At 43.4% G+C, this 144,179-nt stretch overlaps 5 protein-coding genes and 2 long non-coding RNA genes across 9 annotated transcripts in view; 3 read left to right on the top strand and 4 right to left on the bottom strand.

Annotated features, from left to right (window-relative positions):
* Window positions 1–30,696, bottom strand: part of LOC129864106 (ATP-dependent RNA helicase DQX1-like) — a 32,384-nt gene extending 1,688 nt beyond the window's left edge. Inside the window, exons 1-11 of the mRNA XM_055936705.1 lie at window positions 30,323–30,696; window positions 13,404–13,777; window positions 12,872–13,065; window positions 12,106–12,547; window positions 8,770–9,078; window positions 5,032–5,131; window positions 4,748–4,906; window positions 4,014–4,205; window positions 3,714–3,839; window positions 3,386–3,576; window positions 2,898–3,088 (exon numbers count right to left, since the gene is read on the bottom strand). Coding sequence (XP_055792680.1) covers window positions 2,898–3,088; window positions 3,386–3,576; window positions 3,714–3,839; window positions 4,014–4,205; window positions 4,748–4,906; window positions 5,032–5,131; window positions 8,770–9,078; window positions 12,106–12,547; window positions 12,872–13,065; window positions 13,404–13,721 — 2,222 coding nt within the window. The 5' untranslated portion in view covers window positions 13,722–13,777; window positions 30,323–30,696. The remainder of the gene's footprint in view (window positions 1–2,897; window positions 3,089–3,385; window positions 3,577–3,713; window positions 3,840–4,013; window positions 4,206–4,747; window positions 4,907–5,031; window positions 5,132–8,769; window positions 9,079–12,105; window positions 12,548–12,871; window positions 13,066–13,403; window positions 13,778–30,322) is intronic.
* Window positions 30,697–34,321: 3,625 nt separating this feature from the next.
* Window positions 34,322–38,694, top strand: LOC129864107 (isotocin-neurophysin IT 1). The gene is made up of 4 exons (XM_055936706.1): window positions 34,322–34,439; window positions 34,655–34,782; window positions 37,740–37,944; window positions 38,327–38,694. Exons 1-4 carry the CDS (start codon window positions 34,337–34,339, stop codon window positions 38,470–38,472), a joined length of 582 nt encoding a protein of 193 aa, XP_055792681.1. The 5' UTR covers window positions 34,322–34,336; the 3' UTR covers window positions 38,473–38,694.
* Window positions 38,695–54,383: 15,689 nt separating this feature from the next.
* LOC129864104 (uncharacterized) lies at window positions 54,384–83,643 on the bottom strand. 2 transcript variants are annotated; one of them, XR_008761056.1, is made up of 4 exons: window positions 83,258–83,643; window positions 58,413–58,659; window positions 57,752–57,895; window positions 54,384–57,094 (listed from the first exon to the last, which is right to left on the bottom strand). It is a non-coding gene; the product is annotated as an uncharacterized LOC129864104 (long non-coding RNA). The 2 variants fall into 2 exon arrangements; XR_008761055.1 differs by having other exon boundaries at window positions 54,384–57,895; window positions 83,258–83,642.
* A 657-nt stretch (window positions 83,644–84,300) lies between these two features.
* Window positions 84,301–86,013, top strand: LOC129864103 (fatty acid-binding protein, liver-type-like). The gene is made up of 4 exons (XM_055936703.1): window positions 84,301–84,407; window positions 85,242–85,414; window positions 85,747–85,836; window positions 85,922–86,013. The coding sequence occupies exons 1-4, from the start codon at window positions 84,341–84,343 to the stop codon at window positions 85,970–85,972; spliced, it is 381 nt and encodes a 126-aa protein (XP_055792678.1). The 5' UTR covers window positions 84,301–84,340; the 3' UTR covers window positions 85,973–86,013.
* A 61-nt stretch (window positions 86,014–86,074) lies between these two features.
* On the bottom strand, window positions 86,075–96,007 carry LOC129864101 (histone-lysine N-methyltransferase SMYD1-like). 2 transcript variants are annotated; one of them, XM_055936700.1, is made up of 10 exons: window positions 94,398–96,007; window positions 90,236–90,412; window positions 89,830–90,037; window positions 89,481–89,611; window positions 89,366–89,404; window positions 88,031–88,226; window positions 87,242–87,334; window positions 86,993–87,156; window positions 86,718–86,886; window positions 86,075–86,564 (listed from the first exon to the last, which is right to left on the bottom strand). In XM_055936700.1, the coding sequence occupies exons 1-10, from the start codon at window positions 94,529–94,531 to the stop codon at window positions 86,496–86,498; spliced, it is 1,380 nt and encodes a 459-aa protein (XP_055792675.1). In that variant the 5' UTR covers window positions 94,532–96,007; the 3' UTR covers window positions 86,075–86,495. The 2 variants fall into 2 exon arrangements, with proteins under 2 accessions (XP_055792675.1, XP_055792676.1); XM_055936701.1 differs by lacking the exon at window positions 89,366–89,404.
* A 96-nt stretch (window positions 96,008–96,103) lies between these two features.
* LOC129864102 (sepiapterin reductase-like) lies at window positions 96,104–99,842 on the bottom strand. The gene is made up of 3 exons (XM_055936702.1): window positions 99,497–99,842; window positions 98,895–99,185; window positions 96,104–98,118 (listed from the first exon to the last, which is right to left on the bottom strand). The coding sequence occupies exons 1-3, from the start codon at window positions 99,840–99,842 to the stop codon at window positions 97,928–97,930; spliced, it is 828 nt and encodes a 275-aa protein (XP_055792677.1). The 3' UTR covers window positions 96,104–97,927.
* LOC129864105 (uncharacterized) lies at window positions 98,700–101,936 on the top strand. The gene is made up of 2 exons (XR_008761057.1): window positions 98,700–99,479; window positions 99,591–101,936. It is a non-coding gene; the product is annotated as an uncharacterized LOC129864105 (long non-coding RNA).
* The last annotated feature ends 42,243 nt before the right edge of the window (window positions 101,937–144,179 follow it).

The raw sequence follows: 144,179 nt of genomic DNA, 5'->3' as shown, positions 1-144,179 counted from the left end.
TAACTGAGTCAGGTTTTTAGGCCTCCTTGCTCACACAAGCTTTTTCAGTTCTGCCCACACATTTTCTATAGGATTGAGGTCAGGGATTTGTGAAGGCCATTCCAATACCTTGACTTTGTTGTCCTTAAGCCATTTTGCCACAACTTTGGAGGTATGCTTGGGGTCATTGTTCATTTGGAAGACCCATTTGCAACCAAGCTTTAACCTCCTGACTGATGTCTTGAGAGGTTGCTTCAATACATCCACATAATTTCCTCCCTCATGATTTCATCTATTTTGTGAAGTGCACCAGTCCCTCCTGCAGCAAAGCACCCCCACAACATGATGCTGCCATCCCCGTGCTTCATGGTTGGGATGGTGTTCTTCGGCTTGCAAGCCCCCCCTTTTTCCTCCAAACATAACGATGGTCATTATGGCCAAACAGTTCCATTTTTGTTTCATCAGACCAGAGGACATTTCTCCAAAAAGTATAATCTTTGTCCCTATGTGCAGTTGCAAACTGTGGCTTTATCCTTGCTGAGTGGCCTTTCAGGTTATGTTGATATAGGACTCATTTTGCTGTGGATATACAGTGGGGCAAAAAAGTATTTAGTCAGCCACCAATTGTGCAAGTTATCCCACTTAAAAAGATGAGAGAGGCCTGTAATTTTCATCATAGATACACTTCAACTATGACAGACAAAATGAGAAAAAAAAATCCAGAACATCACATTGTATGATTTTTAATTAATTAATTTGCAAATTATGGTGGAAAATAAGTATTTGGTCACCTACAAACAAGCAAGATTTCTAGCTCTCACAGACCTGTAACTTCTTCTTTAAGAGGCTCCTCTGTCCTCCACTCGTTGCCTGTATTAATGGCACCTGTTTGAACTTGTTATCAATATAAAAGACACCTGTCCACAACCTCAAACAGTCACACTCCAAACTCCACTATGGCCAAGACCAAACAGCTGTCAAAGGACACCAGAAACAAAATTGTAGACCTGCACCAGGCTGGGAAGACTGAATCTGCAATAGGTAAGCAGCTTGGTTTGAAGAAATCAACTGTGGGAGCAATTATTAGGAAATGGAAGACATACAAGACCACTGATAATCTCCCTCGATCTGGGGCTCCACGCAAGATCTCACCCCGTGGGGTCAAAAATCCCAGAACCACACGGGGGGACCTAGTGAATGGCCTGCAGAGAGCTGGGACCAAAGTAACAAAGCCTACCATCAGTAACACACTACGCCGCCAGGGACTCAAATCCTGCAGTGCCACAGACGTGTCCCCCTGCTTAAGCCAGTACATGTCCAGGCCCGTCTGAAGTTTGCTAGAGAGCATTTGGATGATCCAGAAGAAGATTGGGAGAATGTCATATGGTCAGATGAAACCAAAATAGAACTTTTTGGTAAAAACTCAACTCGTTGTGTTTGGAGGACAAAGAATGCTGAGTTGCATCCAAAGAACACCATATCTACTGTGAAGCATGGGGGTGGAAACATCATGCTTTGGGACTGTTTTTCTGCAAAGGGACCAGGACGACTGATCCGTGTAAAGGACAGAATGAAAAGGGGCCATGTATCGTGAGATTTTGAGTGAAAACCTCCTTCCATCAGCAAGGGCATTGAAGATGAAACGTGGCTGGGTCTTTCAGCATGACAATGATCCCAAACACACGGCCCGGGCAACGAAGGAGTGGCTTCGTAAGAAGCATTTCAAGGTCCTGGAGTGGCCTAGCCAGTCTCCAGATCTCAACCCCATAGAAAATCTTTGGAGGGAGTTGAAAGTCCGTGTTGCCCAGCAACAGCCCCAAAACATCACTGCTCTAGAGGAGATCTGCATGGAGGAATGGGCCAAAATACCAGCAACAGTGTGTGAAAACCTTGTGAAGACTTACAGAAAACGTTTGACCTCTGTCATTGCCAACAAAGGGTATATAACAAAGTATTGAGATAAACTTTTGTTATTGACCAAATACTTATTTTCCACCATAATTTGCAAATAAATTCATTAAAAATCCTACAATGTGATTTTCTGGATTTATTTTTCTCATTTTGCCTGTCATAGTTGAAGTGTACCTATGATGAAAACTACAGGCCTCTCTCATTTTTTTAAGTGGGAGAACTTGCACAATTGGTGGCTGACTAAATACTTTTTTGCCCCACTGTATATAATTTTGTACCTGTTTCCTCCAGAATCTTCACACGGTCCCTTGCTGTTGTTCTGGGATTGATTTGCACTTTTCACACCAAAGTACGTTCATCTCAAGGAGACAGAATGAGTCTCCTTCCTCAGCGGTATGACGGCTGCGTGGTCCCATGGTGTTTATACTTGCATACTATTGTTTGTACAGATGAACGTGGTACCTTCAGGCGTTTGGAAATTGCTCCCAAGGATGAACCAGACTTGTGGAGGTCTACAATTTTTTTTCTGTGGTCTTGGCTGTTTTCTTTTGATTTTCCCATGATGTCAAGCAAAGAGGCACTGAGTTTGAAGGTAGGCCTTGAAATACATCCACAGGTACACCTCCAATTGACTCAAATGATGTCAATTAGCCTAACAGAAGCTTCTAAAGCCATGACATAATTTTCTGGAATTTTCCAAGCTGTTTAAAGGCACAGTCATCTTAGTGTATTGCATGTAAACTTCTGACCCACTGGAATTGTGATACAGTGAATTATAAGTGAAATAATCTGTCTGTAAACAATTGTTGGAAAAATTACTTGTGTCATGCACAAAGTAGATGTCCTAACCGACTTGCCAAAACTATAGTTTGTTAACAAGAAATTTGTGGAGTGGTTGAAAAACGAGTTTTAATGACTCCAACCTAAGTGTATGTAAACTTCCGACTTCAACTGTACATGGATTTGCTCAACAACAAAAGTTCACAAAACATTTTAGGGTTACTCACATGTGGGGGTGCACCTCGGAGGCGGTGCAGATGCAGTTGTCGTGGGAGATGGTGAATTCGTGGTACAGCACCCAGGAGGGGGGGTTGAGGCGGGGCCGGCGACACAGGTAGGAGGAGAAGGGGTGGAGGTGAGCCACGTGACGGTGAGTCAACAGGAGGTAGTTACCTGAGCCGTCCACATCATGAGCCACCTGAAAAAGAGAGGAGAGGGGAAGGGAGAAGATGAGATTGAGAGAAACAAATACAGAAAGAACAGGAGAGACCGGGGGGGGGGGGGGGGGGGGGGAGACAGAGAGAGAGAGACACCAGAATGGAAAGAGAGGAGAATGTGAACATTTTGACAGACAGTAAGACAAAGACAAAGAGAGGAGGAAGAAATAGGGGGAGGATAGAGAGAAAGGTTAAGGTCTATTGACACAAACAAATGTTAGACACAAACAAACTAAATTACATCTTAAATGGAGAAGTGGACTGATGAGTCCTTTTACCTTGAGGAAGAACCCTGAGATGAGTGCACGCTTGATATTAGTGCAGTTGTCTTGGCAACCAAAGGAAGGAGGCGAGACGGGCAACTCTATTCGCTGCATCACCTCCAGCAGCTCCGCCCTGATCACCACAGCCAATCGTAATGCGGCGGGGTTCAGGAAGTTGGTAGTACACCAGGCATCATCCTCATTGTCTAAAATATGAATCAGAGAAACACACATATTAATATTCAAGGAGTAGAGATTGTGTGAAATGCATGTCTGTTCCATGCCTATGTGTGTAGATCCATGAGTGTGTGTGTGTGTGTGTGTGTGTGATATATGGTCTCACGCTGTATGTAGGCGTTGTAAATGTTGATGAGGGTGAGGTGGTCTCCCTCGTTGTGCAACAGGGGGCGTCTGTGAGTGGCTGCTGCCTCCTCTCTCTGGGGTGTGGGGGTCACAAAGCAGGGGGAAGCTGAGAACACACACAGGTGGAGAATTTCAATGAATGACTGTTCAAAAACGTAAATCTAAGTTATAGAAACAAAACAAAGCAATATTTTGTAATGCATGTAAAAAGGGTTAGTAAAGGCTCATTTTACAGCCAGTAATAAGCACCTTGGACAGTGTATGTGTGTGCCGTGTGTACCTGTGAGCATGGCAGCGATGGTGAGCAGCTCATTGACACAGTCAAACTCGCAGGCAGCGATGAGGGCCTTGGCCAGTGGGGGCTCCAGGGGCAGCTCTGACATAATGATGCCCACCTCAGATAGGTTCCCATCATCATCCAGTGCTGCCAAGTAGTCCAGGTCCTCTAGAGCCTGCATCAGAGCCTCTGGAGCTGAGGGAGGGAGGATTGAAGAAAATGACGGATATGGAAAGATCTTATATTTTGCCTGATAACACAAAATAGAAGGCACCTCGTAAAAACATGAATCCTACATGAATCCCATGAATGGGTTCAAATATATTTAAAAAAAATCTCAATTACTTTTACATACATTCAAAGTAAGTATTCAGATATATTTTATTTGAAAAGAAAAGTAGTTGAATATTTTAATGTATTTGCAAATACACTTGGAAAGTATTTGAAAATACTAAATGCATTTAAGCCAGGTATTAGAAAATAGTATTTGAAATAAACATTTGAAAATATAATTTGGTAGACTATTTGACTTTTACAAATAACCATTCAAATACTGAAATAAAAGTACTTGTTTTTGTGCAGTGTAATTGAAAATAGTCAAATACAAAGAAAAAAGTATTTTAAATACCATATACTCAAATACACATGTATTTGAACCCAGGTCTGGTGCAAGGTGCACTTTATTCATTCAAAGGAAACAGGGCTGAACTAGCTAGATGATGCATGGCCCTCCTTACCAGGCCTGTCCAGGAACTTGCACTGGCCCATGTCGGCGATGTCCAGTCTCTTGAGCAGCAGCACCAGGTGGCTGAGGTTCTCCTCCACCACCCCCGGGCTGCGGGTTTCCGACATGCCCTCCACATACAGAGCCTGGGGGTACAGACGTAAACACAGACCTAGAGGAACAGGAGAGAGGGTTCAGAAGAATACACAGAGAGAGGATAGTTGTCCTGTAACAGCTTTGTATGTCCCTTCTGTCCATGATGATTTCTTACAACAGATTTGATTGACCTTAACCTACCTGGTAGGTCACCGTTTACCCTCTGCGTCCGCATGTCTGCCTGCTGCCGGCTGATTGGACGCAGGACCTGGGAGTCTGCTCTAATTTGAGGGTTGTAAACCTATGAGACGGAGGCAGGAAGAGTGGGAGGTTATGCATGGCACTGGGACTGGGTGCACCTCAAAAGTCTATTGAGGTTATGCAGCATTGTGGTTATTGTGGCCACACACAGAGATTCATACAAAGCTCGCCCTCCACATGGCAAATCTGACCATAATGCCATCCTCCTGATTCCTGCTTACAAGCAAAATTAAAGCATGAAGCACCAGTGACTAGGTCAATAAAAAAGTGGTCAGATGAAGAAGATGCTAACCTACAGGACTGTTTTGCTATGGAATTGGCATTGAGGAGTACACCACATCTGTCATTGGCTTCATCAATAAGTGCATCGATGACGTCGTCCCCACAGTGACGTACGTACATACCCCAACCAGAAGCCATGGACTACAGGCAGCATCCACACTGAGCTAAAGGCTAGAGCTACCGCTTTCAAGGAGCGGGACTCTAACCCAGAAGCTTCTAAGAAATCCCGCTATGCCCTCTGACGTACCATCAAACAGGCAAAGCGTCAATACAGGACTAAGATCGAGACGTACTACACCGACTCTGACGCTCGTCGGATGTGGCAGGGCCTGCAAACCATTACAGACTACAAAGGGAAGCACAGCCGAGAGCTGCCCAGTGACACGAGCCTACCGGATGAGCTAAACTACTTCTATGCTCGCTTCGAGGCAAATAACACTGAAACATGCGTGAGAGCACCAGCTGTACAGGAAGACTGTGTGATCACGCTCTCCGCAGCCGATGTGAATAAGATCTTTACACATGTCAACATTCACAAGGCCGCAGGGCCAGACGGATTACCAGGACGTGTACTGCGAGCATGCGCATACCAACTAGGAAGTGTCTTCACTGACATTTTCAACCTCTCCCTGTCCGAGTCTGTAATACCAACATGTTTTAAGCAGACCACCATAGTGCCTGTGCCCAAGAACACTAAGGTAACCTGCCTAAATGACTACCGACCCGTAGCACTCGCGTCTGTAGTCATGAAGTGCTTTGAAAGGCTGGTCATGGCTCACATCAACATCATCATCCCTGAAACCCTAGACCCACTCCAATTTGCATACCGCCCCAACAGATCCACAGATGATGTAGTCTCGATTGCACTCCACACTGCCCTTTCCCACCTGGACAAAAGGAACACCTATGTGAGAATGTTATTCATTAACCAAAGCTTAGTGTTCAACACCATAGTGCCCTCAAAGGTCATCAATAAGCTAAGGACCTTTGGACTAAACACCTCCCTCTGCAACTGACGGGCCACCCCCAGGTGGTAAGGGTAGGCAACAACACATCCGCCACGTTGATCCTCAACACAGGGGCCTGGTATGGCAACTGCTCGGCCTCTGACCGCAAGGCACTACAGAGGGTAGTGCGAGCGGCCCAGTACATCACTGGGGCCAAGCTTCCTGCCATCCAGGAACTCTATATCAGGCGGTGTCAGAGTAAGGCCCTAAAAATTGTCAAAGACTCCAGCCACCCTGGTCATACTGTTCTCTCTGCTACCACACGGCAAGCGGTACCGGAGCACCAAGTCTCGGTCCAAGAGGCTTCTAAACAGCTTCTACCGCCAAGTCATAAGACTCCTGAACATGCCTACCCAGACTACTCGCATTGCCCCCCAGTGGTGGGGGGAGGGCCCCCCCCCCCTCCCCACACCACTGCCAATCTGTTGTAATCTATGAATTCAGTTGAAGTCGGAAGTTTACATGCACTTAGGTTGGAGTCGTTTATCAACCACTCTACAAGTTTCTTGTTAACAAACTATAGTTTTGGCAAGTCGGTTAGGACATCTACTTTGTGCATGACACAAGTAATTTTTCCAACAATTGTTTACAGATTATTTACCTGTATCACAATTCCAGTGGGTCAGAAGTTTACATACACTAAGTTGACTGTGCCTTTAAACAGCTTGGAAAATTCCAGAAAATTATGTCATGGCTTTAGAAGCTTCTGATAGGCTAATTGACATCATTTGATTCAATTGGAGGTTTACCTGTGGATGTATTTCAAGGCCTACCTTCAAACTCAGTGCCTCTTTGCTTGACATCGTGGGAAAATCAAAAGAAATCAGCCAAGACCTCAGAAAAAAAATAATTGTAGACCTCCACAAGTCTGGTTCATCCTTGGGAGCAATTTCCAAACGCCTGAAGGTACCACGTTCATCTGTACAAACAATAGTACGCAAGAATAAACACCATGGGACCACGCAGCCGTCATACCGCTCAGGAAGGAGACTCGTTCTGTCTCCTAAAAATGAACGTATTTTGGTGCAAAAAGTGCAAATCAATCGCAGAACAAAGGCAAAGGACCTTGTGAAGATGCTGGTGGAAACAGGTACAAAAGTATCTATCGCCACAGTAAAGCGAGTCCTATATCGACATAACCTGAAAGGCCGCTCAGCAAGGAAGAAGCCACTGCTCCAAAACCGCCATAAAAAAAGCCAGACTACAGTTTGCAACTGCTCATGGGGACAACGGTTGTACTTTTTGGAGAAATGTCCTCTGGTCTGATGAAACAAAAATAGAACTGTTTGGCCATAATGACCATCGTTATGTTTGGAGGAAAAAAGGGGATGCTTGCAAGCCAAAGAACACCATCCCAACCGTGAAGCACGGGAGTGGCAGCATCATGTTGCGGGGGTGCTTTGCTGCAGGAATGACTGGTGCACTTCACAAATTATATGGCATCATGAGGGAGGAAAATGATGTGGATATATTGAAGCAACATCTCAAGACATCAGTCAGAAAGTTAAAGCTTGGTCGCAAATGGGTCTTCCAAATGGACAATAACCCCAAGCATACTTCCAAAGTTGTGGCAAAATGGCTTAAGGACAACAAAGTCAAGGTATTGGAATTGCCTTCACAAATCCCTGACCTCAATCCTATAGAAAATGTGTGGGCAGAACTGAAAAAGCTTGTGTGAGCAAGGAGGCCTAAAAACCTGACTCCGTTACACCAGCTCTGTCAGGAGGAAAGGGCCAAAATTCACCAAACTAATTGTGGGAAACTTGTGGAAGGCTACACGAAACGTTTGACCCAAGTTAAACAATTTTAAGGCAATGCTACCAAATACACTCAATTAGTATGTAAACTTCTGACCCACTGGGAATGTGATGAAAGAAATAAAAGCTGAAATAAATCATTCTCTCAACTATTATTCTGACATTTCACATTCTTAAAATAAAGTGGTGATCCTAACTGACCTAAGACAGGGAATTTTTACTAAGATTAAATGTCAGGAATTGTGAAAAACTGATTTTAAATGTATTTGGCTAAGGTGTATGTAAACTTCCGACTTCAACTGTAGTCACTTTAATTTACTCTACCTACATGTACATACTACCTCAACTAACCAGTGCCCCCGCATATTGACTCTGTACCGACTTTGTTTATATTGTTATTTTTTACTGCTGCTCTTTAATTACTTACTTTTATCTCTTATACTTATCCGTAATTTTTGAAACTGCTGAAACTGGTTAGAGGCTCATAGTAAGCATTTCACTCTAAGGTCTACACCTGCTGTATTCGGCACATGTGACTAATAAAATCTGATTTGATTTGAGATGTGCCAGCTGTGTAGGATAGTGCAACACATACTCCCTCTCCTTCCCATCTCTAATACATTAGTACTCACTGTCTTAAGTTGCATGCCTGTGTCTATGACATAGCGGACTCCAGATAGAGAGAAGGAGGCCTCCCCCAAGGTGTCTGTGAGGATGACCCTGCGCCTCGCTCCCGTCCCCATCCCTATCCCTGGCCCTTCCAGTCCTTCAGACCCATTGGACCCCTCCGTGTCCCCAGAAGGCCCCTCTGGCTCGGCTTCATAGACGCGCTGGGTAGCCCCTCCAAGGCCTGCGTGGAGGTGCAGAACTCTGAGGGTCCCCAGCTGAGGGCTCAGGGCCACAGACTCCTTCTCCAGCAGAGAGCCACACTCGTCAATCTCCTGAGAGAGAGGGAGGAGAGAGAAGAAAGGTTTGAGAATACATACTGTTCTATCCTGGGCACTTAGTCAATCTCTTGAGAAATGTTAAGTCCTGGTATTCTAAAAATCGTCCAGCCATAACAAAAGTGAATTAGTGGACAAGTAGATAGAGTCATTTAAATGAAATGAGAACATGCTATTTATGCTACCTACATGCAGTGAAATGTAGTGTGTAAGGTACACATTGTCCCCAAATGCATCCACTCTTTCCTCTCTCCACTCTGCCTCTCCAAGTCTATCATTTTTTCCCTCCATATGGCAGCTGAGTGGGAGTAGCTATGCTAACCAGTTAAAGGGATTGCACATAGGGCACAGGGGGCATTTAAAGGGGAAGAGTGGAACCAACTTCTCATCTTTGCCCTTACCCCACCCACTGCCTCCTTGCCCTGGTAAAGTCTCCATACTTTGTAATGGCTTCTTCTACTTAAGCTAGCTAGAACAATGGGTTTTCATTGTTTTAAAAAGTAAAAACATTTATCTATTTGAGCGTATTGGGACCTCTGTCCCTGTGCCCGTTCTCCTTTCTCATGTCTCTCCCCCTCTCGCACCCTCCCTCTTTGTTTCCCTCTCCCTAAACAGACAGTGCTTATCTGTGTCCTTGTTTACTTTGTTTACAGTGAGTCTTAACCAGATCCGTTCTACCTGCCTAGCTAGCTCTGTGCTTTGCAGCCTTGGCATCAACTACTGTACTGAAGTCCTGGTCTGCCTCAGGATTTGAAACCATATCCAGGAATTAGGCGAGGAGCTAGGGTGTGGTGATGTTGACATAGTGGCAGTGTGTGTGTGAGAGAAGTGGACGTGAATATGATGGGGCTCTGTGCTCTCTCTCTCTGCACGGCATGTACAGTTGAAGTCGGAAGTTTACATACGCCTTAGCCAAATACATGTAAACTCAGTTTTTCGCAATTCCTGACATTTAATCCGAGTAATAATTCCCTGTTTTAGGTCAGTTAGGATCACCACTTTATTTTAAGAATGTGAAATGTCAGAATAATAGTAGACAGAATTATTTATTTCAGCTTTTATTTCTTTCATCACATTCCCAGTGGGTCAGGAGTTTACATACACTTAATTAGTATTTGGTAGCATTGCCTTTAAATTGTTTAACTTGGGTCAAATGTTTTGGGTAGCATTCCACAAGCTTCCCACAATTAGTTTGGTGAACTTTGGCCCATTCCTCCTGACAGAGCTGGTGTAACTGAGTCTGGTTTTTAGGCCTCCTTGCTCGCACACGCTTTTCAGTTCTGCCCACAAATATTCTATAGGATTGAGGTCAGAGCTTTGTGATGGCCACTCCAATACCTTGACTTTGTTGTTCTTAAGCCATTTTGCCACAACTTTGGAAGTATGCTTGGAGTCATTGTCCATTTGGAAGAACCATTCCGACCAAGCTTTGACAGATGTCTTGAGATGTTGCTTCAATACAGCCACATAATTTTCCTTTCTCACGAAGCCATCTATTTTGTGAAGTGCACCAGTCCCTCCTGCAGCAAAGCACTCCCACAACATGATGCTGCCACCCCTGTTCTTCACGGTTGGGATGGTATTCTTCGGCTTGCAAGCCTCCCCCTTTTTCCTCCAAACATAACGATGGTCATTATGGCCAAACAGTTCTATCAAACCAGAGGACATTTCTCCAAAAAGTACGATCTTTGTCCACATGTGCAGTAGCAAACCGTAGTCTGGCTTTTTTATGGCGGTTTTGGAGCAGTGGCTTCTTCCTTGCTGAGCGGCCTTTCAGGTTATGTCGATATAGGACTTGTTTTACTGTGGATATACATACTTTTGTACCTGTTTCCGTCAGCATCTTCACAAGGTACTTTGCTGTTGTTCTGGGAATGATTTGCACTTTTTGCAACAAAGTACGTTCATCTCTAGGAGACAGAACGCGTTTCCTTCCTGAATGGTATGACAGCTGCATGGTCCCATGGTGTTTATACTTGCATACTATTGTTTGTACAGATGAACGTGGTACCCTCAGGCGTTTGCAAATTGCTCCCAAGAATGAACCAGACTTGTGGTGGTCTACAAATCTTTTTCTGAGGTCTTGGCTGATTTCTTTTGATTTTCCCATGATGTCAAGCAAAGAAGCACTGAGTTTGAAGGTAGGCCTTGAAATACATCCACCGGTACACCTCCAATAGGCTAATTGACATAATTTGAGTCAATCAGAAGCTTCTAAAGCCATGACATCATTTTCTGGAATTTTCCAAGCTCTTTAAAGGCACAGTCAACTTAGTGTATGTAAACTTCTGACCCACTGGAATTGTGATACAGTGAATTATAAGTGAAATAATCTGTCTGTAAACAATTGTTGGGAAAATGACTTCTGTTATGCACAAAGTAGATGTCCTAACCGACTTGCCAAAACTATAGTTTGTTAACAAGAAATTTGTGGAGTGGTTGAAAAACAAGTTTTAATGACTCCAACCTAAGTGTATGTAAACTTCCAACTTCAACTGTATGTGAATTCTGGATGCGTTAAACAGGACACCTGACCCACCCTGATGCCATTCAGCAGTCTAAGATTACAGTGTCCCTGTTTCTCTGTCCCCAGGGTGAGAGGCAACAACAGACAAGGAAGATGGCATGTTACAAAACACAGCATTAAGAAACAAGACAGTTCAATAGGGATTTACATGTAGAAGGAAGTCTAGCAGAAACTGACAAGAGGTGGGATAGAAAGGAAGGTCATTTAGCAGACACTTTTATCCAAAACGACTTACATTTAACCCATAATATATTCATATACTGTGTGGCCCGTGCGGTAAAATAATACCACAAGTCTGCTGTTGCATGCACCGACTAATCCTAACTAACTCGACCCAATGTAACCCACTGAGCCTTCTGAACCATTTCTCCGTACCAGCAGTAGGACTACTGGGCATCTATTGTCTAATGATATGATAAGGGTAAAAACTGCCCCAGTAGTTGATGAGACTAGCTATATATATTTAGTATAACGTGTGTGTGTGTGTGTGCATCTACCTGGGCACTGGAGAGAAAGACCATGACATCCCCTTCCTCTCCCCTGCGGTGGAGATCCAACACCATGTAACATGCTGCTGCCGCAGACTCCCTCCCTCCAGGATCCCTGTACACCGTTTCCACGACAACCGGTGGCCTCCTCCTTGTCTCTGTGTCGGGTGTATCTCTGACGGGCCGGTCCTCATCCACGACAGGCTCATCCAGCGTTAGAACCGGAACTCCCTCACCCAGGAAGGTGGCGAGGCTGGAGGCAAGGGAGGGGTCGGTGAGGAGGACCACGCGGAGGTCGTCGGGGCGCTGGCAGCACACGTCCAGCAGCAAGCCCAGAAGGACGTCGGAGGGCACAGTGCGCTCCTGAACCTCATCCACCACCAGCACCCCATACTGACGCAGCAGGGGGTCCGACATCATCTCCCCCAGGAGCAGAGAGTCACTGACGAACCTGAGAGAGTGAGGGGGGAGAGAGAGGGTGAGGGGGGAAGAGGGATCAGGGAGAGAAACAACCCCATCCCTTAATCCTATTGTCTTGCACTATTGTAAACCTCAGGGGAGAGAAAGAGAGAGGAGGAAACAAGGACTACAATATTCTTTCCCAGGTCGGGGAGAGCTTAAAGGAGGGTGGATAAATGAGTTAGAAGAAGATGAGTACGAAACGTGCCATATTGGGTGATGTGTGTGTACCCAAGCTTGCACCTATGTGGTATGTGTGTGTACATACACATGCGCCAATGTTCATGCACACCTGGGTGTCTACATCTCTCCTCACCTAAGTAGTGTATCAGGGGTACAGCCATCGTCGTGGGGGACCCAGTAGCCCACCTCCAGGCCCAGACTCAGGTCCATCTCATCAGCCACCCTGAGGGCCAGACTCCCTGCAGCCGCAGCATAGGGCTGGGAACAGCACACCAAGCCCTGAGAGAACTCATGGGACAGGGCGTACTCCACACACCACTGGGGCACCTGGGAGAGAGAGGATGAGGGAGAGAGAAAGAGGGAGACTAAGTGAGAGACTGATATGCACACAAAGTCAGTGTGTATAGCGTGATAGCCTGTGTGCTTAGTTGCTTGAGTTAGTACAGCTGTTTGTCTTTCTGTCTATCTTCAGTGTCTGAATATTGTGTACGTTTGGAGGGTCCCTAACCATATGTGTGTACGAGTGTGAATGTGTGTATCCTATGCCTACCTGTATGTTTGGCATGTTTCCCCACCTTTGCTTTCTCTTGGCTCTTCATCACCAGTGCTAATGTGTGTGTCTATACCTGTTTGCGTGTTTTGTATGTACTTTGCATGCCTCTTACCTGTGTGCTCTTGCCTGTGCCACTGGGGGCACTGACCACCACCATGCTATGTGTCTCCAGGTGCTCCAGCAGGCGGTACTTGAGGCCCCACAAGGGAAGCGTCTTCCTCTCCTCCAGCAGAGAGTAGTAGCGTGATGAGAAGGGCAAGCCATCATACGGGTTCACCTCCAGGTCCCCCAGGCCGCCCTCCTCCCCCACCTCATCCTCTAGGTCCCCGGACAGTAGAGAGGACATGGAGAGAGAGTCTAGGGTGGAGGGGGGGCGGAGGGTGGCGGGGGACGTTGTCAAGGGGGTGGCCACGGAGGGTGACGACATCATCACAGGGTGGGTTTGGGAGAGGGGATGTGGGTGGTAACGGAGTGACTGGAGATTACCTGGGAAGAGGATCAGAGAAGAGATGCTGTTGTGTTGAAAGTTGTATAGCAAGTTTTAGATTTCACCCAACTTAGTTGATTGACCCCTGTCACTGAAGGAAATGAAATATACACTATCAGTCAAACGTTTGAACACACCTACTCATTACAGGTTTTTTAAATATTTTTTACTATTTTCTACATTGTAGAAATAACACATATGAGAGATCATGTATAAACCAAAAAAAGTGTTAAACAAATCAAAATATATTTTATATTTAAGATTCTTCAAAGTAGCCACCCTTTGCCTTGATGACAGCTTTGCACACTCTTGGCATTCCCTCAACCAGCTTGATGAGGTAGTCACCTGGAATACATTTAAATTAATAGGTGGCTTGTTAAAAGTTAATTTGTGGAATTTCTTTCCTTCTTAATGCGTTTCAGCCAATCAGTTGTGTTGTGACAAGGTAGGGGGGTATACAAAAGATAGCCATATTTGGTAAAAGACCAAGTCCATATTATGGTGAGAACTGCTGAAATAAGCAAAGAGAAACGACAGGACAGAGGGCGCTGTTTTCACTTTGGGGGAAAATCGTGCCCAATTTAAACGGCCTCGTACTCAATTCTTGCTCGTACAATATGCATAATATTATTACTATTGGATAGAAAACACTCTCTAGTTTCTAAAACTGTTTGAATTATATCTGTGAGTAAAACAGAACTCCTTTTGCAGCAAACTTCCTGATAGGAAGTGGAAAATCTGAAATCGATGCACTCTTCTAGGGGCTGCCTATTAAAGTCCTTGTTATTTATTAGTTTAGATGCACTTCATACGTCTTCCATTAGATGTCGACAAGCAGTGAGAGAAGAAATTGAGTGTGTAACTTGATCTGGACTCAAAATATAGCTCTTGGCATGACGTGTCACCAGTTTCCTGTTTTCTGGAGAGCGCGAGGAGGGACCTGGATTTGCCTTCTCATAAGCTGCCGTTATGGACGACTAATATCTCCGGCTTTGATTTTATTTGATACATGTGACAATATCATCGTAAAGTATGTTTTTTCAATATAGTTTAATCAGATTATTGAATTTTTTTCGTGAGTTTTGCCATGTTCCGTTCTCTTCCGTTTGTTGACATGGAGAGATTCGCGCCACTTGGCAAGTGTGCTTGCTAAATCGAGAGGGAAAAAGGCCGTTCTAAATCCAAACAACGATTGTTCCCGACAAAGGACCCTTTGTACAACATTCTGATGAAAGATCAGCAAAAGTAGGACCCATTTTATGATGCTATTTCATATATCTGTCGAACATGTTGTGCTAGTCGTTTGCGCCCAGCTTTTGGGTACTCTCTCGCTATACCTAAACTGGATGTCGTAATGAAGTTATTTTTTTGAATTCTAACACGGCGATTGCATTAAGAACTAATGTATCTATCATTTCCTATACAACATGTATTTTTTAGTTATGTTTATGAATAGTCATTTGGTCAGAATATGTGTGTCAGAAAAAGTGTCAGAAAAATATCCGGACGTTGTGGGAAAAATATGCTAAGTTAGCACAATGTATAACCACTGATTTCAGCTCTAAATATGCACATTTTCGAACAAACCATAAGTGTATGTATAACCTGATGTTATAGGACTGTCATCTGATGAAGCTTATCAAGGTTAAAAAATTATATATCTTTTGCTGGTTTGTCACGATCGCTAACTTTTACTACTGGGGAATGGCTTGCGTTTCTGGCTATTGTGGTAAGCTAATATAACGCTATATTGTGTTTTCGCTGTAAAACACTTAAGAAATCGGAAATATTGGCTGGAATCACAAGATGCCTGTCTTTCATTTGCTGTACACCATGTATTTTTCAGAAATGTTTTATGATGAGTATTTAGGTATTTGACGCTGGTGTCTGTAATTATTCTGTCTGCTTTCGGTGCAATTTCTGATTGTAGCTGCAATGTAAACTATGATTTATAACTGAAATATGCACATTTTTCCAAAAAAAACATATGCTATACAATAAATATGTTATCAGACTGTCATCTGATGAAGTTGTTTGTTGGTTAGTTTGGTTGGTTGGTTCTTGGTTAGTTAGCTTGGCTTTGTGCATGCTACCTGTGCTGTGAAAAATGTCTGTCCTTTTATGTATTTGGTGGTGAGCTAACATAAATATACGTGCTGTTTTCGCTGTAAAACATTTTAAAAATCGGACATGTTGGCTGGATTCACAAGATGTGTACCTTTCATTTGCTGTATTGGACTTGTTAATGTGTGAAAGTTAAATATTTCTAAAAAATATAATTTTGAATTTCGCGCTCTGCCTTTTCAGTGGAATGTGGGAGGAGTTCCGCTGGCGGAACGCCAGAGTCAGACAGGTTAAGACATGAAGGTCAGTCAATCAGAAAAGTGTCAAAAACTTAGAACATTTCTTCAAGTGCAGTCGCAAAAACCATCAAGCGCTATGATGAAACTGGCTCTCATGAGGACTGCCACAGGAAAGGAATACCCAGAGTTACCTCTGCTGCAGGGGATACGTTTATTAGAGTTAACTGCACCTCAGATTGCATCCCAAAGAAATGCTTCACAGAGTTCAACAGACACATCTCAACATCAACTGTTCAGAGGAGACTACGTGAATCAGGCCTTCATGGTGGAATTGCTGCAAAGAAACCACTATGAAAGGACACCAATAAGAAGAAGAGACTTGCTTGGGCCAAGAAACCCGAGCAATGGACATTAGACCGGTGGAAATCTGTCCTTAAATCTGATGAGTCCAAATTTTAGATTTTTGGTTCCAACCGCTGTGTCTTTGTGAGACGCAGAGTAGGTGAACGGATGATCTTTCATGTGTGGTTCCCACCATGGAGCATGCAGGAGGAGGTATGATGGTGTGGGGGTGCTTTGCTGGTGACACTGTCTGTGATTTATTTAGAATTGTCACGTTCCTGACCTGTTTTCTGTTATTTTTGTATGTGTTTAGTTGGTCAGGACGTGAGTTGGGGTGGTCATTCTCTGTTATGTGTTTCTATGTTTAGGTCGTTTGTAATTAGCCTTATATGGTTCTCAATCAGGGACAGGTGTTTGACGTTTTCCTCTGATTGAGAACCATATAAAGGTAGGCTGTTCACACTGTTTGTTTGTGGGTGGTTGTCTCCTGTGTCTGTGTATGTTGCACCATACGTGACTGTTTCGGTTTGTTCATTCGTTTGCTGTAGTCTGTACCTGTTCGTGCGTTCTTCGTGTTATATGTAAGTGCTCAGAGTTCAGGTCTGTCTACGTCGTTTTGTTATTTTGTTAATCATTTCAAGTGTTTTTTCGTGTTCGTCTTCGTCTTTAAATAAACATGTATATGTCAAACTATCACGCTGCGCTTTGGTCCAATCCCTACTTCCGAAGAGGAGGAGGACAATCGTTACAAGAATTCAAGGCACACTTAACCAGCATGGCTACCACAGCATTCTGCAGTGATACACCATCCCATCTGGTTTGCGTTTAGTGGGACTATCATATGTTTTTCAACAGGACAATGACCCAACACACCTCCAGGCTGTGTGAGGGTTATTTGACCAAGAAGGAGAGTGAATAAGATGTATAAACTGATGGTAGAAGTCTAAGTGTTATTGTTTATTAGTTTACTCCAATTGGGGGAAAGGTGATAGGGTTTGCGGGGAATAATAAAGGTATATTCAAAAAAAAATATATATATATATATCTATATAGGTATGTATATATATATGTATGCATATGTATGGGTATGTACGTGTATGTATATGGATATATATATTTACCAGAAAAAGATATGGGGGATTGGAAATGATGCAGACAATTACATTGATGGAAGCAACAATCTTTCCGCAATATTAAGCTGATCCACCCCTATAGAAAAAAAGGGGGGGGGGGGGGGAGAGTGATGGAGTGGTGCATCAGATGGCCTGGCCTCTACAATCACCCGACCTCAACCCAACCGCAGAGTGAAGGAAAAGCAGCCAACAAGCGCTTAGCATATGGGGGAACTCATTCAAAATGGTTGGAAAAGCATTCCAGCTGAAGCTGGTTGAGAGAATGCCAAGTGTGCAAAGCTGTCATCAAGGCAAAGGGTGGCTACTTTGAAGAATCTCAAATGTAAAATATATTTTGATGTGTTTAACACTTTTTTGGTTACTGCATGATTCCATATGTGTTATTTAATAGTTTTGATGTAAAGAAAAATACTTGAATGAGTAGGTTTTTCCAAACTCTTGACTGGTATTGTATATCATATGTTATTTCAAAAATATGATGTATGATTCTGAGAGAGAAAGTTTAATGTAGTGTAAGAAGCCTCAAACCTTTCACAGGGCAATGTCAACCTTGACTAAATACATATATAGTAACAGTTGTGCTATACAGAGTGCATCATTTCTAGTGTAGTCACTGAAGGCCTAGGAAGTCAGACAGCTTCAGTCAGAAAGCACAGAGCAGCTGTAGCTCTGTACAGCAGCTGTGGGCCTGTGCTATCCCATTCACTCCTGGAATGTCTGCATTTGCACAGTAGACATTAAGCAATACACAGACTTGCACTTACTGACACATGTACTCACTTATGGTTAACACCCACTCTAGACTGAGGCTGTATTTGTACATTCACAAGAAATCTCTGATAAACATGGTATAAGAGTAACTTAACTAAAACGATGGATAAAATAATTGATATGACTCTAAGATGGGTGGGATGGGTACAATATGAATATACTGCATGAAATAAGTAGGCTACGGTTCTGTCATGACGTTCTTACATACAAGGTAATAAGAGCTTGGGTAGATTTTGTAAGAGGCAAGAGGTTTGGCCTAGCTACACTATATACACAAAAGTATGTGGACACCCCTTTAAATTAGTGGATTTGGCCATTTCAGCCACACCGGTTACTGACACACACACAGCAATGCAATCTCCATAGACAAACATTGGCAGTAGAATGGCCTTACTGAAGAGCTCAGTGACTTTCAATGTGGCACCATCATAACCTTTCAAACAAGTCAGTTTGTCAAATTTCTGCTCTGCTAGAGTTGCCCCAGTCAACTGTAACAGGCTGACTACACCGCTCGCGTCGTGTGTGTGAGCGTTGCAAAATAAATTTAGAAATGTTATTAAATTATTGCGCGCACCAACGAGCGCCTGCGTTGCCAAGAGCTAAAATATAATTCAGTTCTATTTCTGATGCAGATCGCACTGCAAGTTCTGCCTCTCCCATCTCCTCATTGGTTTATAGAAGCAGGTACCCACGTGCCATCTCCTCAATGGTTATACTCAGTGGGTGACTGAAAGACGAATGAAGTCAGTGGCGGTAATGCACCTAATTTATGAAAGTTGCCAATCGCAATATAAAGTCAAGAGAAGAAAAAGCATGGAAGGAGGAGAGATGACTAGAAAAGATTCAGTTGACCGTTTTATGTTTGGATTAATTGGCAGAGTAGAGGGCCTTGTGCATTTCAGGTAAAATAACAACTCAATGTTTATATCCCAGGACAAATTAGCTCGCAACAGCATGCTAGCTAAAAAGGACAAATTAGCTAGCAAGTGCAAGCTAGCTAGCTAAATTACCATAAATGCTTCTCGACCTGTCCCCAAATTAATACAATTGGTTCAGAGTTTGTTTTGATATTTTAACCTGCATGTACATTTATGCACGATGGCGTACGATGGCGCACACGCGCAGCCGGTTTGGGTTCCGTGTGAGTGCTGTTATTGTGAAGTGGAAACGTCTAGGAGCAGTGTTGTGTTCGAGACCATCTAAAGCGAGACCGATTCAAAACCAAGACCGGAGCAAATCGAGTCCGAGTCAAGACCAAGACCTGAGGGGGGAGCGAGACCGGGAGGGAGACGAGGGGTCCGAGACCAAGTCAAGACCAAGATCAGAAAAATACGAGTCCAATTCAAGACCATAATTGTAATTTTGTCAAATCACCACCATAATAAGAGTTTAAAATGTCCAGTATGTCTGTGTCATATTTCAGAACAACATATGGTGCTTCTACACCTGCATTGCTTGCTGTTTGGGGTTTTAGGCTGGGTTTCTGTACAGCACTTTGAGATATCAGCTGATGTACGAAGGGCTATATCACAGACCTGTTAGTTTTTCTTTAAGAAGGCCTCCTGTTCTCCACTCATTACCTGTATTAACTGCACCTGTTTGAACTCGTTACCTGTATAAAAGACACCTGTCCACACACTCAAACAGATTCCAACCTCTCAACAATGGCCAAGACCAGAGAGCTGTGTAAGGACATTAGGGATAAAATTGTAGACCTGCACAAGGCTGGGATGGGCTACAGGACAATAGGCAAGCAGCTTGGTGAGAAGGCAACAACTGTTGGCGCAATTATTAGAAAATGGAAGAAGTTCAAGATGACGGTCAATCACCCTCGGTCTGGGGCTCCACCCTCGGTCTGGGGCTCTCACCTTGTGGGACATCAATAATCATGAGGAAGGTGAGGGATCAGCCCAGAACTACACGGCAGGACCTGGTCAAAGACCTGAAGAGAGCTAGGACCACAGTCTCAAAGAAAACCATTAGTAACACACTACGCCGTCATGGATTAAAATCCTGCAGCGCACGCAAGGTCCCCTTGCTCAAGCCAGCGCATGTCCAGGCCCGTCTGAAGTTTGCCAATGACCATCTGGATGATCCAGAGGAGGAATGGGAGAAGGTCATGTGGTCTGATGAGACAAAAATATAGCTTTTTGGTCTAAACTCCACTCGCCGTGTTTGGAGGAAGAAGAAGGATGAGTACAACCCCAAGAACACCATCCCAACCGTGAAGCATGGAGGTGGAAACATCATTCTTTGGGGACGCTTTTCTGCAAAGGGGACAGGACGACTGCACCGTATTGAGGGGAGGATGGATGGGGCCATGTATCGCGAGATCTTGGCCAACAACCTCCTTCCTTCAGTAAGAGCATTGAAGATGGGTCGTGGCTGGGTCTTCCAGCATGACAACGACCCGAAACACACAGCCAGGGCAACTAAGGAGTGGCTCCGTAAGAAGCATCTCAAGGTACTGGAGTGGCCTAGCCAGACTCCAGACCTGAACCCAATAGAAAATCTTTGGAGGGAGCTGAAATCCGTATTGCCCAGCGACAGCCCCGAAACCTGAAGGATCTGGAGAAGGTCTGTATGGAGGAGTGGGCCAAAATCCCTGCTGCAGTGTGTGCAAACCTGGTCAAGAACTACAGGAAACGTATGATCTCTGTAATTGCAAACAAAGGTTTCTGTACCAAATATTAAGTTCTGCTTTTCTGATTTATCAAATACTTATGTCATGCAATAAAATGCAAATTAATTACTTAAAAATCATACAATGTGATTTTCTGGATTTTTGTTTTAGATTCCGTCTCTCGCAGTTGATGTTTACCTTGATAAAAATGACAGACCTCTACATGCTTTGCAAGTAGGAAAACCTGCAAAATTGTCAATGTCAAATACTTGTTCTCCCCACTATATATATATATACACATATTTCACCTTTATTTAACCAGGTAAGCCAGTTGAGAACAAGTTCTCATTTACAACTGCGACCTGGCCAAGATAAAGCAAAGCAATGTGACAGAAACAACAACACAGAATTACAAATAAACAAACATACAGTCAATGACACAAAAGAAAAGAAAAATAGAAACAAATTCTATGTACAGAGTGTGCAAATGTAGAAGAGTAGGGAGGTAGGCAATAAATAGACCCAGGAGGCAAAAATAATTACAATTTAGCATTAATACTGGAGTGATAGATGTGCAGATGATGAATGTGCAAGTAGAGATACTGGGGTGCAAAAGAACAAGAGGGTAAGTAATAATATGGGGATGAGGTAGTCGGGTGTGCTATTTACAGATTGGCTGTGTACAGGTACAGTGATAGGTAAGCTGCTAAGACAGCTGATGCTTAAAGTTAGGGAGGGAGTTATAAGACTCCCTCCCTATAAGACTTTTTGCAATTCGTTCCAGTCATTGGCAGCAGAGAACTGGAAGGAAAAGTGGCCAAAGGAAGTGTTTGCTTTGGGGATGACCCGTGCAATATACCTGCTGGAGCGTGTGCTATGGGTGGGCGTTGCAATGGTAACCAGTGAGCAGAGAGTAGGCGGGGCTTTACTTAGCAAAGACTTATAGATGACCTGGAGCCAGTGGGTTTGGCGACTGATATGTAGTGAGGGCCAGCCAACGAGAGCATACAGGTCACAGTGGTGGGTAGTATATGGGGCTTTGGTGATAAAACGGATTGCACTGTGATAGACTACATCCAGTTTGCTGAGTAGAGTGTTGGGGGCTTGAGTGAAGCATGAGTGAAGGATACTTTGTTATGAAATAGGAAGCCGAATCTAGATTTAATTTTGGATTGGAGATGCTTAATGTGAGTCTGGAAGGAGAGTTTACAGTGTAACCAGACACCTAGGTATTTGTAGTTGTCCACATATTCTAGGTCAGAACCGTCCAGAGTAGGGATGACAGTTGGGCAGGAGGGTGCGGGCAGCAATCGGTTGAGGAGCATGCACTTAGTTTTACTAGCATTTAAAAGCAGTTGGAGGCCACGGAAGGAGTGTTGTATGGCGTTGAAGCTCGTTTGGAGGTTTGTTAACACAGTGTCCAAAGAAGGGCCAGATGTATACAGAATGGTGTTGTCTGCGTAGAGGTGGATCAGAGAATCACCAGCAGCAAGAGCGACATCATTGATATATATAGAGAAAAGAGTTGGCCCGAGAATTGAACCCTGTGGCACCCCCATAGAGAATGCCAGAGGTCCGGACAACAGGCCCTCCGATTTGACACACTGAACTCTATCTGAGAAGTAGTTGGTGAACCAGACGAGGCAGTCATTTGAGAAGCCAAGGCTAGAGTCTGCCGATAAGAATGCGGTGATTGACAGAGTTGAAGGCCTTGGCCAGGTCGATGAAGATGGCTGCAAAGTACTGTCTTTTATCGATGGTGGTTATGATATTGTTTAGGACTTTGATCATGGCTGAGGTGCACCCATGACCAGCTCGGAAACCAGATTGCATAGTGGAAAAGGTATGGTGGGATTCGAAATGGTCGGTGATCTGTTTATTAACTTGGCTTTCGAAGACTTTAGAAAGACAGGGCAGGATGGATATAGGTCTATAACAGTTTGGGTCTAGAGTGTCTCCCCTTTTGAAGAGGGGGATGACCGCGGCAGATTTCCAATCTTTGGGGATCTCAGATGATACGAAAGAGAGGTTGAAGAGGCTAGTAATAGGGGTTGCAACAATTTTGACTAATACTTTTAGAGAGGGTCCAGATTGTCTAGCCCAGCTGATTTGTACGGGTCCAGATTTTGCAGCTTTTTCAGAACATCAGCTGTCTGGATTTGGGTGAAGGAGAAGCAGGGGGGGTTAGGAAAGTTGCTGCAGGGGTGCTGAGATGTTGGCCAGGGTAGGGGTAGCTAGGTGGAAAGCATTGCCAGCCGTGGAAAAATGCTTATTGAAATGATTGATTATCGTAGATTTATCGGTGGTGACAGTGTTTCCTATCCTCAGTGCAGTGGGCCGCTGGGAAGAGGTGCTCTTATTCTCCATGGACCTTACAGTGTCCCAAAACGTTTGGGAATTAGTGCTACAGAAAGCAAATTTCTGTTTGAAAGAGCTAGCCTTAGCTTTCCTGACTGACTGAGTATATTGGTTCCTGACTTCCCGGAAAAGTTGCATATCGCGGGGGCTATTTGATGCTAATGCAGAACGCCACAGGATGTTTTTGTGCTGGTCAAGGGCAGACAAGTCTGGGGTGAACCAAGGGCTGTATCTGTTCTTAGTTCTACATTTTTTGAACGGGGCATGCTTATTTTAGATGGAGAGGAAAGCACTTTTGAAGAGCAACCAGGTATCCTCTACTGATGGGATGAGGTCAATATCCTTCTAGGATACCCAGTCCAGGTTAATTAGAAAGGCCTGCTCGCTGAAGTGTTTTAGGGAGCGTTTGACAGTGATGAGGGGTGGTTGTTTGACCGAGGACCCAATACGCACGCAGCCAATGAGGCATTGATCGCTGAGATCCTGGTTGAAGACAGCAGAGGTGTATTTAGAGGGCAGGTTGGTCAGGATGATATCTAAGAGGGTGCCCATGGTTACGGGTTTAGGGTTGTACCTGGTAGGTTCCTTGATGATTTGTGTGAGATTGAGGGCATCTAGCTTAGATTGTAGGACCCGGGGTGTTAAGCATGTCCCAGTTTAGATCACCTAACATTACGAACTCTGAAGATAGATGGGGGAGCGATCAATTCACATATGGAGTCCAGGGCACAACTGGGGGCCAAAGGGGGGTCTATAACAAGCGGCAACGGTGAGAGACTTGTTTCTGGAAAGGTGGATTTTTAAAATTAGAAGCTCGAATTGTTTGGGCACAGACCTGGATAGTATGAAAGAACTCTGCAGACTATCTCTGCAGTAGATTGCAACTGGTGGCGTTCCTAAGCCAGGATTCAGACACGGCTAGGACATCCGGGTTGGCCGAGTGTGCTAAAGCAGTGGATAAAATAAACTTAGAGAGGAGGCTTCTAATGTTAACATGCATGAAACCAATGTTTTTACGATTACAGAAGTTAACAAATGAGAACGCCTGGGGAATGGGAGTGATGCTGGGGGCTGCATGGCCTGGGTTAACCTCCACATCACCAGAGGAACAAAGGAGGAGTAGGATAAGAGTACAGCTAAAGGCTAAAAGAACTGGTTGTCTAGTGCGTTCGGAACAGAGAGTAAAAGGAGCAGGTTTCTGGGCGCGGAAGAATAGATTCAAGGCATAATGTACAGACAATGGTATGGTAGAATGTGAGTACAGTGGAGGTAAGCCTAGGCATTGAGTGACGTTTTGTCTCTAGAGGCACCATTTAAGCCAAGTGCGGTCACCGCATATGTGGGGGGTGGAACATAAGGGCTAGCTAAGGCATATTGAGCAGGACTGGAGGCTCTACAGTGAAATAAGACAAAAATTACTAACCAAAACAGCAATAGACAAGGCATATTGACATGAGGGAGAGCCATGTGTAGCCGAGTGATCATAGGGTCCAGTGACTAGCTAGGCGAGCTGGAGTCACGGCGATTCAGACAGTTAGCAGGTTGGGGCTAGCAGCAGGCTAGCAGATGGGCCTCAGGGGAACATCCCAACGGGAGAGTCTGTTGAAACCCCCTTGGACGGTTACGTCGGCAGACCAGTCGTGATGGATCGGCAGGGCTCCGTGTCTTTAGCAAAGGGTCCAGGCCAATTGGCAGAAGAGGTATTGAAGCCCAGGAATTATCTGATGGAATTCTTCAGCTAGCCGGGAGAAGGGCCTAGCTCCAGGCTAGCTCCAGGCTAACCGGTGTTTGCTTCGGGACAGAAACTCCCTCAGATGGTTACGTCGGTAGACCAGTCATGATGGATCGGCGGGGCTCCGTGTCGGCAGCAAAGCGTCCAGGCCAATTGGCAAAAGAGGTAATTGAAGCCTAGGGATTGCTTGATGGAATCTCTTCGGCTAGCCGGGAGATGGGCCTAGTTCGAGGCTAGCTCCAGGCTAACTGGTGCTTGCATCGGGACAGAGACGTTAGACAGGAGTAGCCACTCAGATAGCAGCTAGCTATCTTTGATGATCCGGAGTAAAGGTTCAGAGCTTGCGGTAGGAATCCGAAGATGTGGTAGAGAAAAGCACTCCGATATGCTCTGGGTAGATATCGCGCTGTGCAGGCTGGCAGGAGTTGCCCGGGCTGAGGCTGGCAGTCCGCGTTAACGGTGATGACCGCTAGCAGTGGCTAACTGACTACTAGCTGGTAGCTAGTTAGCTCGCTAGCTTCTGAAGGGGGTTCAAAAGAGTAAAAATAGCAGATCCATACCACATTGGGTGAGGCGGGTTGCAGGAGAGTATGTTCAGTCCGTAGATGGAAAATTAGATTTAAAAAAAGAATACAAATATATCTGAAGAAAAACAATATATACAAGGGACGGGACATCCCCACTGCTACGCCATCTTGGAAAGAAGACGGCAGGATGATTAGTTAGTCATAAATGATGACTAACCCAAACACAGTAGGGAACAATGAGGGCTAAGGATTTATAAAATAACAAATATTAATAATTATTTTTGATGATGTTCTGATTTAATCTCTTCAGTTTTTGTTAGAAAATGAAAGGGTTAACACCGAAAACCAAAATAATATCCAATCAGGATTTTTCTTTGGTGGTCTATGAGGAGATAAATCTACCTAGCTAAGTCAGCCATTGGCTAGGCCATCAGACGCTTGAATGAAGGCATCTGCCATTTAACTGTACAATTGCAACATTTTGGAGTGCAACTTGAAATGAGTGGGACCATTTTTACAAATATTTATGGAAACGTCTGCCTTCTTGAAGGCCATCAGGCCACTGTACAATAGCAAGAAGTTACGTTTTCTGCAATGGGAAGTACTAGTTTCAATTGGGTAATGCTTAGCCTAATGGTTGTGTTTTTGAATTCTTATTGGGACCTACTAGCTTATTTTGTCCGAGTGAATGAACTGCTTATCCTTTATTAAAGTGACCAGTGATTCCATGACTATGTACAGTGCCTTGGGGATGCTAAAAAAATATATTTTTTAAAATGTTTGCTAATATATAACAAATACAAAACAGATATACGTTATTTACATAAGTATTCAGACCCTTTGCTATGAGACTCGATATTGAGCATCCTGTTTCCATTGATCATCCTTGAGATGTTTCTACAACTTGATTAGAGTCCACCTGTGGTAAATTCAATTGATTGGACATGATTTAGAAAGGCACACACCTGTCTATATAAGGTCCCACAGTTGACACTGCATGTCAGAGCAAAAACCAAGTCATGAGGTCAAAGGATTTGTCCTTTAAAGCGCCGAGATAGGATAGTGTCGAGGCACAGATCTGGTGAAGGGTACCAAAAAATGTCTGCAGCATTGACGGTCCCCAAGAACACAATGGCGTCATTCATTCTTAAATGGAAGAAGTTTGGAATCAAAGACTCTTCCTAGAGCTGGCCGCCCAGCCAAACTGAGCAATCGGGGGAGAAGGGCCTTGGTCAGGGAGGTGACCAAGAACCCGATGGACACTGTGATAGAGCTCTAGAGTTCCTCTATCGAGATGGGAGAACCTTCCAGAAGGACAACCATCTCTGCAGCACTCCACCAAACAGGCCTTTATGTTAGAGTGGCCAGATGGAAGCCACTCCTCAGTAAAAGGCACATGATAGCCGGCTTGGAGTTTGCCAAAAGGCACCTAAAGGACTCTTAGACCATGAGAAACAAGATTATCTGGTCTGATGAAACCAAGATTGCATCACGTCTGGAGGAAACTTGGCACCAGTCAGGATCGAGGGAAAGATGAATGGAGCAAAGTACAGAGAGATCCTTGATGAAAACCTGCTCCAGAGCGCTCAGGACCTCACACTGGGGAGAAGGTCCACCTTCCAACAGGACAACGACCCTAAGCACACAAAGACAATTCAGGAATAGCTTCGGGACAAATCTCTGAATGTCGTTGAGTGGCCCAGCCAGAGCCCAAACAAACATCTCTGGGAAGACCTGAAAATAGCTGTGCAGCAACAATCCCTGTCCGACCTGACAGAGCTTGAGAGGATCTGCAGAGAAGATTCAGAGAAACTCTCCAAATACAGGTGTGCCAAGCTTGTAGCGTCATACCCAAGAAGACTCTAGGCTGTAATTGCTGCCAAAGGTGCTTCAACAAAGTACTGAGTAAAGGGTTTCAGTTTTTTTATTTGTAATAAACTTGCAAAAATATATAAAAACCTATTTTTGATTTGTCATTATGGGGTATTGCTTTGATGCACCTGTACTGACCTCGCCTTCTGAATGATAGCGGGGAGAACAGGCCGTGACTTGGATGGTTACCTTTGCTTTCTTGGGTACAGGAACAATGGTGGACATCTTGAAGCATGTGGGGACAGCAGACTGGGATAGGGAGAGATTGAATATGTCCGTAAACACTCAAGCCAGCTGGTCTGCACATGCTATGAGGACACGGTTAGGGAGACAGTCAATGGCCGGCATGCTTGCGAGGGTTAACATGCTTAAACGTCTTACTCACGTTGGCCAATAAGAACGAGAGCCCACAGTCCTCGGGAATGGGCCGCGTCGGTGGCACTGTGTTATCCTCAATGCGAGTGAAGAAGGTGTTTAGCTTGTCGGGGAGCAAGACGTCAGTGTCCGCGATGTGGCTGGTTTTCCCGACGTGGCTGGTAATCCGTGATTGTCTGGAGTCTCGTGTCTAAGCCATTGAATTGCGACTCCACTTTGTCACTGTACTGACGTTTTGCCTTTTTGATTGCCTTACGGAGGGCATAACTACACTGTTGTTATTCAACCATATTCCCCGTCATCTTACCATGGTTAAATGGGGTGGTTCGCGCTATCAGTTTTGTGCGAATGCTGCCATCTATCCACAGTTTTTGGTTTGGGTAGGTTTTAATGGTCACAGTGGGAACAACTACCGTATACACTTCCTGATGAACTCAGTCACCGTGTCAGTGTAAACGTCAATGTTATTCTCAGAAGCAAGCCGGAACATATCCCAGTCCCAGTCAAAACAATCTTGATGCATGGATTCCGATTGGTCAGACCAGCATTGAATAGACCTTAGCAAGGGTACTTCCTGTTTGCGTTTCTGCCTACAGGAAGGAATGAGCAGAATGGAGTCGTGATCTTATTTGCCAAAGGGAGGGCGGGGGAGGGTCTTGTAGCCTTCACGGAAGGGAGAGTAACAGAGGTCAAGAGTTTTTGAAGTGCGAGTACTACAGGCAATGTGTTGATAGAACTTTGGTAGTATTTCCCTCAAATTTGCTTTGTCACCAGCTAGAATAAATGCAGCCTCGGGATATGTGGTTTCCAGATTGCACAAAGTCCAGAGTAGTTCCTTGAGGGCCATTGTGGTATCGGCTTGAGGTGGAATATACACGGCTGTGACTATAACTGAAGAGAATTCTATTGGGAGGTAATACGGTCTACATTTGATTATGAAGTATTCTAGGTCCGGTGAAAAAAGGAATTGAGTTATCACAATCTTAGTTATCAAAGTTATCACATGTTATCACAATCACACCATGAGTAGTTAATCATGAAACATACACCTCAACCTTTCTTCTTCCCAGAGTTTTATATAATAACAATAATGCTAAGTTGGTTAGATGCTAGAAGCAGAGCTGCCATGTCTGTCGGCGCCAGCTTCACCATCTGGCAGTCCGACGGACTAATCTGGGTTTGGTGGATGCCAGGAGAACGCTACCTGCCCCAATGCATAGTGCCAACTGTAAAGTTTAGTAGAGGAGGAATAATGGTCTGGGGCTGTAATTCATGGGTCGGGCTAGGCCCCTTAGTTCCAGTGAAGAAAAATCTTAACGCTACAGCATACAATGACATTCTAGACGATTCTGTGCTTCCAACTTTGTGGCAACAGTTTGGGTAAGGCCCTTTCCTGTTTCAGCATGACAATGCCCCCGTGCATAAAGCGAGGTCCATACAGAAATCGTTTGTCGAGATCGGTGTGGAAGAACTTGACTGGCCTGCACAGAGCCCTGACCTCAAACCCAACAAACACCTTTTGGATGAATTGGAACGCCGAATGCAAGCCAGGCCTAATCGCCTAACATCAGTACCCAACCTCACTAATGCTCTGGTGGCTGAATGGAAGCAAGCCCCCGCAGCAATGTTCCAACATCTAGTGGAAAGCCTTCCCAGAAGAGTAAAGGCTGTTATAGCAGCGAAGGGGGATCAACTCCATATCAATGCCCATGATTTTGGAATGAGATGTTGGATGAGCAGGTGTCCACATACACTACATGACCAAAGGTATCTTCTGATCCATGGTTACCTGCAACTCGCCTGTTTGGCACTTGCCTATGTTTAATGAGCACACTGACATAGGCCTGCATACAAAAACAAAGCATACACAGTGATTATATTGGCTATGGGGAAAACATTAGACCTCATCTCATAAGGTGAGTCCATCCATGGGGAAAGATAGGGGGGGGGGGGGGGGGGGGGGGGAGTTGGTGATGTTCAACATCATGTGGGAATCACGTGGGAGGGGTCTAATGTCAGTTTGGAGTTTACAGTAGACAATAAGAAAGAGCACTGGATGCATGACATCACGTGTTGTAACCATGTTATAACGTTAGCAAACAATGACTAGTCCTATTTTTTATTTATTTTTTACATCTATTATTTACTATCATGCAAACAAAATCATTGTAATATTGGCACGTAGCCGATTTGGCATTATGTTCAAATGCATCACAACTGTATGGCCATGACAATATATAAGACTGATCTTTATACTGTTTTTGGTCATGAGAAACTACAGATGACGACACCTGTACCAGTCAACCCACAATAACTCCCCCTGCCTTCGTTCTCTTCTTTCCTTATATGCCTCATTTCCTGCCCACCTCGAGTCCAGTAGGCCTATATCGACCTGCCAGGAACTACGTGTCAGCTGACAGTCACACACGCACGATAGGAGGGAAATATAATGAAGACCACTGGGAGAGACGAAAACAACCACGTAGACAAATGTCATTGGCATCTTACCTCCGACACATTTCTCTGGAGTCTCCTAAAATCCCCACCAAGGCGCGGGATATCCAGCAAAACAATATAACCCGCTGCGCTGTCAGTGAAACGTTCTACTGCTCACTGTTGTTGCACACACATTTCTTGGAAGAGACAATATGCGGATACAATGTTTCATTTTTTTGCAACTATTCACAGATTTTCTCTTCGGTTCTTCTCGGCCTCTGGTTTCTCCGTAACCGTTGACATTAATTAATAAAATAGAGCTCGTCGTCGACTGTTGATCTATCGAATCGCTTGCCTGGCTAAGCAAACTCCTTGCTCCGGTCAAACGCTCGCCACGCCCACAGACGTTAGTTTCTGAAGTATGTTGTGAACATAGAGCCACAGAGTTTCTAAACCCAGAGGCGCAACATCCCAAGACTTCCGGGAACGCTTTAGAAACAGACCAAACAGACCATTTGCGGTTTGAGAAGTCAATGAGAGAAGTGAAAGGGTATTCCTTAGTTGTGAATTTTCTCGAAATCTAAAGTCACAACCTAAATTCGAGTCAATGTGTTAAGTATTTGAGCTTTTATTACTTCAACCTCGTGAAAGTGACAAGGAATGCCGTTGAGTTGACGGTTTGCACATGCGTAGTTTGGTGCGAGACTTCCGTTAGACCCGATTACGTGTTTTTACGCATGCGCTTAGCTAGCCAACGTCGCCATGACATCGCATACAAGTGTGATCGAGGATTTCTATTGTAGAAGCAGTTTTAGGCTATCTTTGTACTGTACTGTCTTCGATCGAGCAGTGTAAGAATTCAATGGCAGTTTCTTTTGCATTGGGGACAACAGTTGTTGACAACTGTAGCATTGTAGCTAAATTTAACCCTAACCTCAGTCTCCTAACCTGACACGCTAATTCACCTAGCCTAGCGGTTAAGAGTGTTGGGCCAGTAACTGAAAGGTCGCTGGTTCGAATCCCCAAACCGAAGGTGGAAAATTCTGCTGTTCTGCCCTTGAGCAAGGCAGTTAACCCCCAACAACAACTGCTCCCTAGATGTCGATTCAGAGGATTTGGGTTAAATGTGGAAGACACATTTTGGTGGAATGCATTCAGTTGTGCAACTGACTATGTATCCCCTTCTCTAATTCATCTAACATGCAACATCAGTTATCCTAACCTACTATGTAAACAAAGCATCTCTGTCGAGAAATCATCAGTCTCATAACACCAGAGCCAGGTATCAATGGGCGTTTCCTGATATCAGGGATGAATTACATCATACTGGCCATGTTTCGCCAACTCACTGTGCACAGGTGGAGTCAACATTCAACAGAGGATGAGCTGGCTCTTTATCAGTGGTCAGAAATATTTTGCCAATTTATGCCAAGAGGACCAAACCTCTTCAGGATGTCACTAGTTGATGTCGTTATAATAATTTTTGCACAAATTCAGATATCAGCTATAATTATTAGATGCATTCAAATATGGCCACTAAAGGCCTTTCAAAATATGCCTCTCCACACAAATATAATTTTTTCTCAATGTCATTTCTTTTGCATTATCATGTAGGGCTTTGACGTCAATTGATGTTTTTCCATTATGTGGACTGAGTAATAATTGGTGTAGGCCTAATTAGAAAAATTAAGTTGGGGTGGAAATAGGCCTAACAATGTCCAGATAATGACTTGAGTTAAATTCATAGGATCTGTCCAGGTTAAAACATAATGAGAAATACATGATTAACACATGGTCAGGTCAAGGCCAACCGTGCTCTTGTTATTAATAAGGACAATGAGAACCTTTTAATCATCCCTTGAGCCATTTCTCTATTTATCTGAAGTTCTCGTTTCCTCTTATTACATTAGTTGTTACATAGCCAATACAGGCTGAGTAAAGTCATACATACAAACACACACACACACACAATAATAGATTGTAACGTAATTTTTTTAAATGAATGTGTTAATTTAATAAATAAAGGATTCTTCATAGTCCGTGGCATATTGTGGAGAATTAGGGGGCAACCCCGGCCATGACTCGAACCCTGGTCCAGCAGAGGGAGCACGCTCCTATCCACATCAACAGGACCACAGCGGAGAAGGTGAAAAGCTTCATGTTCCTCTGCGTACACATCACTGACAATCTGAAATGGTCCACCCACACAGAAAGTGTGGTGAAGAAGGCGCAACAGCGCCTCTTCAACCTCAGGAGGCTGAAGAAATTCAGCTTGGCCCCTAAGACCCTCACAAACGTTTACAAATGCAAAATTGAGAGCTTCCTGTCGAGCTGTATCACCGCCTGGTACGGCAACTGCACTGCCCGCAACCACAGTACTCTCCAGAGGGTGGTGCGGTCTACCAAACGCATCACCAGGGGCACACTGCCTGCCCTCCAGGACACTAACAGCACCCGATGTCACAGGAAGGCCAAAAAGATCCTCAAGGACATCAATCACCCAAGCCACAGCCTGTTCACAACGCTACCATCCAGAAGGCGAGGTCAGTGCAGGTGCATCAAAGCTGGGACGAGATACTGAAAAACAGCTTCTATCTCAAGGCCATCAGACAGTTAAATAGCCATCACTAGCCTGCTACCACCCGGTTACTCAACCCTGCACCTTAGAGGCTGCTGCCCTATATTCATACTACACACATACTATATACATAGACATGGAATCACTGGCCACTTTAATAATGGACCACTGGTCACTTTAATAATGTTTACATACTGCTTTACTCATTTCCTATGTATATACTGTACTCTATTCTATGTCACTCCGACATTGCTCGTCCTAATGTTTATATATTTCTTAATTCCATTCTTTTACTTTTAGATTTGTGTGTATCGTTGCGAATTGTTAGATACTACTGCACTGTTGGAGCTAGGAACACAGGCATTTCGCTACACCCACAATAACATCTGCTAAATATGTGTATGCGACAAATATAATTTGATTTGATTTGACAAACAAATCAACTCTGAAGTCATAGCTCCCTCCTGTTTTACCCTTTTCATCCCCCCTTCCCTCCTACCCTTGTTGTTCATCCCATAACATTTATAAACATAACGTACTGTAGAACCAGTGTTGTAGTACTCGAGACCGGTCTCAAGACCATATTATGAGTGTCTCGGTCTTGTCTGGGTGTCAGATACATTTGTACTCGGTCTTGACTTGGTCTCGGACTCGTAATTTCTTCCGGAGACCAGCGGAGAAAAAACTCAGAATTATCAGCTTCCATTTCTTAAGTGCATAAAACTGCTTCGCCAGGTCAAATATATACACTCCTTTCTTGATACCTTAATTCCTGAACAGTCTTTATATCTATTATAGAAGTTTGAGCTGTGGCGAACCTATTGGACCTAGGCCTTTAGTGTGTGACAACTTCGTCAGGACAGCAACAGTAATACTGACAGCAACAGTAATAGGAGAGTGCACTTTTTGTAAAACACAAAAAGTCCATAAACAATTATTATTGTTATTATTTTATTAATCCTTAGAGGCGTAGAGGGCCCTCATTGTTCTCCACTGTGTTTGGGTTAGTAATACTTTGTATAGTGGCTCTGTTTTCCCTCAGCATGCATTTTGTCACCATTCTGAATGTCTAAAGAATTCATATGTTGTTCTGAAATATGAACACAGAAATACTGGAAATTTTAAACTCTTATTATGGTGGTGATTTGACAAAATTACAATCATGGTCTTGAATTGGACTCACTATTTCTCGGTCCTCAGTCTTGACTTGGTCTCGCCCCCCCCCTTCTTCAGTCGACTCGATTTGCTCCGGTCTCAAACACAACACTGCGTAGAACTATGGAAACTCATATCAGTGTAAAGTAAGACTAACCAGACCCCCCATATCTCTTATGCATGGTCACGCCTGATATGCCCTTTTCTTGTCCATCTCAATGTCCATTCCCTTTACTAATCAAGTCACACAATTAGTACCTGTGGAATAACGTCTTGATTGGACTTAATTGGTGGTTTTGAGGCCATGTCACAGCCTAAGAGACAGAGCAAGAGGTATAAAAGGGTACCTTTTCATGGCAAGCAACACGAACAAAGACAATCAACCTTTACCAAGATCAACCATCAATCATCGACAAATTCGCAGATCATCCTCACCAAAGCTTCAACCTCAACACAGTAAGTGTGTCTTCTGTATCTCATACAGTGTTTGTATTTTCTCTGACAATTTTAAAACGACTTTATCTTTAAAAAACATGTAAAGTCTGTAACAGACTTTGCAAGAATTATTGCAGCAATAGACTGTCTATGATTGATCTTACCATTGTACCTCTATCCTGAGACAAGTAGCAGCAACTTAGACAAACTTAAATACATTTTTCCTTCTTTCTCAGTGGCTATGTTTGGCACCTCAGTGTCCGCCCTCTGTCTGCTGTTCCTGCTTACTTTATGCACTGCATGCTACATCTCCAACTGCCCCATAGGAGGCAAGAGATCAGCACTAGCTTTCCCATCCAGAAAGGTACCAAGTAATTCTCAGCAGTTCCTCTTTGTTATTGTCTATTGTTACTGTGTGTCTGTTATAGAGTTGGATTCGTGGCTGCATATAGGCTTGCATCTTAGCTTTGAAGGGTTGAGATTGCACGTTCAAATCAAAGGTTATTGCATGTCAATACTGTATATCCCCCTCCTTTTCCCCCTTTTTCTTTAGACTCCAAAAACACTCTTATGCATATGAACAACAACTTACAGACACACAAATAATGACTCTCATCTGCCCAGATCTGCATGCTCACTAGTGCCTGCATTATTGTTTGCCACTTGGCCTTAAATTGTACCAATTAGTTTTTTCTCTCGTCGTCTAGGCTATTTCAACATTTAAATAATAAATCATTTTAAAAAATCCATTGTGTCAATGATGGCGGATTGATTGACTTTCAAGTTTTTAGTATACGTTTTTTTAAATTGAGTGATGAGAAGAGAATCGTTCAGCCCATTGGGTATCTCACTACACCCCATATACCATGTCTTGAAATATGCAGACAGACAGATTAAAAGTATGTTTACATTGTAATACTTCTGACAGACAACTTTCTAGCTCCGTCCACAACTTCCAGACTTTATAGCATTCCCAGAAAGCATGGATTATTGAGTCATTATTAGTTTTGCACTTGAGACATGACTCTGCCGTTGTGCTGTAGAATTGAGAATTTTGTCTCTTGTATAATACATTCTATGCATACGTTTATACTGGATTAAGCATACATTTTTGTCTTGGTTTTCTAAGAGATTGTCAGTTGGATATGCTCTCTGCAAGGTTTTGTATATCTTCCCGATCATATGAACATTCTTGTTGGACTCAAATACGATTCCCTCAAGGTTGCGCTGATGTCCAAAATATTTAAAATCAACATTTTGTGATATGTAACTTTTAAGTTGCATGTATTTGAAACTATCTACATTGGTCAGTCCAAAATTACTTTTTAATTCTGTCATGGAAATAAATGTATTTCCTGTTACCAAGTCATTCACGGTTTCTATGCCTTTAGTTTTCCATGTGGACCAAATTATCGATGAATTCTGAAAAGCTATCCAAGGATTGTTCCATAAGGTTGTGTTTTTAGGGAGTGATATTGGTTCTTGTAGAATACTTTTCATTTTCATCCATATTGTTCGTGTTCTTCACTATGAAGTTCTTAATGTTCTAAGTTTTATCCTTTGAAAATAGACACGTAAAAAATATTCTGCGGATGAGCATGCACATCTTCCATATATATCCATTGTTCCTCTTTAGTGCATTTAAATTAATGTCGCAAGTAAAAGCCTTGGGTAGTGAGTTTATATAATTTCAAGTCTGAAAGGTTAAAACCACCCTCAGACTTAGGAAGATGTAAAACTGTTTATTCTATGAATTTTATTTGCCCATATGAAGTCTGTTATGACCGAGTATACCTTTATAAAGAATGTCTTCAGTGGGGTATTTGAAATTACCGAAAATAAATACAAAACTTTGTCAGCCATTCCATTCTAAGAGGTTTATTCTACCTGTGAGATTTATGGGAAAATTATTCAATTTAATTAGATCTGCTTTCATATTGTTGCTTTCATAATGGAATAAAGCTCAAATCAAATTCTATTTGTCACATGCGCCAAATACAACAGGTTACCTTACCGCGAAGTGCTTACAAGCCCTTAACCAACAATGCAGTTCAAGAAATAGAGTTAAGAAAATATTTACCAAATAAACTAAAGTAAAACATTTGAAAAGTAACACAATAAGTTATCTTTATATATGTGTTGTTTGTTGTCACTTATTAAGCAAACAAAGTTTTTAATATTTTCTGTGGTCCACTTAAAGCATTGCTGTAGATCGTGAGTTGTTATTTTTCTTGGCATTATTATTACATTTTCCACATTAATTTTATAACCTGACTTTTGAGTATTCTTAAAAATATTTTTTAGCAAAGGGGGCATTGAGTTTTCAATATTGGTCAGGTATATCAGGAGATCATCTGCAAATAAGATTATTTTATATTCATGTTTACCAATACTGATACCTGTTACGTTAACCGTGGGTCCTGTCTAATTCTTTCTGCATGCGGTTCAATTGCCAGTGCAAACATGAGGGGGGAGAGGGGCATCCCTGTCTTGTGCCTCTTTCTAAAGCAATTTCATCAGATAATGCGTTATTTGTGTATATTTTTTATTTAAGACATTTATACAATATTTGTATTAAATGTAAAAGTTTGGAATATAAAAGGCCATTCAAGACGGTCGAAAGTCTTTTTGGCATCAACAGCCATTATTGATAAATCTATATCTTTTTTTTTTTTGCGTATGGTATTAAACTGAAACATGTTCTTGTATTTGTTTGAGTTTTTTTTATAAACCCTGTTTGATTATCAAGTCTGTAAGACTTATGCCATACTATTGCTTATAAGCTTTGGTATAATTTTATTGTCACAATTTATTAACCTTATGAGTCTATAATCAGCATGGGACACTACAGAGAGTTTTCTGGTTTTACTATAACTGAAATAACTGTTTGATATTGAACTAGGAAGTACTGAAGTGAGTGAAGTGTGTTTTCATTTGTATAAATAGTGGGGCAACTTTACCCCAAAATATTTAATAGAATTCTATGGGAAATCCATCTATTCTTGGTTATTTTTTGTCTGCTGATAGTTGCTTCATAGTTGTTGCGTCTAGGAAAGCTATAAGATCCATCCAACTGTTCTTTTATTTGGATTTATTTACATTTTCATAGAAGCTTTTAAAATTGTAATTAATTGAATTGTTTCTAATTAATGCTTTTGTATTTTTATCTTTTACAATTATAACTGGTTTAGAATGTATTTGTTTATCAATACTGTATATTGTATTGTACTGTTATGAAAAAACAAAATGTTCTATAAATATATAACTTGTATCTATAATAACAATATAACTATAACTTTCTGTTTCCTATTATCTTTCCAGTGCATGTCGTGTGGCCCCGGGGACAGGGGTCGCTGCTTTGGCCCCAATATCTGCTGTGGGGAGGGGATGGGCTGTTACGTGGGCTCCCCCGAGGCAGCTGGCTGCGTGGAAGAGAACTACCTGCCCTCCCCCTGTGAGGCCGGAGGAAGAGTGTGTGGCTCTGAGGAGGGACGTTGTGCTGCACCGGGGATCTGCTGTGACGTGGGTAAGACAAAGACTATACTCCTATTTTCGTGTATAGCAAATGTTTCCGTTCACACTGAATGATTCTGCAAAGGAGCAAAACGCATTGTATGCAGTAGGGTTTGTTTTCTATGGATTGCTGGTTGTGGCAATTTAAATAGACTATTTAATTGTTAATATCATGTGCCAAGCTCTTGTGGTATTGAATACTTTGTCATTGTCAGCAACCAAACTATTTGCTCCACGATCACTTAAGAGTTTAGGAATAAATGTGGTGCTGTATAGCCATTAGCCAATGGTAATAATGTACTATTTACATGTATTACTTGTTGTGAGTTCATACAGATTCAGTTTAATATGACAGTTGTGTGACAAATTGTCTATTTTGGTCTTTTCTCTTTTAGAGGGTTGTAGTATTGACCAATCCTGTACTGAGGAGGATGAAGCCGAATACATAAGCCAATCAGTGAGCAGTAGCCATGGCCATGATCTGCTGATGAAGCTTCTGAACATGATTAGCCACACCCCTCCCCACAGAGTCCACCAATAAAACAGCCTCTACAGGTATTCAGGGGCAGTCCTGAGTTGAAAGACAGTGTAAAAAATCTGTCACATCTCAATGTCAGAGGCATACCTATGTACATAGATTTTGTACAGAAGACAGACATAGATGTAAAGGATTAGTTTTGCTTGTAACTGTTTGTGTAATCGCTTGTGCTTCAAGAGTCAAATAAAGCTTACTGTACAAAAACAACTGTCAGGATAGTCAAGAGCTAGGTTTCCATCCAATTTGTGACCAATTTTTATGTGAATATTCTAAAATCTGCATAAAACAATTTGCCTATTTTCCCACCAGAGATTTTTCCATCAAGCAAACTTTTTGTGGATAAAAGGCTGTGCGTGATGACGTAGTGCACACAAAAATAACCTTATACAAACTCCTATGTGCCGAATTTAAAAAAACAAGTTAAATGGGTTTCCATCGCATTTTCAACTACTGATGGTTTTGTTTCAAAAACTGTTGCGCAATATTGCAAAAGAGCCCACTCTGGTCTTGGCACATGAGCTCTAGCCAACAGCTCACAGATACAGTGTGGGTAGACGACCTACAATATGAGATTATCATGGAAAATATATTTTTAATTTGTCAAACAGCAGCCAAGCATCGATCATGTCACCAGAATAAGACCCTCAATATTTATTGTAAAGGTGCATCAAGTTCATCACATTGCACATTCACCACCCTGTGAAGTTCATCATCATTTATTTAATCTGTAGCCTAATAAACTGCATGGTTTCCCTTGTTGTAGTGGGAGGATCACTCAACATAAACTCAGCAAAAAAAGAAACGTCCTCTCACTGTCAACTGCGTTTATTTTCAGCAAACTTAACATCTGTAAATATTTGTATGAACATAACAAGATTCAACAACTGAGACAAACTGAACAAGTTTCACAGACAAGTGACTAACAGAAATTGAATAATGTGTCCCTGAACAAAGGGGGGGTCAAAATCAAAAGTAACAGTCAGTATCTGGTGTGACCACCAGCTGCATTAAGTACTGCAGTGCATCTCCTCCTCATGGACTGCACCAGATTTGCCCGTTCTTGCTGTGAGATGTTACCCCACTCTTCCACCAAGTCACCTGCAAGTTCCCAGACATTTCTGTGAGGAATGGCCCTAGCCCTCACCCTCCGATCCAACAAGTTCCAGACGTGCTCAATGGGATTGAGATCCGGGCTCTTTACTGGCCATGGCTGAACACTGACATTCCTGTCTTGCAGGAAATCACGCACAGAACGATCAGTATGGCTGGTGGCATTGTCATGCTGGAGGGTCATGTCAGAATGAGCCTGCAGGAAGGGTACCACATGAGGGAGGAGGATGTCTTCCCTGTAACGCACAGCGTTGAGATTGCCTGCAATGACAAAAAGCTCAGTCCAATGATGTTGTGACACACCGCCCCAGACCATGACGGACCCTCCACCTCCAAATAGATCCTGCTCCAGAGTACAGGCCTCGGTCTTTGACAATTGCCTCCACACCTTTTATAGTCAACATTAATAGTCAGGCAATAAACTGCAGAGGTTCGATTGCAAAAGGATTTCACATTTCATTGACATTCATACAATTTAATCTAAATTCAGATAAAAGATATACAATAAACAATCATACTGTAACATACACTGAGTGTACAAAACATTATGAACACCTGCTCTTTCCATGACATAGACTGACCAGGTAAATCCAGTTGAAAGCTATGATCCCTTATTGATGTAACTATGTAACTAGCTATGATCCCTTATTGATGTTAAATCCACTTCAATCAGTGTAGATGAAGGGGAGGAGACAGGTTAAAGAAGGATTTTTAAGCTTTGAGACCATAGTGACATGGATTGTCTATGTGTGCCATTCAGAGGATGAATGTGCAAAACAAAATATTTAAAGTGCCCTCGAACAGGGTATGGTAGTAGGTGCCAGGAGCATGACACAAACCACACTCTAACAATTAGGGGTTCAACAAGGATTCTTCTAAGATCCTCAAAGTTTGATAAGACAGCAGGTGCAGGCACTTAACTGAAAAATGTAAAGATCTACTCAATTTAAGGTAAGGTTTGTCCTTTGCATGAACTAAATTGATATTGTTTTATGATGATACCATCTGTATTTAAATTTTTGTGCCAATCTTTCTAAAACAGAAAATGGACACAATTCAAATCAAATTGCATTTGTCACATGTGCCGAATACAACAGGTGTAGACCTTACAGTAAAATGCATACTTACAAGCCCTTAACCAGCAATGCAGTTGTAAGACAAATAAGTGCTGACATCAGGTGCTGTAGGTGTCCAGGAGGGCAGGCAGTGTGCCTTCTGTGATGCATTGGGCAGACCGCACCACCCTCTGGAGAGCCCTGCGGTTGCGGGCGGTGCTTTTGCCGTACCAGGCGGTGATACAGCCCGACAAGATTCTCTCAATTGTGCATCTGTAAAAGTTTGTGATGGTCTTATGGGACAATCCGAATTTCCTCAGCCCCCTGAGGTTGAAGAGGCGCTGTTGTGCCTTCTTCACCACACTGTCTGGGTGGGTGGACCATTTCAGATTGCCATTGATGTGTACGCCGAGGAACTTGAAGCTTTCCACCTTCTCCACTGCGGTCCTGTCGATGTGGATAGAGGCGGGCTCACTCTGTTGTTTCCTGAAGTCCACGATCAGCTCCTTAATTTTGTTGACACTGAGGGAGAGGTTATTTAACTGGCACCACTCTGCCAGGGCCCTCACCTCCTCCATGTAGGCTGTCTTGTCATTGTTGGTAATCAGGCCTACTATTGTTGTGTCGTCTGAAAACTTGATGATTGAGTTGGAGGCGTGCATGGCCACGCAGTCATGGGTGAACAGGGAATACAGGAGGGGGCTGAGGACGTACCCTTGTGGGGCCCCTGTGTTAAGGATCAGCAAAGTGGAAGTGTGGTTTCCTACCTTCACCACCTGGGGGCAGCCCGTCAGGAACTCCAAGACCCAGTTGCAGGACAGCAGGACAATAATCTAAAACACAAGGCCAAATATACACCGGAGTTGCTTAAAAAGACGACATTGAACGTTCCCGAGTGGCCTAGTTACAATTGACTTGATTTGAAAATCTATGGCAATACTTTAAAATGGCTGTCTAGCAATGATCAACAACCAACTTGACAGAGCTTGAAGAATTAAAAAAATTATAAATGTGCAAATATTGTACAATCCAGTTACTCTAAGAGACGTAACCAAAAAGACACAGCTGTAATCGCTACCAAAGGTGATTCTAGAAGGTATTGACTCAGGGAGGTTGAATACTTATGTAATCAAGATACAGACCTATATCCATCCTGCCCTGCCTTTCTAAAGTCCTCGAAAGCCAAGTTAACAAACAGATCACTGACCATTTAGAATCCCACCGTACCTTCTCCGCTGTGCAATCTGGTTTCCGAGCTGGTCACGGGTGCACCTCAGCCACGCTCAAGGTACTAAACGATATCAAAACCGCCATCGATAAAAGACAGTACTGTGAAGCCGTCTTCATCAACCTGGCCAAGGCTTTTGACTCTGTCAATCACCGTATTCTTATCGGCAGACTCAACAGCCTTGGTTTCTCAAATGACTGCCTCGCCTGGTTCACCAACTACTTCTCAGATCGATTTAACACACTGAACTCTGAGGGCATGTTGTCCGGACCTCTGGCAGTCTCTATGGGGGTGCCACAGGGTTCAATTCTCGGGCCAACTCTTTTCTCTGTATATATCAACGATGTCGCTCTTGCTGCGGGTGATTCCTCAATCCACCTCTATGCAGACAACACCATTCTGTATACATCTGGCCCTTCTTTGGACACTATGCTAACAAACCTCCAAACGAGCTTCAACGCCATACAACACTCCACCGTGGCCTCCAACTGCTCTTAAACGCTAGTAAAACTAAATGCATGCTCTTCAACCGATCACTGCCCGCACCCTCCCGCCCGACTAGCATCACTACTCTGGACGGTTCTGACTTAGAATATGTGGACAACTACAAATACCTAGGTGTCTGGCTAGACTGTAAACAGTCCTTCCAGACTCATATTAAGCATCTCCAATCCAAAATTCAATCTAGAATCAGCTTCCTATTTTGGAACAAAGCCTCCTTCACTCATGCTGCCAAACATTCCCTCGTAAAACTGACTATCCTACCAATCCTCGACTTCGGCGATATCATTTACAAAATAGCCTCCAACACTCTACTCAGAAAATTCGATGCAGTTTATCACAGTGCCATCCGTTTTGTCACCAAAGCCCCATATACCACCCACCACTGCGACCTGTATGCTCTCGTCGGCTACATATTCGTCGCCAAACCCACTGACTCCAGGTCATCTATAAGTCTTTGCTAGGTAAAGCTCCGCCTTATCTCAGCTCACTGGTCACCATAACAACACGCGCTCCAGCAGGTATATCTCACTGGTCATCCCCAAAGCCAACACCTGCTTTGGCCGCCTTTCCTTCCAGTTCTCTGCTGCCAATGACTGGAACGAACAGCAAAAAAAAAAAATAGCTGAAGCTGGAGACATATCTCCCTCACTAACTTTAAGCATCAGCTATCTGAGCAGCTTACTTATCGCTGCAGCTGTACACAGCCCATCTGTAAATAGCCCATCCAACTACCTACCTCATCCCCATATTGTTTTTATTTACTTTTTGTTGTTGCTCTTTTGCACACCAGTATTTCTACTTGCATATCATCATCTGCTCATCTATCACTCCATGGTTAATTTTCTAAATTGTAATTACTTCGCTACTATGGGCTATGTATTGCCTTACCTCTTTACTCCATTTGCACACACTGTATATAGAATTTTTCATTGTGTTATTGACTGTACAGTACTTTTGTTTATCCCACTTTTAACTCTGTGTTGTTGTTTTTTGTCGTAGTGCTTTGCTTTATCTTGGCCAGGTCGCAGTTGTAAATGAGAACTTGTTCTCAACTGGCCTACCTGGTTTGATAAAGGTGAAATAAAATAAAATAAATAAGGAATTTTTGTTTGGAGGTCAATGAGAAAGTGTTGAATTTGGTTAACAAAATGTTTTAATTTCTACATGATGCTTATTTGATCGAATAGAAGTTTCGTACTAGTTAGTTTGTTACGAATGCACTGATATACGTGTACTCAAGTGGCATTTCAGCAATTTACGCAAAAATGTATTTTTTGGAGTTGTGCCTGTTGTCATAGAGATATATAGAGGACTCATTATGGATATAACACGTTTTAGCATGGCCATTGAGGGATTCCACTATTTTAAAGTATTCAACTGGGCGGGGATAGCTTTGAGTTGGGCAAAACCAGCCCCCCAAAAATAAGAAAATGTACTACTTTAACATGGAGATGCTGTTACACACTATAAATGGCACAGATACAAAGGTGAGTCCTCTATCTCTATGGCCAGTTGTTCACACAGATAGCTGCCCTCTTATTGTCTAGAATGGTCCCACCTGATCTTGCCTCCTCCCGACTGCCTTCCATCATCTTTAAAGAGATGCATTTCCATTGTTAGAGCTGTCACTCGAATATCTTGTCAATAGAAAAGACAATCTTTGGGGTGCCTAACATTTCCAAATATCTACTTGAGAGCGTCACCTACTGGTCAATGCAAAAACTGCATAGAACGTTGAGGGACAAGTTGACACAACGACATTAGGCAAAAGGTAATCTAGGCATATTTTAAAATATAACTCTATAAATTCATAACATGAATAAAAGTGGTTTTAAAAAATGTATCATGCTTGACACTGACCATGATAAAATGTTGCTCCCTGTAGGCTATGTGCCATGAATAAATTGTAGACTACTAAGCTATTGCATGTGGAATAATAATATTTTTCCTTAGCTACACTTTGAAACGGCGGTGATATGTGAATGCTTCCATACAGCCGTTACACAATAGGTAGTGTAGCATAGCACAGAGAATTTACGACCAACCTTTACTTGGCGATACTTTCTCAATTCCTGACTTGGAAGTCAACACGTCTTCTAAACTTCCATGTCTTGTTTCTCTCCATGAATTAATCCAAAAATGTGTATGCCACTATGTTGTTAATTTCAAATCTTCTCATTGACGGAGACAGGTGAGTGTCATGCGGCACTTTGGGGTGTACAGCCACCTGTCTCAATCAATGAGAGAAGATTTGAAATAGACAATATGGCGGTGTACATATTGTTGGATTACTAAATTAATAAAACATTCATTTAATTTAAAGATGCACTATGCAGAAATCACTCCGGCATTTCCTGGTTGCTAAAATTCTAATAGTTCGCCAAATTTCATTTTGTGACTAAATAAACAAGTATAGTGTAGAGAATCATTGTACCATCTAAACCGCTGTAAAATATATTTTCCATAACCAAAAATATTGTATTTTCAGCTGATGTACAAAAGCTAAAGTAAAAGACGCAAAAAGTAAACTGAACGGGAAGCATAAAAATAGTGCACATAGAACCGATTTACAGATTCTTAGACTTGCCTTCAATGACAGATCTATAACTGATATTTCTATGTGAATTTGCTGGGGGTCGCCCAAAAAGTTACATATTGAAGCACTAAAGGGTAGGTAGCATAAACGTAACCACATGTAACATATGGATTTGTATTAGTATACGCACCATGGTGGAAAAATCTGCCATGCTGTCCTGGAGTAAGGCAGTTAACAACCAACAATAACTGCTCCCTGGGTGCTGATGACGTGGATGAAGGCAGCCACCCCCACCTCTCTGAATCAGAGGGGTTGGGTTAAATGGACACCCACCTGTCTCAATCAATGAGAGAAGATTTGAAATAGACAAGAAGGCCGCGTACACATTTTATGATTACTAAATGGATTAAAACATGTATTTTATTTAAAGGGTAGGTAGCCTAAATGTAACCACATGTAACCTATGTTTCTTGAATTAGTATACGCATCAATGGGGAAAAATCTGCCGTTCTGCACTTGAGCGTGGATGTCATGGACGTCGATTAAGGCCGCCCTCCTTTATTTTGGTACTGTCCATATGTAGCTCGTATTTACCTAAAACTAACACTGCAGATAGCAATATTGGGTGATTTGAAAAGTCATAGTCAATCGATCAATAATATAATAATTATTTTAGCAAAAATGTTTATCTTTCAGTTACAATCTGTAGAAGCTATGAGAATCGAAAAGTTCAGTACTTTTGTGAAGCATCACAGCACAGTTGAAATATATATGGCAAATAGAAATCCAAAATGGATGGTGTTAAGAGATAGATGGGAGGGGTTGAATGGAGCTGAAGGGTGGGACTAATAACAACAAGATAACCAATGTAAAACATACGGGGTCTGTAAAATGTATATAGGTTCAGAAATGTTGTGAAATAGCAGAGTTACAAATAGAAATCAAACTGGATGGACATCAGAAATAGCGGAAGGACTAAAAACAAACAAAATATAACTATTGTAAAATAGATTGTGTCTGTAAAATGTGTATAATATGTATAAACTGAAGGTAGAAGCCTAAGTATTATTGTTTATTAGTTTACTCCAATTGGGGGAGGGGTGGTAGGGTTCGTGGGGAATAATAAAGGTATATTCAAAAAAAAGTGTGTATATGCATGTATGTCTGTATTTGTATGTATGTCTGTATCTGTATATATGGGGGATTGGAAATGATGCAGACAATTACATTGATGGAAGTGTAAGAAATTGTAATAGATACTGGAAACTTGTAATAACAACTTCTCAACATAAGCCATCTTTTATACAAAATACACACACCCCCCTTTTCCCATGGACATATGCTGGTCTCATTAGACACCAACCACAGACACACACAACTCCCCTCCCCCATGGACAAGTCTCTGTTAAAACAACTCCACACACACACACACTATATTCAAGGTTGGAGCACAAGACAAAGAACTATCTCAAGAACCAATGGAACGTTGACACCAGGCCTGATCAGGACTACCCACGACCCAGATCGACCAATCAGAAGGCCAGACTACCAGATCAACCTACTTCATTCAATGCATATATAAAGCTGTACAACTGTTTAGAGAGCCTCTTTCCTGACGATTCCATACGAATCAGACAGAAGGAGCCGTGCTGCACGATTTACTAAGATATTTTTACATGTGATTAAACGGCCTTATTATACAAATATCCACCTTGTCCTATGTCTCCACTTGATCTCCTGTCTCCAGTAAACGTTTTATCAACAGAAGCAACAATCTATACATAATATTAAAGCTGATCCACCCCCTGGAAAAAAAAAGGGGGGGAAAGGCCGCCCTACATCACACCTCCTCGTGATTGGTCGATTGTAGCTCACGACCGCCAACACTCTGTCTGCATGGCTAGTGGCTAATGTTAGCCAGCTCAAGCTAGCTAATGCCGCGTTCAAAACAACGTGGAACTCTGAGACTTCCTACAAAGTGCGTTCAAGATAAATGGAAACCCTGGGGAAAAAACGAGCTCTGACAGGGAAAGATCGTTTTGAAAGGTCATCCAACTCGAAATTCCAAGTCGGGGACTCAGGCATCTTTCTAGAACTCTGACTTTCCGACCTGAAGATCGCCGATTTCGTGTCTTGAATGCACTGAAGTCGGAAGTCAGAGATTTCCCAGTTGTTTTGAACACGGCACCAGCTGTCTTGAAAGTACCGTAAGGCAGGGTAAATTCTCCAAATGAGGTTGAGAAATAGTGCATTGTGGGTAGTTTAGAAGATATCCGGAAATAAGTGAACAAATATGTAAAAAAATGTTTGTAGGTAACCAGATCGTTAATAAGTCTTTTATCACACTGTGTTGGTACTTTGAGTAAAAACCCATACTTTCTAGCCTTTAACAACAAAGCATTTTCTAATTTCAAATGAATCCCCTGCAACTAGAAATTTAGAAAAAGGTGTTGTCTTCCAAGTCGGGAATTGAGGAAGTAGCGCCAAGTAAAGGTTGGTCCAAAATTCTCAGTGTTATGCTTTACCTATTGTGTAACGGCGTCATTGAGGCATTCACATATCACTGCCATTTCAAAGTGTAGCTACTTTTTCCTTCAAGTAAAATCATTCAAATGTGACATTGATTACAGAGTTTAAAGACGCATCTAATATTATATTAGGCAACTGTGAACGCTGCGTGTAACACATCCAGTGTCAGGATAAAGAAAAAGCAAGGTCTGCTAACTTTCTTTAATTATGTTTAATTACCGCAAACAATGAATGGCAAATGCAATTTTCGTATATACGGGTTTGCTGTATCACCGCGCAGGGTAAACAGGGAACTGGCAGGAAGTACGTAAACAGCTGGTCTTATACCGCGATGACGTAGTTCCAACGTGTCTGTTGACCTATCACAGTAGAGGCTGGGCGCGGTTTAGACTTTGCCCCGCCTTTGCTGGCCCTCGGTCTTGTCCAAGCCCCTTGGCGCGTTCCTTTGTCCACATCTGGTTGCTGGGTAGATTAGCTCCGTCTTGTGTCTCCCCTTGATTCTTCACTCACACAATTCCTAATATGGTACTGAACAGTCTCCCAACCACCCTGGTTGGCCTAGAGTGATGCACCCCTCCCCTCTCCAGACTGACTACAACACACCTACCCATCTGTATTGTTTGTGTGTGTGTAACAAAACAATATTCATCTTCAAACAATATGCAAACAGGCTATAGTGCATAAACATAAATCCTAACACAACTGAGAAGCAAATTATTTATTGTTGTTGCTGAAAGAGGCAATTTGCCGAAGACCCTGAAAAGGGCACTGTGGTGGCGAAACGTTGGTGGGAGATTATTTCTAGTGTGCGACTGTTTAATTTTATAGCCGTCAGTATTATGTTATGTTTGATACTGGAGCTCTGAGTCATGCTTCGCAATGGCTAAGCAGTCAACTTTGAAGCAGTGCGCCGATAACTGAGCTGTAATAAGAACTACAGACAGCCTCAAATGGGCTATCGTTGTTTCGTGGCTGCCACCATCTTGCTAGTTCCGGATTTACTGGGACTACATCGCCTGCGCTGTAGTTCCGGAGCAGGGCAAGCATGAGAGCTGTTCAAATTTCAATGGCACATGTAACAGGTACAGTGAAATGCCTTTCTTGCTAACTCAAAACCCAACAATGTAATAATCAACAACATTGTGTTACAACCTGGCTCAAGATTGTAACAAACAATGGGAAACCACACACTGAGTAAAGGAATAACAAAATTGATTTATTCCATAAATAAAGTAAACACAACAATAAATCAGATGAGGCATGAAGGTCAGTAAATTAAGTGTCAACTGCCAAAACAAACAAAGGCATGCATAGAGAGAGGAATCTCTTGCTGAATGGGGAAACAGTGGCTTTATGCCACAGCTGAGCTTTCACAGGTGTGCCCCATCAGCACTGACGACCCTCCCAGCTCCGCCCACCTCTCCTACTCCACCCACCAATCTCCTGCAGGGGGTAAGCACAGCAAAACCCAGGAGACAGAGCAGGGAGGGGCCGTCACAAATGTATTACCAGAAAAAAGCACAAGAAATAAGAATATGAAATACACAATAAAGTAAGTAAGTAAGCATACTATATACAGGAAATATTTAAAAAGTCAGATCCAATACCATATTTACTTGTGCAGGGATACTGGAGTAATGGAGGTAGATATGTATGCGGTAAAGGAACTAGGCAACAGAATATAAGATAAACAGAGTAGTAGCAGTTTGCATGTGAGTGGGTGTGCGGGTTTATAGAGTCAATGTAAATGTATGTACATATTATGTGTGATTGAGCAAATGATGGAGTGTTTGTGTGTGTGATTGTGCATAGACAGTGCAATATTGAAATAAAAGGTCAATAAAGATACAAGGTCAACTCAGTCCGTGGAGCCATTTAGTTAGCTATATATCAGTCGTAGTGCTTGTGGATAGAAGCTGTTCAAGATCTTGTTAGTGTCAGACTTGATGCACTGGTACCTCTTGCCGTGCGGCAGCAGAGAAAATAGTCTATGGCCTGTGTGGTTGGGGTCTTTAACGATTTTCCGGGCCTTGTTTTTACACCGCCTGATATAGAGGGCCAGGATGGCAGGGAGTTCGGCCCCAGTGATGTACCCAGAGTCCTAAGCTTGGTGACGAGCTTGGAGGGGACAATGGTGTTAAACGCTGAGCTGTAGTCAATGAACAGTATTCCTCTTATCTAGGTGGGTGAGGGCAGTGTGGACAGCAATTGAGATTGCGTTGTCTATGTATCCGTTGGGGCGGTGTGCAAATTTAACTGGGTCTAGGGTTGATGGGATGGTGGAGCGAATGTGTGGCACACAACTTCCTCTGTCCTACATCCCATAATCCCCACCTCTTCTTTAACTGACCGGTGCAGAGGAAAAGATTGCCTCCCCCTTACTATTTGCGTACCACACCCTTTGCCAAAGATCGAGCCCTTTTGCCCGGATCAAGGACTTGACTTCCCTGCGGCCCAGCGGGACCTGAATATCTACCCCTTCTCTCCTCACAGCACCACATCGACCTTCTCATTACTCTCCACACCCACATGGGCGGGAATCCAGCAAAAGCTAGTCACCACTCCCATCTTTTTCAATCCCATTAACAGCACCATCATGTCCACAAACAAGTCTCCCCTATCCGACCTGCCCGTCTTCACACTACTCAACACTTCGGCCGAATCAAAGCAGATCACCACTCAGGGGTTTCACCTCCTTCGCCCATCTCAAACCTATGATCATAGCCATTAACTCGGCCGAATACACGGACACAGTCAGTTAACCTCTTACATACTCTAACATTGACATCTGGAATATACACCCCAGCCCCCACCCTACCACTGACTGGATCCTTTGAACCACCAAAACAAATAAAACGGATTATCTATATACAGTTGAAGTCGGAAGTTTACATACACCTTAGCCAAATACATTTAAACTCAGTTTTTCACAATTCCTGACATTTAATCCTAGTAAAAATTCACTGTCTTAGGTTAGTTAGGATCACCACTTTATTTTAAGAATGTGAAATGTCAGAATAATAGTAGAGAGAATGATTTATTTCAGCTTTTATTTCTTTCATCACATTCCCAGTGGGTCAGACGTTTACATACAGTCAATTAGTATTTGGTAGCATTGCCTTTAAACTGTTTATCTTGGGTCAAACATTTCGCGTAGCCTTCCACAAGCTTCCCACAATAAGTTGGGTGAATTTTGGCCCATTCCTCCTGACAGAGCTGGTGTAACTGAGTCAGGTTTGTAGGCCTCCTTGCTCGCACGTGCTTTTTCAGTTCTGCCCACAAATTTTCTATGGGATTGAGGTCAGGGCTTTGTGATGGCCAATCCAATACCTTGACTTTGCTGTCCTTAAGACATTTTGCCACAACTTTGGAAGTATGCTTGGAGTCATTGTCCATTTGGAAGACCCATTTGCGACCAAGCTTCAACTTCCTGACTGATGTCTTGAGATGTTGCTTCAATATATCCACCTAATTTTCCTTTCTCATCATGCCATCTATTTTGTGAAGTGCACCAGTCCCTCCTGCAGCAAAGCACCCCCACAACATGATGCTATCACCCGAGGGCTTCACGGTTGGGATGTTCTTCGGCTTGCAAGCCTCCCTCTTTTTCCTCCAAACATAACTAAGATCATTATGGCCAAACAGTTCTATTTTTGTTTCATCAGACCAGAGCACATTTCTTCAAAAAGTACGATCTTTGTCCCCATATGCAGTTGCAAACCGTAGTCTGGCTTTTTTATGTCAGTTTTGGAGCAGTGGCTTCTTCCTTGCTGAGCAGCCTTTCAGGTTATGTCGATATAGGACTAGTTTTACTGTGGATATAGATACTTTTGTACCTGTTTCCTCCAGCATCTTCACAAGGTCCTTTGCTGTTGTTCTGGGATTGATTTGCACTTTTCGCACCAAAGTACATTCATCTCTAGGAGACAGAACGCGTCTCCTTACTGAGCGGTATGACGGCTGCCTGGTCCCGTGTGTTTATACTTTCGTACCATTGTTTGTACAGATGAACGTGGTACCTTCAGACATTTGGAAATTGCTCCTAAGGATGAACCAGAATTGTGGAGGTCTACAATTTGGCTGATTTCTTTTGATTTTCCCATGATGTCAAGCAAAGAGGCACTGAGTTTGAAGGTAGGCCTTGAAATACATCCACAGATACACCTCCAATTGACGTCAATTAGCCTATCAGAAGCTTCTAAAGCCATGACATCATTTCCTGGAATTTTCCAAGCTGTTTAAAGGCACAGTCAAGTTAGTGTATGTAAACTTCTGACCCACTGGAATTGTGATACAGAGAATTATAAGTTAAATAATCTGTCTGTAAACAATTGTTGGAAAAATGACTTGTGTCATGCACAAAGTAGATGTCCTAACCGACTTACCAAAACTATAGTTTGTTGACAAGAAATTTGTGGAGTGGTTGAAAAACGAGTTTTAATGACTCCAACCTAAGTGTATGTAAACTTCCGACTATAACTGTATCTCTCCACACACCATCTCACGTCCTCATTTGTTGGCAGGGACATGGATCTACGTGGTTGGGGAGGGGAAATTTGCTTTCCCACCATCAGTGGGAGGGGAAATCTGCATGCACCAGTGACCACAACCACTCTCAGCATGAAAGGTAATTTTCTGTATGCAGTTGTATGCAATTAACTTATTAATAACTATATCATATGTGCTCTAGCTATCTCTACATGTGCAACTCAGGAGATCTAGCAGTTAGTTGTATGATCTTTTTTATTCAACACAACGCAATCACAACAATACATACCACTTGTTACAAAATGAAGAGTTGGTGAAAAAAGTTATGCAGTTTGATGATTTGCCTGTTAATAATTTGAGCTGAGCCCCAATTAATCAGTAAAGTTGCCTTGTATAACAAAATGTACACAAATTGTAATTGATAGAGTATTTAATAAAAGCTTCATGTACAAGTAGTATAATATACCAACTCCAGGATTCTATAAAACGCTCACAACATTGTATTTACATGAGTTATGTCAAACAAATATTAGGAGTGATGTCAGATATACTGTACTGTTTGCTGTGACATTATAGGGGTCCACCCATCTTTTCAACATGAGTACAGCATGAGGTACTTTCTTTCTGTCCTCCTTCTCAAAAACAATCAACAAGTGTTGCATCAGAGTAAAAATGACAAGGTAAAGAACCCCTTAGAGAAGTGGAAGGTTATGCATCCTGATGTAAATTATATGCAAATATGTTCTTATGTATTATTTTGTACACTGAGTGTCCAAAACATTAAGAACACCTTCCTAATATTGAGTTGCACCCCTTTTTGCCCTTAGAACAGCATAAATTCAACAGGGCATGGACTCTACAAGCTGTTAAAAGCGTTCCACAGGGATGCTGGCCCATGTTGACTAATGCTTCCCACAGTTGTGTTAAGTTGGCTGGATGTCCTTTGGGTGGTGGACCATTCTTGATACACATAGGGAAACTGTTAAGGGTGAAAAACCCAGCAGTTCTTGACTCACTCAAAGCCTGGCACCTACGACCATACCCCTTTCAAAAGGCACTTCAATCTTTTGACTTGCTCATTCACCCTCAATTACACACATGTTACACACATCTCAACTGTCTCAAGACTCCAGCCCTTCTTCTACAATGCCTTCCGCAAGTATTCAAACTCCTCGACTTTTTCCACATTTTGTGTTACAGCCAGAATTTAAAATGGGTTAAATTGAGATTGTGTCATTGGCCTACACACAATATCCTATAATGTCAAAGTGGAATTATGTTTTTATACATTTTTGAATTCGAATGAAAATCTGAAATGTCTTGAGTCAATATGTGTTCAACCCCTTATGTTATGGCAAGCCTAAATAAGTTCAGGAGTATACATGTGCTTAACGAGTCACATAATAAGTTGCTAATCTAATGCCTCGCAAAGAAGAGCACCTATTGGTAGATGGGTAAAAAAAAAGCAGACATTGAATATCCCTTTAAACACTGTAAAGTTATTAATAACACTTTGGATGGTGTATCAAGGATGGATCAACAACATTGTAGTTACTGCACAAAACTAACAAATGAGAGTGAAAAGGAAGCCTGTACATAACAAAAAATATCAAAGTGCATCCTGTTTGCAAAGAGGCACTGAAGTAAAATTGGAAAAAATTTGGCAAAGAAATTAACTTTATGTACGGAATACAATTCAAATATCCAACACAACACATCAGAGTACCACTCAATATTTTCAAGCGTGGAGGTGGATACAGCATGTTATGGGAGTTTTTTTTAGAATACAAATAAACGGAATAGTGTAGGTGTGTAAAAATGTTGAATAATAAACTACATTTATCAATCGGACTCCATTATTATGTGAATAAATGCAACATGCCCTGTGCATCTTTGTAGGATCTAGCAAGATAGCGAATTATTGTATCACCGACTTAGTAGGACTATAATGAACATGTGTCTATCTTGCACTGTTAAGCAGCTAATCCTTGCGACCAATGTTCTAGCATTCATTTGAGGCAAACAGATCACAGATGTCAAGGTGGTACCCAAGCATGTGTTATGTGTAATTAATAACTATCAATAGACCTACTAAATTATAAGCTTATAGTCAAAGAATTACTTAGTAAAACGAGGAATGCATTTACTCAATTCAACTAATAATTTATTAGTCAGGAAATAATTGACACAATTACAGTGTACATGAAATACTAGATATTTTAAACTACTCAGAGTAAATTACTATTATCACCAATAGGCTAAGACTTTAGTCTTCAGTTCAGAATAATCTCAAAGAGAAAAAACTGTGTGTGTCTTACACACAGGAGCTTGGTAGCAACTTCTCAAAGTATGAGCGTATTCAATGCCCTTTTAACCAAATTCAAGTGGGAACGCACCCCCAACCTGAATTAACATTTCTTAGCACTTTGTTAGTAAAAACAAAAAAGACAGGAACACACCCATATTCTAATCAACTCAATTTTAATGTTATGACCAGACAACAGGAATGTGCCTGAACCAGTCAACTCAACATACAATTTCAATCCATTCACTTTAAAAATACACCATCCAGAAAACATACAATGCAATAAGACATATCAAAATGTATAGCTCTTTATGAAATCTTGAAACAATCCAAACATGACAATTTAATTCACACAGCAACATCAGTTGTCACACCTCTCCTGGCGTCAGACCTCAGGACTTCCTTGGGAACGTCTCTTCCCCGAGATTTCCACAGTGAAGGTGTGACTCTCTCCTGTGAGATGCAAATATAAAGCCATCCATCCGGACAACGTCAAATTGAATCAACATGCCAGGCTGGCGTCAGCAAGTGGCATCTTCATCATCGCTCACATTTGTTCACTCTCTATTTTTCGTCTACAAGAGCTAAGTACAGGCAAAATCCTAGAGGAAAACCTGGTTCAGTCTGCTTTCCAACACACTGGGATACAAATTCACTCTCAGCAGGACAATAACCTAAAACACAAGGCCAAATATACACTAGAGTTGCTTACCAAGACACTCGCTTTGTGAGTTATTTTATTTAGGAATTGAACAGTCAGCAAAACAAACGCGGTGGCGATGTTGACAAACACTGAAGGTCCAGAGAGACGTCCAGGATCCATTCCTTAGATACTTTAGTCCCCAGAGGTCTTAACCTAGAGAAGGACGATAGCATGCTTTTGTGAAGGACCCCATCGGTTTGTTGGTCCAGTGACAACCCCCCCCCCCCATTTGTAATTCTTGTTTACACATGGAGGAAGCTTACTAGCTCACTAACTGTTGTCCAAACCACTTGTTAGATCTCTTTGCCTAAGCTTTTTATGTTTTTTGTTGTTGTTACCCCTGGTGCTGCTTAGCCCTGTTGTTCATTTTCCAATACTCAACATATTCAACATGCATTATGAAGTAATATTTGTATATCAATTACACCTAAGCTTTCCCAGTTTTCCATGTTTTCTTTTTTTTTACTGGTTCCACTTCTGTATTTCATTACTAGGTGGAGACAATGACCATAGCACCCCACACCCTGAGTACCAGCCTGTAGGAAGACTGGGCTGTGGGCCGGACGTCCTGGGGCAGGCTGCGCTGACTTCAGACAATGGGCATGGCACTTTGGGCTCCAGCACATAATGGCACCAGCAGTCCAGTCTATGAGGGGATTGTGTTGCTGGAGCCAAGAGTTTCACAATACCACCGAAACCCGAGGAAACTTAATCAGCATAAATTGGATTGCCTCGCTGTGGTTCCCTAACACTTGTAGGTTGATGGGAGTGCTATTGTGAGTGACCTGGCCTATAGAGCGCCCGACCAGCGCTCTAACGTCCACGGGATAGGAGAGGGGCTGAGTGGGGTCATTGGCCCCAGAGTCGATGAGTATCCGGAGGGATTTTGTCTGGTTCCCCCACAGCAGGATGGCATGGAAAGGGGTGCAATTAAGGGAAGAGGAAAACTTCAACATATGGCCGACCAGGGTACTCGCCCCTTCTTGATGAGCCTGGGTTTTTAAATAGGCAGGTACCTACAACATTTCCCGTAGCTCCACAATATAGACTGCTCTGGGTGTAGATGGACTCCTGCCCAGGTGCATGGACTCCGAAAGGAGGCAAGTTGGCAGCACTCGGTGACGTCGGGTTCACGCGGACATGTAGACTTCGGGGGTTTCCGGGATTCTTTGGAGGCGAGGTGGGAATCGAGGGTGAATGAAGACGATAAGGCACAGATTGGGCACCTTCTCCCTCCTACGTTCTCGAAGCCGCCCATCGATCCGGACAGTCAAAGTCCATGGGCAGCTCCCGGGCTGCGAGCTCATCTTTGATCCCCTCCGATAATCCATGAAGGAACATGTCGAACAATGCTTCCACGTTCCAGGAACTCTCAGGTGGTAAAATCCACTGCGTAGTCTACCACACTACGGGAGTCTTGACGTAGCAGCCTCTCTCCTGGACAACGGAGAATCAAACACCTTCCGAACTTCTGCCACGAACTCCTCCAGACTGAGCCAGACTAAAGACTACTCCCACACCGCCGTAGCCCAGGCTCCCTCCCTCCCAGACATCTGCGTTGATGTACTCCATCCTCGAGGGGAATGAAGAAGGCTGCAGCTCAAAAATGAGGGAGCACTGGGAGAGAAAAGCCCGTCAAGTTCCAGAATCTCCAGCGTAGCGCTCCGGAGGAGGTAAATGGGGTTCTTGGGACACTGGGGTAGGCTGAGAAATTACTGGTGTGAACCACTGCCCAGTAGAGAATCCGCGGAATTGTATCGAACGCCTGGTCATGGCGTTCTGCCAGGGTATGGAGTCCCTCCATAACACATTGCAGTAACTCCTCGTGTCTTCCAATGGTGGCTCCTTGAAGGGAGACAGCATTGTGGAGTTGGTCCGAGTCTGCCATTAACTCAGAATAAGATCCAGATGCAGACAGCTAGAGATGTTTATTGACCCAAACGGGGAAGGCAAAAGACAGGTCAAAGACAGGCAGAGGTCCGTAATCCAGGGCAGAGTGTATAAGGTACTGAACAGTAGGGAGGGTCGGGGTCAGGCAGAGGTTCGTAAATGGGTCACAGTCGGGCAGGTACAGAACAGCAGGCAGGCTCGGGGTCAGAACCAGGGAAACAGAACTTGATGAAGCAGGGAGATGGGAAAACACGCTGGTAAAACCTGACAAGACGAACTGTCAACAGACCAACAGAGAACACAGGGTGGAAACGAGCATAAAGACAGGTGAAACAGATCAGGGTGTGACAATATCTAGGAATTCCATAAGGTCACTTTCATCAGTATGGGTGTTTTGAAATAAACAGGTAGTCCAAATCAGTGTTAAATCGCCCTCTAGTGGCCTCATGGGTGGAATGTTATTAATATTTTTCACAATTTCATAATTAATCAAATAAAAGTAATGCCAAAAATCTGTTGTTTCTATGTCAAGCGATTGTTATATTTCAGTCTTCACTGATGTATAAAGTGTAATATTGGTATGAACTCAAAATTGAATGCATTTCAACTCTAACTGACATGTTAGAGGTGTCTTATTTTCTTAAGCCCATAACCATGTGTAGTGTGTACTTTTGTTTCAAAGTATATTTGTTTAAGACTATCAAGAAACACTGTGTGACCCTGACTTAGGCCACTGCAGTAAAATGTTTTAAAATAACTTTCAGAAAACAGTATGCAAGATTGATAGATATCATTAACAATAGTTTCTCCTATACTTCCATAGCCATATGGTTATGCCTCTAATCATGCCGCTTATAAAACATCTTAGATGCACACAAGCACCATTGTCAATTCAAATGTAAAGGAGTCTTTGTTTTTAACCAAGACACTATACCATTGAGGATCTGCTGCATGGTTTGTCGTATTGGATCCTCTGCTCAGCTGAAGTGTGGGAACATCGCCTAGTGATGCAGCCTGCAGCTCCACTCTAGTTAGCCAGGTAGCTCTCTGGTAGAGGCAAGGAATCAGCAGCGGCCAGCTTGGAACACAATTGAAATTGGATAAATGGCATGCGATCAACGTTAGCTGGAGGTGGAACACACAAGAGGACCTCAGGTATGTGGCATGTGAAAACAAACAGTAAATGACACTCAAGCCAATAAAGAAAAAAAATGCAGGCAAACTGGGATAGAGCGTGGGTTTGTCGGTATTGGATTTTGATACTCATTGCTCAGCTGAGGTGTGGGAACGTCGCCTAGTGACGTCAGTAGCCTACAGTAGTTTTTTTCAGGAACAAGGGGTGTCCAAGCATAAACATGATCATTAATCCCAGTATCATGAACCTCTGACGCCACACTTTCCTCACTTACATCGACTCTCTCAGTTATATCATTGTAACGTAGGCCTACATCTGACACACAACTTGTGTCATCATGCAGTTGCAGCATCACAGTGATATTGCTGTGACCAGCATCTGCATCCTCAACGACGTTACTTACACAGTAAGTGTGATCATGTACAGCAGACGCTTTCACATGATCAACGTTCACACTTACCTCTGTGCCAACCGTATTCCTTTGTCTTTCAATTGGGCATTGTGACCCCTTTTGAGGACGATCAGGGGAGGAGAAAATGGTGGGCACAGCAGTCGAGATGAGGCGGACCTTTCCCTTGTCATCATGCTGAAAACACTCGTGTTCAAAGTGATGGGCACAGAGACGAGAGTGTTGGCTTTGTTTGCAATTCATCCACCTGAAATCTGCTACCCACTGCTGCAGCCTGAGCTTGTCATGAAATGGGAACCTGTGGAAAACGATAATGTATTTAATAGTAGGCTAGGTTTTAGTCAAGGATAAACTGCAAACGACAGTGTAAACAGTCCTTACTTGACACTAAAAGGTTTTATTCTACACCCATTTGAATAGAAGAAAATATAATAATTTGTTTGTATAGATCTTCTTAGGGGACCCCGACCCCACGTTTGGGAAGCACGTACCGAGACCACCTTTTCATACTAATCTTCTAAAAATAAGTTTGCTCAAGCAATGCAGACACATTTATTAATGTAATTACACTCTGTCTTATTTTTACTTTAATGAGCTAGATAACAGAATAGTAATGGTGTTTACCTAGCCATCTATAATTGTGTTTGAAAGCTATTTAATGTGAATTTGACACACACTAGCTTGCTAGCCTCAATCAACGACATTCAATGTGGGCTGGCTAACCAAGATACTAGCTAAAGAAAATCCCTAGCTAGACAAACTGCACAGATCACTTCAAAATCATTTAATTTTTTTAGGATAAAGTATCTAGCTAACGTTAGTTATAGCCAGGCTGACTTGAGTCACATTAGATCTGTTACATTTAGCTTGTTAGTGAGCTGGCGATCTCACGAATAGCAAGATATCTAGCTAAAATGGATCCATGTGGATTCTAGCTAGCTAGATAGCATATATATACAGCACCAGTCAAAAGTTTGGACACCTACTCATTGAAGGGTTTTTCTTTATTTTTACTATTTTCTACATTGTAGAATAATAGTGAAGACATAAACTATGAACTAACACATATGTAATCATGTCGTAACCAAAACAAGTGTTAAATTTAAATATATTTTATATTCTTCAAAGTAGCCACACTTTGTCTTGATGACAGCTTTGCACACGCTTGGCATTATCGCAACCAGTTTCATGATGAATGCTTTTAAAACAGTCTTGGAGGAGTTCCCACATATGCTGAGCACATGTTGGCTGCTTTTCCATTACTCTCTAGTCCAACTCATCCCAAACCACCGCTCTTGGGTTGAGGTCAGGTGATTGGAGGCCAAATCATCTGATGCACTACCATCACTCTCCTTCTTTATCAAATAGCCTGGAGGTGTGTGTTGGGTCATCATCCTGTTAAAAAACAAATGATAGTCCCACTAAGCCCAAATGAGATGGGATGGCGTATCGCTGCAGAATGCTGTAGTAGCCATGCTGGTTAAGTGTGTCCTGAATTCAAAATAAATCACAGACAGTGTCACATGCAAAGCACCACCTCCTCCATGCTTCACGGTGGGAACCACACATGCGGAGATCATCTGGTTAGAAGAGGATAGCATAGACAAACAAAGAACACGAGGAAAAAAAGGGAGAAAGGAATGTAATCTACAAAGTCAGATTGTCTGCGTCTCACAAAGACAGTTGGAAACAAAAATCTCACATTTGGACTCATCAGACCAAAGGAAAGATTTCCACTGCTTGTGTTTCTTGGCCCAAGCAAGTTTCTTCTTCTTATTGGTGTCCTTTAGTAGTGGTTTCTTTGCAGTAATTCGACCATGAAGGCCTGATTCACAGTCCCCTCTGAATAGTTGATGTGGAGATGTGTCTATTACTTGAACTAAAGCATTTATTTGGGAAGCAATCTGACACGCAGTTAACTAATGAACTTATCCTCTGCAGCAATGACCTGCCACTGGCATTAAACAAAGCATGTGTCCATGTATGCTGATGATTCAACCATATACACATCAGCAACCACAGCTAATGAAGTCACTGAAACCCTTAAAGAGTTGCAGTCTGTTTTGGATTAGGTGTCCAGTAATAAACTGGTCCTGAACATCTCTAAAACTAAGAGCATTTTATTTGGTACCAAATCATTCCTTAAGTTCTAGACCTCAGCTGAATCTGACAATGAATGGTGTGGCTGTTAAAGTTGAGACTAAATTACTTGGTGTTACCTTAGATTTTAAAACGGTCATGGTCAAAAAACATAGATTCAATGGTTGTAAAGATGGGGAGAGGTCTGTCCGTAATAAAGAGATGGTCTGCTTTTTTGACACCACACTCCAAAAAGCAAGGCCGTAGTATTGTCTTAATTATTGTCCAGTCCTGTGGTCGAGTGCTGCAAGGAAAGACCTAGTTAAGCTGCAGCTGGCCCAGAACAGAGCGGCACGTCATTGTAATCAGAGGGCTAATATAAATACTATGCATGCCAGTCTCTCTTGGCTAAGAGTTAAGGAGAGACTAACTACATCACTTCTTTTTATAAGAAACATTGTTTTTTCTGAACATTTCAACAGAACATCAACAATCAATTGGCAAAACTGAATATATACAGTACTTTCAGAAAGTATTCAGACCATGACTTAATATTTTGTTACATTACATCCTTACTCTAAAATGGCTGAAAGAAATATATAAAATCCTTATATATATATATATATATATATATATACACTGCTCAAAAAAATAAAGGGAACACTTAAACAACACAATGTAACTCCAAGTCAATCACACTTCTGTGAAATCAAACTGTCCACTTAGGAAGCAACACTGATTGACAATAAATTTCACATGCTGTTGTGCAAATGGAATAGACAAAAGGTGGAAATTATAGGCAATTAGCAAGACACCCCCCAAAACAGGAGTGATTTTGCAGGTGGTGACCACAGACCACTTCTCAGTTCCTATGCTTCCTGGCTGATGTTTTGGTCACTTTTGAATGCTGGCGGTGCTCTCACTCTAGTGGTAGCATGAGACGGAGTCTACAAGCCACACAAGTGGCTCAGGTAGTGCAGTTCATCCAGGATGGCACATCAATGCGAACTGTGGCAAAAAGGTTTGCTGTGTCTGTCAGCGTAGTGTCCAGAGCATGCAGGCGCTACCAGGAGACAGGCCAGTACATCAGGAGACGTGGAGGAGGCCGTAGGAGGGCAACAACCCAGCAGCAGGACCGCTACCTCCGCCTTTGTGCAAGGAGGTGCACTGCCAGTGCCCTGCAAAATGACCTCCAGCAGGCCACAAATGTGCATGTGTCTGCTCAAGCGGTCAGAAACAGACTCCATGAGGGTGGTATGAGGGCCCGACATCCACAGGTGGGGGTTGTGCTTACAGCCCAACACCGTGCAGGACGTTTGGCATTTGCCAGAGAACACCAAGATTGGCAAATTCGCCACTGGCGCCCTGCGCTCTTCACAGATGAAAGCAGGTTCACACTGAGCACATGTGACAGACGTGACAGAGTCTGGAGACGCCGTGGAGAACGTTCTGCTGCCTGCAACATCCTCCAGCATGACCGGTTTGGCGATGGGTCAGTCATGGTGTGGGGTGGCATTTCTTTGTGGGGCCGCACAGCCCTCCATGTGCTCGCCAGAGGTAGCCTGACTGCCAATAGGTACCGAGATGAGATCCTCAGACCCCTTGTGAGACCATATGCTGACACATGCACATTTGTGGCCTGCTGGAGGTCATTTTGCAGGGCTCTGGCAGTGCACCTCCTTGCACAAAGGCGGAGGTAGCGGTCCTGCTGCTGGGTTGTTGCCCTCCTACGGCCTCCTCCACGTCTCCTGATGTACTGGCCTGTCTCCTGGTAGCGCCTGCATGCTCTGGACACTACGCTGACAGACACAGCAAACCTTCTTGCCACAGCTTGCATTGATGTGCCATCCTGGATGAGCTGCACTACCCGAGCCACTTGTGTGGGTTGTAGACTCAGTCTCATGCTACCACTAGAGTGAAAGCACCGCCAGCATTCAAAAGTGACCAAAACATCAGCCAGGAAGCATAGGAACTGAGAAGTGGTCTGTGGTCACCACCTGCAGAACCACTCCTTTATTGGGGGTGTCTTGCTAATTGCCTATAATTTCCACCTTTTGTCTATTCCATTTCCACAACAGCATGTGAAATTTATTGTCAATCCGTGTTGCTTCCTAAGTGGACAGTTTGATTTCACAGAAGTGTGATTGACTTGGAGTTACATTGTGTTGTTTAAGTGTTCCCTTTATTTTTTTTGAGCAATGTATATACATATATATACAAACATTTAAAAAAAAAACGTGTTTTTGGTTTGTCATTATGGGGTATTGTGTGTAGATTGAGGAATTGTTAATCTATTTTAGAATAAGGCTAATGTAACAATGAGGAAAAGGTCAAGGGGTCTGACTACTTTTCAAATGCACTGTATATAGTGTGGGTATTTGTATTAGGGTGGTCATAGTTGGTCAGCTAACTTATTGCAATATTAGTAAACAATTGTTTTAGTATTACATTGTCTAAAGCTGTTCACACTGAACACATCCCAAATTTCATCTATACAGCTAATAACAAAAATGGCATGTCAACAAAAGTTGCCATTAACAGTGCGCTTTTGCTACGTTACTTTGGACAAAATCAAGATGCAATGTTTTTTTTAAAAATGCATCTTACTACAGCTCAATTTGAGCTAATTCTGAATGTGATTTATTTATAGCAAATTCTGCTATAACTTAAACCTCTACAATAGTTTGATGGCCCTAGGCTATTGCACTTAAAGTGCTGTACTTTATGGTACTGGATGTCCATGACCCACACATGCAGCTGTAAGATTACCTTATCTGACTGATAGCTAATCTTTGCACTTTAGCTCAATGGTTATTTGTAACCAATAGCATAACCCCTGTACCCAGAAATACTGCTAGGTCAGTTGGGTTTCTCATCTTGACTATGGTGCTCCTCAGCTATGGTTATTCTTAAATCTAAAGATGTTGTCTTGACTACAAATTCCCAAATTGGAAAGCATTGATGTGTAATCCAAAGGGAACCTGCACACCATTGTGAAAGGCTATAGGCTGAAAAGTAAAATGTACTAAGTTTTAAATAAGTAGTCATAGTTTGTATACGTAGTTCAATGTGTACTGCCAACCCCTTTTAACATGTCCCTCCTCAACACTTAGGTTTGCCAGATGATCTCATCCAGAAGGGCAAGGACATCAAGGGCGTGTCGGAGATTGAGCAGAATGGAGACCACTTCAAAGTGACCGTGACCACAGGCACCAAGGTCATGGTCAACTCGTTCACGGTCGGCCAGGAGGCTGAGCTGGAGACATTGACTGGAGAGAAGATAAAGGTGAGTTTGTCAACCAGACACGCCCCGTAATTACTTGGCCTCATGGGTACACCTAAACGTTGGTTAACTTGTACTTGAGTTGTAAATACACTACATGACCAAAAGTATGTGGACATCTGCTTGTCGAACATCACGTTCCAAAATCATGGGCATTAATATGGAGTTGGTCCCCCCTTTGCTGTAATAACAGCCTCCACTCTTCTGGCTTTCTACTAGATGTTGGAACATTGCTAATGGGACTTTCTTCCATTCAGCCACGAGCATTAACTGAGGTCAGGCAATTAGGCCTGGCTCGCAGTCGGTGTTCCAATTCATCTCAAACGGTGTTCGATTGGGTTGAGGTCAGGGCTTTGTGCAGGTCAGTCAAGGTCTTCCACACCAATCGACAAACCATTTCTGTATGGACCTCGCTTTGTGCACAAGGGAATTGTCATGCTGAAACAGGAAAGGGCCTTCCCCAAACTGTTGCCACAAAGTTGGGAGCACAGAATTGTCTAGAATGTCAGTGTATGCTGTAGCGTTACAATTTCCCTACACTGGAATTAAGAGGCCTAGCCCAAACCAGGAAAAACAGCACCAGACCATTATTCCTCCATCAAACTTTACAGTTGGCACTATGCATTGGGGCAGGTAGCGTTCTCTTTGCATCCGCCAAACCCAGATTTGTACGTTGGACTGCCAGATGGTGAAGAGTGAGTCATCACTCCAGAGAACACATTTCCACTGCTCCAGAGTACAATGGTGGAGAACTTTACACCACTCCAGCCGATGCTTGGCATTGGGCATGGTGATCTTAGGCTTGTGTGCAGCTCCTCGGCCATGGAAACCAATTTTATGATGCTCCAGACGAACAGTTCTTGTGCTGACGTTGCTTCCAGAGGCAGTTTGGAACTTGGACCCGAATGGATTGTTACTGAGAACATGAAGATGTTAGTGATTTTTACACGTGACGCACTTCAGCACTCTGTGGTTCTGTTCTCTGAGCTTGTGGCCCAAAACTTTGCGGCTGAGCATTTGTTGCTCCTAGTCGTTTCCACTTGACAATAACATCACTTAGCTGATCGGGGCAGCTCTCGCAAGGAAGAAACTTGACAAATCGACTTGTTGTAAATGTGGCATCCTATGACTGTGCCACGTTAAGTCACAACTCTTCCGTAAGGTCTTTCTACTGCCAATGTTGGTCAATGGAAATTGCATGGCTGTGCGCGCTATGTTATACACCTGTACAAACAATAGTACGCAAGTATAAACACCCTGGGACCACGCAGGAAGGAGACACGTTCTGTCGCCTAGAATTGAACATACTTTGGTGCGAAAAGTACAAATCAATCCCAGAACAACAGCAAAGGACCTTGTGAAGATGCTGGAGAAAACAGGTACAAAAGTATCTATATCCACAGTAAAGCGAGTCCTATATCGACACAACCTGAAAGGCCGCTTGGCAAAAAAGACGACACTGCTCCAAAACCGCCATAGAAAAGCCAGACTACAGTTTGCAACTGCACATGGGGACAAAGATCGTACTTTTTGGAGAAATGTCCTCTGGTCTGATTAAACAAAAATATAACTGTTTGGCCATAATGACCATTGTTATGTTTGGACGAAAAAGGGGAGATTTGCAAGCCGAAGAACACCGTCCCAACCGTGAAGCACGGGGGTGGCAGCATCATGTTGTGGGGGTGCTTTGCTGCAGGAGTGACTGGTGCACCCTTGTCGTAACACAACTGATTGGCTCAAACGCATTAATAAGGAAAGAAATTCCACATATTAACTTTTAAGAAGGCACACCTGTTAATTGAAATGCATTCCAGGTGGCAACCTCATGAAGCTGGTTGAGAGAATGCCAAGAGTGTGCAAAGCTGTCATCAAGAGAAAGGGTGGCTACTTTGAAGATTTGTCTAATGAGCAAGCCAAAAAGCAAAGGCAAAATCAGTGGGTGCAGTTCCCTTTTAAAGTAAACCAAAGTTTTAAAAATACGTAAAAACGCCATCTAAGCAGTTATCAAATAATGTTACCGGTATATGCAGTTAGCAGAGTCAGCTAATCCAATAGTGAGATTGTGAGGTAAAGGTGGCATTGGGCAGATGAGAAGAGTCAACAATAAGATGGCAATCAGAGGAAGGCTCCAGGCAGATGGAAATGATCACAGCAGCACAGTCAGTCAGCTAAGCCAAGGTTGAAAAACTCTGGAAGCCTACGTCACGGAGAACAGAGTAAGTACTGGGTTTGAGGAGCTAGAGGTGTAACTTTGTTCAACTCTGAGTAACCGGTCATACGTAAGTTTTGCAGGTAAATTTCTATGGCAAACTAACCTGCTCCGGGGCAGGCTAACTCCTTTTGTCCTAAATAAAGTGTCTGAGCCACGAGTTGAGGACCAATGAAATCAGATACCCTCCATCTCGCAAAGATTGTCATCATCCCCTTCATTTGAAGAAGACAATTGAATAAATACTGTATTAAGATGTTTGTGTAAAAAAGGTATTAAATACTATGACAGCGTTTGCTTTCCAAACCGTATTTTTTCCACACGACTGTATTTAGAATTTTGTATAAAGCAAATTACAGCCGCAACCAATCATATAGTTCCCATTCAAGTCAAGACTGGCAGCTATTGCTCGTGTACCCATGAGTTTAACAATCAAATGGCCAGGTTTAGCGGCTCCAAACCCCTTCTATGGATGATATGTCTGTGGCCACAACACAACAAGATGTTCCACAGATAGGAGCGATAGGAGTGGGGAAAAGGAGCTTGTGCATTGATAAGCACACCTATTTCACACCATAGACTGCTGAATTTGCAAGATAACTTTTCTTTCATTTTGATTTAGGCTCAAACGAAAATTTGGCACTGACTCGCCCATGGATTGATGTTTCAGCATCGTCTCATTGAAGAGTTCGACTTACTATGTGCAACGTGCACTAGCAGTTAAAAATATGCTGGAGTTTATCTTCTGTAGATTTGTAATGGCGGTTGGCAACCAACTTTAAGATGCATTACCGCCACCAACTGGATTGGATTATGGACCAGAGATGGAAGGACTAAAATACCCTAAGGAAAATAAATACATAATTAAATACTATATCCCCTGAAGATATCCCCAGCAGTTCACTTAATCTTGGCTTTTCAAACCAGTTACTCTACAGACCTAATAATAAATCACTCCATTTCCCTCCCATATTTCTGGCACTGAAATAGAATGTGTTCCACGGTCACCAGCGCCTCCTGACAATGATCACATCTCCCAGATGGCTGTTTCCCCACCAATTTGTACTATTGAGCCTTGTGTACCAGTCTCAGCATTGTGATTACACTTTCCTCCCTTCTCTCTCGGCCTGATGTCTTTGCCCCCACCTTTTCCTGAATCTTATACAGGTTTCTTCCAGTTCCCTCCCGTTTCCACAGTGCTTGCCATTTGTTTTTATGGTTAAAAACAGCTTTACTGATTGACAATTCCATCTCAACATTAGGATGTTTAAGAACTTGCTTGTCGATCACATCCTCATTTCCATCTACTCCCACATGAGCTGGGACTCAGACGAACATCCCAAATATCTGTCTCACCCTTTACAAGCACTGCAAAACCTCATACAATACATCCTGTCTGCTCCGAGACACAAGTTAATTTAAGCTCATCGGTGCTGCAAAGGTGTCAGAGCCGATGACTACCCTGTCTGGCCTCACCACCTCCACCCACTCTGCAGCCAAGAGTATGGCCATCAACTCCATTCTCTAAATTGAAGAAAGTGTCTACCATCACCTAATTTTCCTGTTCCTTCTGTATAACTGACTCAAGGCACACAGTACAGGATCCATTGTTCCCCTGCCTTTTCTGAACCCACTTTGATCTTGTGACATTAGTCCTCTATTCTTCATAAAGTAAGTCAGCCTGCCTTTCATCCTTTCTATAACTTTCCATACATGTCTACGCTATCGGCCAATCGCTTGAAGGAGTTGTAGGGCCTTCCCCTGGTTTCTGTATTGGCAACCACTAAAGCCTACTTCCAAGCAGTTTCCCTTCCTGCCACACCTTATTGTAAATGCCCAATACTTTCTCCATTGCAGTGTCTCTGAGATGAGACTTCATGATGTAACACATCAGGAGATGCTACCCCAGCTTTAGCTAAGGCTCTCTTATCTCATGCAATGTAAAAGGGGAATCCAATGCATCCCCCACCATCTCCCTCTGATCCAGGATCCCCGGATGTTCTCTTCTGTCTGATTATTAGAGCTGTGCACCTTCACAAATGCCTGAGCTAACATATCTCTCACTGCAACAATCGCCCCACTTTCAGCACAGGGAGATCCCAATCTTGTCTGACCCCACTCATCCTCTTAATCATCCCCCATACCACTACCAAAGTAAAAGTTCACTATAACCATGTTCCCACCTCCCAACACCACCTCTTCCACTACATACTCCTGTACTCCCTTCACCCACTACCGTCCAGTTTGATCGGGCACGCTGCTAATTTATCAACTACACATTTACATACCTGCTTGAGTTTGACCTCCTCATACTGTTTACATTTAAACACACCAAACTTCCATCACGAAGACCTTCAGCAGACACAACCTCTCCTACTTTACTCTCCAAATCCCTAGTCAACATGATCGGACTCGCCGCCGTGACTCCACCCTCGTCCTTAAATTTCACCAACACCTTGAACTCACAGTACAATACTGCGAACCGAACCTCCCTCATCACTACTCTCCTCCGACAAGACCTGCAAAGTCTCCTCAGGCGTCCTCTTCTTCTTAACCTTCCCTCTCACTACTCTACCTCCACCTTTTTCCTCTCCACCACTACACTCCAACCAGTCCTCCTCAACTCTTAACCCCCCTTACCCATCCAGTCATCTCTGCTCCAGTCACAGTCCAGTGTTGCTCAACCACCTCCACAGGAGGTAGCGGCAGGCAGACGTGCAATATCCCTGTCGTAGTACGGATGAAGTCTGAGTAGATCTCGCTTGCTTCGTAGGATACCCCTCAGGTTGAAAGGTTGACCAAACAAATTGGAGGACAAAAAACAAATAAAGAACAGACAAGTTACTAAACAATTAAGAGCAGGCAGGAATGATTTTCCACTTTCCTTTTGAGCCAGAGGTAAGCCTGCCAGTGCAGGATAAATCAGTTGCCTGGAATTTAGGTTTACTAGTGTTTTAATCCCCAAAGATGTAACATGCATTTCTCGAAACACCAAGTGCGATTAGGATTGAAAGGGAGCGCTGCTCTCGGATCAACCTTCGCCATTCAAGTCTAACCTTAACATTCAAATTATTTCACAATACTGATGACAGATAAGCTCTGAGTTACATACCACCTACGTCTTCAAATATTGAAGTGGCTTATTCTAATGCTTACCGAATAAAACTGCACTTAAATCACTTATCATTGAGCACATGTTAGGCTACACATCATGAAATGAGTTCAGACAAATTAGACAGCCTACTAGTGGCAAAATATAACTCAATTGATGGAACATGACATTTATTTAAATATGATTCAAATAGGCCTATAGTTAACTCTTTATATTTTAATGCAGTCATCTCGGTTTTCATTTGAAGCATCTTTTTACCCATTGCTTTGTATCAATTGCAAAGACATTGGCAACTTTGTTTTGATGTTATCTGTGGTCACATATACACCTTGTGATTCTATGCTTAGTGGAGATCTTCTGTGTATAAAGTGACGTGGGAGGGCAAAAAAAGCATCTAACGACTGACTTAGCTGTACGAGTGGTCTGCGGCAGGCGTTAGATTAATAGCGATGGTTTTGGGAAACAGTTCGGTGATTTAACAACGCTCCTACGAAAGTTCTAACAATGAACTTCGCCTTAAAATGCTTTTGGGAAACCGGGATTGTAGCAGCTGAGTAGGATTATGCCGTCCTCATGTGTGGGGGGAATCTGAATGGTTGTTTACATCACACCACCTCGTGATTGGTCGATTGTACCTCAACACTTGGTTTCCATCGTTGAGAAATATCAGCGAGGATGAGGAAGACTGAGGCCCAACTCGGTCTCCCTCCAGCAGGTGGCGTTTGTGTGTTGCGTCGCCCACCAAGCAAGGAGTTTTTGTATAGAGGTCAATGAGAGCTTATTGAATTTGGTCAACAAAAAAATGAATGGCATATTTGCTCTGTAAAGTTTGTTTGATCGAATAGAAGTTTCAAAATGCTTAAGTAGTTACGAGTGTATTGATATCCTGTAAGTCGGACATGTGACATCCCAGCAACTTTGATTAAAAACCCTATCAGAGTTGTCTCGAGATGGCTATGCATATTCATGGCATGAGGCTTGTAGCATAGCATCTCTCCATTGAATACAGGCGTTTGACGTCAATAATCCTCATCGAATATTCACAAAAGGATTACAATAATGAGATTCATCCACCAATCTTAAGAAAGAATAATGGCGGCAGAGGGGATGGCTGCTGTTTTACGGGCTTCTAACCAACTGTGCCATCTTGTGTTTTTTCGCATTGTTTAACTTATTTTGTACATAATGTTGCTGCTACAGTCTCTTATGACCGAAAACAGCTTTTGGATATCAAAACAGTGATTACTCACCTCGAACTTGACAAACATTTTCTTTAATGAGTCCGACGCAAAGGATATACTGCTTCTCCGAGACCAGGCCCAAATCCCCGCCAAATCCTCCGAGTGAAGAATAGACGGAAATACAGGGGGCAGAGATCGGGGTGCCTGGTGAAAATTTGTCGCTGAGTGGGTAACCCACCTCTACCATCCGTTCCAGTGTCCAACGTGCAATCAATGGAGAATAAACTGGATGATCTCCATTCGAGGCTATCCTACCAACAGGACATTAAAAATGGTAATATCTTATGTTTCACCCAGTCGTGGTTGAACGACGACATAATATACAGGCGGCTGGGTTTTCCATGCATCGGCAGGACAGAACAGCTACGTCAGGTAAGACAAGGGGTGGGGTTATTTGTCAATAACAGCTGGTGCGCAATTTCCAATATCAAGGAAGTCGCCTGAGGTAGAGTACCTCATGATAAGCTGTAGACCACACTAGCTACCAAGAGCGTATTCATTTACATTTTTCGTAGGCATCTATTTACCACCACAAACCGATGCTGGCACTAAGACCGCACTCAACGAGCTGTATAAGGCCATGAGCAAACAAGAAAATGCTCATCCAGAAACAGCGCTCCTAGGGTCCGCGGACTTTAATGCAGACAAACTTAAATCCGTTTTACCTCATTTCTACCAGCATGTCACATGTGTAACCAGAGGAAAGAAAATATATAGACCACCTTAACTCCACACACAGAGCATACAATGCTCTCCTGGCCCTACATTTTGCTAATCTGACCATTATTCTACCCTCCTGATTCCTGCTTGCAAGCAAAAGCTAAAGCAGGACGTACCAGTGACTTGCACTATATGGAAGTGGTCAGATAACAAGGCTGCTACGCTACAGGACTGTTTTGCTAGCACAGACTGGAATATGTTCCAGGATTCATCCAATGGCATTGAGGAGTATAACATACCTTGTGTCAATTGAAGCTTATCCTCAATACTGACAAAAGCAAGAAATAGACATCCGAACCTTTCACCTATTACTACCTGTCAGAGCAAGGAGATTGAGGTTGTAACCTCATATAAATATCTTGGAATTTTAATTGATGACGGCCTCTTTTAAATTGCATATTCAACAACTTACAAAAAATTTGAAGCTGAAATTGGGATTTTATTTTAGGATTAAGGCCTGTTTTTCTTTTGAAGCCAGAAGGAGGCTAGTATCAGCTACATTTATGCCTTTACTAGACTATAGGGATATTTTATATATGAATGCTTCCGCTCAGTGTTAGAGATCAATTGACACCCTTTACCATGGCACTTTGAGATTTATTTTAAACTGCAAAACCCTTACGCACCACTGCACTTTGTATACCAGGGTTGGCTGGCCTTCTCTAGTCACTCGTAGGCTCAGTCACTGGTATACTTTTATTTGGGCATTTTTATTGTTCAGAAATGTGGTGGGTACTCTCTTCGTTTGCTGGACTTTATCCTGCTAACTGTTCCAAATGTCTGAACTGAATTTGGTAAAAGGGCTTTTATGTACTCTGCGCCATCGTCTTGGAACGCCTTACAAAATACTTTTAAACTGAAAGAACTTGTCCCGATTGGTATTTTTACATCACTGATGAATGATCTTGAGACTGATTCCCTAACCTGTCAATGTTTTTAATGTTTTTGATTTTGTTATACTCTTGTGAATTCTATGGTTTTTACTAGATTACTTGTAGTTTTTCATGTTTGTCTGTAATTTTTGTAGTGACTTAGACAGCACCATCTTGGCCAGGACGCTCTTGAAAAAGAGATTTTAAATCTCAATGAGCCCTCCTGGTTAAATAAAATAAATCTCAGTCACCGGCTTCATCAATAAGTGCATCGACAAATTCGTCCCCACAGTGATCGTACGTACATATCCCAACCAGAAGCCATGGATTACAGGAAACATCTGCACTGAGCTAAAGGCTAGAGCTGCTGCTTTCAAGGAAGGGGACACTAATCCGGACACTTATAAGAAATCCCGCTATGCCCTCAGACGAACCATCAAACATGCAAAACGTCAATAGAGGACTAAGATTGAATCCTACTACACCGGCTCGGATGCTCGTTGGATGAGACAGGGCTTGCAAATCATTACGGACTACAAAGGGAAACCCAGCCACGAGCTGCCCAGTGACACAAGCCTATCAGACGAGCTAAATGTCCTTTATGCTCACTTCGAGGCAAGCAACACCGAAGCATGCATGAGAGCACCAGCTGTTCCAGACGACTGTGTGATCATGCTCCCTGTAGCCGATGTGAGTAAGACCTTTTAAACAGGTCAACATTCACAAGGCCACATGTCCAGACGGATTTCCAGGACGTGTACTCAGAGCATGCACATACCAACAGGCAAGTGTCTTCACTGACATTTTCATCCTCTCCCTGACCGAGTCTGTAATACCTGCATGTTTCAAGCAGACCACCATAATCCCCGTGCCCAAGAAAGCGAAGGTAGCCTTCCTGAATGACTACCGGCCCGTAGCACTCACGTCAGTAGCCATGAAGTGCTTTGAAAGGCAGGTCATGGCTTACATCAACACAATCCTCCTGGAAACACTGGACCCCCTCCAATTCTCATACCGCCCCAACCGATCCACAGATGAGGCAATCTCTATTGCACTCCACACTGCCCTTTCCCACCTGTACAAAAGGAACACCTATGTGAGAATGCTGTTAATTAAATACAGCTCAGCATCAGTGTCCACAAAGCTCAAGACTAAGCTAAGGACTTTGACACCTCCCTCTGCAACTGGATCCTGGACTTCCGAACAGGCCACCCCCAGGTGGTAAGAGTAGGCAACAACATGACTGTCACGCTGATCCTTAACACTGGGGCCCCTCAGGGCTTAGTCTCCTACTGCACTCCCTGTTCACCCATGACTGCGTGGCCAAGCACGACTCCAACACCATCATTACGTTTTCTGACGACAAAACAGTGGTAGGCCTGTTCACCAACAACGATGAGACAGCCTATAAGGAGGTCGTCAAGAGACCTGGCAGTGTGGTGCCAGGACAAGAACGTCTCCCTCGACGTGAGTAAGACAAAGGAGCTGATCATGGACTACAGGAAAAGGAGTGCCGAACATGCCCCCATTCTCATCAACGGGGCTGTAGTGGAGCGGGTCGAGAGTTTCAAGTTCCTTGGTGTCCACATCAATAAACTATCATGGGTCAAACATACCAAGACAGTCGAAGTGGGCACGACAAAACATTTTCCCCATCAGGAGACTGAAAAGATTTGGCATGGGTCCCCAGATCCTCAAAGTTCTACAGCTGCACCATCTAGAGCATCCTGGCTGGTTACATCACCGCCTGGTATGGCAACTGCTCGGCATCCAACCGTAAGATGCTACAGTGGGTAGTGCATACGGCCCAGACCATCACTGGGGCCAAGTTTCCTGCCCTCCAGGACCTATATAGTAGGAAGTGTCAGAGGAAAGACCATAAAATTGTCAGACTCCAGTCACCCAAGTTATAGACTTGTTTTCTCTGCTACCGCACGGAAAGCGGTCCCGGACCACCAAGTCTAGATCCAAAAAGCTCCTTAACAGCTTCTACCCCCAAGCCATAAGACTGCTGAACAATTAGTCAAATGACCACCAGGACTATTTACATTGACACTCCCCTACCTCCCTTGTTTACACTGCTGCTACTCTTTATCTATGCATAGTAACTTTACCCCTACCTACATGTACAAATTACCTCCACTAACCCCGCACATTGACTAGGTACCGGTACCCCCTGGATATAGCCTCGTTATTTCATTGTTACTTTTTTTTAACTTTTGTTTATTTAGTAAATATTTTCTTAACTCTATTTTACTGCATTGTTGGTTAACTTCTCTGGGATATGTGGGACGCTAATGTCCCACTTGGCCAAAAGCCAGTAAAAATGCAGAGCGCCAAATTCAAATAAATTACTATAAAAATCAAACTTTCATTAAATCACACATGAAAGATACCAAATTAAAGCTACACTTGTTGTGAATCTAGCCAACATGTCCGAATTCAAATAGGCTTTACGACGAAAGCACACCAAACGATTGTTAGGTCAGAGCCAAGTCACAGAAAAACACAGACATTTTTCCAGCCAAAGAGAGGAGTAACAAAAAGCAGAAAGAGAAAATTAATCACTAACCTTTGATCTTCATCAGATGACACTCATAGGACTTCATGTTACACAATACATGTATGTTTTGTTCAGTAAAGTTCATATTTATATCCAAAAATCTGAGTTTAGGCTGGACGCTACTGTCTCACTTGGCCAAAAGCCAGAGAAAATGCAGAGCGACAAATTCAAATAAATTACTATAAAAATCAAACTTTCATTAAAATCACACATGAAAGATGCCAAATTAAAGCTACACTGGTTGTGAATCCTGCCAACATGTCAGAATTCAAATAGGCTTTTTGGCGAAAGCAAACGATGCTATTATCTGAGGATAGCACCATAGTAAACAAAGAGAGAGAAGCATATTTCAACCCTGCAGGCGCGACACAAAACGCAGAAATAAAAATATAATTCATGCCTTACCTTCGACGACCTTCTGTTGTTGGCACTCCAATATGTCCCATAAACATCACAAATGGTCCTTTTGTTCAATTAATTCTGTCGATATATATCCAAAATGTCCATTTATTTGGCGCGTTTGATCCAGAAAAACACCGGTTGCAATTTGTGAAACGTGACTACAAAATATCTCAAAAGTTACCTGTAAATTTTGCCAAAACATTTCAAACTACTTTTGTAATACAACTTTAGGTATTTTTTTACGTAAATAATCGATAAAATTGAAGACGGAATGATCTGTGTTCAATACAGGATTAAAACAAACTGTAGCTAGCTTTCTGGTCACGCTCCTCTAACAAACAGTACACAACAAGTGACCCTCGTTCAAAATGGCCGTACTTCTTCATTACACAAAGGAAAAAACCTCAAACAATTTCTAAAGACTTGACATCCAGTGGAAGCGGTAAGAACTGCAAGAAGGTCAATTAGAAATCTGGATTGCCATTGAAAAGTGACCTCAAAAACATCTGAATGGTTTGTCCTCGGGGTTTCGCCTGCTAAATAAGTTCTGTTATACTCACAGACATGATTCAAACAGTTTCAGAAACGTCCGAGTGTTTTCTATCCAGATCTACTAACAATATGCATATCTTATCCTCTGGGGATGAGTAGCTGGCAGTTGAATATGGGTATGCTTTTCATCCAAACGTGAAAATGCTGCCCCCTATCCTAGAGAAGTTAAGGAAAACCTCAAATGTAATGGCAAAATGTAGATTTCCACCTAAAGACATACCCAAAAGTAACTGCTATTCATGTGTAATTACATGATTCTGACAGGCAAAAACATAGTATATTTGGAATGAAGACATCTGGGAGATTGTGGAAATTATCAGAAGCTAGATAGGCGTTACATAGTTCAGAATACACAAGATCAAGGACACACAATAACCGTTATTCTATTTTGAAAGTCATCTTTCATTGACAAGCTAAACGTGAATAATTGATGACAAGAGCTGGAAACACATCAGATGGCTTCCAAAACATGTGAACAATATAATTTAAAAAAATGGGATAGACCTAACAACTAGAAATGGGCAGATGTTTTAGTAAGTGGTGTCAGGTATGGTCACGGGACATTTCCAAGTGTCCATAAACTTCTCCAAAGTGGCATATTAGATGCATATTAGATCATTCCAGTGCTATTAAATATTTGCAAACCCTAAATGCTATTTGTTAAGTATAAAAACTATTTCTACTAGGGATGCACGATATAATCGGTGAACATATCGGAATCGGACGATATTAGCTAAAAATGCCAACATCGGTATCGGCCCGATGTCTAGTTTAATGCCGATGTGCAAAACCGATGTCAAAGCTGACGTGCATACCTATATGACGAAATGACGCCACGTAAAATTTTGCACTACACGTACAACACATAATTCCTAATCTAGCCCACAATGTCTGCTGTGTGGATCGAACAGTCAACAAGTCGAGCAGTCATTTGAAAGAGTAAGAAAAATTCAGTGAGACAACTCAAAGACGAAATCCATTAACGCCAAGGTAACGGAATTCATTGCAATTGACAATCAACCGTTCACTGTCGTAGGTGATGTTGGCTTTCACTGACTGGTCGACCACTCCGGTAACCTTTGCCATACCAGAGTTACACAGTAATAGCGTCACTGCTATTAGCTTCACGACATAGTATGGAACGCCGTTTGGATATTTGCGTGTCAAAAAAGACACACGGCAAATAACACTATTAGACGAGTCAAATAACAGTTGACGGGTTAAATAAGCTTTTAATTTTACGTCAAATAACACACAACATTCTATAATAGAACTGTGTTCTGAATTTGCACGTGCAAGCCAAGCGCCACCACTACTATCAGTAGCACTGTCAAAGCTGTACAAAAAAGTCTGCAAACACCGGCCACGAACGATGTGTTTACAATACCACGTTGGTAATAAAGCATTATTTGTTAGACCGCAACTTCTAGGGTTGTTAGCTTTAGCTTGGTACCTAGCTAGCACCAATACAACCAGCCTGAAAACAATGACCAGTAGAAACTGCAGTCATTTTCATTATTCTTAGCAATGATTTAGGAATCATTTACATTTAAGTCATTTAGCAGACGCTCTTATCCAGAGCGACTTACAAATTGGTGCATTCACCTTATGACATCCAGTGGAACAGCCACTTTACAATAGTGCATCTAAATCTTTTAAGGGGGAGGGGGGGTGGGGGTCAGAAGGATTGCTTTATCCTATCCTAGGTATTCCTTGAAGAGGTGGGGTTTCAGGTGTCTCCGGAAGGTGGTGATTGACTCTGCTGTCCTGGCGTCGTGAGGGAGCTTGTTCCACCATTGGGGTGCCAGAGCAGCGAACAGTTTTGACTGGGCTGAGCGGGAACTGTACTTCCTCAGTGGTAGAGGCGAGCAGGCCAGAGGTGGATGAACGCAGTGCCCTTGTTTGGGTGTAGGGCCTGATCAGAGCCTGAAGGTACTGAGGTGCCGTTCCCCTCACAGCTCCGTAGGCAAGCACCATGGTCTTGTAGCGGATGCGAGCTTCAACTGGAAGCCAGTGGAGAGAGCGGAGGAGCGGGGTGACGTGAGAGAACTTGGGAAGGTTGAACACCAGACGGGCTGCGGCGTTCTGGATGAGTTGTAGGGGTTTAATGGCACAGGCAGGGAGCCCAGCCAACAGCGAGTTGCAGTAATCCAGACGGGAGATGACAAGTGCCTGGATTAGGACCTGCGCCGCTTCCTGTGTGAGGCAGGGTCGTACTCTGCGGATGTTGTAGAGCATGAACCTACAGGAACGGGCCACCGCCTTGATGTTAGTTGAGAACGACAGGGTGTTGTCCAGGATCACGCCAAGGTTCTTAGCGCTCTGGGAGGAGGACACAATGGAGTTGTCAACCGTGATGGCGAGATCATGGAACGGGCAGTCCTTCCCCGGGAGGAAGAGCAGCTCCGTCTTGCTGAGGTTCAGCTTGAGGTGGTGATCCGTCATCCACACTGATATGTCTGCCAGACATGCAGAGATGCGATTCGCCACCTGGTCATCAGAAGGGGGAAAGGAGAAGATTAATTGTGTGTTGTCTGCATAGCAATGATAGGAGAGACCATGTGAGGTTATGACAGAGCCAAGTGACTTGGTGTATAGCGAGAATAGGAGAGGGCCTAGAACAGAGCCCTGGGGGACACCAGTGGTGAGAGCGCGTGGTGAGGAGACAGATTCTCGCCACGCCACCTGGTAGGAGCGACCTGTCAGGTAGGACGCAATCCAAGCGTGGGCCGCGCCGGAGATGCCCAACTCGGAGAGGGTGGAGAGGAGGATCTGATGGTTCACAGTATCGAAGGCAGCCGATAGGTCTAGAAGGATGAGAGCAGAGGAGAGAGAGTTAGCTTTAGCAGTGCGGAGCGCCTCCGTGATACAGAGAAGAGCAGTCTCAGTTGAGTGACTAGTCTTGAAACCTGACTGATTTGGATCAAGAAGGTCATTCTGAGAGAGATAGCAGGAGAGCTGGCCAAGGACGGCACGTTCAAGAGTTTTGGAGAGAAAAGAAAGAAGGGATACTGGTCTGTAGTTGTTGACATCGGAGGGATCGAGTGTAGGTTTTTTCAGAAGGGGTGCAACTCTCGCTCTCTTGAAGACGGAAGGGACGTAGCCAGCGGTCAAGGATGAGTTGATGAGCGAGGTGAGGTAAGGGAGAAGGTCTCCGGAAATGGTCTGGAGAAGAGAGGGGGGGATAGGGTCAAGCGGGCAGGTTGTTGGGCGGCCGGCCGTCACAAGACGCGAGATTTCATCTGGAGAGAGAGGGGAGAAAGAGGTCAGAGCACAGGGTAGGGCAGTGTGAGCAGAACCAGCGGTGTCGTTTGACTTAGCAAACGAGGATCGGATGTCGTCGACCTTCTTTTCGAAATGGTTGACGAAGTCGTCTGCAGAGAGGGAGGAGGGGGGGAGGATTCAGGAGGGAGGAGAAGGTGGCAAAGAGCTTCCTAGGGTTAGAGGCAGATGCTTGGAATTTAGAGTGGTAGAAAGTGGCTTTAGCAGCAGAGACAGAAGAGGAAAATGTAGAGAGGAGGGAGTGAAAGGATGCCAGGTCCGCAGGGAGGCGAGTTTTCCTCCATTTCCGCTCGGCTGCCCGGAGCCCTGTTCTGTGAGCTCGCAATGAGTCGTCGAGCCACGGAGCGGGAGGGGAGGACCGAGCCGGCCTGGAGGATAGGGGACATAGAGAGTCAAAGGATGCAGAAAGGGAGGAGAGGAGGGTTGAGGAGGCAGAATCAGGAGATAGGTTGGAGAAGGTTTGAGCAGAGGGAAGAGATGATAGGATGGAAGAGGAGAGAGTAGCGGGGGAGAGAGAGCGAAGGTTGGGACGGCGCGATACCATCCGAGTAGGGGCAGTGTGGGAAGTGTTGGATGAGAGCGAGAGGGAAAAGGATACAAGGTAGTGGTCGGAGACTTGGAGGGGAGTTGCAATGAGGTTAGTGGAAGAACAGCATCTAGTAAAGATGAGGTCAAGCGTATTGCCTGCCTTGTGAGTAGGGGGGGAAGGTGAGAGGGTGAGGTCAAAAGAGGAGAGGAGTGGAAAGAAGGAGGCAGACAGGAATGAGTCAAAGGTAGACGTGGGGAGGTTAAAGTCACCCAGAACTGTGAGAGGTGAGCCGTCCTCAGGAAAGGAGCTTATCAAGGCATCAAGCTCATTGATGAACTCTCCGAGGGAACCTGGAGGGCGATAAATGATAAGGATGTTAAGCTTGAAAGGGCTGGTAACTGTGACAGCATGGAATTCAAAGGAGGCGATAGACAGATGGGTAAGGGGAGAAAAGGAGAATGACCACTTGGGAGAGATGAGGATCCCGGTGCCACCACCCCGCTGACCAGAAGCTCTCGGGGTGTGCGAGAACACGTGGGCAGACGAAGAGAGAGCAGTAGGAGTAGCAGTGTTATCTGCGGTGAGCCATGTTTCCGTCAGTGCCAAGAAGTCGAGGGACTGGAGGGAAGCATAGGCTGAGATGAGCTCTGCCTTGTTGGCCGCAGATCGGCAGTTCCAGAGGTTACCGGAGACCTGGAACTCCACGTGGGTCGTGCGGGCTGGGACCACCAGGTTAGGGTGGCCGCGGCCACGCGGTGTGAAGCGTTTGTATGGTCTGTGCAGAGAGGAGAGAACAGGGATAGACAGACACATAGTTGACAGGCTACAGAAGAGGCTACGCTAATGCAAAGGAGATTAGAATGACAAGTGGACTACACGTCTCGAATGTTCAGAAAGTTAAGCTTACGTTGCAAAAAAATAAATAAAAGATCTTATTGACTAAAATGATATAGTACTGCTGGCTGGTGAAGTAGGCTGGCTAGCAGTGGCTGCGTTGTTGAAAGTGTAGCTGGCTAGGTAACCTCGACAATTTCTCTAAATTTCTCTAAACTACACAATTATCTTGGATACAAGGACAGCAAAGACAACTATGTAGCTAGCTAACACTACGCTAATCAAGTCGTTCCGTTGTAATGTAAGTTTCTACAGTGCTGCTATTCGGTAGAAGTTGGCTAGCTAGCAGTGTTAGCTAGCAGTGTTGACTAGTGAGTAAGTATTAGCTAGGTAGCCACTTGTTGAAATTGAACTTAAGTTCCTGAAAATAAATAGCTAGCCAGCTACTTAACCCTGTTGCCCAAAGCTAATGTTATAAGCAGCCAGCTAGCTTCATCTGGCTAGTGAGCCTCGACCGGACCGGGCACAATAGTGGAATTTGCGGTTTGCCTTCAAAATAACAGTGTGTCTTTGAAAGAGATGCAGAAGGTTACAATTGGTGGAATCATGCCATATTTAGACTAGATAATGTTAAATAAGGTTGGAATGTGAAGCAATGAAATGGGGTATCAGTCTACTTTGACACCCACAGAACACAAATGTGAAGACTTTATGCAAATATTTGCGTTGTAGCTCTTATCGCGGGACTGTGAAAACCTCCCCAGTCAGCCTATTGTGTGTATTGGCATTCATATTGCACTGTACAGCGTCACCTAAGGATTGGGGATCAAAGAAATGGGATATCAGTCTACTTAATACCCAATATTTTTTCCCAACATCCTCAGACTTATCAGACTCAAACATCCACGCAGTATTGTTTTTCCTCTGGAATAGTGTTCTATGTAACAGTATAACTTTACGTCGTCCCCTCGCCCCGACACGGGCGCGAACCAGGGACCTTCTGCACACATCAGCAACTGACACCCACGAAGCGTCGTTACCCATCGCTCCACAAAAGCCGCGGCCCTTGCAGAGCAAGGGGCAACACTACTTAAGTCTCAGAGCAAGTGACGTAACTGATTGAAATGCTACTAGCGCGTACCCGCTAACTAGCTAGCCATTTCACATCCGTTACACTCACCCCCCTTTCAACCTCCTCCTTTTCCGCAGCAACCAGTGATCCGGGTCAACAGCATCAATGTAACAGTATAACTTTACGTCGTCCCCTCGCCCCGACACGGGCGCGAACCAGGGACCTTCTGCACACATCAGCAACTGACACCCACGAAGCGTCGTTACTCATCGCTCCACAAAAGCCGCGGCCCTTGCAGAGCAAGGGGCAACACTACTTAAGTCTCAGAGCAAGTGACGTAACTGATTGAAATGCTACTAGCGCGTACCCGCTAACTAGCTAGCCATTTCACATCCGTTACATCTACACATAGGTTGACAATAAATGTGACTCAATTCAGTTGTTTCAGAGTGCCGCAATAAGACCTACGACGCTAATGTTGTGTCACTGAGTAGACTGGTACCCCATGTCATTGATCCACAACCCATAGGTAAGGCTGTACAGTGAAATAAGTATGCCCCAATGCAATTCTAAAGCATAATGCATCCAGTGCGATTTCAACAGATATCTGTTGATTTTATATAACATTCCAACCTCGTTTAGCATGATCTACACAATTATGGCATAATTCTACTATTTGTATTAATTTGCATCACTGTCAATTACATACTTTTATTTGGAAGGCTAACCGCAAAGTACACTATTGTGGCTACCTTATTGTGGCTAGCTTCACAAATGGGTCCTATCACCATTAATCAAATAAGAACCGTCTTATAAATTATTGTTATTTTAGATGATGACACCTAGCTATAGTTAGCTAGCTACTGAAACAGATTGTTGTTTTGCTATGTTTTTGGGGAAGAACATTGTTTGCAACCATGAGCTAGCTTCTTTTTTTATGACCAGCACTGTAGGTGCCCGAGACAATTTTACCAGCATCATAGCATACGTATTGATGAATCGTTGTAACATATGAAATACTAGTGATAGTGTAATCAATGTGTTATAACTACGTAAAAGATGTATGAACACGTTACATGATTGTGACGTGCAGTCATATTCAGGTCCTGATTGGTCAACATGCTTATTTGACATGTGAATTAGTGTTATTTGACACGCAAAGACCCAAACGGCGTTCCATAGTATGAGAAATCCTGGTTGAGAATGAAACGACTGAACAAATGAACAACGAAACAGCACAGCAAGCAAGTGAAATAAATAGGTTTTGATTATGTTTTAAGGGTAATGGGGCCATATGTAAATGCAAACAAAATTACTTTTTGGTCAGTGGCGTGTGTGTGTGTGTGTGTGTGTGTGTGTGTGTGTGTGTGTGTGTGTGTGTGTGTGTGTGTGTGTGTGTGTGTGTGTGTGTGTGTGTGTGTGTAAGGCAAAGCAGTTAGGAAAAAATTCTTATTTACAATGACGGCCTACCCCAGGCCAAACCCGGACGACGCTGGGCCAATTGTGCGCTGCCCTATTGGACTCCCAATCAAGGCCAGATGTGATACAGCCTGGATTCGAACCAGGGACTGTAGTGACGCCTCTTGCACTGAGATGCAGTGCCTTAGACCGCAGCGCCTGTGTGTGTGTTAAGCGTTCTAATACAGTTAAATAGTTAAAAGGTCGCAAAAAAATGTAATATCGGTATCGTTTTTTGGGGGGGGGGGGGGGGGGCAAGGAAAATATCAGATATCAGTATCGGACAAAAATGTAATAACGGTGTATCACTAATTTCTACCATATAAACCTCAATCAAACATTGTGGTGGTGTTATGGGGTATCCAGGGTACATTCAAGTGTCCTTTCAATATCTCCAGTGTTCGAATGTGGCAATGTTTTTGCACACTGGATGTGCCAAAATGTTCTACAACACCAACCTCTCAAACATTGTGGTGGTGTCTGGAGATATGGATGCAGACAGCGCATAAGTAGGCAACAACATATTTTTGATGCGCAAAGATAGTCACTTGGTGGACATTCGATGATGCAATTAGGTTATACATCAGATAACATTGACAAGATGCTAGATTTGTTCTTACCAACCTAACGATTAATGTGATAATCCCCGTGTAACTATAGCTCAAACACAGACCAAATCGAAGCTTACCTTGTGTAAGATGTTTGCTGTTTGGTCAAAAAGTTGTGTAAAATAATAATTTCGACTCTCGGGTCTGGTGATCGATAACGGTAAGTCACAGGCAGACAAATCAGATATCCGCATGACCTGTGGAGTCCCGGCTTTCGGTGCGTACCAACGTACTCCGTGTTTATTTCGTTTATGCTTCACAACGCTAACCGGAATGTAGGTAGCAGCCATCTTAAAATGAGGACATTTGCTCGGCCTCCCCTTTATGAATTTGTATGCCCATATATGTTAGTAAAATGTGACGGTACTGATCAATAGCCAATATACTCAGCTTTCCGCAAACACCATGCTTTTGCAGAATGTGGCTAACGTTCTCATACCAGACTGGATTGAAACAAATATGGGGACTCCGAGTCAGTGCTTGACTTGGAATGAAATAGGCGCCAGTACTCATTTTAGGTGCCGGTAATGTTTACATTTAGGTACACGAGCTCCACAATCATTTAGAGCTAATATTTTATAAGGGTAACAGAAGCAAAACATTCGAGTTGCCAGTACTCAGGTCCGGTGAGCTCCTGCCAAAGTTAAGCACTGGGTTTATCCAGTAAGTTACTGGGAGCGTGTGAGTCTTTTTTTATAACCTACTAGTTTACCCGCCAGCACCTCTACTGTTTTGGGTGTGCCCCAGCTGATATTTTTCACTAGATGTTTTTTTGCCTTTATTGAAATTATATGCAGTGGACGTTTCAAAGGTAGATCTGATACGCACGCAAACAGTCAAAGATGATGACTCTGTGAATCAGTCATAGGCCTAATTCTCCTTTACCAATAAACGTTTTCCAAATTAGCTTGAAACTATCGTCCGCACAGTTGAAGTTGCTTGATTGAAGTCCCCCGGTTGCAGCTATGGGAGAACCAGCTAATTGTCGCTCACGCGTTTCACAATGGATGAGCTCACCTGAAGCCACGTAGTAATTAAGTCACCTGATGGCCACGTAGTAATTAAGTCACCTGATATATCTATCTGTTGGTTAATAATTACCCCAGTCTTTGGTATATAGAGGTAGAAGGGTCTCCTACATTCCATCCGCTCTTTAGTTCACGATGGCATTCACTGGGAAGTATCAGCTTGAATCTCAGGAGAATTTTGAGCCTTTCATGAAGGCAATTGGTAAGTAACAAACTATTAATAGGGCTATGCTCTTATCATAGACAGTATAAAACAGCCTCTTATGAATGTGCAAACAGTTAGTGTTTTGTGGTGCTATCTTCTCAATTTTCACTGTCACACTTTTATAAGGATAGATAAGCCAATTTCTGACTTTCAACAGAACATCAACAATATAAATTGGCAAAACAATATTTAGAATGGGTTGTCATAGTTGGTCAGTTAACTTTGTTATCTTTGTTTAAACTTTGTCACTCCTCCATGAACATCCCAATCTATACAGTTGCCATTAATTCTTTGCTTACCTAATTTTGACAAAATCAAGATATAATGTTCTGGAATTAGTCTTTTTACAGCTCAATTTGAGAGTTTAAAACTTGGGACTTATTTATAGCAAATTCTGCTATAACTTAAACCTCTACAATAGTTTGATGGCCCTAGGCCACTTAAAGTGCTGTACTGGATGTCTATGACCCACACGCAGCTGTAAGATTAGCTATGTCAGATAAGGTACTCCTTGCACTTTAGCTCAATGGTTATTTGTAACCAATAGCATAACCCCTACACCCAAAAATACTGCTAGGTCGGTTGGGTTTCTCATCTTAACTATGGTGCTCCTCAGCTACGGTTATTCTTAAATCTAAAGATGTTGTCTTGACTACAAATTCCCAAATTGGAAAGCATTGATGTGTAATCCAAAGGGAACCTGCACACCATTGTGAAAGGCTATAGGCTGAAAAGTAAAATGTACTAAGTTTTAAATAAGTAGTCATAGTTTGTATACGTAGTTCAATGTGTACTGCCAACCCCTTTTAACATGTCCTCCTCAACACTTAGGTTTGCCAGATGATCTCATCCAGAAGGGCAAGGACATCAAGAGCGTGTCAGAGATTGAGCAAAATGGAGACCACTTCAAAGTGACCGTGACCACAGGCACGAAGGTCATGGTCAACTCGTTCACGGTCGGCCAGGAGGCTGAGCTGGAGACATTGACTGGAGAGAAGATAAAGGTGAGTTGGTCAACTAGTCACGCCTGCAATTACTTGGCCTTGTGGGCACACCTGAACATTGGTTAACTTGTATTTGCGTTATAAATAACATGGGTGGGCTATTATGGTGTTTGAGGGCTAAAGTATGCAGCCACTTTTTCCAGTTCAACTTTTGCACATGATAAATTGTTTCCTTAATGCTGGCGCAAAAGTCTGGTTGCCCTCAATGAAGTTTCTCTCCCAACATCAGCTGTTTAATTTTATGATTGGTGTTAAACCTGCTTATGACAAGCTGTAGTGCAGTTTTACTCCTACATGTTATGTCATGCACTGACTCCTTTGCCCTTCCCCAGTCTACGGTGAATCTGGTTGGAAACAAGCTAATGGTCTCATTGAAGGGCATTGAGTCTGTCACTGAATTCAATGGGGACACCATTATCGCTGTAAGTATGTGGTTGTTGAACCAGCATGGGTTGGAACTGTAGCAAAATGTAACTGCTGTAGACCCTAATCTGTGTGCTTTTCCAGACGATGACGCTGGGCCCCATCGTCTACAAGAGGATAAGCAAGCGCATCTAGGGATCTCTCAACCCTCTTTGAATAAATGAAGTGTATTTTGACTCTGTGGTTTGTCTATAACATTTCTCTTTAGGTTGAGCTGCAGTATATAGCACTAGATGACACTATCAATATTCACTTTTATTACCTCTTACATTCAATATTTCACATGGTACTTAGGCACATGGTTGGTACACTGATTCATTGTTTACTAGCATAAAGGTGGGAGCAATCATGAATTCACATGTACTTTGAGCCTTATAGATGTAGATGAGACCTTGTATATTGTAGTTCATACAGATGGAAATCTCAATGTTAAAAGCAGGAACTTAACTACTTGTATTCCAACAGAATATCTAGCTGTTGCAAAACTTGTGACCCACTTTCAATGTGAGAACAGTGATACTTCTGGGTAGATTTCGTGACCACTCTCATACCCTTGAAATGCTGTGTCTACAGAAGCTCATTGCTTGTGGCTGAGGGCCTTTATGTTGTCCTCAACACTGATTGCTTCAGCCATGGGCTTGTTCTGCAGTGCAGCCTCTCATGCCGTGGTAGAATGCTCATTCTGCTTGAACATCCTCAGCTCCATCTCAGTCTGCATACGCATTGACTAGGAAACAAGTCAGGGGTCAAAAGTCTGGTAGCAATTGAGTTAACACTACCAGACATTCTACACATTTCTATTTAATCTAACATTGTCCTCTACTGAACAGGGCTGCCTTTGTTTAATTCAAAAAGTTAATGACCTTAAGGTATTCAGTACCTCAAGGTCCTTGATAATGGCGTGGTTGGGTCCGTGGGTGACCATGAGGATGGCGTAGGCCTTGCAGATCATTTCATGGGCAACCTTGATGAGCCCTGCGTGCCAGTGGGTCACGCCAGCCCGCATGGTGGCCATGCCCAAATAAGCATTATTTGGGTGGTACAACTTCCTGCTCGGGGGATAAAGATTAGTTAAGGCTAAGTGAAAGGAATGTGATTTCAATGCTAGACATGCTAATCTTATGGGCACATTGGTCTCCTTTCCCCATCACTTACATGTAGCCCTCCACCAGTCTGCCTGCGTATTCTGCAGCCTCTGAGAAGAACTGCAGGTAGGACAGCACCTCACTGGCTGTACTCAGCATACGCAGATGATACAGGTGTGTGTTACCCAACACGGGCTCCTGTTTGTCTAGACACTCACGACACAGCTTCACCACCTATAGAGGGAGAGTAATATGGGCAAGAAGTGGTTATTTATGAAGCTCCAAAGCCGTTCCTAATGGTGAAGGATGGGATTGTTACCTCATGGAAGTTGCCAGCAGTTCGAGCTGCCTCAACCTTGGCCAAGCACTCCAAACTGAACTCCTGTACCTCCTTTACCAGTTCATCAGAGGGCTGAGAATAGTTTAAACGCGTGTTAGTGTAGGACTATTTAGGGAACATGCACATCATTCACTCCTGATCATTGAAAGTAAAATAAAGCTCATGACAAATGCACTACTGCAGACAATCACAAGTGACAGCCACAACTCGATGTTTCATTGAAGGACATGTTGCTCAACGTGTTGGTCCAGGAAGAGGTCACCAGATGTGTGACTAAATTGTCAATGCCTATACATGGATATATAATGTATGTCATTGACCCGTGTCTAAAGACGTGGTCATGTGCTGAGGGAGTTAGTCATAGGATTTAGCAATGTCTCAATCAATTGGAATTCAGCATCAGGTGACCAAATCACAGATAACCAGAATAACTTTTTCTTATCAACTGCTACATGTATTATGGTCTCAGCTGATGTTTAGGGTGGGGATCATGTGAAGCACAATTGAGTTAAGGGTGAGGGGAAGCATGAAACTTGACTCAACTGAATAGTAACTAGGCTGAAGTGTTTTAGGCCACTGGGCCCTCAGATGTATGTTCATTTTAAAATGTGCTTCTGATTATACGCTGAGCGGTGCCCATCTGCTTGCTAGAGTTACATGCCCAACATGAGTGTGGGTATGGCAGGGTCCAGGGACCCAGAAGCCCATTGTTTGAAATGGAAGGAATTGACACCAACCTTGTCCTTAACCCGCCACTACTTTCCCCACCTTGTTTCCGTCGGTCTCCTTGGCAGCCATCTTTAGGTCATCCTTGAGGTGCTCGCTGCAGGTTTGACAGGTACAGTCAAAGTGGTACTGATGCTTCAGGGTGCGCTGGCGGTCCGTTGACACATTCAGGAAGTCCACGTAGCCGACCGTCAGCTCCTCGTTCTCAGCAATCTTACTCAGCGCACGCAGCTCAATCCTGGGGGAGCAGGGCGGCATGGTTAGCCATGGGCCTTAGTGTACCGGCTGCTCTAGGATCAGCTCTAAATGTCACATGCTGGGCCATAGAACATGCCCTAGAGAAGTTGATGTCATGGGAGTAACCATAGGGGAGGGTAAAGGAGTAATGTAGCCCCTAGGAGGTCTATGGATCTTTTATGGCACAGGTGGTAGTGTGCTTTCCCTGTTAGGGTAGGGCTGTGACTGAGTTCAAGCCATCCTTCAAATGTTTCCTCAATTGCTACGATAGCAAAAGTGCAGGAAAGCTATTACATTGACATAGTTTGCCAGGTACATGGCAGCATTTTGGGTCTTTTGGAGATAGGAAACTGTGAAGCCTTCATTTGCCAGTCAGCAAACATGAACATCACTGATTGGATAATCCTGGCTGCTCAAAGTTCAGAGAAGGTTATATTGATCGTTCAGAGTTCTATAACTTCGACTGTTGGCTCCTGATGAGCAATAAAATTAATCTTTGGAGAAACATCGACAGCCAGCTTGCAGAGACAATGGGGGTTTCCATTTCCCTCAACTTGAAGAAACATTTTGCACTGACAGATGACCAATAACACATCTCAGGTCATCACCAACACAATGCAAGCAGTCTAAATGTTTTATTTTTTAATGCATTCTTGTTATGATGGGATGTTTTGAAGTAATATTAAGGTAGATGACTGAAATGGAACACAGTCTCTCACAATAGACACACTCCACTCAACAAAGCCCTAAGCAGGACAGCAACTCAGTCCTACTGGGAGCTAAACAAACCATGCGATATGTTTTAGTTAGACCCAATTTGTTGAGATTCATATTTAGTTTTTCCCTCCTAGGGGTTAAATTTGAGACTTATGAGAATTAATCTTTTGATCTTGTTCACTGAGCAAAATAGTCCTGTAGGCTACTGCTAACAAATATATATTTTTAGAAATATAGGTAAAATCACATCAATGTAACAGTCAAGGTTAGAATGCATGAGTGTAATTTGGTACAGTTATGTTTCTACTTCCTCACTATCATCCAGTGATAGAGGTTTATAACAGGTGTTGAAGAGATCTTTGAGGATCGGCGGTTCAAGGTTCAAAGGTTAGACGTTAGCTCAAAGCAGACAGGCAGACCCACCTCCTTTTAGAGTGGTAGGCTGCGTTCAGAGTTGACTGACTGGAAGAGAAGATGCAGTCATAAAGTTTACAAATCACATATAAATCTCACTATCTTTCTCTCTCGGGATACATACTTGCCATGGTTCAGGATGACAGTACAGTTGGGCCAGCAGTCGTGGTTGACCAGACACAGGTTAGGGAACAGACCCACTCCCACTGCCTGCAGACCCCTCTGGTCACTCAGAGTAAAGCCATTACACTTGATCTACAGATGGAGGGAGAGGGACAGATGGAATGAGAATGCCAGAAACAAAGTGGAGAGAGAATGAATGATAGAGGGAGAGGTTAATGATGACAATACCTCACAGTACATAGAGTAAAATAACACATACTATAGTCATAATAGATTAACCAGTGATCTTATATGTACTGTGCCAACGTTTGAGAACTGGATGGTAAGATGACTAACTCCGTGATACGTACTATGCCAAAGATGTGTGAGATGTACTCCTTGCCATGCCTGGTTTTGGGACAGTAGTCCAGGAAGTTTTGCATGTCGATCTCAAGCTCTTTGAAGTCATCAGCGAGCATGTCGGCCACGTGGTCCTCCAGCTGGTCCACAGAAGTCAGCTGGCCGTCCGACACGATGCCTGTGTCCTTCTGTATGCGCCACAGCACACGGGCAGTAAGACTGGAGAGGAACAGGGAGAGTTGGCAAGTTGATTTATCTCTATAATGCTAAGGCATTGACAACCCACCACAGTTTTTCTTCCACTTCCCCTTTCCCTCCATTCTCCTCCTACTCCCCTTTTCCTCCTCCACCTCCTCTCTTTAACTCTCTCTCATTCTCCTCACCCTCCCTTCACCCTCTCCCTCCTTGCCTCCTTACCGTACATTCTCATTAGGAGCCTTTTCGTACTTCTTGATGGCGGCACACTCCTGCTTGTGCTCATCCCAGCATGCAGTCTGGCAGGTTCGGTCACAGTAGTGGGCGAATTTACACTGGGCGCAGCGGTGCAGGTTGGCCTGGCGACGGAAGCAGCTATGGCACACCTGCTGAGACAGACTGGGGGGAGGGTTAGAGGTCATGATTTCTTATGGTTGCCCAGCCCCCTGGCACTCTTGTAGTTAAACCCTGTTGCAGTCATGCTCCCTCCTATCCTTGGTACTTTAACTATCATTTCATATGGGCTAGATATGAACAAAGCAAGGCAATAACCAGTGGATGATACTCCTTACCTCATCATATTTCCTCTTTCCTTTTTTTCTATAGGTCTTTCATGGCTATCCTCTTGTTTCTCCTCACCCTTTTTCAGTGTCATCATACATATCCCAAAAATATTGGCTCGTATTACTTGTGTGATATATTTACATAATGGGCTATTCTGAGATGACATTACAGAAACATGATGACATTCTCCACACACCTTCCACACGTCTCTCTCACTTTCATCTCTCTCTCTCTGCTTCATCCCTCTCTTTCTCTCTAAAACTCTTTGTACTTCACCTGAGAATGTTTCCACTGTCATTCCATGTACTTGTTGAGCTCCACCATTATATCACTGCATATATATATATTTATATTTGTGGGGTTCAGTGGCTAAGCTATTAGCCTCATCCATAGCTGGGAGGACTTTAGCTATTTATGGTGAAAGGTCTTGGTCTACTAGTCATATGAGAACTAGCCTATATTTCTGTCGCCTTATTATAAAGGCGCTTAGTTGTTCAGTAAACCGAGTACATGATTTACTCTACCTATGACAGTTGAACATCAAGCACACATCAAAATATTTAAACAATGTGGACAACAACAAAGTTACCTTAAAACAATGCATACTGTAATTCTCTTTGTGATTGTGCCTGTAGTTTCATAGTTTTCAATTGAAACGGGCCCCAGCTGCCTAGGGGCCCCCACTTTATACAGCCTATATATTGAATAAATTCCTCAAAATAAAAACGTACATAAAATACATATTTTCAATTGTTGGATAAACATAACATCCATTCAAGGGGGTCCCCTCAACAACAACATTCTTAAAACGCCCATGTAGACAGGCACCTGACTGGTCCCAGCTTTCACTCCCTCTGATGTGCCAACAAACAGGTACCCAAGATCTAATTTCTAAAGTAAAAAAATCACAATACATGAGGCCAGACTTCCTAAAAAAAATAAAAATCTACAATAATAATAATCTAGCAGCATTCAAACCTACTTTCTGAACATTCATGTTGTACACAACTTCCTTGATCTCTGAACTTTGCCTTAAGGTGAAGGCCGGGGAGTACAATATGTTTTTGTATATAAAAATAGAACATTTGTGGCACACATTCAATATTCCTGGATAAACATGTCCTACTGCTCTGGACATTACAGTGTAGGCTAGACCCTCTAGAACAATTTTAACCCAAGGTCTGCAAAAAGTTTTAGAATAGGTCTAGAAAGATGTGTAAGTGACACAGCAATGCCACAAACATAATACTAAACAGCGGTTGCTTAAAATAAACTGCCACATCTTGAAGACGAGCAATGGGCTTGTGTGTGTGAACAGTTTATCCCATGGGTGTCTGGGAGTGTGTCTAATAAGAAATAACTAGTTTGTTAATGCCTGCACTGATTGTTGGCATGCTGAAAAGCTTCAGGAATACATGTGATCTTCTTTTCTAAGAAATATGAAATGACTGCCTGATGATCTTCCTTCTGCTTTCCTGAATTTTCCAATATCTGTCTGATACATTTCAATCACTTGAAAGCATATTTAATTCAGATTTAAATCAGGTAAATCATTACCTGATTTGACATCTTTGTTTTATTTTATAAGGCCAGATTCAAAAGCGTCATAACATAATTTTGACAGATTTGTTTCCGATACGCCTAGGGTCCTAAAATGGAAAACAAAATAGTGTGATGGTCAATGATATCCCTATTTTAAAATAAATGTGTTAATATTGGAGTAAATATAGTACTGAAATGCATGTCTTCAGTGGAATGCACTGTACTTCGACATTGTGAAGGTCTGGCACATCTCTCCTTTGAAAGTGAACTGAGTCATTGGATTATTATGATATTTTCTTTAAGCAGTTTGGGTCATTGAACAGGTCAGAGTCTGTTTAAAGTTTGAGTGGTATGGAGGTTTTTCGCAATACGCTGTAGATGTATGTGTTCCAGAGTACAGACCCACAGTAGCTACTGAGTTACCTGAATGTCTTGTATTTATATGGTACTGGCTTTTCATTCTTAGTTGATCTAATCTCTCAATGTTCATCTCAAAGTGCACCAGGTTGGTGCATTTAGCTGTTAAAATTCCTTTTCTCAAATCCTAGCATGTACGTCTGCTGTTTAGTAAGACGTTGGGTAGGGGGGGAAGTATATGTCACTTTGGTGGTGACGTGTTGTAGATAAGCAACAAACACACAAACAGGTATTACAATATACAGTGTATCAATCTTGTTAAACCTCCATCTACTACTGTACAGTTGGATGGTCCATGAATAAGACCACGCTTTCAGTTCAGTGCACTCTGTTTGTGTGTGTGTAGTGAGAGGTCACGGTCTCTATATCTGCTGGAATGCTGGTCACCGATATGCCTGCTTCTGCTGCAGGACCAGTGTGGGGCCATATAAGAACTAGCAGTTGGTAGGACAGCAAGAATGCAGCTCTTAGCGTTCCCGAATTGGGTCATAATTGCTAATATTTGCCAGGTCGCAGTTGTAAATGAGAACTTGTTCTCAACTGGCCTACATGGTTAAATAAAGGTAAAATAAAAATCCCAAGCCTTTGCAAGGCTGGAGCCAAATTAATAGGAAGAATATCACAAATGCATTCAATTAATTTCCGCCAGTCATTTTGTGCGGTTTTGTCAAAGCTCCTTCTAACGAGTCATGCGCGAAAACAAATTCAACGTGCCCCACTGGCTATATAAACCGGTGGGTGCAAAGTCAAACAGCTGATTTCGCGGTGAGCACATGGTCCTAAGGAACACAGGTGTTTTTTATTTTTTTTATTTAACAGCCTGCAATTTTATTTCAGAGCCCGCATTTTTTTTTTTTACAGCCTGCTATTCGTCCATCAAAAGGTTCAGGGCTGGACCAAAAACATTGACATTGAGTGAATCCTGCCTGGTAAAAACATGGGATTCTTATTATGATCTAGTTTAACATATGTGTGAAAGTTACTCCTCGGCCTGCACCTGCGAATATCTAGCGTTTCGCGTGGCGCTGACTGGTAAAGCGCTTTAGGAGGGCGGTCACGTGTGCTAGCAAGGCAGAGGTCCCGAGTTTGCGTCAGGTGTGGGCTGAATCGGGATGAAGTGGTACTCGCTAAGCAAGCACCGTGACGTCATTTACACCAGCTCCATGTTGATTTACAAAGCTTGGGCACCTACTACACTATACCCAACATTGAACCCAATGCTGAGGACCTCTCAAATCATACAAGTCTGCACGATGAGCTGAACAATCCGCTCGAATGCTGACGTTTTTCTGTGTGAAAAGCCACAATTCTGGGAAGAATAATGCCACTTTGGGAAGAATAATGCTGAATCATGAATTTTGCACTCTTGGAGGCAAAGGACACACAATGTGACATCACTTTACTGTACATTACTGAAAGTGTGTCAACATGACTATCTGCAAGCATTTAAACAGGATGTGAAGTTTTGGACAAACTGAACTACAATTTATTTCAAGAATATTTTGTTTGGTTGTAATATTAAACATATTAAAATGATTTACATTAATACTTGAACAGCAGGTAAACTTTTTAACCCAGCACCTGAGGAGTAACTATATGCTCATGCCACTATGAGATACCAATACTATACATGGCCACCATGAATCAGGCCCTACCTGTCAAAGACATAGCAGAATGGATGTATTTTTTTAAAATAAAAAGAACCACAATGTCAAATTGTTAAAGATATGCATTGATACAGGAACCATGTAGGTATCATTTGTGCATTCAATTTGGCTTTATTACTGAGAAATAATGGATGTGTGCATGCCACTGAGAGATTTTGCCATTATGACTCAAATCTCCATGCATTGGGCCCTACCTGTCGAAGACCACTGCAGCGAAGCTGGGCTCAGCGAACACTACCTCCCCAGCCCAAAGGTCTTTGGTGGTCCTAAGACCCCTGCCCTTCTCCCCAGCATCAAACACCTCTATGTTGTCCATATCCAGGGTCATTACCAAGTGGACAAGACTGGAACAGCTCACAGATAGAGGTTAAAAAGAGAGGGAGAAGGAGTAGTGCTGGCTGGAGTGTGATTCAAAAACGTTCAGCACCTGACCCCACCCTCCAAAAATAGACTGGCCTTCCTGGGACTGTACCATCTGTGTGTGTGTGGGGGGGGGGGGGGGGGCTGTGGGAGTCTAGGGAAGGCTTACTCCATAGGGGGGAGAGTTGTACAGGTCTGCCTGGATGTCATCCCCTTCATTGTGGTTGGTTGAGGCCAGGCCCCAGGGGTATTTTGGTCTGGCAGCTGTGTCTGTCTGTCTCTGTTTGGGGAGGTAGGAGGCAACTGACTTTGAAGAGGCCTGATCAAACACTTCTCTCTGTTGCTTTTGTTCTCACTCTAGCTACCATATCTGTCAGTACCACAGTCTGCAGTTTGCTCTTCTCTGCTTTCTGTGTCTGGCTCATTCACATTGGCTGTTCACACTTTCCTCTCATCCAGTGTCCCTTTCTCCCTTTTGTCAAAATATATACATCTCAAGGACAGCAAGACTGTCATATATGAAGAATGGTCAAGTGTAATTAAATACATTGTTCTGTAATTTGTAGTTATATAGGATAGCCCTATTTAATACCAAACAATAACACCTAATTGAATGTCATGATTTATAGAATGCTGTAATATCCTGTCTAAACAAACCAGGACTTGACAATGACAGATTTTGAATATATGCTGCATGGGTCATATTTTCCCTTTCACTTCACAGGGTGATTTAATACTCTGAAAGAACACCACCTAAACGAAGCAAGGATGCTTCTGGGATTACACAGCCTTGTGAAGACAGACTGTTTACAGTGGGAGAGTGGGAAAGAGGTGAGGGGGAAGAGAAGTTAGAAAAGCAGCGGGGGGGGGAGGATAGGATTTGTGTGTGTGTCACATGTAGCTCCTGGCAAATGTTATTTGGAAGGTAAAGATGGGAGAGACTTGAGACAGTGGCTCAGAGCATTTACCCTATTTGTCCTGTAGGTCTGACTGGTCTGGTGCTGCAGAAATGAAACACTGATCAGCTGAGTAGAAAACTATGCAACACCATCTGTGAATCTAAGATCATTCCACAAAGCATTTGACTTCATAACAGCAGAATAACTGTGAATACTGTAATGTAAGCAGTCAAACAAGTATAATATTAGTTTCCAAATAAAAATAAACTGCAGGAATTTTGTTATTTTACATGATTTTCACTTCGCAGTTGAGCCATTGTTGCTCTTGGCTGTTTGCACTTCACAATAACAGCACTTACAGTTGACCGGGGCAGCTCTGGCAGGGCCAAAATTTTACAAACTGACTTGTTGGTTCCACATTGAAAGTCACTGATTTCTTCAGTATGGGTTATTCTACTGCCATTGTTTGTCTATGGAGATTGCATGGCTGTGTGCTCAACTTTATACACCTGTCATCAACAGGTATGGCTGAAATAGCCAAATCCACTCATCTGCCTGGGTGTCCAAAAGTATCTGTATTCCTGACAGAGTGAAAAGGGAGTGGGTTAGATGTGTGTGTGTGGTTCAATACATAGAAGGCCTTTAAAATGTCCCCAAACTATTTTAAGCCAATACACAAATCAATCCATACGGTTACATGAGAATACAACAATTATAAACAATATACAGTACTCAAATGCACACTCTATTTAACAAAAATGTCAAAAGCGCATTTACAGTTTCCAACCACACTGAACACTAAAAAGTCCACTGGAGAGACACAGCGACAGACAGAATGGTCTTGGCTGTTAACTTCCGGCTTGCAGTTGCTCTCATCTGCCTGTCTGTCCAATACACTGTTGGTTTGTCTGTCGCTCCAACCGAGAGCTCACACACACACAGAAGAAACATTTACTTCCTCCTCCTTGATAGCTGGTGCGCTCTTAAGGATCAGCCCCCTTTTTTCAATTTACGCCTAAAATGACAACCCAAATCGAACTGACTGTAGCTCAGGCCCTGAAGCAAGGATATGTATTTTCTTGGTACCATTTGAAAGGAAACACGTTGAAGTTTGTGGAAATATGAAAGGAATGTAGGAGAATAATACATTAGATCTGGTAAACGATAATACAAAGAAAAAACACTTTTTTGTACCATCATCTTTGAAATGCAAGAGAAAGGCCATAATGTATTATTCCAGCCCAGGTGCAATTTAGATTTTGGCCACTAGATGGCAGCTGTGTATGTGCAAAGTTTTAGACTGATCCAATGAACCATTCCATTTTGGGGGGGAAATGGTTAAGACTGCCAAAATGTGCCTAATTTGTTTATTAATAACGTTTCATGTTCAAAACTGCACTCTCCTCAAACAATAGTATGGTATTCTTTCACTGTAATAGCTACTGTAAACTAGACAGTGCTGTTAGATTAACAAGAATTTAAGCTTTCTGCCAATATCAGATATGTCTATGTCCTGGGAAATGTTCTTGTTACATACAACCTCATGCTAATCGCATTAGTCTACATTAGCTCAATCGTCCCACAGGGAACCCACCAATCATGAAGAAGTTAGTGGTAGCACACGGTGAAGGCTCTGTGCAGGATTTCACCACAACACTGATAAACATATGGAATATCTCCATGAAATGCCACAAGTAGAGCGCTACAACTCTTAAAAAGCAAAAGCATTAATAAAAGTGCAGACAGGAGGATAAAGCAATTATTTTCTCCTATGCTGTTTAACAGCAGTAAATTTGGTCTCAAATAAATGATTTTGAATGGTACATCTATACTACAAAAACAGATCTACATATAAGCAGAGGTTATGCATGAAGGCACCATTCAAGTATACACGTATGATCATATAAGGAACAAGAAATAATCTACGTTAAATCACCAATAAGTTGCAGCCTTTACTTGATTTCATTGGTTTTGTTAGGCTGTGACCATTCGTACAAACACGAGCATATCAGCACCACTAACAACTATGAAATGGCAGATCAGAAGATGCACAGTTTAGAGTTCAGTAAACTTTGTTTGAGATAAAGTACTTTAATATATGCTATTTTGGTACCAAAAGTTTCAAGGCAAATTAGAACAGTACTGTCATGGGATGGAATGTTAGGCCCTAACATGGACTCAGGATAGTTTGCCAAACTCAGTAACTACAGTAGGCCTATGGCTTTGGATGACGGAAACATCTTCAACCTTCCTTCTCCATGTTTCCTTCTGATTCGGTAAAAGGTTCACTCAAACCTTACCACCTCAAACAGATTTAGAATCAGATCTTATTAACTCAAAACCATCTTTGAAGCGAACTAACTAATCTGAACCAGTACCAGTTCTGGCTATAAAATTGTACCTACACCAGAAATATTAATCTCCAGTCTGAGCCCCACTGCGTCTTCTAGTTCCCCCCTCTCTCCCTACAGATCATAGAAATCAAGGTGTGCTCCGGAGGGGTAGTCATCCTCCAGCAGCACCTTCATTAGCTTAGCACAGGAGTCTTCACAGGTGAGCAGCTGACCCTGGGAGAGCATGACTGAGAAGGACTTCCTCACGCCAGGGTCTGCCGTGCAGTCCCTGGCCTCCACCTGCATGTCCGTGTTCAGGGGACCTAGAGAAACACAGAGACAGGATCTAGGTTGGTCACTGGATGGTCATGTTAGAAAGGACAAAAATTGCAATATCGTGAGAATGTGCAAAGTCATGATGATCCGTTTCAAGGGTAAATTTCAGCTGAACTGAAATTGAATTGACCCCAGGCCTGACTAACATAGCTAGGTTCATAGGTCAAAGACATCCATAATAAGTCCATTCAGTGCTCTATTTCAAAATCAGTAGTCTTACTACCTGAGGATTAATTTCATCTTAAATGCCAGGTTGAATTAGTCTGGCTAATGCCAAACTCTCGAAGTCCTCCTGACTTCAGAGTCTGAAATGGCTGATTGTTCTCGGCACAATGCATTGAAAATGAAGGGGGCTGTGCTTTTACTGGTTGACTATCCTCTGTCTTTCTCACTCAAACACCCACACACAGCCCCAGGGCACCGCCCCTTCCATTAAAATGGTTGGATTTTCAAATCCAAAAAACTAGAGGGGGAAAAAAACATGTCAGGGATCCAATCAAATATGTCGCATAATTTCTGAGCGCATATTGCATTAACAGCCTCCTTTCCAGACCAGTGTCATCACAGCCTCACCCTGCGCTGTAAGTCACATGGATCATGTCAGCCAGGCGAAGGTTGAATGGCTCTTGACAGACAAATGAACGATGACCAAGTCAATTTCATATGCTTTAAAAAATATATATAACTGGAATAAAGGTCAGTTCAGGAGTGTATACCTGATGTGCATTGTTTTATTTATCAGGGGTTTATAGCCTAAAGCTACCTGGGGAATAGTTGAGTACACGGAGGTCCGGCTCCTCCTCTGCCAGCACACGGAACATCATGTCTCGGGCTGCCTTGCCTGTGCAGTATAGCACCCAGGAGGGGAGGGGCTGCAGAGCACACAGCGAGCTCACGTTGACTACACAGCGCCGCAGCCCCTGTCGTCGTGGGAACACCTGCAGCAGGCCGGCTGTCAGGCTGAGGGCGGAGCTTACGTTGAGTGACAGGTAGGAGTCCACCTCCGCCATGTTGGTGAAACTCTGGGCGTAGCGCGACACGTCTCCCAGAGAGGCTGGAGGGGGAGGGGAATGGGAAGATGTCAGATTATACAACGGTTGAATTATATCACTTAATTGCAGTGTGTGGACTAGGCCTACTAGGCTGTATAGACCGACTATATTGTAATTTTTGGGAGATTTGATGAGCACAATCAAATACAATTAGATTTGATTAATAAATAAATGAGTATCTAAAGATGTATACATCATGAGACCTAATTTGAAAATCTGTAAACTGAACACTTTGTTGGATAATTGTCATACTTAGTAGACGTATGGAAGTCAAGCAAGCAGGAAGGCAGTAACAGGTGGATGAATAATTTACCAGCATTGTTTATCAGTATGAGATGGTCAATATCCTCGGAGGAAATCTCTTTCGCCGCCCTGATGACACTTTCCACCCCTTCTTTCATTCCCAGGTCTACGACAACACAACGAATTACCAACCCTGCCCTGCCCGCATCCGACGAAGCCAAATTTGCCTGGAGTTCCCGCAATTTCTCATCGGAGCGAGCCGCCAAAACAAGCACCGACCTCGGTTTGAGCAACAGGGAAATCTCTTTCGCTATGGTTCGGCCAAATCCTTTGGACGCCCCGGTGATGATGCACAGCGCTCTCCCTAGGTCCTTCGCGTCTGGTAAAATTACGTTGGAGATACCATTGGCCTGCATTTTGGTGAAATGCGAGCGGAGAGCTACAGCTTTTACTTATAAAGGCTGGCAGAGTTTTGTAAAGAACCGTTTAAAATTATTTTTTCAAATCGATTAGATTGAGAAACGGATATGGATGCCAAAAAATAAACATGAAAAATGTGCACGCCTCTTATCCCGCCCACTTTATGGTGTTCAAGCAAATTCGCGATTTTAGTTTGTAAAATTAATATGCAAATGTTTTATTATATGCCTAGATGTGGGCTGTCCTGGCCAAAATGTGTTCTTATCAATGATGTATCTTATTGTAGCGATGTCCGCGATATCGCTACATTATTAAAGAAAATGAAAATATAAGATAAGACAACAGAGGTAAAGACAGTTTCAAGTTGGATATTCGACGGATATTCGCGCTTTCAAACCTCAATAGCCACTTGAGCCACAGACTCCAAATAAGTGTCATGATGTTGGAAAAATTGCGCACAACTTTGCATAGGTCTTATTTTCACGATTTGGATATTAATTCGTTTCTCAAAGCTAATAAACATGTGTAAATGTGAGCAGCATTTTGTATTCCTAGTTGAATTAGTTAGGGAGCGTAAACAAAGTACAAACTTTTTTACATTCAAATTTCAATAGGTCATTGGTCATGTGACCTAGTGACTTCAAACAAGGTTCAGAATGTCCACTGACTACCCTTCTATATTGCACACCCTTTAGTTAGTCCATTTTCATCTCACAGGATTTTACATGAATTTTTCCAAACGTAAAGTTTCAATAGCTCATTGGTCGTGGGACCTAGTGACTTCAAACAAGGTTCAGAATGTCCATTGAGTGGGCCTTCATATTACACACCCTTTAGTTTGTCCATTTTCATCTCACATGGTTTTACATACATTTTTCAAAAATGTAGAATTTCAATAGCTCCTTGGTCATTTGACCTAGTGACTTCAAACAAGGTTCAGAATGTCCAACGACTACCCTTCTATATTGCACACCCTTTAGTTTGTCCATTTTCATCTCACATGGTTTTACAACAAAAAAATCTACATTTAGAATTTCAATAGCTCCTTGTTCATGTGACCTGGTGACTTCCAACAAGTTTCAGAATGTCCACTCAGTGGGCCTACACATTGCACACCCTTTAATTTGTCAATTTTCATCTCACATGGTTTTACATGAATTTTTCAAAATGTCAAATTTCAATAGCTCCTTGGTCATGTGACCTAATGTCCGCTGACTACCCTTCTATATTGCAAACTCTTGTTTGTTTACTGTAAAATCACGCGCTGTAACGTACATTTTTCATAGTTTCACATTTGCAATAGTTCCTTGGTCATGTCAATTACACACCTAAGAAGCATGCAGTGGATATACACCCATATTGCATAACCTCTAGTTATGTCTCTTCTATATTGTTGTACATTATTATTAGTTTGACAATTACGGGGTTCAGTCCAGTGTTGTGTTTACCCTTTTCTTTAATATTTATCTATAATAATTGGTAGTTCTAAGTACTTATTTTCCATGTTTTTTCCACAGTATTTAACAGTGGTACGCAATAGGAGAGAGACAGATAATATCTCCTTTCGTCGTTAATATCAACCATAAAGGAAAAGGGCAAAGTATGAGAGTCATGCTATTTGATTTGATTTGATTCTCTTTTGGACTAATCTTCCGAAAGTCCTTAAACATTCAAATACAATTTATAATACGAACACATTTTCACATATAACACACTATTACAAACATACATAATATACTGACATAGTGACCCAATAAATACTCAATGTAAAAAATATTGATTCTTCATCTACTCTAGTCCCACAACATTTCTATGTAGTATATTTAAATCGTTTTAAAATAATGTTTAAATTTATGTATTGAAACGTTTCTGGTTTGCTAAGTTAATTTATTCCATTTCTTTATTGCTCTAAATCGAAATGTTATTTTGCCTATTTCTCTTTTCTGTCTAGATAACGCATAGATGTTGGACAATCTATTGTTACTATTTACGAAATGTCTGTCTCTTAACAACTGAATACTGTTGTGAAAAGAACTTGGCCGTTTTAAATTATGTATATTATGAAATAAAATAAGCATGTTTTTTTTCAATTATCTTGTCCATTGATGACCAACCAAGATCATTGTGCATGACTGCAACAGAAGAACCATATCTCCACCTTAACAATCCTTGCTGCTTTGTTCTGTGAATTCTGCAGCCTCCTAACTTCACTTGATGATGCATTTCCCCAGACCACAGAACAGTAGTTCACCTGACTTTCAATTAATGCTTGTGTTATTTGCTTAAGGAATTTTTCCTGGTAAATATTTAGCTATCCTTCTGATTATGCATGCTGTTTTAATATTTCTTTTTACATTGATTAGTTATTTGAGACAACCATGATAAGCAATTGTCTAGCTGCACTCCTAGTAATTTGGTTTCTGCCACTTCCTCAATTTGTACTCCTCCCATACTTAATTGTATCCCATGCTGTTTTGGCCTTTATCTCGTGAAACAGACCAACATAACTTTGGTTTTCTTGGTGTTTAAAACAAGTTTGTTCTGGCAAACCCACTCCCTGATATTCTCCAAATCTCCTTGTAAATCTTGCTGTACCTGTTGAACTGATTGTCTTGCTGCATAAATTGTAGTATCATCTGCAAATATAGTAGCTTGAGTTTCAGCTAAGACATAGGGAAGGTCGTTGGTATATATCAAATAAAGAAGTGGCCCAAGGCAGCTGCCCTGCGGTATTCCACAGTTTAACACATGAGGGGAAGAAAATTAACCATTGATATAGGTGGACTGTTTCAGTTAGATATGACTGTACCCAATTCAAAGCTACCTCCTTAAAACCATAATGCATTCATTTTGTCAAAATTATTTCATGATCTACTAAATCAAATGCTGCACTGAAATCTTGGCAATATCAACTGGTTTTGTTATTATTCTCCCGTCAACCTCCACACTAGATGGGCATGATGAGATAGATGTACCAAGTAAGCCCTTAACTGTGTTCCAGACCTTTTTAGAATCATTTTTACAATTAATAAAAGCATTGTTGTAAAATAACTTTTTTCTTTCGATTCAATTGAACTGCATAATTACGTAATGTTCTATAATTCTGTTAATCCATTTCTAATTTTGACTTGGCTGCTAAGACTTTTGCCATGTTTCTTTGAGAAAAAGCCTCACCCAGTTCATCATCAATCCATTGAGATGGATGAGCCCCAACTGTACTCTTTCTTACTGGTGCATGATGGTCCATTACCTCAGTGAGCAAATCAATAAAACATTCTGTAACGTGATTTAAATCGTCCTCTAGATAAATCAGCTCCCAGGGTGCAGCAGCCAAATCATTTAGAAATAGCTCATGATTAAATATATATATTTTTTTTTTAAAGGGGCAAAGTACGAGAGTCATGCTATTAGTTGTCCAAAGCAGGGATGGAGAGTGAGCTGGTGAGGTAGGCTGCAGTGGGTTTGCTGGTCAATACATTTACTGAACATGTAACCACAGTAATGGTGGCCAGTAAATCAATGAATAGAAATGTAATATTGACAAATTAAACAAATTGTAGACCTTTAATATTTTCCAACATGTCAGACACTTAACTTCAAATAAGTATGAAACATTTCTGTATTAACTTACTCTTTATCCCTGGTTGATGTACATTTCAGAGCCTCTTCAGTGTGGATGGGGTATAGCATACATTTTCAACAACAAAGACTGCACTTCCAGTTTGTGTTCTTTACTCTGTTGAACTCTTTTGTCTTCATTCCTAGGCACAGCACATGGAACCACCGTTGGCATGCAAAACATTCAATCTAAATCAAATACAAAGCGTAACACGTTATAATACTATCAAATATCAATGTTGTATGACAAATGACTAATTAGCCATCCATCGTGTTATATCATAAATTGTCTTACATGCCGTTACTGTTGTCAAAAGATTCTAAACATGTTAAATAAAGTTACTAACCCAGTCAGTCTTTGGGCCACATCCAGGTTCTTTATCAGTGGCACACATGAAGCAGTTGTTGGCTTTGTTGAACTCTGAAATCATAGGCATGAACTGAACATATGGCTGTCCCACACAACTACATACAAATAAAGAATTTACATTCAGTTTTAATTAAATGTCATTACATACCAGACATTTTTAGTATATTCTCAGCCATTTCTTTTCGCAGTTGCTCCATGTGTTTTTTGAAGGTTCCATATCAATTTGGGAGGGGATGTTGGGGAAGTTCTGTGCAACTTCCTTGGCCATCTACACCAAAAAATAAAATAGAGTTTTTGACATAATTGTCACATAACAGCTAAGCATTAATTATTGAAAATATAACTATCAAACCTGCATTACGAGGACCCCACAGCTGAAGGTGTCCTGCTGAATGGTGTGAGTTATTTCCCCTCCTTTCCACTTTATGTCCACCCAGTCGTCTTTTCCATGACAGGATCTTCTCATTTTGAAGTATTCTCTTTTTTTTGTAAACATAATGATATTCTGATTAGTTATAGGCAAATGAATACACAAGCCAAATTTGTATGCTGTTTTCCTTATCACTATAATCTAGTAGTAATTTATTAGTAGAGGTAATTTCCTTTATGCCCCGTTCTACACACAGCCTAAATTATAGGCACTGAACTATTTACAGGACAATAATAAAAGTAGCATATAGGATCCAACCCTATCACAGAGTGAATAAATGTAGATGTTTGTAGACTTTAAGAAAAAAATATTAAGTGACAGTTTCATCAGTACGTGCTTAAAGAAAGTCATATCACAAAGATCACAGATGACAGTGCCCACCAAATCTATGACAATAGAGAATGAATTGTAAGCACCAAAGTGTGTCGGTCAAAATAATATCTGAAAATGTCAGTTGTTGAACATAATACTTCTATTTGCAATAGCAATTTATGATATTAATGCAGTTGAGGAATATTCCATGTACCAACACTACATGTCGGACGGAAATAAGACATTCCCATATACAGTATTTTTTTATTTTTTTATTTCACCTTTATTCAACAAGGTAAGCCAGTTGAGAACAAGTTCTCATTTACAACTGCGACCTGGCCAAGATAAAGGAAAGCGGTGTGTCACGCCAACATTGCTTTGTATGTTTCTATTTTTTGTTTGGTCAGGGTGTGATGTGGGTGGGCATTCTATGTTTTGTTCTATGTTTTGTATTTCTAGGTGTTTGGCCTGGTGTGGTTCTCAATCAGAGACAGCTGTCTATTGTTGTCTCTGATTGAGAACCATATTTAGGTAGCCTGTTTTCCCACTGTTAGTTGTGGGTGGTTATTTTCTGTTTAGTGTTGGTTGCACCTTGCAGAACTGTTTCGGCTATTCTTTTTGTTATTTTGGATTCAGTGTTCAGTCAGTTAAGCGAATAAAGATGAACACGTACCCCGCTGCATTTTGGTCTGATGATTCCTCTTCTTCTTCCGATGAATGCGGTGACACAGTGTGACACAAACAACAGCACAGCGTTACACATGGAATAAACAAACGTACAGTCAATAGCACAATAGAAAAGTCTATATACAGTGTGTGCAAATGAAGTAAGATTAGGGAGGTAAGGCAATAAATAGGCTGTATTGGTGAAATAATTACAATTTCGCAAATAAAAACTGGAGTGAGATGTGCAGAAGATGAATGTGCAAGTAGAGATACTGGTGTGCATAGGAGCAAAAATAAATAAATATATGAACAAATAACAATATGGGGATGAGGTAGTTGGATGGGCTACTTACAGATGGGCTATGTACAGGTGCAATGATCTGTAAGCTGCTCTGACAGCTGATGCTTAAAGATAGTGAGGGAGATATGAGTCTCCAGCTTCAGTAATTTTTGCAATTCGCTCCAGTCACTGGCAGTAGAGAACTGGAAGGAAAGGCGGCCAAAGGAGGAATTGGCTTTGGGGGTGACCAGTGAAATATATCTGTTGGAGCGCGTGCTACGGGTGGGTGCTGCTATGGTGACCAGTGAGCTGAGATAAGGCGGGGCTTTATCTAGCAAGGACTTATAGATGACCTGGAGCCAATGGGTTTGGTGACGTATATGAAGCGAGGGCCAGCCAACGAGAGCATACAGATCGCAGTGGTGGGTAGTATATGGGGCTTTGGTGACGAAACGGCTGGCACTGTGATAGACTGCATTCAATTTGCTAAGAAGAGTGTTGGAGGCTATTTTGTAAATGACATTGCCGAAGTCAAGGATCGGTAGGATAGTCAGTTTTACGAGGGTATGTTTGGCAGCATGAGTGGAGAATACTTTGTTGCGAAATAGGAAGCTGATTCTAGATTGAATTTTGGATTGGAGATGCTTAATATGAGTCTGGAAGGAGAGTTTACAGTCTAACCAGACACCTAGGTATTTGTAGTTGTCCACATATTCTAAGTCAGAACCGTCCAGAGTAGTGATGCTAGGCGGGTGGGCAGATGGGGGCAGCGATCGGTTGAAGAGCATGCATGTAGTTTTACTTGCATTTAAGAGCAGTTGGAGGCCACGGAAGGAGAGTTGTATGGCATTGAAGCTTGTCTGGAGGTTAGTTAACACAGTGTCCAAAGAAGGGCCAGATGTATACAGAATGGTGTCGTCTGCATAGAGGTGGATCAGAGAATCACCAGCCGCAAGAGCGACATCATTGATTTTCACAGAGAACAGAGTCGGCCCGAGAATTGAACCCTGTGGCACCCCCATAGAGACTGGCAGAAGTCTGGACAACAGGCCCTCCCATTTGACACATGAACTCTGTCTGAGAAGTAGTTGGTGAACCAGGCGAGGCAGTCATTTGAGAAACCAAGGCTGTTGAGTCTGCCGATAAGAATGCGGTGATTGACAGAGTCGAAAGCCTTGGCCAGGTCGATGTATACAGCTGCACAGTATTGTCTTTGTCGATGGCGATTATGATATCGTTTAGGACCTTGAGCGTGGCTGAGGTGCACCCATGACCAGCTCGGAAACCAGATTGCATAGCGGAGAAGGTACGTGGGATTCAAAATGGTTGGTGATCTGTTTGTTAACTTGGCTTTCGAAGACCTTAGAAAGGCAGGGTAGGATGAATATAGGTCTGTAACAGTTTGGGTCTAGAGTGTCCCCCCCCCTTGAAGAGGGGGATGACCGCGGCAGCTTTCCAATCTTTGGGGATCTCAGACGATACGAAAGAGAGGTTGAACAGGTTAGTAATAGGGGTTGCAACAACTGCGGCGTATAATTTTAGAAAGAGAGGGTCCAGATTGTCTAGCCCAGCTGATTTGTAGGGGTCCAGATTTTGCAGCTCTTTCAGAAGATCAGCTATCTGGATTTGGGTGAAGGAGAAGTGGGGGAGGCTTGGGCAAGTTGCTGTGGGGGGTGCAGAGCTGTTGACCGGGATAAGGGTAGCCAGGTGGAAAGCAAAGCCAGCTGTAGAAAAATGCTTATTGAAATTCTCGATAACCGTAGATTTATCGGTGGTGACAGTGTTTCCTAGCCTCAGTGCAGTGGGCATCTGGGAGGAGGTGCTCTTATTCTCCATGGACTTTACAGTGTCTCAGAACTTTTTGGAGTTTGTGCTACAGGATGCAAATTTCTGTTTGTCAAAGTTATCCTTTGCTTTCCTAACTGCCTGTGTATTTTAGTTCCTAACTCCCTGAAAAGTTGCATATCGCGGAGGATTTTCGATGCTAATGCAGTACGCCACAGGATGTTTTTGTGCTGGTCAAGGGCAGTCAGTTCTGGAGTGAACCAAGGGCTATATCTGTTCCTGGTTCTACATTTTTTGAATGGGGCATGCTTATTTAAGATGGTGAGGAAAGCACTTTTAAAGAATAACCAGTCATCCTCAACTGACGGAATGAGGTCAATATCTTTCCAGGATACCCAGGCCAGGTCGATTAGAAAGGCCTGCTCGCTGAAGTGTTTTAGGGAGCGTTTGACTGTGATGAAGGGTGGTCGTTTGACCGCGGACCCATTACGGACACAGGCAATGAGGCAGTGATCGCTGAGATCCTAGTTGAAGACAGCAGAGGTGTATTTAGAGGACAGGTTGGTCAGGATGATATTTATGAGGGTGCCTGAGTTTGGGGTTGTACCTGGTAGGTTCCATGATAATTTGGGTGAGATTGAAGGCATCTAGCTTAGATTGTTGGACGGCCGGGGTGTTAAGCATATCCCAGTTTAGGTCACCTAACAGCGCAAACTCTGAAGATAAATGGGGGGAAATTAATTCACATATGGTGTCCAGCGAGCAGCTGGGGGCTGAGGGGTGTCTGTAACAAGAGGCAACATTGAGAGACTTATTTTTGTAAAGGTGGATTTTTAAAAGTAGAAGCTCAAACTGTTTGGGCACAGACCTGGATAGCATGACATAACTCTGCAGGCTATCTCAGTGGTAGAATTGAGTTGGCACTTTGTTGGCCCAAACACCCACAGACCCACAAGGTTGAGGTTACTCATGGACAGTAATTAGTAATACATTTTTTTTTGCATTGATGAATTGTGTCCTCTAACTGTCCAAGAATAGGATCCAAAGTGTTAGGAAGTATTTGTTCCCATAAATACAAAGGAGGGTGTCTCTCCTCATACCTCTGGCACTTTAGTCAGACTGCCAGACTGTGCACCACAGAGCCAATCAGGAGAGAATACATACAGGTCAATGGTGCCAATTGAAAGTCAAGGGGTGTGTCTGTGCCTTTTGGATTACTTTCTCTTTACAGAGAACCCCTGTGGTTCAAGTCAAGAGCTACCCTTCCCCTTTCAGTCTGCTCTGCGCATGTCTGAAAGTGACAGAGCCAGCAGCCAAGAGTTTTTCACAGTATGTCATAAAACATTATTACACTTATAAATGTATGTAAAATGCTAATATTAGATCCAGTACAATGGAATAACTACGACCTGAATTTGAATGCAGCATGTTCCGATTCCTCCTTCTCTTTCTGTCCAGCAGGGTCAACCAAAAACACTGGGCCTGATGGTTCATGCAGATACTGGGGAAGCAATATAGAAATGTTTGATCCCTTATATGATTTTACTATTAAATGACCCATATCACAACCCTCATACCTCTTCACAAAAATGTACCTAAATCAATTTTGGAAAAAGGATTTTGCTCACAAAAGAAGTAGGAATTTATTTTCCCAGTTAGAAATAGTAGGCCATGCATCAAATAACTATTTTCATCAGAAAAACGAACCCTCAAATGCACTATTGCATTTTGTAAGTTGTCTGCAGGTGGCTTGTTTTGAATGCACTCAAATATCAAGTTTATCAGGTTATGTAAACTGCGTTCCAATACTCAACGTAGAAGGATTTGTCTTAATGTACAGTATATGAAAATGATGCTATGAAAAGGATTCTTTCACGTTATCAAGCTCACACTGACTGACAAATCACTGCCTATTACTGTGATTAAAAAGAGCATATGAAACATTGTTTTTCATGAGGCCTACCTGTGCGCCTTCCTTTAAGCACCTCTGTTTGAACACCTCTCTTGTCCTTCATCCATACCACATACAGCCATTTGTGGATCTTATCAGTGTCCATGTGAAAGATAGTTATTGCGAGGATGGAAAATTTGTTGACTTAAAAAAATTTTTTTGAACACCCATGTAAAATGAAGGCCTGCAAAGCTTACAGATTTAAGTCTAATAGCATGAGATGAAAGTAGACAAACAACAGAGTTTGCGAAATGAAGGCATAGTCAGTGGACATTCTGAACCTTGTTTGAGGTCACTAGGTCACATGACCAAGGAACTATTGAAATTCTACATTTTGAAAAATTCATGTAAAATCATGTGAGATGAAAATGGATAAACTAAAGGGTGTGCAATATAGAAGGGTAGCCAGTGAACATTCTGATCCTTGTTTGAAGTCACTAGGTCACATGACCAAGGAGCTATTGAAATTCTACATTTTGAAAAATGTATGTAAAACGTGTGAGATGAAAATTGACAAACTAAAGGATGTGCAATGTGTAGGCCCACTGATAGGACATTCTGAAACTTGTTTGAAGTCACCAGGTCACATGACCAAGGAGCTATTGAAATTCTAAATTTTGAAAAATTCAAGTAAAACCATGTGAGATGAAAATGGACAATCTAAAGGGTGTGCAATATAGAAGGGTAGTCAGTGGACATTCTGAACCTTGTTTGAAGTCACTAGGTCACATGACCAAGGAGCTATTGAAATTCTAAATAATTTACATTTACATTTAAGTCATTTAGCAGACGCTCTTATCCAGAGCGACTTACAAGTACATACATTCATACTTTTTTTGTACTGGCCCCCCGTGGGAATCGAACCCACAACCCTGGCGTTGCAAGCGCCATGCTCTACCAACTGAACCACACGGGGCCCATGTATGTAAAACCATGTGAAATTAAATTGGACAAACTAAAGGGTGTGCAATGTGTGTCTATGCCATCGGGTTAGCTACAACCAGTTTCGAAAGTGTTAGGAGTAATGGTTAAAGAGCTATTGAAATTTGAACAATTTGATTTGTCACTATGTTGACGGTCCCTAACTGCTGTTGGTGGACATAAGGAAAACTACAGGCGAATATCCGTCGAATATCCAATCTGAAACTGTCTTTACCTCGGTGATAAGGCATTATTTACTAAATCCAATAACTTAACTCAGTGCAACGTATGCTCTTGTTTTAATTGTCTGGTATGATTGAATAGTTATCAAAATTGTGGCAATAATGAGAGAGATCAAGATATGGTTTTGAATGGCTTAACATTGTGATTAACATTGTGACAAAGATTTAGGCTACACTACACAGGCTATGTAACACATGGGGACTAAATGTCAAATGCTTTTCATAAAAGACAATTATCACACAGAGCATTACTGACATGTCATTGGCAGGATTTAGACAGCCCAATTCTGAACCTAATCCTGACCTGTGTTCCACTAATTGGTCTTTTGATCAATCACAGCAGATCTTTTCACATGATGTTTTTTAGAGCTGATCCGATTGTCAAACTAATAATTTGTGGGGGAAAAAAACTGAATTGGGCTGCCTGTCTAAACGTAGCCATATATAATAGAACTGTGTTGAGGAATGTTTTCCAGTCTCACTTGATCTGTTTTGTCAAAACCAACCAATCTAGTGGTGCTCAACTTCCAGAGTATACAATAATGAATGCATTTTTACTACACTAAACTATCACACCTATTTTTTTATTGAGAGATCCATGAGAGATCCATCCTCAGATGAGATCTATTCTTTATCAATGAAGAAATCTTGAGTAAATTGGTAATTTAGGTTTACATAGTCTGTACACAAGAGATTATCCATTAAGTAAATAATTTGATTTTCCAGTCTGTCTCCAATTTTAAGAATGCCTACATTGCCTGTCTAAACTGCTGGGTACATGTATTTGTAACAATTGTTTGTACACCTGAATGTCACACAATACACATTTTTCTTTACAACCAGATGGAAAATAGATATGTAATTCAACATGCCACATTATTTGTTTCCTACATACTTACAGGAGAATGTGTAGCAAATCTCACCACATGACTTGACCACATGACTCAATTCACAGTATTGGCCCTCACCGAAGAGCAGCTTTTATTACAACTTTTTGAATCATGTTCATATCTATTAATTACAAATCATTCATTATGTAACGACCCGGTATTGTGTTCTGTGTTTGTGGGTGTGTTATGGTTCTCATGGCTACTAGCAGGGGTTGAATATGTCAGGACAGATGGAAAGGTTGGGGGGGTATGATGGGTAATACCGCGGGATTTGGAAATGCATAAATAGGGATTACTGTCTCATTGTTCGCTCTCTTCTGTTCGTGCCTTGATCTGTTCCTATGAGAGTGACTCTTGACCCGACAGGGTAACATTGTGTACGTTCGGCATTTAGCGGCGTGGGTTGTGGCCGGAACAATAGCCCAGTTTATGAATAAACCTGTGTTCTGACCTGCACACCTAGAGTCCGTCTCTTTTCCCTTTATGACCCAGCCGGGTCATTACATTGGTGTCAGAAGTGCTTTCGAACTACGGGATCGTGACTAGGCGAGTTAGCTGTTCAGTATAGGCCGGGTTGGCTTTAGCGTGACTCGCATCTACGGTCATGTCGCTTGGGGCGAGGCGGAAAATTAAGGAAGAGTCGGACAAGGTGTCCGTTGTGGGCTCGGGGGTACCCGGTCGGGAGGGTCAGGCGGCGACTGCCGTAGGGAAGCTGGAGAGCCACATGGCGGGAGTTAAATTGTCAGTCAGCAAGATGGCAGAACTGGCGGGTTTTCCTTCGCATCGCTCGAGAGCTGACGTCACGGCGACGGGGATATCGACGTCACCGGGTGCGGAAATGGCTGGGCCTGCTAAGGTAAACAGAGATGGCGGCGACCTATTGCCATTAGCCACGGTAGCGGCTAAACTACCAAAGTTCAATGGACAAGGTAAATGGGAAGTTTTTTTCACTCAATTCGAGTTGTTGGCTAGAGCCGGGAGGTGGTCTGACGAGACGAAAGCGTTACAGCTTGCCCTGAGCCTGGCGGAGGAGGCGTCGGAATGCCTGCTAACGCTAGCCCCGGGCGATAGGGGCGACTACGGTGCGCTAGTGGAGGCATTGGGGGGCCGTTTCGGCAGCGACGCGCAGCCCAACATGCTGCGTATTGAACTGTGTAACAAAAAGAGACTTCAGGGGGAATCATTAAAGGCGTTGGCAAGTGGTATTCTGAGCCTGACCAGGCGGGCTTATGCAACTATGCCGATTGGGGTGCAAGACGAGCTGGCACGGGACAGTTTTATTAGAGCGCTCTCTTCCACCGAACTGGGTAAGCATGTTCAGATGGCGGACCCACCATCTCTGCAGGCTGCAGTGGAGATAGCCAGGAAGAGGGAGCTGATCTGGGGTGAGGGAGTGAGAGTGGAAGTCACCAGTCAACCAGAGGTGAGAGCAGCGGTGGCTGGGGTGCCAGGGGTCACAAAGCCAGAGTGGGTTGACGAGTTGGGCGGGCTGGTCAAGACTGCTTCGCTTGTCATGGAGAGGGGCTCCAGGCAACGTCGCAGTGTCAGCTCAACTCCTATTGTCTGCTGGGGTTGTGGCCAACCTGGCCACATTCAGCGGGAGTGTGGCAGATTCCCCCGTCACCAGGGAAACGACAACGGGTTCTCGCGCAGGGGGCAGCGCGGGCCCACCCCCCCGCCCCCGAACCCACTGTAAGCAAAGGAGGTACCCAGCAGCGCAGACAAGAGGGTGGGGTCCTGCTCCCCCAGGGTGTAGCTGCCGCCGTGTTTCCTAGTCCGGTAGTTGTGGTGGGACGTACCACCGTTGGGGACTTCTGCAATGTCGTCGTCAAGGTAGAGGGGGTGGAATGTTTGGCCCTGGTCGACACGGGCTCTACAGTAACCCTGGTGAGACCAGACATACTACCTGTTGGGGTGCGGGTGGAGCCGACCCATGTCCAGCTACGGACTGTCACGGGGGAGCTAGCCCCCATGTTAGGGAAGTGTCAGCTATCTGTGACTGTGGGGGGGAGAACTGTGGGGTGTCCGGTGTGGGTAGCAGCGGTGCAGGACCCCTGTATACTGGGAATGGACTTTTTGAAAAACTGTGGGGCTCAGTTGGACTTAGCGTCAGGTACTTTGAGGCTGTCGGGGGGGCCCACAGTGGGAATGTCGCCTTCGGGAGGGCCAGCAGGGGGCAGGGCTGTTCCTCCGTCTTCCTCCAAGCTTGCAGAAACTCCACCGGTCATCCCGGCTGCTCCCTTGGTCGTTGTGCCATCCCAGCAGCTGTCTCCGGCGGCGACGGCCTTCACTCCCCATCATGGTGCAGGCACAGGCAGCCCAGTAGCCCAAAACACACTGGCCCCTTCAACCCATCAGCCCGACGGGGGGAAGGAGGAAGCTATCGACGCCGTCGAGGCTGTGTGGCTGAAGAACTGTCAGGGTCTGGATGAGGGACAACAGAGACAGTTAAAGCAGCTGCTGTTGGACTTTAAAGATAGCTTCGCTTGGGGGGAAGATGAGGTAGGACAAACACACCTAGTTCAGCACGAAATAGACACTGGGGACGCCCGACCCATTAAAATTCGGCCCCGTCGTATTCCCCTTGCCAGGAGGGAAGCAGCAGACACAGCTATTGTTGACATGTTGCGGGCTGATTTCATTGAGCCATCAGATAGCCCATGGTCCGCGCCGGTCGTCATGGTGCCTAAGAAAGGGGGTAAACTTAGGTTTTGTGTTGACTACAGGGGCCTAAATTCTGTCACCACTAAAGACTCTTATCCCCTACCGAGGATTGATGAGTCGCTAGACCACGTGAGAGGGTCCTCGTGGTTCTCCTCCCTTGATCTGCGCAGTGGCTACTGGCAGGTGCCCCTCTCGCCAGGGGCACGTGAAAAAACGGCCTTCTCCACAGATAGGGGCCATTGGCAGTTCAAGGTGCTGTGCTTCGGGCTCTGTAATGCTCCTGCCACCTTTGAGAGGCTCATGGACAGAGTGCTGGCGGGGGTTCCGAGAGACGAGTGTGTTGTGTACCTAGACGACATATTGGTGCACGGCACATCGTTTGAGGGGGCACTGGGGGCAATTAGGCGAGTGTTGGAGAGAATCTCGGGGGCGGGGCTAAAATTACATCCGGGAAAGTGCCATTTCATGCAAAGGGAGGTGGCGTTCCTGGGGCATCAGCTGGGTGGTGAGGGCATCAGCACGATGCCAGACAAAGTAGAGGCTGTGAGGGGGTGGCCAGTTCCAGGGGGAAAAAAAGAGGTTAAGAGCTTCCTGGGACTGGCATCCTACTATCGTAGGTTTGTGAAGGGGTTTGCGGGGGTAGCGGCTCCTTTGAACCAGCTACTCAAGGAGGACACTGTTTTTCAGTGGACCGAAGAGCACCAGCGGGCGTTTGAGGCCCTCAAACGGGCCCTGATGGAGGCCCCTGTCCTGGCCTCACCAGACCCGAACCGTCCGTTCATCCTGGACACCGACGCAAGCAATGAGGGGCTGTGCTGGCTCAGCGGGGTCCTGATGGGGAACACGTAGTAGCTTATTACAGCAGGACTTTTGATAAGGCTGAAAAACGCTACTGCGTGACAAGGAGAGAGCTTTTGGCTGTCGTGGCAGCAGTACGCCATTTCAAGTACTACCTGGGGGGCCTGCCGTTTGTGGTCCGGACGGATCACTCCGCCCTGCAGTGGCTTCTCTCCTTCAAGGAGCCAGAGGGTCAGATTGCCCGCTGGCTGGAGGAGCTACAACCCTACGACTTCCAGGTGGAGCACAGAGCCGGCCTTCGCCACAGCAATGCGGACGCCTTGTCCCGCCGCCCGTGTGCTGAGGATGGCTGTGGGTACTGCGCCAAACGGGTGGAGCGAGAGAGAGAACTGTGCAGGGAGGAGGGAGTCACCGCCACGGTGAGTCAGCTGAGTGTGGCAGAGTGCCGGGAGCTTGAGGCTGTGGACGTTGGGGAGTGGAGGCGTCGCCAGGAGGAGGACGCAGAGCTGCGTCCTGTGCTGCGGTGGGTGGAAGAGAGAAGACGACCGCCGTGGGGGGAAGTAGCCCCTCTATCACCAGTCACCAAAGGACTGTGGGCTAAATTCACAGTCCTTAGAGTGGCTGAGGGAGTGCTCCAGAGGGGGTGGAAAAAGCCAGCGACTGGAGAAATTACGTGGCAGGTAGTGGTGCCCAAAAGGCTGCAGGGAAGCGTGTTACAGCAGCTTCATGGGGGAGTAGGCGCAGGGCATTTTGGGGTCTCCAAAACGTTAAAGCGCATGCGTAAAGGCTTCTATTGGGCAAGGCACAGGAGGGATGTGGAGGACTTTTGTAGGCAGTGCGACGAGTGTGCCGCTAAAAAAGGACCTCCAGGTCAGTCACACGCCCTCCTACAACAATTCCCAGTAGGGGAGCCCATGGAGAGACTGGGGGTAGACATAGTAGGGCCGTTTCCAACCACAGACAGCGGTAACAGGTGGATTCTAACCGCCATGGACTACTTCACCAAGTGGCCGGAGGCTTACGCTCTCCCAGACCAGGAGGCGGGGACAATAGCTGATGCGTTGGTGGGGGGAATAATCAGTCGGTTTGGGGTGCCACAGTCTATTCACAGCGACCAGGGAAGAAACTTCGAGTCACGGGTGTTCTCAGAGTTGTGTAGACGGTTAGGCGCAGAGAAGACGCGCACTACTCCGCTTCACCCGCAGAGCGATGGGCTGGTGGAAAGATTTAACAGAACATTAGCACAGCAGCTGGCCATCGTTACCTCAAAACACCAGAGAGATTGGGACACCCACTTACCGTTTATTCTTATGGCGTGTAGGTTGGCTGTTCAAGAATCGACTGCGTGCTCCCCAGCACTACTAATGTTAGGTCGTGAGTTGCGCACCCCAGCCGAACTGACGTTTGGCCACCCTCCTGATAATGACGACGGGGTTTTGCCTGGCCCGAACTATGTGTGTCGTCTGCAGAACCGGTTAGAAGCGGCTCACACCTTCGCAAGAGAGCAACTCGAAAACGCAGGGGTGCGCCAAAAGCGCCACTACGACTCGCGCGCTAGGGAGAGGCACTTTGGAGCGGGAGAATGTGTGTGGCTTCACAACCCCACGCGCAAGAAGGGGCGGTGCCCAAAGCTGGACAGTGCATGGGTGGGGCCGTGTCTGGTGATAGAGAGAGTGGGGGAGGTGACGTACCGGGTGGAGGTTCCCCCACGGAGCAGGAAGGTGGTGGTCCACCGGGATCGATTGGCACCCTACAGAGGGAGGAAAACGGTAGGGAATGGGAGTGAGGGCTCTGATGTGAGCCCACGGGAACAGTCTAACGAAGAGACTCTAGCACAACCTGAGCCTGGGGAGGGGGCTGCTTCTTCGGAGGGCGCTGGAAATGACATTGGGGCAGAGGAGCGTTCTGGGGGGCCACCGCTGAGAGTCACGGGGAGGCCCAAGAGACTGATGCGACCTCCGGGTCGTTTTAAGGATTTTGTTGTGTAACCCTAGGGGCTAGGGTTTAGAAAGGGGGGGGCTATGTAACGACCCGGTATTGTGTTCTGTGTTTGTGGGTGTGTTATGGTTCTCATGGCTACTAGCAGGGGTTGAATATGTCAGGACAGATGGAAAGGTTGGGGGGGTATGATGGGTAATACCGCGGGATTTGGAAATGCATAAATAGGGATTACTGTCTCATTGTTCGCTCTCTTCTGTTCGTGCCTTGATCTGTTCCTATGAGAGTGACTCTTGACCCGACAGGGTAACATTGTGTACGTTCGGCATTTAGCGGCGTGGGTTGTGGCCGGAACAATAGCCCAGTTTATGAATAAACCTGTGTTCTGACCTGCACACCTAGAGTCCGTCTCTTTTCCCTTTATGACCCAGCCGGGTCATTACAATAATTACCAATTTATTACCTATAAGTTACCTTGCCACACGCCGTCTTTTTATCTGATACAATTATCATCCATGACCAAGCAATGCATGAAATGTATAGGTCTACATAGTAAGGGGACAGCACTTGGTCACAGCATGCAACATTGTGGTTCACAAAAGGTATCTACAGTTCATGGTGCATGGAAGCTGAAGAATATTGCCACATAATGTCATGTTGTAGATTATAATGTATGATGATATGGATCAGAATGGAGAGGATTGTGGATGTTGTTAAAAAAAAGGTCAAATGTTACACTCAGTGCTTGACTTGAGCAATTTCTACAGCTTGAGTTCCTGCACCTCTTATAGAATATTACCTCAAAAGTATTGTGGAGTTCCTGCAACTAAATATAAACACCAATTTCAATCCAAGTCAACCACTGGTTACGCTTTTAGCATGATATAAATCCATGTCTTTCTTTTCTGTGGGAAAAGGACCAATAATTGTTTTAATATATCCACCCACAGTACCAGTCAAAAGTTTGGACACATCTACTAAATCCAGGGTTTTTCTTTATTTTTACTATATTTGACATTGTAGAATAATAGTGAAGACATGAAAACTATGAAATAACACAAATGGAATCATGTAGTAAGCAAAATAAATTTGATATTTGAGATTCTTCAAAGTAGCCACCCTTTGCCTTGATGACAGCTTTGCACACTCTTGACATTCTCTCAACCAGCTTCATGAGGTAGTCACCAGGAATGCATTTCAATTAACAGGTGTGCCTTGTTAAAAGTTAATTTGTGGAATTTCTTAATGCATTTGAGCCAATCAGTTGTGTTGTGACAAGATAGGGGTGGTATACAGAACATAGCCCTATTGTGTAAAAGTCCATATTATGGCAAAAACAGCTCAAATAAGCAAAGAGAAACAACATGCTATCATTACTTTAAGACATGAAGGTCAGTCAATCCGGAAAATTTCAAGAACATTGAAAGTTTCTTCAAGTGGAGTCACAAAAACCATCAAGCACTAAGATGAAACTGGCTCTCATAAGGACCGCCACAGGAAAGGAAGACCCAGAGTTCTCTCTGCTGCATAGAATAAGTTAATTAGAGTTAACTGCACCTCTGAAATAGCAGCCCAAATAAATGCTTCAGAGTTCAAGTAACAGACACATCTCAACATCAACTGTTGAGAGGAGCCTGCGTGAATCAGGCCTTCATGGTCGAATTTCTGCAAAGAAACCACTACTAAAGGACACCAATAATAATAAGAGGCTTGTTTGCGCTAAGAAACACGCACAATGGACATTAGACCTTGGTCTGATGAGTCCAAATTTGAGATTTTTGGTTCTTAGTGAGACGCAGAGTAGGTGAACGGATGATCTCTGCTTGCGTGGTTCCCACCGTGAAGCAGGGAGGAGGAGGTGTGATGGTGTAGGGGTGCTTTGCTGGTGACACTGTCTGTAATTTATTTAGAATTCAAGGCACACTTAACCAGCATGGCTACCACAACATTCTGCAGCGATACGCCATCCCATCTGGTTTGCGCTTAGTGGAACTATCATTTTGTTTTTCATCAGGACAATCACACAACACACATCCAGGCTGTATAAGGGCTATTTGACCAAGAAGGAGAGTGATGGAGTGCTCCATCAGATGACCTGACCTCCACAATCACCTGACCTCAACCCAATTGAGATGGTTTGGTATGAGTTGGACCGCAAAGTGAAGGAAAAGCAACCAACAAGTGCTCAGCATATGTGGGAACTTCTTCAAGACTGTTGGAAAAGTATTCCAAGTGAAGTTGGTTGAGAGAATGCCAAGAGTGTGCAAAGCTGTCATCAAGGCAAAGGGTGGCTACTTTCAAAAATCTAAAATGTATATATTTTTTGGTTCCTACATGATTCCATGTGTGTTATTTCAAAGTTTTAATATGTTCTCTATTATTCTACAATGTCGAAAATAGTAAAACATTTAGAAAAACCCTCAAATGACTAGGTGTGTCCAAACTTTTGACTGGTACTGTACATTGAGAGTAAAGTCAGGCCATTGTTGTCTTGCTTTATTCAAGCCACACTAGGGACATCATTTAAACCCAGTTTTAAGCCCTTATATGGTTATTTCTGAACCACATAGTACCATAGTAACACTGTTGAAATAAACATTAAGTGTCAATTTGGAACTGTTGTGAACGAAGCTAACAGTATGGATAATGCCTACCCCACGCATAGAGCTTCAGACAAGTTGGGAATGTGGAGTTAATAATACATTAGCTTAAGATAATGTTTTGGTATGCGTTGAGGACAGGAGTGATTGTGGAACACCATGGTTTAATAGTACAAGTCTTGTAGAAGATGAGTAATGTTGTTTCATACCAACAAAATATTAGGCCTACAGTAAATGTTGTTCGATGACAGAGCATAGTAGTAAAATGGGGAATAAAACCCTTACTATATGATATATTCAGGTGTTTCTAATCTAGGTTTTAACATTAAATCTTGTCTGTTATTCTCACAATCACATTCTATCAAGTTCCAAGCTCCCATGATTAGGCCAATGAGGATTTGATTGGTGATGTTATCATCTAGCCACACAGTGGCAGTGTTGGTCTTTCACTTTTAAAAATGGAAGACTTTAGTTGATCAGTAACAGAGGTCTTAGAAGCAGAACATAAAACACACGTGTCTCAAGGATTGTTGGAGTAGGCAGTGAGGTTACAAAGTCAATCTTCTCTACTCCCTCCACTGAACTCTGCATCTCCTTCCTTACGTTTTTCAAGGACAAGATCACCAAAATAAACTCATCACTGAATGATCAACTCCCCACCCCTCCCCCCTGTCAACCTTCCAGTCGCCACACCTGAATCCCGGCTCTCCGAATTTGCCCCCATTGACTCTCCCTATATATCAAAAGACCGCAACTTACTCCCTGGATCTTCTCCCCACTGTTCTCATCAAAGTCTGCCTGCCTGCCTGCTCTCTGTCCATATATCACATACATTGATCACATACATTGTCAATCTCTCCCCTGCCCACGGAACTGTCCCCTCCAACTATAAAATAGCTGCAGTCACTCCCATCTTAAAAAAGCCAGGACAGGACACCACCATCCTTAATAACTTCCGTCCCATTTCCAAGCTCCCATTACTTGCCAAGACTCTGGAACGTACCTCCCAATTACAAACCCACCTGCTAATCAACAACCTGTTCGAGCCTCTCCAGTCTGGTAGGAATTAATGACCTCCTCACCTCTGCTGATGCTGGTGCCCTCAACATCCTGATTCTCCTTGACCTGAGTGCCGCTTTTGACACAATGAGCCATCAGATCCTCCTCACCAGGCTGGAGGGCCTGGGTGTTGAGGGCACTCCACTCTCCTGGCTATAATCATACCTCCCAAACCTCAGACTCAGCTGCAGTTTTACAGGGTGTACCCCAGGGCTCTGTGCTGGGTCCCTTATTATTCATCTACATCCTCCCTCTTGGTTATATCCTCCGTCACTTCCTTCAAGCTTGATTTCCACTGCTACGCCAATGACACCGATATACCTCAGCACCAAATCCCTCCTCAATCCACCTCTGACCCACATTGAATCCTGCCTCTCTGTAATAAAAAACATGGATGCAACAAAACTTCCTTAAGCTTAACAGTGATAAAAACAGAACTCATAGGCACCAAATCCACCCTCACCAAAGCTGGCAGCACTGGCAGCATCATCCAATGGCATTGAGGAATACATCACCTCAATCATCGGCTTCATCAATAAATGCATCGATGATGTCGTCCCCAGAGTGCCTGTAGGTACATATCCCAACCAGAAGCCATGGATTACAGGCAATATCCGCATCGAGCTAAAGGCTAGAACTGCCGCTTTCAAGGAGCGGGAGACTAATCTGGACGCTTATAAGAAGTCCCACTATGCCCTCAGATGAACCATCAAACAAGCAAAGCGTCAATACAGGATTAAGATTGAATCCTACTACACCGGCACATGCTTGTCGGATGTGGCAGGGCTTGAAAACTATTACGGACTACAACGGGAAACCCAGAAGCGAGCTGCCCAGTGACGCAAGCCTACCAGATGAGTTAAATGCCTTTATGCTCGCTTCGAGGCAAGCAACACTGAAGCATACACGAGAGCACCAGCTGTTCTGGATGACTGTGTGATAACGCTCTCGGTAGCCGATGTGAGTAAGACTTTTAAACAGGTCAACATTCACAAAGCCGCTGAGCCAGACGGATTACCAGGACGTGTACTCAAAGCATGCGTGGACCAACTGTCAAGTGTCTTCACTGACATTTTCAACCTCTCCCTGACCGAGTCTGTAATACCTGCATGTTTTAAGCAGACCACCATAGTCCCTGTGCCCAAGGAAGTGAAGGTAACCTGCCTAAATGATTGCCGCACATGGGCACTCACGTCGGTAGCCATGAAGTGCTTTGAAAGGCTGGTCATGGCTCACATCAACAGCATCCCCCCGGACACCCTAGACCCACTCCAATTCGCATACCGCCCCAACAGATCCACTGATTACGTAATCTCAATCGCACTCCACACTGCCCTTTCTCACCTGAACAAAAGGAACACCTATGTGAGAATGCTGTTCATTGACTACAGCTCAGCGTTCAACACCATAGTGCCCACAAAGCTCATCACTAAGCTAAGGACACTAAGACTAAACACCTCCCTCTGCAACTGGATCCTGGACTTCCTGACAGGCCATCCCCAGGTGGTAAGAGTAGGCAACAACACGTCTGTCACGCTGATCCTTAACACTGGGGCCCCTCAGGGGTGTGTACTTAGTCCCCTCCTGTATTCCCTGTTCACCCACGACTGCATGGCCAAACACGACTCCAACACCATCATTAAGTTTGCTGACGACACAACAGTGGTAGGCCTGATCACCGACAACGATGAGACGGCCTATAGGGAGGAGGTCAGAGAACTGGCAGTGTGGTGCCAGGACAACAACCTCTCCCTCAATGTGAGCAAGACAAAGGAGCTGACAGTGGACTACAGGAAAAGGCGGGCCGAACAGGCCCCCATTAACATCGATGATGCTGTTGTGGAGCAGGTTGAGAGCTTCAAGTTCCTTGGTGTCCACATCACCAACGAACTATCATGGTCCAAACATACCAAGACAGTCGTGAAGAGGGCACGACAAAACATTTTACCCCTCAGGAGACTGAAAAGATTTGGCATGGGCCCCCTGATCCTCAAAAGGTTCTACAGCTGCACCATTGAGAGCATCCTGACAGGTTGCATCACCGCCTGGTATGGCAACTGCTCGGCATCTGACCATAAGGCGCTACAGAGGGTAGTGCGAACGGCCCAGTACATCACTGGGGCCAAGCTTCCTGCCACACAGGACCTATATAATAAGCAGTGTCAGAGGAAAGCCCATTAAATGGGCAATTAGACTGCTGAGCAATTCATAAAAATTGCCGAGGGACAATTTACATTTACCCCCCCTATTGTTATTCTTAATGTATTACTTTTTATTTTAGCTTGGTAAATGTTTTTTTCTTCTTGAACTGCGCTGTTGGTTAAGAGCTTGTAAGTAAGCATTTCAAGGTAAAGTCTACACTTGTTGTATTCGGCGCATGTGACAGATAAAGTTTGATTTGATTTGAATACAGGATTGACACGAAGAGTTGTCTGTATTGTGGGACTCTTGGTCATTTCGGGTCCTCTTGTCCTTTATAAAAAAAAACGGCACACCGGTAGGAGCGAGTACTCTGGTGGGCCATATGGAGAACGTTTCTGCTTCTCTTGCTCGCATCCCTTTTCATGCCATTCTGCTGTGGGGAGACCAGTCCAAATCTCTCCGGGTTCTCATTGATTATGGGGCCGATGAGAGCTTTTTGGACACTACCTTGGCGTCTGAGCTGAACATCCCCACTCAGCCCCTCTCCATTCCCATGGACGTTAGAGCGCTGGATGGGTAGACCGAGTCGCTCTATAGACCGAGTCGCCCACAACACCATTCCCATCAACCTATACGTGTGTCAGGGAACCACAGCGAGGCTATCCAGTTCCTGCTCATCAAGTCCCCTCTGATTCCCGTGGTATTGGGATTCTCCTGGCTCCAGCAACACAATTCCCTCATTAACTGGTCTACTGGTGCCATCATTGGCTGGAGCGCGTTCTGCCACGCCCATTGCCTGAAGTCAGCACAACCTGCCCCGGGACGTCTTCATGGGGGCTCGGAAGGTGCCCCGGACCTTACCGCCATTCTCGCCGGGTACCAGGACATCCGGGAGGTGTTCAGCAAGGCCCGGGTCACTTTGCTCCCGCCGCACCGACCTTATGACTGCGGGATTGACCTTCTCACTAGCACGATTCCGCCCCGGGGACAACTGTACTCTCTGTCGGGACCAGAGACCAAGGCGATGGAGACCTACATTGGGGACTCCCTTGCTGCAGGATTCATCCGTCCTTCTTCTTCTCCCGCCGGTGCAGGGTACTTCTTTGCGCCCGTGCATTGACTACCGGGGTCTCAACGACATAACGGTGAAGAACCGCTACACGTTACCACTCATCTCCTCTGCCTTCGAGCCGCTCCAGGGGGTCACAGTGTTTACCAAGCTGGATCCACAGAACGCCTACAACCTGGTGTGGATACGGGAAGGGGACGAGTGGAAGACCGACCTTCAACACGGCCAGAAGTCACTACGAATATCTGGTCATGCCATTTGCCCTTACCAACACCCCTGCTGTGTTCCAGGCTCTGGTCAATGATGTTCTCTGCGACATGTTGAACCGGTTCGTCTTCGTCTAACTAGATGACATCCTCTTCTTCTCCCACTCCACCTAAGAACATGTGCTCCACATCCGACAGGTTCTCCAAAGCCTCCTGGAGAACCAGCTGTTTGTAAAAACAGAGAAGTGCGAGTTCCATCGTTCCACCATTCTTTTTCTGGGTTTTAATCATCGCCGCAGGGAGTGTGCAAATGGATCCTGGGAAGGTGAGAGCATTGGTGGATGGGCCCCAGCCTACTTCCAGGGTGCAGCTGCAACACTTCCTGGGGTTCGCCAACTTCTATCGCTGCTTTATCCCGGGTTACAGCACCCTGGCTTCTCCCCTGTCCGCACTCACCTCACCCAAGGTTTCGTTCATGTGGTCTCCAGCTGCTGACTGGGCGTTCCGGGGCCTCAAACATTGCTTCACCACAGCTCCCATCTTGGTTCATCCGGACCCTTCCCGTCAGTTCGTGGTTGAGGCCGATGCTTCTGATGTCAAGCTACATCCCTGCACCTTCTTCTCCCAACGCTTCAACGCCACGGAAAAAAACTACGATGTGCGGAATCGTGAGCTTCTCGCGCTGAAGATGGCATTGGAGGAATGGAGGCCCTGACTGGAGGGGGTGGAACATCATGTGGACTGACCACAATAACCTGGAGTATCTCCGCAACGCCAAGCGTCTCAACTTCAGGCAAGCCAAATGGATCCTGCTGTTCACACTGTTCAACTTCTCCCTCTCATACCGGCCGGGATCCAAGAATGTCAAGCCGGATGCACTGTCCCACCGTTATAGCCCCACGGGTACCACCCCGGAGCCCGAGACCATCCTTCACACCTCGTGCTTGGTGACGTCACTCAACTGGAGTATAGGGAAACAGGTCCGGGAGGCACAGCTGTCCCAGCCAAACCCTGGGGGCCCTGATAAACAGATGTTGGTGCCTGATGCTGTCCTCCCTGTGGTCCTAGAGTGGGCCCCTTCCTCCAGGATTGCCTGCCACCCGGGCTCCCGTCAGACCCTGGCCTTCGTGCGACAATGCTTTTGGTGGCCTACGATGGTTCCGGATGTCGCCGCATTTGTCTCCTCCTGCAAGGTCTGTGCTCAGAATAAGACACCTCTGCAAGACTCCGGCTGGTCTTCTGCAACCACTGCCTGTCCTTCGCCGTCCCTGGTCCCACATATCCCTGGATTTCGTCACGGGTCTTCCCCAGTCTGAGGGCAACACTGCCACCCTGACTGTGGTCAACCTGTTTTCCAAGGCCGCTCATTTCATTCCTTTCCCCCAAATCAAATCAAAATCAAATCAAATCGAATCAAATGTATATAGCCCTTCTTACATCAGCTGATATCTCAAAGTGCTGTACAGAAACCCAGCCTAAAACCCCAAACAGCAAGCAATACAGGTGTAGAAGCACGGTGGCTAGGAAAAACTCCCTAGAAAGGCCCAGAACCTAGGAAGAAACCTAGAGAGAAACCAGGCTATGAGGGGTGGCCAGTCCTCTTCTGGCTGTGCCGGGTGGATATTATAACAGAACATAGCCATTATGTTCAAATGTTCATAAATGACCAGCATGGTCAAATAATAATAATCACAGTAGTTGTCGAGGGTGCAACAAGTCAGCACCTCAGGAGTAAATGTCAGTTGGCTTTTCATAGCCGATCATTAAGAGTATCTCTACCGCTCTTGCTGTCTCTAGAGAGTTGAAAACAGCAGGTCTGGGACAGGTAGCACGTCCGGTGAACAGGTCAGGGTTCCATAGCCGCAGGCAGAACAGTTTAAACTGGAGCAGCAGCATGGCTAGGTGGACTGGGAGGAGGTATGCCAGGTAGTCCTGAGGCATGGTCCTAGGGCTCAGGTCCTCCGAGAGAGAGAAAGAAAGAAAGAGAGAATTAGAGAGAGCATACTAAAATTCACACAGGACACTGGATAAGACAGGAGAAGTACTCCAGATATAACAGACTGACACTAGCCCATATACACATAAACTACCCTCGGCCAAGGAGACGGCCCAGCTCATGGTGCAGCACGTCTTCCGTATCCATGGACTGCCCGTGGACACGGTCTGGAATCGGGGGCTTCAGTTCTCGTCCCGGTTCTGGAAGGCATTCTGCGCCCTCATTGGGTCATCGGCCAGTCTGTCCTCTGGGTTCCACCCCCAGTCCAATGGCCAGTTGGAGCGAGCCAACCAGGATCTTGAGACTACTCTGTGCTGCCTGGTCTCCGCCATCCCCACTTCCTGGAGCCATCAACTGGTGTGGGTCAAGTAGGCCCGCAACACTCTTCCCTGCTCTGCCACGGGCCTATCTCCATTTGAGTGTTGGTATCAGCCCCCACTCTTCCCCGAGCAGAAGAGGTCAGCGTACCTTCTGCCCAGATGTTTGTCCACCGCTGTCGTCGTCGGGTGGAATCCCGCAAACTCTCCCCCCGGTTTATCGGCCCATTTCCCATCTCCAAAGATTATTAGCCCCTCTGCTGTTCATCTTCTGTTGCCTTGTACCCTTCGTATACATCCCACCTTTCCAGGGGCGAAAATCTGAGATCAACCTTGGAGGGGACAATTACATTAAATTTTCTCAAGAGCAATTCCTGAGGGGGACACCAAAAGTAGTGCTGTAACACATAGCATACGTTGTTAAATGTATATTGAGGAACCATAATTCCTACAACTGGATAATTGATAGGTACAGTAGTTAACTGAAGGGTTTTCCCAACTTGTTCAAATGTTTAAATCATTATAATTCTACTACTAATAATAGTTATAGCAGTGCTCCTTACCAGTCCAGTATGTATGCAGGTATTCGTACTTACAACCAGCAATATCAAGAAAGGTCAGTAGGTGACAATGGTACTGTACACTGTATGGGTGTAGTTTTCATAAATACAATGAACATGGTGTGATCACATCTAAAAGAATCTCCATTGAGAACCATCACAAAGTTGGTCTCCGTATTGAATTGACCTTTTAATTGGACTTTTTCTGATACATTTACATAGTCATTAAATATGTCCACCTGGCCTGAGTCTACAATATCTTTGCAAGAACAAAAAGCTTAAAATAAGTAGTTCTAAAAGCAAAATAACTACTTCAATGAAAAACCCAAATAAATCAAACAAAATATCCTTCAGTGTCTCAACTCAGCCAGTGTCTCAACTCAGCCAGTGTCTCAACTCAGCCAGTGTCTCAACTCAGCCAGTGTCTCAACTCAGCCAGTGTCTCAACTCAGCCAGTGTCTCAACTCAGCCAGTGTCTCAACTCAGCCAGTGTCTCAACTCAGTCAGTGTCTCAACTCAGTCAGTGTCTCAACTGTCAGTGTCTCAACTCTTCAAACAGCAGCTATGGACAAGTATGTCGCACAAAGTAGGCCATTTTAAATAAAATAACATGAAATAAATAATTTGTAAGTGTCCTGAAAACTACTAAACAAAAGAACAAATATCAATTACACCAGGGGTTCTCAAAAAGGGGTCCATGGACTAATTGCAAGGGGTCCGTGAAATAAAAAAGTGTAATGAATGTAGTCAGTACCACAAGGTTTCCAGTAAGTTTACATATAATATAGAGGGGGTGGAGGTCCCTGAGGACTGCTCAAAACCTTGCCTGCCTTGCCTCAAAATATGCAGGGGTTCCAGTACCCCAAAAAGGTTGAGAACCACTGCTATACACACTACTGAACAAAAGAACCGAGCATATGTTTGCGGGTTTCCTCAACAACACATCAGTTGCCACTTTCGCAATGCCCTCGCCTGTTGTCTCCGACACCCTGTACAGCCCAATAAACTCCTTGTGAGGGACATGGTCATGGTCAACATAACGCAGACAGACACTCTCCTGTTCAGCACCAGAGACATCTTGAGTACCATCAACAATTAATGAAAATTGTACAATCGGAAGAGACCTAATCTCAGCTGCAATGCCTGTGTACATTGTGGTACGCTCTGTTAACCACTTCAGTAAAATGGGATCATCCTCTTCTGCCCTAAGTTTCAAAATCTGGTATAAATTCCCACTGTCATCCGTGTGGCCTCTAAAGGCTTGTCCCTGTCTTACTACATGCCGCACCGAACTAACAATTTTCATCAAGCAATGCCTTGCGTCATCCAGCTGTTTAACCCACGCGCTGGACATAACTGGACACTGATTGGATTTAGCTGGTGTGCTGTTACAATTACAAAGTGGCGGTGGGTTTGGCAATTTTGATGTGCTGTGAATTTTTCAATGCCTTTTCTCCAGTTCCTAAATCCTGCACTAATGAAGGCAGCATCAGCTCTTTGGCCAAAAGATGGCTGGCTTGAAAACCCTTGGCTACAGTGAAAACACAACACTCCTTTTATTGATGGATTATAATGTAGCCAGGGGAAATCGCGAAACCATCTCTCTTGAAACGTCAACACTCTGTTGGCAAGAGTTTGCGGTTCTATAAATTGTGGGTGTGGCTGATATGGTTTTGTGCCATCACTGTGGTAACTGGACAATGCTGTGCCACTGTCCCCTATAGTGGTGCTGCTGGCAACAAGGGTGACACTTGGTCCTGCCGTGGCTGTGACACTGTCCTCTGAAGTCTCTCTTCCTGGCTCTTTCCCTTTCACCCCCCTAACTGACTCAGCCTGTCTCCTAGAAAATAAATAAGGTGTTTGCGGTACTCCTAACTACCGGTACCCAAAACTACACAATTAATCACAACAGCAATACCATTGCCGTAAACAAATCTTAGTTTAGTCACCAGTTTAAGTTGAGAGTGGGGGTATCCATGGCATTTTCCAATTATGTCCCTATTTTACAAGTCAAAAAAATTGAGAACCTTTCATAATGTTGCCAAACAAAGACTCAACAAACTTACCTGAGACTCCCTGTCTCTGCCAGTCTGTCCCTGCATATCTGTCCCCAGCTCTGCTGTCTGTGTGCCATCTGTTGCCTGCTCTGCCTAATGACATCATTGTGAAACATTTCCATTAGCATTTCACTTCTTTCTTATGAACATTTTATCAACTAGTCTTTGAGATATTAGGATACTAGAGTTCTTACTATGCGTTTTGGTGCACTGACAAATACTCTGATGTCCGTCTTCTTACTTTTTTATGCCATTTTTCTACCTGGCTGGCTGGCTGGCCTAGCTGCACACACACACATTTACACAACACATGCTGCAACCTTTTGTAATTTAAATAGTTTATTTCATATTGGCTGGCTTCCAACAATAGCTGAATTTGTAAAGCTAGCGAGCACCAATTCCGTTTCTGTGTGTTTGCTATAATCTTTGCTACCTGGTTAAATAAAGGTGAAATAAAATAAAATAAAAAAAGTTCACTAGCGACAATTTATCTTTTGCAACGAGACCATTATATATATTTAAGACAATGGTAGAAGAGAGTGTAGTTCTGTTCTGTTCAGTTTGGACTTCAGTTTATTGCTAACCTTATCACAGGGACGTCGAAGCACTACAGCTGCATGCTGATCTTGGAATAAACTGACGATAGCAAAGATTCCATCTTTGACGACGCCACATAAATGGAATAGGTACTAGCTAGCTTGATAGTTAATGTTTGCTTTAGTTTGCGCGCTAGCTCTGCAAATGCAGCTAGTGTGTGAACCCTGCCAACATAAAATAAATAAATAACATTGCTATGGACGTGCTATGGATTGACTGGATTAACCTCACGTCAGTTACGAACATGTGCCTTTCGGACAGTAGATACGAACCCTTTATTACCTTGCCAGCTAAAGAACTGGCAGTGGATCAAACCATTGTGAGGCAAAGGGCGGGGGGGGTCGCAATCTTTTGAAATTTAAATGCGCTATTAAGTGTCTATAATCAGCACAAGTGCTTTCATTGCGTATTATTAATATTATTGAAATTACATAGTTATGTTTACAGTGATATATTGGGGGGGACAAATCATATTTTTCCCAAGATGGGGGGGTCGTGTCCCCCCCGTCCCCCCTGGGATTTCCTCCTATGCACCTTTCATGTGTCCAGAGTAAAACCTATGTCTCACAGCCCTTTGTCTCCTGTTCCTGCCTGCCGACCTGTACCTTTGCCCCACCTCTGGATTGTTGACCTCTGCCTACCCTGACTCTGAGCCTGCCTGCCGTCTAGAACCGTTGCCCCACCTCTGGTTTACTGACTCCTGCCTGCCTTGACCTGTCTATTGCCTGCCCCTTTTGGAATATTAAACGACTGTCAATTCGACATGTCTGCATCTGGGTCTTACCTTGATACAAGGTAAAACCCAGACCCTTCTGATACAACATATGAATCACTACCAAACTTATTTTATGACCTCTTATACACTATAGTAGGCCCAGCCTTTGGAACTTTGGTTTTCCTAGATATGGCTATTATATTGTGATCACTCCATCCTATGGATTTGGATACTGCTTTTTCTGCAAATTTCTGCAGTATTAGAAAGAATGTGATCAATACATGTTAATGGTTTAATTCCTGTGCTGTTTGTAACTACCCTGGTAGGTTGACTGACAACCTGAACCAAGTCGCAGGCACTGGTTACAGTTTGAAGTTTTCTCTTGAGTATGCAGCTTGATGATAGCCAGACAATATTTAAATCACCCAGAAAATATACTTCTCTGTTGATATCACATACATTATTAAGCATTTCACACATATTACCCAGATACTGACTGTTAGCACTGTCACGGATCCCTCCAGAACTGTCATTATGCACACCTGGTCCCTATTCCCATTGATTAGTAGTTATATAAGTGTGCCCTTTGTTTACCATTGTCCTGTCGATTATTGTTACAATGTCCGTTGGTCGTGTGAGTACCTGTGCTATGTTGTTTTGGCTTTCGTGCCACGTATATTGTGCAGATGATTACGGGTCTCGTCCCGTGTGATAATCATTGTGCAATTGTGTATTTATTCGAGGTACTCCTCACTCTTTTGTTTGGGTTTCTTACCCTGTGTTTTATATACGTGTTTGTTTGGTCTTCGTCCCTGTGCCTTTACACGGCACGCTGTAATTTGGGAAATAAAAACCCCTATTACGCATTCCATTCACCTGTCTCCCGATTCCTTATACCAACGTGACAGAATAATCGACCAGTAAGGGAGACAGTGAGAATGGCACCTCCTACGACACTGCGACTAGTCTGTCCGGCACCGCCGCAACTTCAGCAGCTGCAACTGGCCCGTCCGATGTCGCCACAACCGGTCCGTCCAACGCCACAGCAACTGGTCTGTCTGACTCAACTTTGGCAGCAGCAACTGGCCACGCAACTTCGGCAGCTGCATCGGGTCCTAATCGACCCGTACTGCGTTCCTGTGATCGTCCTCGATGCCGGTGACGTTGTGCTGCTGGAGCTGTTGTTGTTTTGCTTTTCGTGCCACGTATATTATGCAAATGATTCGTCCCATGTGATAATCATTGTGCAATTATGTATTTATTAGAGGTACTCCTCTCTCTTTTGTTTGTGTTTCTACCCTGTGTTTTGTATACGTGTTTGTTTGGTCTTCGTCCCCGTGCCTTTACACGGCACGCTGTAATTTGGGAAATAAAAACCCCTATTAGCATGACCAGCACTTGGTGATCTATAGCAGCTTCCCACCAGAATGGGCTTTAGGTGAGGCAGTTGAACCTGTAGCCATATTACTTCAACAATATTTAACATGAGATCCTCTCTAAGCTTTACAGGAATGTGGTTCTGAGTATAGACTGCAACACCGCCCCTGTTGGCATTTCTCTCTTTTCGGTAGATGTTATAACCATGTATTTCTACCACTGTATCATCAAAGGTATTATCTAAGTGAGTTTCAGAGATAGTCAGAATATGAATGCCATCTGTTACAAGCAAGTTATTAACTTCATGGACCTTGTTTCTTAGTTGTGTTATGTTAATCTGGGCTATTTTTAGCACTTTTCTGGGTTTCTTGATTGTTTTTAATGCTTTACTGGGAAGCTTATCAGAAGTAGACTTACTCATGTTATTTACATTGGAGCTGATAGCGCAGGGTAAGTTGCACAAAGATGTCTTCTTACTAGGGCACACCGCCTCAGTGCTAACAGTGTAACTCTGGTTCATAGGCTCATGATTACTGCATACAATAGCTGTAGGATAAACAGAAATATTCAGTGAAATTAAGGGTACATAAATTAAATTACTTACATTGTGTCTGCCAATGCCCCTAGGATCATGTACATTTGATGCAGCATTATGACGACTCATTGTCACAATGGTAGGGATTATTTTAGGTGGTCTTGGATGATTAACCAGTCATTGTTTCAACACAGCCTCGAAGCGAGCATAGAAGTAATTTAGCTCATCTGGTAGGCTCGTGTCACTGGGCAGCTCGCGGCTGTGCTTCCCTTTGTAGTCTGTAATAGTTTGCAAGCCCTGCCACATCCGACGAGCGTCAGAGCCTGTGTAGTACGATTCAATCTTAGTCCTGTATTGACGCTTTGCCTGTTTGATGGTTCGTCAGAGGGCATAGCGGGACTTCTTATAAGCTTCCGGGTTAGAGTCCCGCTCCTTGAAAGTGGCAGCTCTACCCTTTAGCTCAGTGCGGATGTTGCTTGTAATCCATGGCCTCTGGTTGGGGTATGTACGTACTGATGAAGCTAGTGACTGATGTGGTGTACTCCTCAATGCAATCGGAAGAATCCCAGAACATATTCCAGTCTGTGCTAGCAAAACAGTCCTTACAAGGCACCTGGACCTTCGTCCACGATACCTCCGTCTCTTTCTCCTGCGAATGACGGGGATGAGGGCCTTGCCGGGCGTCAAGTAAATCCTTCCCGTCTGTATCATTGAAGAAAAGTATTCCTCCAGTACAGTGTGAGTAATCGCTGTCCTGATATCTAGAAGCCTTTTTTGTTCATAAGACAGTGGCAGATACATTATGCACAAAATAAGCTACAAATAACGCATACACAATAGCACAATTGGTTACGGGATCGTAAAACGTTAGCCATCTCCTTCGGCTCCTTCGTCGCCATTTCTCCAGCCAGGAATCATGTATTGGTTAATTTTCATGGTGTTAATCCTCCAATGGAATGCCAGAAGTTTGATGGCTAATGGGCAAGAGTTCAAAAAGTTTATTGAGGAGTTACCAGCCAAACCTGATGTGATATGTCTCCAAGTACATGGTTTAAACCTACTCTAGATTTTGTAATACAAGATTATGCTGCAGTCTGTAGAGATAGGGTGGTAGGGGGAGGGGGAGGGTGTGCTGCCTTTATAAAGCGGAGGATCCCATATAGGCATGTGGGAGAGGGAGTTGAACAGGAGTATGTAGTGGTAGAGGTGTGGTTGGGAGGGGGGAATATGGTAATAGTGAACTTTTACAACCCGTCAATGTTTATTATGAACAGACTTCTCCCCATCTTAGTTTCTGTTATATCAACATGTTTTCACCATGACCGTTAACAATCCAAGGTTACTCAAAGCAGTTTAGTCACCTCAACTTCCTCATTTTCCACATCATTTATTACAAGATTTTGTTGAGGTTTAGGGTTTAGGGAATGATTTGTCCCAAATACAATGTTTTAATCTTTTTTATATATTTAGGACTAATTTTTTCCTTGTCACCAATTCTGAAACTAACTGCAGCTCTTTGTTAAGTGTTGCAGTGATTTCACTTGCTGTAGTAGCTGATGTGTATAGTGTTGAGTCATCCACATACATAGCCACACTGGCTTTACTCAAAGTCAGTGGCATGCCATTAGTAAAGATTGAAAAAAGTAAGGGGCCTAGACAGCTGCCCTGGGGAATTCCTGATTCTACCTAGATTATGTTGGAGAGGCTTCCATTAAATATCACTCTCCGTGTTCTGTTAGACAGGCAACATTTTATCCACAATATAGTGGGTGTGTAAAGCCATAACACATACGTTTGTCCATCAGCAGACTATGATCGATAACGTCTTTAATAATTTGATTAGTTATATTTGGATGTGTAGTGTCAGCGTTTGTTGCTGGCATGTCATGCATAAGTTTGCTAATCTTGCCAATGAAAAAATCATTAAACTTGTTAACAAAATCAGTGGGGTTTGTGATGAATGAGCCATCTGATTCAATGAATGATGGAGCTGAGTTTGCCTTTTTGCCCAAAATGTAATTTAAGGTGCTCCAAATCTTACTGCCATTTTTTATATCATTTATCTTTGTTTCATAATATAGTTTCTTCTTCTTTTTATTCTATTTAGTCACATGATTTCTCAATTTGCAGTACAGTTGCCAATCAGTTGTGCAAACAGACTTATTTTCCATTCCTTTGGCCTCATTCCTCTCAACCATAACATTTTTCAATTCCTCATGAATCCACGGGGATTTAACAGTTTTTACAGTCATTTTCTGAATGGGTACATGCTTATTAATAACTGGGATAAGCAATTTTGTGAATGTGTCAATTGCAGTGTCTGGTTGCTTCTCATTACACACCACAGACCAGCAAATATTCTTTACATCAACATCATAGGAATCACTACAAAACTTATTGTACGACCTCATATGCACTATATTAGGCCCAGCCTTTGGAATGTTGGCAACTATATTTGATCACTAAATCCAATGGATTTGGGTGCTGCTTCAAAGCAAATTTCTGCAGCATTAATTAAGTTGTGATCAATATCAATGTTGATGATTTCATTCATTTGCTGTTTGTAACTACCCTGGTAGGTTGACTGATAACCTAAATCAGGTTGCAGACACTAGTTACAGTTTGAAGCTTTATCTTGAGTGGGGAGCCAGATGAAAGCCAGTCAATGTTTAAATCACCCAGAAAATATACCTCTCTGATATCACATCAAATGTATTTATATAGCCCTTCTTACATCAGCTGATATCTCAAAGTGCTGTACAGAAACCCAGCCTAAAACCCCAAACAGCAAGCAATGCAGGTGTAGAAGCACGGTGGCTAGGAAAAACTCCCTAGAAAGGCCAAAACCTAGAGAGAAACCAGGCTATGAGGGGTGGCCAGTCCTCTTCTGCCTGTGCCGGGTGGAGATTATAACAGAACATGGCCAAGATGTTCAAATGTTCATAAATGACCAGCATGGTCAAATAATAATAATCACAGTAGTTGTCGAGGGTGCAGCAAGTCAGCATCTCAGGAGTAAATGTCAGTTGGCTTTTCATAGCCGATCATTAAGAGTATCTCTACCGCTCCTGCGGTCTCTAGAGAGTTGAAAACAGCAGGTCTGGGACAGGTAGCACGTCCTGTGAACAGGTCATGGTTCCATAGCCGCAGGCAGAATAGTTGAAACTGGAGCAGCAGCACGGCCAGGTGGACTGGGGACAGCAAGGAGTCATCATTCCAGGTAGTCCTGAGGTATGGTCCTAGGGCTCAGATCCTCCGAGAGAGAGACAGAGAGAATTAGAGAGAGCATACTTAAATTCACACATGACACCGGATAAGACAGGAGAGGTACTCCAGATATAACAAACTGACCCTAGCCCCCGACACATAAACTACTGTAGCATAAATACTGGAGGCTGAGACAGGAGGGTCAGGAGACACTGTGGCCCCAACCGATGATACCGTCGGACAGGGCCAAACAGGAAGGATATAACCCCACCCACTTTGCCAAAGCACAGTCCCCACACCACTAGAGGGATACCTTCAACCACCAACTTACCATCCTGAGACAAGGCCGAGTATAGCCCACAAAGATCTCCGCCATGGCACAACCCAAGGGGGTGCGCCAACCCAGACAGGAAGATCACGTCAGTGACTCAACCCACTCAAGTGACGCACCCCTCCTAGGGACAGAATCACATTCATTATCAAGAATTTCACACATGTTATCCAGATACTGACTTTTAGCACTTGGTGATCTATAGCAGCTTCCCACCAGAATGGGCTTTAGGTGAGGCAGATGAATTTGTAACCATATTACTTCAACAGTATTTAACATGAGATCCTCTCTAAGCTTTACAGGAATGTGGTTCTGAACATAAATGGAAACACCTTCACCATTGGCATTCCTGTATTATCTGTAGATGTTATAACCATGTATTGCTACCACTGATTATCAAAGGTGTTATCTAAGTGAGTTTCAGAGATTGTCAGAATGTGAATGTCATCTGTTACTAGCAAATGATTGATTTCACAATCCTTGTTACTTAAGCTACATATATTAGTGTGGGCTATTTTTAGCACTTTTCTGAGATGCTTGATTGTTTTCATTGCTTTACTGGGAAGCTTAGCAGAAATACAGTGAACTTCCTACCAGGGCACACCGCCTCAGTGATAACAGTATAACTCTGGTTCATAGGCACATGATTATCACATACAGTGCAATAGCTGTGGGACCAGCAGAGGAATTCAAGGCAGTAAGAGGGACATACATTACATTATTACTTACATTGTGTCTTCCAACGCCCCTGGGATAATGTACATTTGCTGAAGCATTTTGATAACTCAGCGACACAATGGCAGGGATTAACTGTGCTGGGCTTGGGTCATTGGTAAGTCATTGTCTCAACGCAGCCTTATAATGCTGTGAAAGGATCCAGGAACCCAAATGATTTGGGTGGATCCCATCCTCCTCATAAAACTAGCTTTGTTTCCAGAAGGTATCAAAATTTTAAATAAATGTTATACCCACAGAGCTGCAATAGTCTCATAGTCTGTTATGGAGGGCTAAAAGTCTGCTGCCATGATTTAACGGAGGGCAGAGGGCCAGATATTATGGGGCGTTTGTTTGTGTCAAGCAGTGACCTAATCAGTTCTTTAAAATCCCTCTTCAGGTGTTCTGAGCTGCCCTTCATAATGTAATTGAACCTCACATGAACTATGATAGACTAAATTTCCTGATGCTGGCTTAAAATGTTAGAGAGCAGCTTATTGATGTCCTGTACTCACGCTCCTGGATAGCACAACGTTTTGATTGAATGCAGCATAGAATGGGGTGAGGACGTGAGACGGTGTGTGGAGAGATATATAGATAATCAGTTGTATTTGTTTTTAAGGACATAAACAGATGGTTCAAAGGATCCAGTCAGTGGTAGGGTGGGGGCTTTGGTGTATATTCCAGATGTCAATGTTAGAGTATGTAAGAGGTTAACTGACTATGTGTCAGTGCATGTGGCCGAGTTGATGGCCATGATTTATAGGTTTGAGAAGGTTGGAGCGGGGGAAACCACTTAGAGTGGTGATCTGCTCTGATTCGTCTGAAGTGTTGAGTAGTGTGAAGACGGGCAGGTTGGATAGGGGAGACTTGTTTGTGGACATGATGGTGCTGTTAAAGGGATTGGAGTGCTACATAAGCTTTTTCTGGGTTCCTGCCTATGAGGGTGTGGAGGGTAATGAGAAGGTTGATGTGGTGGCTAAGAGTGCTGTGAGGAGAGAGGGGACCCCCTGTGGTAATTAGCTATCTAGTTAGCCAAAGATATGCTTTTAAGGAGCCTAACGCTACCGTTACTCCTTAGGGTTAAGACCTTATGATATTTTCAGAGGAAGACCGGCTGTAGCAGCCAAAACACCCAAATACTCCATCTAAACATGAATCGATTCTCAATTGCGATACGTTTCAAGAAACTTAAAGCCCTTTCCTTTCATATCACATCAAAATAATTTCACAAATGCAAAGTACACACTGTTCTAATCGTCTGTATTACAATTGCAGCCGACAGAATTTTAGTGACAACACATTTCACACATTTCACACACACACAGTTCGGAGCATGCTAGATAGCTAATTACCACAGGTGGTCCATTGGTCTTTGGCTGTAACATGGGAACACTAACCCGATAAAGATTTGTATCAATTTAATGGGCTGGTCGAAATTTAGGCAATTGTTGTTACCCAGAGGAAAATCGGGGAGGGTCATGCTTTTTAGATTTTAGTCAGGTGGAGGGTTTAGTATTTTTATAATTTAGTCCAGGGGAGGATCATGTCATTTGAAATCGATTATATGTCAGCATTTTGGAATTTGTGTATTGAATTCTACTGTGTAACTTCATACAACACTGCTCTCTTTCTCATTCTCATTCTCCTTGCTGAGTCCGCCTGGGTGGGCATTTAGCTTTTACCTTTCCATTGGCTATTTGATCAGTCCCTCTTTGTGGGTGGCGTGTCCAGAACGTGGGCGTGTAGAATATCTGGCGAATCAAATAGTGCTTGTAGTGAAGACACAAATGTTGCTCGATACAGTCTTATGTAGCAAAATGTAAAATTGTGTCTTTTACAAGGGATAAAAGTAGAGACTCAGAGCTAGAAAATGGTATACCATACACTGTAGTTGAGGAACAATGGGAAAGTAATTCTGCTTTGAAAATGGATAAACTTTTGAGAAAATGGCCCTAGAATAATTTGGTAAACCTTCTGGAGAGCTTTTCTTTGACTGCATCGTTCACACCCTCTTATGCCTTAACCTGTTTGGCGTGCAAGCCCGACGTCGGTACATTTATGACAACAGCCACTTCAAGTGCAGGGCGCGAAATTCAAAAGATATTTTTTTTTAATATTTAACTTTCACACATTAACAAGTCCAATACAGCATATGAAAGGTACACATCTCGTGAATCCAGCCAACATGTCCGATTTTTAAAATGTTTTACAGGGAAGACAAAATATGTAAATCTATTAGCTAACCACGTTAGCAAAAGACTCCACTTTTATTACTCCATCAGTTTTTGACTCCATCAGTAGCTATCACAAATTCGGCCAAATAAAGATGTAAATAGCCCCTAACCAAGAAACAACCTCATCAGATGACAGTCTGATAACATATTTATTGTATAGCATATGTTTTTTTTGGAAAAATGTGCATATTTCAGGTATAAATCATAGTTTACATTGCAGCTACATTCAGAAATTGCACCGAAAGCAGCCATAATATTTACAGACACCAACGTCAAATACCTAATTACTCATCATAAAACATTTCTGAAAAATACATAGTGTACAGCAAATGAAAGACAGGCATCTTGTGATGCCAGACAATATTTCCGATTTATTAAGTGTTTTACAGCGAAAACAAAATGTAGCGTGATATTAGCTTAGCACAATAGCCAGAAACACTTGGGCGCCGGCGACTACGACAGATATATGAAATAACATCATAAATTGGGTCTTACTTTTGCTGATCTTTCATCAGAATGTTGAACAAGGTGTCCTTTGTCCAGATGAGTCGTTGTTTGGATTCAGAATGGCAACTTTCTCTCTCCATTTAGCAAGCGCGCTAGCCGGGTTGCACGGATCTCTCCATGTAAACAAACGGAAGAGAACGGAACACGGCAAAACTCCCAAAAAATGTTCAATAATCTGATGAAACTATATTGAAAAAATATACTTTACGATGATATGGTGACATGTATCAAATAAAATCAAAGCCGGAAATAATAGTCGCCTATAACGTCAGCAAAACAAAAGGCAACCCCACTGTCCAAATCGCGTTCTTCAGAGTACCGGAAATGGGGTACACGTCATTCCAAGAGGATTTATTCCATCCCAGATCGAGATAATCACCTCATTTCTTCTCTCACAGCCTTCTTGACACCAAGAGGAAGGTGTATGACGTGCATGTATACTAATAGCTCTTGTGCCCATTTATAGGCAGGAAGAGGAAGAGAGCATCGATTTCAGACTTTGAACTTCCGGGTCAGGAAAAGTGCTGCAGAATGAGTTCTGTTTCACTCAGAGAAATAATTCAAACGGTTTTAGAAACTAGAGAGTGTTTTTTATCCAATAGTAATAATAATATGCATATTGTACGAGCAAGAATTGAGTACGAGGCCGTTTGAAATGGACACATTTTATCAGGCTACTCAATACTGCCCCTTGCAGCCATAAGATGTTTTAACCCCACCCATCTCTTTAAGGATTCATATGTGAGGCCATGTACTAAACAACCAAAGGTTTCAAGACTAAAGGCTGGTTAATACTACGGGTGTATTCTTAATTCAATCTGGAGTACCAGAGTGCGCTCAGAGTGCGCTCAGAGTGCGCTCTGGGCGTTCGTAAACTCAGGGCGTTTTCAGATTGTCAGTTTGTAAATTCAGAGCTTTTCGCTCTCGGAGCCTTCAGAGCGCACAGTGGACACTCTTTCCCGAGGAGTAGGATTGATCAGAGTGTTCTGACCTAACAACAGCAGTCAAGCACCCAAGCTAACAGGCTAATGTTGGCTAGCTTGCTAGCTACTTCCAGACACAAATGAGAGAACAGCTCACTTTTACTCGCCCTAGCAGAGCTGGTTAGGCTGTTTTTATGTTATTCAGAGCATTGGTGACTTTAACTGTGCTGCTGGCAACAATTGAATTACACTTTTTTGCCAAAGTTAACTGACACCAATGTTAGCTAGCTAACTAACATTAGGCTATAACTATTAATGCAAATGGCTCTGAGCAATGAATAATATTACTACACAGATGATACACGTAACTTTAGCTAGCAAGCCAGCCAGCTAATATTAGCTAGATAGCTAACAGTATGCTTTAACTTGAAATGAAAACGACTTTCTGACTAAATTAGAGACATGTAATATCAAGAAATGTAGCTAGCTACACATATGGATGGATGCTTCTCCCTCTGTCATGGATGCCATGGTTGCTCATAGTTTGAAGATGTAATCTGGAGACAGGTGTTTTATACAATAGCCTTCTGAGTGTTCTCTTTTCGAGTCACAAATGTGTTAACAAACGGTTAAAATTGGTTAAAAAAAACACACACATTTCTTTCCACATGGCCGTAGGGTGAGACAGGGATGCAGCTTAAGCCCCACCCTCTTCAACATATATATAACTGAATTGACAAGGGCACTACAACAGTCTGCAGCACACGGACCTCACCCTACTAGAATTTGAAGTCAAATGTCTACTGTTTGTTGATGATCTGGTGCTTCTGTCCCCAACCAAGGAGGGCCTACAGAAGCACCAAGATCTTCTGCACAAATTCTGTCAGACCTGGGCCCTGACAGTAAATCTCAGTAAGACAAAAAATAATGGTATTCCAAAAAAGATCCAGTTGCCAGGACCATAAAATACAATTTCAATCTAGACACCGTTGCCCTAGAGCATACACAAACTACACATACCTCGGCCTTAACATCAGCAACACAGTTAACTTCCACAAAGCTGTGAGCGATCTGAGAGACAAGGCAAGAAGGGACTTCTATGCAATCTACATTCCAATTAGGATCTGGCTAATAATACTTAAATCCGTTATAGAACCCATCACCCTTTGTTTGTTAGGTCTGGGGTGAACCAAGAATTCACAAAATGGGACAAACACCAAATTGAGACTGCATGCAGAATTCTACAAAAAATATCCTCTGTGTACAACGTAATACACCAAATAATACATGCAGAGCAGAATTAGGCTGATACCCGCTAATTATCAAAATCCAACTTTTGACTGGTACTGTATATATAATTATTTTTATATATAATTATTTTTATATATTTTATTTTCATGTTGTTGCCTGTTTTGCATGTTATTTTGTCATTAATACGTGTCACTTTTTGCAAACAATGTAAAAAAAATATATAGAATTTGAGTTAATAAAGCCACATACAAACATGGTCTCTTTTTTGCTTTCCTTAGTAAGGCAGCTTCAAAATGCAGGTGTTTCAGCCTAGATCAGTGCTTTCTGTGGTGGTGGGGAAGCCAGCGGAAAATTGGTAATGTTTTCCAGTTGCGCCGTGATTGGCTCAGTATTCTGTCATTCATGGGGCCACTTTGTCACCGCAAGATCTACGGGGAGAGCTCAAATTCAAGCCCCTTGGATGTTGCCATTGAGTACATTAGAAGTGCCCATCCAAGAAGGCTCAAGGTTATTGGCTGCAGATAATTTCATGTCAAATCACCTTATATCTACCGTAGCTTTGATTGGACTGATCATGTCAACATCATACTTTCAAAATCTTAGCTAGCAAGCTAGACGAGCAGTCATCATCATGAATCAAGTCGACAATCTACTGGAAAATCCTTTTCAATCCTTGTCATATGAAGAGAAATTGCAGAAAAGATGTATCGGTGCTCATCGGCCATTTGACATGAATATTACACAACAAGTTGTAAAGGACTAACTGCAAGCATTGCAAAGCAATCACTAGCCTGCAATTCAATGGAGTGGGTGTGTAGTCCAAGTCTGGGTTGAAGGGTCTCTTTTCCAAGCTTAAAAGGATAAACATTCACATGCAATCCAGCATGACTTCTGCCGCCCTCAAAACAACTGGATACTCGTGTTGTGTCTTTGACTATGCCAGATTAATTGCTATGACATGCTATTCTATAAAATAATTTCTCCGTAATTAATATTACCTGATTGAACTAATCATGTAAATGTTAATTAACTAGAGAGGGACACCACAAAATAATATTTATAGAGCTGTTATCTTTCGAATAAACTCTTAAAGATTTAGTAAGATTTTACATCCATAACAGTCACATTAATCGTCATTTTATTCAGTCTCATCTGAAAGTTGTAAATCCTTGATTATCTGCAAGAATCCTGGCTAACAAGTTGAATCAGCAATACAAAATTGGGTTTAATTATTTATTTACTAAATTCCTAACTAATCACACAGAATCACACATATACAATTAAATCATAACTTGATCACAAATTACGTCATACAGAAAAACATCCCTAGCGGGCGGAATAGATATGACAGCTTGTTACACAAAGGGAAGGGGCTGAGTCCTAGTGAAAGAGCGGGAGACTGGAACATAGGCGAGCTGTGCTATCGTAAATACAGTATCTTATGCATTCTAAATTACCGCCCATTTGAAAAGGAAAATGCAATAAATATTTACTCTGAGCTGCGCTTCAGTAGGTTGGTGGTAGATGGAAGACCGTATCGCCAACCCGAGTCCTCTGTCACGGGATACGTTGGAGGAACGTTGTGTGTAGTAGACGGGTCACTCGGACTGTCCTTCCTAACCTGCGTTTAGCTGTTGCTAACTCAACGGCTAGGAGATATCACTTCTGTAGTGAATACGAGTTCAAAGTTCATATCATTCACAATCAACGTCCATGCTGATGTTGGCTTAGTTCTGTAGTTATTATCTGAACCATTCTGACACCGGATCGTCATCCTGGTGTGCCCGGAACAGGAAGTTATATTCTTGTCAATGGCTTTTATAGTGGAGGGAGAGGGGTGTGTCTGAAAAGTCTATTACCCATGTCTCTTCACAGGGGCGGGCCCCTAGTTGAGCAGAAGCCCAAACTTATGAAAACACATCTCTCATTTGGAAGCTAAAATTAAATTTAATCTCTTCACAAATAATTTCATATTCAAACATTTGAATTAAACAACAATTCCATGTGAATCCGATACCTCTAACGTTTAGACTTTCCACGGTAGAGTTTATGTCATTCTATCATTGATGAGAATGTGTCAGAGGGCAACCGAACTGACATAATATACCTTAAGTACCACCGCATATGTTCAGTTGGTCGGATTACCAGAATATAGTTCATTTCCCCCAACTTCTGATGTTACCCAGAATCTCTATGTTAACCCATGGGTTTCCTTATGTCACATCAGTTATAGTAGGGAGAGAGAAAAAGGGGGAAAGAGGTATTTATGACTGTCATAAACCTACCCCCACTGCCAACGTCATGACACTCGGAACTGGGAAATCTCTGATTTCAGTGAGTTCAAGACGACTGAGAATTCGGGGAAAAACAAGCTCCGACTGGGAATGTTTTTTGGGAAACTCGGGCCTCTTTCTAGAGTTCCAACCTGAAGATCACTGACGTCACAATTCAAGCTTGTTTTTTTCCCCGAGTTCCCAGTTGTCTTGAAAGCACCATAAATCCAGAGAATGCCAGACTTTGATGACAAAGTTTAATGACAAAATTTGCCCACAAGATGGACCCCGCGCCACCTTCCTGTTCAAGTGAGCACAGCACAACAAAGTGAGTCCAAAAATGTATTGTATGCTGCTGCAAAAATTATGTAATATGCCAGGGAGATATGTATACTCTAGCTAAGAAGGTAATAAGTGTATGTTCTGTAGTAAGCTGTTAGTAGACCATGTGCCTCACACTAATAATTTGGTCCCTTTTCCCTTCATAACAGTCTACTGTTCTGACTTGGTGGTGCACACATAGCCTATAGCCTATTTTAGAGAAATGTAATCATTGAATATTGTAAGAGCTTGGATTGTCAGCTTATATGCCCCCTTTATTTATCCTACAGTTCTGACTTAGTGTACAGGGGGAATACTGTAAGAACGCCCCATGTTCTGAATTCTATCATTGTACATTTCAAAAGTGCTGAACAAATTGTAATTCTGACAACGTCCGTCCTAGCTCGCTCATCAATGTCTTTATCGAATGTGAGCTGACCAAGTACTTTGAGGTTGCTCTAAAGCAGAAAGGTG

This window comes from Salvelinus fontinalis, chromosome 10 (genome assembly GCF_029448725.1).
Source record: "Salvelinus fontinalis isolate EN_2023a chromosome 10, ASM2944872v1, whole genome shotgun sequence".
In the NCBI taxonomy this organism is placed as follows: Eukaryota; Metazoa; Chordata; class Actinopteri; order Salmoniformes; family Salmonidae; genus Salvelinus; species Salvelinus fontinalis.
Note: the sequence above shows the minus strand (reverse complement) of the source record. Positions and strands in the feature narration are given on the sequence as shown.

Bases quoted from the DNA above. Each gene is read 5' to 3' on its own strand.
- LOC129864107 (XM_055936706.1), top strand. From the start codon at position 34,337: ATGGCAAGCAACACGAACAAAGACAATCAACCTTTACCAAGATCAACC. The intron at 34,783-37,739 runs GTACCAAGTAAT...TTATCTTTCCAG, and splicing joins TAGCTTTCCCATCCAGAAAG to TGCATGTCGTGTGGCCCCGG. The intron at 37,945-38,326 runs GTAAGACAAAGA...TTTCTCTTTTAG, and splicing joins GGGGATCTGCTGTGACGTGG to AGGGTTGTAGTATTGACCAA.
- LOC129864103 (XM_055936703.1), top strand. From the start codon at position 84,341: ATGGCATTCACTGGGAAGTATCAGCTTGAATCTCAGGAGAATTTTGAG. The intron at 84,408-85,241 runs GTAAGTAACAAA...CTCAACACTTAG, and splicing joins GCCTTTCATGAAGGCAATTG to GTTTGCCAGATGATCTCATC. The intron at 85,837-85,921 runs GTAAGTATGTGG...GTGCTTTTCCAG, and splicing joins ATGGGGACACCATTATCGCT to ACGATGACGCTGGGCCCCAT.
- LOC129864101 (XM_055936700.1), bottom strand. From the start codon at position 94,531: ATGACCCTGGATATGGACAACATAGAGGTGTTTGATGCTGGGGAGAAG. The intron at 89,612-89,829 runs GTACGTATCACG...CTCCATCTGTAG, and splicing joins TCTCACACATCTTTGGCATA to ATCAAGTGTAATGGCTTTAC. The intron at 87,157-87,241 runs GTAACAATCCCA...CTCCCTCTATAG, and splicing joins CTGCTGGCAACTTCCATGAG to GTGGTGAAGCTGTGTCGTGA.
- LOC129864102 (XM_055936702.1), bottom strand. From the start codon at position 99,842: ATGCAGGCCAATGGTATCTCCAACGTAATTTTACCAGACGCGAAGGAC. The intron at 99,186-99,496 runs GTAAATTATTCA...CTCCCCCTCCAG, and splicing joins CATACTGATAAACAATGCTG to CCTCTCTGGGAGACGTGTCG. The intron at 98,119-98,894 runs GTAGCTTTAGGC...GTGTTTCTCTAG, and splicing joins TGTACTCAACTATTCCCCAG to GTCCCCTGAACACGGACATG.